We start from the raw sequence: 144,179 nt of genomic DNA on the forward strand, positions 1-144,179 counted from the left end.
TTTTCGCATAAAACTCGAGTCTTAAAGACTCGAGATCTATGGGGCCTTTTTCTCATATGGATCTCGAGTTTCTAAAACTCGAGATGCTACTTTCCTTTATTGTTTCAAACGTTGCCTAACTAACTATATACAATTCTTTTGCATTGTTGTTTTGCACATTACCTCAATGATATAGTGATTTATCCTGCCCGTCTTTTAGACGTTTTGTCCTCTGCTGCAGGTCTTTCAACAACATATCCTGTGTCAAGCTACAAGTCGTATTGGAGCATTTGTCAAACAGAGACGTGCTTTACTATTTTTTGTTATTATAACATTAGAAGTTGAGTTAGTTTGTTGTTTCTGTTAAGAAGCTATCGGATAGTAGTTACATTAGTTCAATCTTATAAGAGCTTTGTTTTCACTTTTCCATTATAAATAGCAGAGTATGCTCTCGATGAATGTATTGAAATATAGAAGATTTGTTCTATGCAAAACAGTTAACAAAGGGAGACAACACATATACAACATAAGTTGCGGAGATTATTGAAACATTTGTAACAATAACAACAAAGTCGCTCAAATGTGCCAAACATTACAACAATGGCAGAGTAAATACAACAACAACAAAGGATATTATTCTTCTTCCCCATCATTCATGTCACTCCTGGTAACTTTAATAGAAAGTAAAAGTGCGTAGTAGAGTATGTAGCGAGAAGTAGAATTGTGAAGGGAACTTGGTAGACAAAGTGGAAAAAATAGTATAGAGAGAGTGAGGAAGAATGAGGCAATGAACAAAACTAGATAGGAAAGCCAGTTGAGGCTTCTCAATACTAGATAATTACCTACCATAAATGATACGGAGACCATTAGTAGAGACAGTCCCATTATTGGCACTGAGAACTTAAAGGCAGCAATAACCAAGTTAAGATCACCAAGTTGTGCCGAGATGAGAACAACAACAGTAATGGTATACATAGCTATGGTGTTGCAAATTACGAATACATAAAACATGCGTATGCCAAGGAACGTTACCATACCTCCAGAGCTGTTGTAGCCACCTGGCATGGTGAAAGCTGCAGCAAAGGTTACAGTGGCCACAAGTGTTGCGACCAATAGTAGTGTGTCGACCCTATTCTTGTATCTCTCTGTGCCATGTGGCTCCCCAAGCTCTGAACTTTGCAATTTCTTTCTGACAATGCCTGGAGGAGCTCTTTGTGCTCCGGCGTATCTCAAGGCTTGCCTTGTCAATCGCTACATGGTAAATGAGGAAATTTGTCATGACCAATTGACCATGTTGTTATTTCTCAAACATTACACACTCTCTCTTTATGAAGGCCATTATCTTTGACTGCTCATTACTTTATCCATAAAATATTTAAATTACAATTTTTTTAATATTATAAAATTATACACAAAATATGAATTTATAGTTTTTATAATAATGATATCTGATTAACATTAAGTGCTCGTGTGTGAATATATATATATAATATGAGAGAAAAAAAAATGAACAAAATATATGTTTGGTTTAATTCCAGCAGTAAAAAGTTGTTCAGGAAAATATTTAAGTCCTTTGGAAATTTCTCTATAGAAAATTTATAAACCTGGCAAGACATTTAATTGTGATTAATACCACATCAACAACATAATAATTAAACAGAAGATTTTAGATCAAGTGAGAATGGATTTGCAATTGTGTCATGCATTTTAATGATGACATACCTCTCGAAATGAGGGAATCTTCTCGCTATTGTTCCATGAAATGTCCAGTGCTGTCTTGCCATCGTTGTTCAATGAATTTAAGCTAATTCTTTTGTCCCAGGTCAAAATGCTCACGACCTTTGGATACCTTCCCTTGGAGGCCAAATGTAAAGGGGTGTTTCCTTCTTTGTCTTTTTCATTGAAAAGCATTTCAAGGTCATTCCTTATTATCATATAAGCTACCATTTTGGCTTTTCCACTCAGAAATGCAAAATGTTTTGACCCTCTAGGTTGAGCAACTCACTCAAATCTGGATACTGGTTGAGAAAAAATTCAATTACCTGGATATGTCCTTTTCTGGATGCTGTGTGAACGGGAAAAAACCCATCCTGGTCACTTTTATATGCACAATCTGGAGATTTTCTTATTAAGTATTGAACCCCGTCAAGGTATCCTATTGATGCTGCACAGGAAAGGGGAGTCATCCCTTTATCCTTTTGCAATTTGATGAGATTTGGCAATTTTCTCAAAACAGTATCAAGAACCGCTGGTACACAAATAATAAGAATTGAGATTCAATTGAAGTAGCATTTTTAAAAGTTGACTTAGAATAAATTATATTAATAATAAAGAACCGCGTGTATTCTTAAGGGAATAGTAAATACTATATGTGGGGACAGAGAACTCGTGGCCCAGACCCATTCTACGTTAGGGCCCAGGGCCCAAGCCGAGGAGAGCCAAGCCGAGGACGACCTCTTGCTCGGCACCTCACGAAATGCCTGAAGAAATGGGCAAACTGAGTGCAGGGGTAGGGTAAGGGAAAAAGCTGCCAAAATCATAATACTAAATCCTGTATCTGACAAGTCCATGCTCTAAACCATACCCCTTAACTTTCCCAACGACCCCGAACCACTCTAGGCATTGGTTAACGGGACAGGTCTGCACCCCAGAAAAATAAAACTAACACGTAGACTCTAAGGGGGAAGAAAAAGACGAGTATAAAAGGGGGGGAAGGCTCCTTGGACCGCGTCTAAGGACTCAAGTCCTACAACCCGTATCAATGGAGGGCTTAGCTAGTCAAGCCAAGCCCGTCCATATAAGAACTCCCCTAGACGCCACGATTAAACCGTTGACCTGTGCCCAAGGTCATGCCTTTCACGCCCACTCTCTACAAATCATATTGTTGGGGCCCTTTGCATACGAGCCCAACGTCACTCTTGGGTCGTTAAATAAATCGTGTCCCTACACTATATATGATACATATTTAATTAATAAATATTATCGAATAAAATTTAATCTAAAGAATTTGTAGAAAATAACTTTCCTAAGATAAATTTGATTTGATTTTTTTTTTTTTTTAGAAAAGAATTAGAATTTGTTTAGGGTTTGATGTTTAAAAAGACAATGGATTTTAATTAATTTAAACTAATATAGTTTAATACTATTTGTGTATATAGATATGGCTTACAAAAAATTAAAGTTGCAACATTAACAGAAGTCAGTGGTTTTTAGTTTATCTTATAATATCGATAGACATAGATATAGATTTACATTTATTATTCAAGTTAAGGCAAAACTTTTTAGTTGACTCTTAAAAATTCAAAACTATGAATTTTCTAGGTACATATATGGATTGGAGACATGGTTAATATGCGCCCCCCCCCCCCCCCCCCCTCTTTCTCAAGTTAAAGGATATTTGAATTAGAGCTTCAATTTGTCTTGAAGATAATCCCTTGATCATGATGTCAGCTAATTGGTCATTATTGGTGTTAGAAATACTAAATGAATGTATTGTATTTTTCAAGTAATAAATATACATGAGTGCCTTCATATAGAAGGCAAAGTGTATAGTACATATGTGTAGTATAAATATGTGTTATACAAGTAAATAAGGTCTAAGGCCCATAGCCTATTACATGTTAACAGCCTCTCTCAAACTCAAGGTGGGTGTGAGACCAACTTGAGGTTGTCAATCAAAGTACGAAGGCATCCCTTAGGATGTAACTTGATGAAGATATTTGCAAGTTGATCTTTAGAGAAGATCGAGAGTAGCTTGAGAGCACCATGGATAAGATGATAATAGATAAAATGACAATCAATCTTAATGTGTTTAGTCTGTTCATGAAAGACGTCATTGTAAACAATATGAATGACACTCTAGTTGTCACAATAAAGAGGAGTAGCAGAAGGTGTAGACACACCTAAATCTTTAAGAAGCCATCGAAGCCAAAGGAACTCATATGTGGTATCAGTAAGGGCACGATATTCTGCTTCCATACTAGAACGGGCCACAACAGTTTGTTTCTTGCTTCACCAAGAAATCAAAGAAGAATTAAGAAGAAAGAAATAGCTAGTGGTTGACCTTCAATTAGTGGGATCTCCTGCCAAATCAACATCAGAGAAGAAAAGGCCATGAAAGAGAACGTCATTCAAGTATCAAATAATGCTTAAAACAACAGCATAGTGAGTCAATTGTGGAGCAAACAAATATCGCCTCACCTAGTGAACAACATAGAAAATTTCTGGATGAGTGACAAGGAGATAAACTAGGCTGCCAACCAATCGTTTGTAAAGAGAGGGATTAGACAATGGTTTCCCACCCCCCCCCCCCCACCTCTGAGAAGTCAGATGTGCATTAAGTTCAACTAGAGTGTCAATAGTCTTGCTATCAATAAGTCCAGCTTGAGACAAAAGTTCAGAAGCATACTTGGTTTGAGTAATATAAAGTCTATTTGTGGAATGAGTGATTTCAAGACTCAAGAAGTAGCTGAGATGTCTGAAATATTTCATCTCAAACTGCTGACTAAGAAAATTCTTAAGTTCTTGAATGCCATTAAGGTCATCACCAATTATGATCTTATCATCCACATATAGGTGAAGCAAAATAGTGTCTTTGTTGGTGCGGTGAAGAAATAAGGCAGAATCATAAGGACTGGCAATGTAACCCAAGCGAAAGATGGTGGAGCTGAACTTAGAAAACCAAACTCGTGGAGCTTGTTTAATGCCATAAAGTGCGTGTTGAATGTGACAAACTTTTTTTGATTCAATAGAGAGACCAAGAGATTGTATATAAACTTATTCACTTAAATCCCCATTAAGGAAGGAATTTTTGACATTCATCTGAAAAATGTTCCATTTACTAGTAGCAGCAACAACTAAGAGGGCACGAACAGATGAGATACAAGAAGCTGAAGCAAATGTCTGTTCATAATCAATCTCATACTCCAGTGTAAAAGCTTTTGTAACAAAACAAGTCTTATATCACTCAATGGACCCATCAGAACGAGTCTTGATCTTGTAAATCTACTTACAAAGAACCGCAAACTGTCCAGGAGGGAAAGTAACCAAATCTCAGGTATGGGTTTTAGATAATGTATCAAGTTCCTCTTTCATTGCAATTCGCTATAAAGGGTCAGTGGAGGCCTCACGATAAGTGTGAGGCTCATGTAGTGTAGCAAAAGTAGTGTAACAACGATAGTGAAGTATGTTAGGACATATGTGTTACACATGTTAGGAATATATGTCACTATTTTATGTAATTGGCTAATCTTTTGACAAAATAAACTTTCCTTGTAATTGGGTAGATCTAGGATGTGTTTAATATTTCAAGAAACAAGGTTTCAAATTCAAGTGTTAAAGTCATGCAAGTCTGTCCAAGATTCAAGTGTGAAAGGTGCTATTCATTAAAGCTCAATAGCTAGCATCTATCAAGCCTTGAAGATTTGTTCCAGCCTGTGGCTCGACAACAGCTCAACAGATAGGTATCTGTCGAGGTTTATGAAACTCAGATTTTCGAGTCTGTTTTTCATCCAATTCATGAGTATGTGTTTGAGCTTTCTTTTCTCATAACCCTAAACATATATAAGGATTATTTTAAAGGCAGTCAAAGAACACAAGTTGCACAAGTGTTGAGCAAAGTTTGTTCATGCAAATTGTGACCGGAGACAGAATTTGCCCTAGTTCATCTTTCTTGTGAAGAAGCTACTGTGTTTGTGTACCGTAGGGTTTTGTAACCAAGGAGCTTCTCGATCTTTATCGTATGATGAACTGAAGAACTTTGCAACCAACAAATTTCTCTAGTTGGTGATTGAAGTCGCGTACTAGGATCCGCGCAATTGGTTAGTCACATACTAGAGTCGTGCATTGACAAGAGAGATTGTCACTACAGAACAAGTCCAACTGGGTATTGGGGTAAGGGTTCAACTGTAGGTTGGTATAAGGTACTGGGATTCCTTTACTTGTAACCGCTTGTTGTGATAATAGTGGATTCTCGGGAGTGGTGACCTTAAAATCACCCGGTGGGATTTTTGCTGTGTAGGTTTTCCCCATTCGTAAACAAATCACCGTGTCAATTTAATTTCTGCTGTATACTTTAGTTAATTGGTGATTTGTTTATGCTGCCATGTACTTTGCATGTTAATTTGATTAATTAATAAACTTGGCTAATTAATTTATTTATTTATCATAAGGGATCAATAGGTTTTTGGCCTATCAAATGGTATCAAAACAGGCACACTCTGATTAGGGTTAATCTTTGCTATGATAAAATTGACCCCTGTTTGTCATGGATAAAGGACAGTCACTTATTATTCCTCATTTATTTGATGGCACTAACTATGCATACTGGAAAGTATGCATGAGAGCTTTCTTGCAATCATTAGATGAAAAGGTGTGGCAAGTTGTGGAGATAGGTTGGACCAAACCTACAGAAGCACCGGCCAACTAGGATGATGCTAAGATCAAGGCGACAAACTTCAACAACAGGGCATTGAATGTTCTATTTAGTGCAGTCACGAATGAGGAGTTCAAGAAGATATCCTTGACTGAAACTGCAAATGAAGCATGGACCATCCTCCAGACAACCTATGAGGGAACTAAGGCTATCAAAGATTCAAAGCTTCAAAGGCTTACTACCAGCTTTGAAGAGATCAAGATGGAGGAGGATGAGTAGTTCGATGAGTTCTATTCCAAGCTCAAGGACGTAGTGAACTCAGCTTTCAATCTTGGGGAAACCATTCCTAAACCCAAGATTGTGAGAAAAGTGCTCAGATCTCTACCCGAGAGATTCCATGCCAAAATCACTACTATTGAAGAATCAAAGGACATTGACAAAATTCATTTGACTGAGTTGGTTGGAAATCTGCAGACCTATGAGTTAGGTTTGATAAGGATTGGGAAATCAAGCAAGAGCAAGAGCATGGCACTGAAGGCCAAAATCAGTGACATGGATAAGTCTTCTGACGATAAAGATTCTAAGATGAAGTCCTACATTACTAGGTAATTCAAGAAATTCATGAAGAATGCTAATGGGAAGGGTTTCGACAAGGATCGTAAGCAATCTAGCTCCTCACAGTTCAAGAGCCAAGACAAAGGGAAGAAGGATGCTAGGGATGGTGGTCAGTACACTGTTCTTTCAGGACCAAAATGCTTTGGGTGTCAAGGTTTCGGTCACATGAAACAAGAATGCCCCACTTATCTCAAGACCATTGGGAAAAGCAAGGCACTTACTGCTACTTTGAGTGACACCGAGCCTGAGAATGATTCCGACAATGAGGATGACGAAATCCTGAATACCTTCACTACCACTATCAATCCTACTAAGGAGATTGTTGAAGATGTGGATGAAGAAGAGGAATTGGTGGAATCCAAATTTGATAAGATGGATGAACAAGATGATATCCACACAGCCTATGCAAAGCTATACAAGGTCTCAGAAAAACATGAGAAGTTGTATAGGTTGACCACCAAGAAGCTTAGTGATGTGAGCTAGAGCGAGAAGAAATATCTACAAAGTTTGATGAAGCAAATCAGACTATTAGAGCACTGAGGTTTGAGAATAACTTCTTGGCTGAGAAGACCAAAAAGCTTGAGGCAGAATTGTTCCAAGTCAAAGCTCAACCGAAAAGGACTTCAAGCGCTAAGCTAGATGAGATGCTCAGTCTTCAGAAATCTGCTTCTGATTGAACCAATTTAGGGTATGATTTCTCTTCTCCTAGTATTGCTTTTACTAGTACTACTATTTTTGTTCTTCCTGCTAATAATATTGAAACTGAGAACAATGTTGTTAAAAATGATTTAGCTAGTGAGAACATAGACAAGGGTAAATCTATTTTAGGAGCACCCTAAAAGCAGGATAAGAAAGAAGTTAAAAACCCCAGGGTTAAGAAGGATAACTCTCAAAAGCCTAAACAAAAGAAGCAGCATTTCTGTCATCACTGTGGAGCAGTTGGTCATACTTGACCAAATTGCTATAAGTGGTTAGCCACTCAACAGAGCAACGACATAATCGCATCGGGAAACCAGAATCAATTTCCATCATCTTTTGCTCCCCTTGGAGATCTTCTCAAATCCCTTATGTTCCTTTCGAACTTGAACGGTTTCAATTCTTCCCCCTCACCTCCGATTCAAGGATTCACTTAAAGGAAAGGTTCTTCCAAAGTATGGAAGGAAAAGGGCTCCAAGTGATTCTGTCACTTTTTCTCTCTCCTCTTCTTGTTTTTGTTTGCATTACTTGTGTGTTTTGCTTTATTTTTTTGAGTCGGTCTAGTTTTATGCATTGCTTTGTTTAATTTGTTTTTGTTTGTTTTCTCTTCATTTTTGTTTTTTTTTTTCTTTTTTTTTTATATAAAAATAAAAAAATTGAAAAATCATAAAAATACAAAAACAGTGTGTGTTATGTGTACATTGGTACTTGTGTATCTTGGATGGCCATTGAAACAAAGTTTTCTAAACTTTGTATCTTTTGTAGCTTAGATGAGCATCACTATGCACAACTAAGCAAGTGAGCTTTGTGGCTCGTGTATGTGATGAGTAAGATTAAGTTATATCTTGTACTTAACACTTGTATCACTTTTTTTGACAAGAAGGATTAGAAAATCCTAAGAGAAAGACATAAATAATCATCTCACCACTGTTGCCCGCCAATCATGAAATGACATATGTATACTTCGGCATAGCAAAAGTGCAATGTCAATGACATATGTATGCTTTGGCATAGCAAAAGTGCAATGTCAAAAGCTTAACATCATTGGGTAATTTTTTTCTCTCTCTTATATACACATGCATGATTTGCTTAAAAAGAAAATATGCAAAGAAAAATAAAAAGCAAAAAGATCAAAATGCTTTATATATGATTGCAAGCGTGTATTCTAGGAGATGTAGGAGTTATAGGATGTACCTCGAAGGTGATAGTCCCCATCAAATAGTTATGATTATGTATGAGTTAAAGTGATTTTCTCATATCTCAAATCGTCATAACATATAGATCCTTATGCAATCTTGTGATGTTTTTCACACACAACACGCAATATTCTTTGCTACTTTTGATACATGTGCAGGTACTATGAGATTTGGCCATCATAAGGTTTACATGTGTTAATGTATGCTCACTACACTGTCTTAACTTGTTTTTGAAATATAAAATTGGTTAGACTTGTTTAGTGTGTGTGTGTGTGTGTTTTGGGATCGTTGAGCTAAACATTTTTTTGTTGAGAGATGTTTTTGAGAGATCAAAATGTTGTTTGGATCCTTGGTTGAATTGCATGATTGATTGCATTCATATATGTGTTTTTCTCTTCTTGAAAAACTGTTTTTAAGCAATCTTAACAACTCCTCGACACCTCTCGATACATAGCTTATCAATCGAGCTCTTTTGTTACTTGTTATCGCAATCTCGACACCTCTCGATAGCTAGATGGATCGATTGAGAAACTTTCTTTCCCTTCGATAGCTCCTCGACAGCTACCTCGATCCATCGAGCTTCTTTATGAAGAATTCTGTTGTTTGACTCTCGATAGATTCTCGATAGCTGGCTCGATAGCTAGGAGATACGTTTTAAAGCTCGACAGATCCTCGATACATCTTGATCGATCGAGCTTTATGAAGTTTCTATATATATGCGCTTCACGATTTCTGATCTCACTTCTTCGCTCTCTCTATATAGTTTCTCATCTCTCTCACTCCCAAACACTCTCAACTCAACCACTTCATCTTCTCTACTCATTCCTTGATCGTTTGCTTGCATTTTCAAAGGTATGATCTCTTTTCTTATCTTTCATCATACATGTTCATGCATTCTGACTTAGATTTTGGGATTTTTTAAAATTTTGGTTTTTCAAAATTGATGAAGTTTTGGTGAAATTTTTGGGTTGGGTTATGCTTATGTGATCTTAAAACTTCATGCATTACATCTCATGTGCATTATAACTATATTTTCATGCATTTAGATGTGTGTTATATATGTTAAACTGATTGTGTGCTGATAGGATTGGATTGGATTGGGTTGAGCCCATGGTGCAATTTCTTTTGCATGTCACATGTTCATGCATTCCCATGCATACATACTCTCTATTCAATATATTTTGATATATTTGAACTGCTTGGGACTTTTCTGATTGTCTTTTTCTCCCTCTCTCTCTTCTGTTTGCGTTAGTCTGCTTCTATGGCACCCAAACGCAAATCTACTCCGTCCTGGAACCCTCTTCGTTCCAGGGCATCCACTTCTTCCGATCCTACTCCCTCACATGTCCGATTCCGTGATGAGAAGACCAAATCGGACTTCTTTGAGAACTTTTCTTGACGAGGCATTCATTCTGAACGCCAAGTCATCTTGTTGGACTTCTCCGACACTGACCTTCTCATTGTCATTCATAGTAGGGAATGGGAGTCACTGTGTGACGTCCCGGTCACATGTCCATCCGTGCTGATCCAGGAGTTTTACTCCAACATACATGGATTTGATCTTTCAGTACCTCTTTTCATTACTTGCGTTCGAGGTATGCGCATTGTTGTCACACTGGAGATTGTCTCCGACGTGCTCCGTGTCCCTAGGGTAGAGCATCTTGACTACCTGGGCTGTGATCGTCTTAAGATAGTGTCTAAAGACAAGCTTATTTCTGCTTTCTATGAGCACCCTTCTAATTGGGGTGAACGTCAGTTCACTTACTGTTCAGGCTTTGCTAAAGGCCCTTGATTTTTGAACATGGTTATGACTTTTGTTCTTCATCCCTTATCTCATGATAACTCTATTACAAAGCCCCGTGCTCGGTTTTTGCTTTCCCTTTTTTAGCAAATTAGTATAGCTTTTCCTTTTCACTTCATTCTTTCTATCATAGATGTGTATAGGGATTCGGCGACCAATGATAAGCTTATCTTCCCTTCAGCTATCATGAGGATTTTACACCATTTTTATGCTCCTTTTCCCTTGTCCAACCACTTCACTATTATGAGTGCTATAGATGCCGCTACCGTTAAACGGAGCGAGGCACAGTTTCAGTCGAGGCAGTCCGGGTCAGCAGCTCCTCCCACTTCTTCGGCTCCATCCACATCCGCTTCCTCCTCTTCTACGAGCGATGTGACTCTTGAGGACATCATGGCGCAGCTTTAGCGCATGGATGCTTGCTTCGACACTCTTAGTGATGAGTTTTGTTAGGTGAACACCTGTGTGGGTCGTATTGCACGATGCCAGGTGGTCATGGGTGGCTTCATTGCTTCTCCTCCACCTACTCTAGAGGCTTCTGAGGATGAGGATGATGATGATGATGCTATTGCTATCTATGATGAGGATGATGGAGATGCTAGCTCTTCTAGTGCTGACGAGATGTCTACTTGACACTCTTACCCTTTGTCACTCGTGACAAAAAGGGGGAGTAGTTTTGATTATGAGAGTAGTTATAGTTAGGGAGAGAGTTAGTATAGGAGATATTTGTTAGGGGGAGTGTTGATTTTGAGGGATGTAGTGAGGATATTATGTATCTTTTTCTTTTCTCTACTTTAGATACATTTATATCTTGTATATGGGTCTTGTGACCATTTTGACATACATTGTACTTATATTCTTTACATATTGATGTATGTTTTTCACTTACCTTTTCATGTGTTGTTTCTTTTCTCTCTTTATGCACATGCTTCTTATAACTTGTATGCAATTTATTATTTCTGTTTCACACAAAGATGCCTTGATGAGTTTTGTTTAAAGTGTTTCAGAAATATAGGTTGTCAAAGTCTACTTGCCATAAACTCTTTTCTTGCAAAGTTTTTCAAGAGTCTGTGTTAGGATAGATTTTATTGTATTTAACAAGTGAATATGAGTTAAGTGATTTATGACTTCTCTAGTATCTCATTTATTTGTTGTGGTTTTGTCATAGATTGCCAAAGGGGGAGATTGTTAAGACATATGTGTTACACATGTTAGGAACATATGTCACTATTTAATGTAATTGGCTAATCCTTTGACAAAACGCACTTTACTTGTAATTGGGTAGATCTAGGATGTGTTTAATACTTCAAGAAACAAGGTTTCAAGTTCAAGTGTTAAAGCCATGCAAGTCTGTCCAAGATTCAAGTGTGAAAGGTGTTGTTCATTAAAGCTCGACAGCTAGCATCTATTGAGCCTTGAAGAGTTGTTCTAGCCCGTGGCTCGACAGCAGCTCGACAAACAGGTATCTGTCGAGGTTTATGAAACTCAAATTTTCAAGTCTATTTTTCATCCAATTCGTGAGTATGTGTTTAATACTTCAAGAAACAAGGTTTCAAGTTCAAGTGTTAAAGCCATGCAAGTCTGTCCAAGATTCAAGTCTAATAGGTGCTGTTCATTAAAGCTCAACAGCTAGCATCTATTAAGCCTTGAAGAGTTGTTCCAGCCCGAGGCTCGACAGCAGCTCGACAAACAGGTATTTGTCGAGGTTTATGAAACTCAGATTTTCGAGTCTATTTTTCATCCAATTCGTGAGTATGTGTTTGGGTTTTCTTTTCTCACAACCCTAAACATATATAAGGATTATTTTAAGGGCCGTCAAAGAACACAAGTTGCACAAGTGTTGAGCAAAGTTTGTTCATGCAAATTGTGACCGAAGACGGAATTTGCCCTAGTTCATCTTTCTTGTGAAGAAGCTACTGTGTTTATGCACCGTAGGGTTTTGTAACCAAAGAGCTTCTCGATCTTCATCGTGTGATGAACTGAAGAACTTTGCAGCCAACAACCTTCTCTATTTGGTGATTGAAGTCACGTACTAGGATCCGCGCAATTGGTTAGTCACGTACTGGGAGTCGTGCATTGAAAGGAGAGATTGTCACTATAGAACAAGTCTAATTGGGTATTGGGGTAAGGGTTCAACTTTAGGTTGGTATAAGGTACTGGGATTCCTTTACTTGTAACAGCTTGTTCTGATAATAGTGGATTCTCAAGAGTGGTGACCTTAAAATCACCTGGTGTGGTTTTTGCCGTGTAGGTTTTCCCAATTCGTAAACAAATCACCGTGTCAATTTAATTTCTGCTGCATACTTTAGTTAATTGGTGATTTATTTATGCTACCACATACTTTGCATGTTAATTTGATTAATTAATAAACTTGGTAAATTAATTAATTAATATATCACAAGAGGTCAATATGTTTTTGGCCTATCAAAGTAAACGTTCAAGAATGGATCTTACCCGAGTTGAGTGACGAGGTGAAATGTCTTGTGGAGGATCTTTAGGTGGAGTGAAAGCAGGAGACCCAAGCTCAAAGTTGTAGCTTGTCATTGACTTGTTCATTTGAGGGTGATCTAGGAGAAACTTGGATAGAGAAGTCCAAAGAAGGATCGGGAGCATCTATAGAAGGAAGATGTAACTCACCTGGAAATATTTTTAAAACAAAGTAGGTAGAAAGGTAAGAACAGAAGTGAGAGAGCTCAACAAAGAAGCAGTGTTCCCAAAATACAACATTTTGGGAAACACGAAGACGATGAGAGACAGGATCATAACACTGATCGGGAGCATCTATAGAAGTAAGATGTAACTCACCTGGAAAGATTTTCAAAACAAAGTAGGTAGAAAGGTAAGAACAAAAGTGAGAGAGCTCAACAAAGAAGCAGTGTTCCCAAAATACAACATTTTGGGAAACACGAAGACGATGAGAGACAGGATCATAACACTAATACCTCTTTCGAGTTTCGTCATGGCCAAGGAAACAACAATGTCTGGTTCGAGTCTCAAGTTTGTTGTGCTCATAAGGCTAAAGAAGAACGAAACATGTAGAATCAAAGGAGCACATGTGATGATAGTCATGAGGCGACCCAAAAAGGTGCTCATATGGAGTTTTATTATAGATGACAATGCTTGGAATGCGATTAAAAGCATGAAGAGTGGCTTCACCCCAAAATGGGGTAGGAACTTTGATAGAGAGAATAAGATAATGAATAGTATCAAGACTATGACAAAATTTTCGTTCGGCTTTTACTATTTTGCTTAAAGGTACTTAGACAAGTTAGGTGATGTATAGTGCAGTAGGAATGTAAAAGAACTTGAAAAGCATATTGAGTATATTCAAGAGCATTATCAGATCGAAAAATCTTGATATGTTACGAAAATTGTGTTTCAACCATTTTTGCAAAGTTATTGTAGATCGGTAGTAATTCAAAATGAGATTTCATAGGAAAAATCCAACTATAATGAGAATAATCATCAATAAAGATAACAAAACATTGAGATTCACCAATACTAGTAACAAGGGACGGTCCCCAAACATCAGAATGAATTAACTCAAAAATACCATTAGAGATAGATTCACTAATATTGAAAGGCAAATCTGGTTGTTTTCCTAATTGGCATGAGGTACAATCAAAATTGACTTTGGACACAGAACCTAACAAATCCCTAAAAGCTAATTGCTGGACTCGAGAAGAGGGTGCATGAAAGATGGAAATGAAAGATAGGATTAGCATAAAGATAAATGTCTAAAATATTTACAACATAGAATAGGAGCATAAGGGAGGTTAACATTAAGTCCGTAGAGCAATGATCGAATCCAAGCAATCTTAATAGTCAGCTAAGTCTTTATATTCAGATTTAATTCAAGAGAGAACAATGGATGTAGTTTCTTTGAGGACCAATAAATAAGATGTTGAGAATACACGTGTGAGTAAAGTCTCATATTAAATAAGAATAACAAGATAAAGTAGTTAATATAGCACAGTTAGGCCCAAACTCATTGGCTTAAGTCTTTTGGGTCAAGTGGTGTTTCTATATGTTATATTAACTACTCAAGAAGGCTCCCAAAGAGACTATCTCTACAACAAATGGCATCAAAGCTCAAGTGGCGTGTAGTGAAGGTAGAGAGGTGTTCAAGGTCCCTCCCTAGCGGGGATAGAGCATGCCTAAAAAAAGCCCAACAAAGAAGTATTATCAATGATACTAGATCACTGTAAAGCTTGCAGATCTCATGGATAAGAATGTGTGGGCTAGTTCTCATAGATGAGTGTGCATGATTGACACATGATTCCCATTGATGCGTACTAAAGGCCTGTGGATGACATGCTAGTGGTGATGGAAAAAACACATAGGCAATATGAGAGCTAGTAGGAGTCAAAACCCACAAAGAGGTAGAGACTCACACGTGCGAGAAAATTTGTTAGGAAAACACATGTGAGTAAAGTCTTATATTGCACTACTAAAATCGGTAATTTAAGCTGCGTTTTTGAGCTGCATTTTCTAAAAACACAGCTTTAGGGTCGAATTTTGAGCTGCGTTTTCTTTAAACGCAGCTTCAGGATGCTGTTTGAGCTGTGTTTATTAAACCCAGCTATAGACCAGCTCTGAAGCTGCATTTTTGGATGTTCGAGCTGCGTTTAGCTGGGTAGGATTGAAGCTACGTTTTCAAAAACGCAGCTTTAGTTCCAACCTGGGATTTTTATTTTTATTTTTTTCAATATATCTGAGAGCTGCGTTTAACAAACGCAGCTTCAAAACTTATAGAGCTGCGTTGTTCTAAACGCAGCTCTAGACATGTCAAAGCTGCGTTTAGAAGAACGCAGCTCTAATATGTGGTAGAGCTGCGTTTATTTAAACACAGCTCCAGACTCATTTATGCCGCAGCTATAGCCTTCCTATAAATTCAAAAAACCCCTAAAATTTCAACCCAATCAATCCCTAAATTGAAAAACACTCAGCTTCTCAACCTAGCTCCTGGTAATCTCGTCGCCGTGCTCTGAACCTCTCGCCGTCGTGCTCGATCTCAACCCACAGTCCGCAATCTCAACAATGCAGGGTGACCCAGTTGGCCTCTGACTTTGTTGCTTGGACCCACGCTCAGAGAGCTTGACCGCGAAGAACCTACTGTGCAGAGTTCGAGTTGTTGAACTGGTTCCTGGGCTCCGAGTGGCCAAGATTTCAGAGATTCGTTGCAAGGTGAGGGTTTGATTTGGGGTTTAATCTGGGGTTTTGAGGGGCTTCGGGTTTACTGTTGTTTTGTGTGTGTGTGTATGAATGTACGTTTGTGCAAGACCATTGGCTCAGTTGTTTGCACCTCTCCCTTCTTTACCTTCTTCTTCTCACCGTTCCCAACCCAGGTACTAGTACGTACCCTTTTTTGGTTTTTCTTTGACCTTATTACCCTCTTTGCTTTACTTCTTCTAGGCATTTTGTTTTTGGTATTGATAGTGGAAATTGATTTTGAATTGAAGGTTGGCGCACCCAGGAGGACCGTTGAGGACGAACAAGGCAGCGGCATTGGCGAAGTTTCTAGAAAGAAAGCTACAGGAGCCTGACGGTTTGGCGTCTATCAATCCCGATCTCGTCGAAATCGCTATCCAAAATACCAAACGCACCGTCTTGCCTTCTTGTAATTTCCTTCTCTATACTATTCTTTTTTTAGTACTATTTTTGATTGTCGTAATTTTTTTTTTTTTTTTTGGTAATATTCTCTTTTAAATTGGTTCCAACGTCTTCTACTGATGTAGTAATTTTTGCTTATACGCCGTCGTTTTTGGCAAATTAATGAGTTCCAAATTCCCAAAAAAAAAAAAAAATCCATAATATCTTTGTATTTTTTGAAAGCATAAGAAAAACTACTTTGTGTGGTTTTATTAAAATATTTATTGTAGCTAAGGATTAAATGAGAGAGGAAAAAAAAGTTAACTACGCCATTTAAACCTAGATAAGGAATGATAGGTGATTTTAAATGACGTGACACTGTATTCGTCTTTAGATTTGTTAAATAGCAAACACGAACAATGAAACTATGTGTTTGATGATTCTTTCTTTAATGAAACTATTTGTTTTGTTTGCAGGCTGATTTGGTTGCTTAGTGGATTGCTAAAAATTGTTTTCAAGATTGCCGTGTTTGTTTTTTCTCGACATCGTATGTGTCTAAGTTTTTGTGATAATTTTGGTCCTTAGAGATAGTTGAATGCATTTGTAATTTCACATAATCACATGCTTGATATTCTATAGGTTTCCCCGAATCCTAATGCTGAGAAAGCAGTAGTGCCGAAGGAAGAGATCTTGGATTTTGAGTAGTCACCTGAGCCCTCGAACGCAAGGCAATTTGAGGTATTGCCTTTTCTTTTTTAAATTGTTGATGATTTTGATGGGTATTGCGTCTGTTGAATTTTTCTGCATTTTTTATTTTATCTAATAGTTGCAAATTTGTTTTGTTTTTTTTTTTTTATAGAAAGCTTATTAGATGGTTGCAAAATTGTTTGGGGTTTGTGTTTGTTTTAACTTCGGTTCTTTTTTGATAGCTCTATTACTGTCCTTTTGTTGAGCAAGATTTTTTAGTCCTCTGAACTGAATTAGTAGCCAAATCCTTGCATTTTTTAAACTTCTCAAATATCTAGCAACTTTGGAAGTTGAACTTAGAAACTGAGTTTGTAAGTAATTTTCTCCATAAAGTTCATTATTTTTTTGGTTCTTCCTTGCCATTCCAGGACAATGTTGCAAGTTCAAACACAAGCAGCTTAAGATCATTCTTTATTGGAATGGCATTCTTATTTCACACACACCCATAACATTCATCACACTCTTAAGAATTTTTGTGATTGAAAAATATAGCAATTCCAAATTATGATGGATGTCAATTATTAAAATTTACTCAAAAAATAGAAGAATTATGTTTGTGATTGTAATTCTGAAAGTGTTAAATTTTTTTTTTTCTTTTCAATAGCTAAAAGATACTCCTTCCTTGATTGTGATAAACGGTTATTTTTGGCCAAACTATGTTTGTTTTTCACATTAGGAGTGCGATAATTCTCTAGTCCTAATATAATGAATCGAGTTAAAAAGGGACATTAGTGGTGGGTAAAGCAAATAACTTGAATATCTCAATGAGTTAAGAGCTTTTGGAATATAAAATTGCGGAAAGAATATGCGAAGGACAGTTTGCATCATTAGAAGTCCTATCTTCTAAGATGATGGGTTTCCCTTTCACTTAAGAGAACCTTTTTTTTCCACAATACTGTGGACCCTTCTTAATTTCATGGCCATTTCCTTCTTGAACATGTTTTAATCTTGCAGACACAACGTTTTTGTTTTATTCATGCCTCCATATGTGTATATGCACAAATGTACATAAAAGGAGAAATTGTTTTGTGATAGTACCATGAGCCGCGTGTTCTTCTCTTAGGCGTAGGCTTTTAATCCCCACTCACTTTCTTTTGACTTTACACACCAATTGTGATATAATGATTAGAGTTTTGTTTATTATACATAAACTATTACATAATTTTATATGCATTTCATTTTGAATTGAAATTGTGACTTCAGAGTCAATTTTAATTTAAAAATTAGATGTGTGTAAAATTATGTATAATAATTTGTGTGCAATAAATATTACCCTAATGATTAAGTCGCTTTTTGGCCGGTAAAATATCTCCCTCCAGTCATTCTGGACTACACTCATACACGCAGTCTCTCTATCTGTCCCTCTCTTTTTTATATAAAGGTTACTTCTCTTTCTTTCATATGTCACTAAGTAGCTAGACAGGCACATGCTATCTTAAATAGGTAGAATCTATGTTTTTTCTTCTTTAAGTTACAATTAGGAGGGCTAGCTAGTTTCTTTTGCAACTCCTTTATTTCACAACTTCTTTATTTCTTCAAATTGTTTAGCCTGTCCTAGTCGCTTTAACTAGTTTTTCCTTTTCTAGCCCAGCAAAGTGATCTTTCCCTGTCCTAATCGCTACCCATTCTCATGCTTTTGTTTCCTTTATCATTGTAGTCAACAATGTTAGAGAGATAAGCTTTACATAAAAATTTTAAAAAAGAAAGAACACGTCCACGTCTTCATCTTCGTGCATTGCCATGCAAGTAATCTTTCACTCTCCATCTAGCCCTTATCTTTGAAGTTCACCCTCTTGCATATGACTATCCAAAATTAACTGAAATTTTAATATTCTTTACTTTCTTGGCAGAACTGATCAGTACCATCAAAGCTCCAATATGTGCATTGCAGATTAGAAGTCCGGAACCTTGTTGGAGACTCTAAAACAGGTAAAGTTTAAAGAAAATTTCATCGTCAATTTAAGCATGTATACTTTGTTATGTGGCCAAGAAAATTTTTACAGCTATAAGCTTCTATTGACCAAGACCAAGTGATTGGTCTAATTAATGGTTCTCTGCTTCATGTAATCCATAAAGTTCCGGGCTCAAATCTTCTAATCAATACCTTGGACCATTCTTTCTTGTAATTATACGATGTGTCATACTACACTGACTGAATAATCAGGCTTAATTATACGATGTGTCAGAATAATCAGGCTTAATTATGAGACCAAAAGATAAGTGCAAAATAATAAGTCCAAACCCCACCTAAGTGTAAGATCAGGAACTTGTAGATAAGGGTAATGTATTACTTAGTTGGAAACAATAATGCATGTATGAATAAGCATGCAGCATGTTAGGCGTGATGCCTAGACAAAGAAAGAGAGAAAAAAAAGTGTCTAATCAATGTTGTTTATAGTTGTTAAAATGTCACCCAAAATCTTATATTCATGGCAAATTTTATTCAGTCCTAGACCTTCACAAATTCCCATCAAATTTAGTTAATTAGTGCTATCATTTTCAATTTAGTATTATTATTATTATTTTTTTTTAATCTATGAGGCCTATTTTATCATCTTAGATGTATGAGGCCTATTTTCCATCTCTAAATAGGAAGTATGGATTTATGCGACTGTTGAAGAATGTTTTCTGATTTTGTTTAATTAACCTTGTATGTTACTTATGTTCCATCTCTTTTTCTATATACAGGTTAAGAATTTAATAGCTTGATTTGGTTATTGTGAATTGGCTACTGCAAATCTTTCTGATCAACTGGTTCCACAACTTGGTCAGCTTTTAAATCTGCAATACTTGTAAGTCATCTTGACATGCAGGGCAAGTTGTCTGACTGTATTTTTTTTTTTTTTTTTTTTTGTGTGTGTTGCATGAGTTAGTGCCAGGATATGTCCACACAAGAAATAGACTTCACTACCCATAAGAAATTCTTAGGCTGCTTGTAAAACCCCCACCTCCTTGATTAATTATAGTTGGGTCCTTTTCTCATTTGAAGTTCATCTCTGCATGTAAAAACCAAAGTTTGTTGGGAACTTTTATTTTATATGTAATTATTTGGATATGTAATTAATCTTTTGGCAACGAACTTAATTGTTTTGTTTATGTAAAACTATCGTTTATGTAATTAATATTTTGGTAATGGTTTGATACTATATAGTATCAAATATGCAATTTGTTTTGTTGATATTTTGGTAATTAATGATTTCATATATGCAATTTGTTTTGTTGGTTCAGTATTGTTGCATTTGAGTGTTGGCAGGAATGTGTATGTGGAATTACAAGTTTTGTATTGGACAGTAATCTTAGGAAGAAAAAAAATATTAAAAAAAAAAAAAAAAAAACCCTACAGCTGCGTTTGAAACGCGGCTCTAACACATAGTATAGCCGCGCTTTAGACATAAAACGCAGCCCAAGCTGACCTATAGCCGCGTTTTCTACAAAAACGCAGCTATAGGTCCCGAACCAATGCACTGTGTAGAACCCTGGCTATAGCTGCATTTCAAACGCAGCTCTATGTTGCATCTATAGCTATAGGTCCCTCACCTGGGAGTTTAAAAAACGCGGCTCTAGGACAAAATAAACGCGGCTATAGATATCTTTTGGGCTGCATTTGAAACGCAGCTCTATGTTGCACCTATAGTTGCGTTTTTGAAGAAAACGCAGCTATAGGTCCCGCATCTGGGGTTGTAAAAAAACGCGGCTCTAGGATGGCTGAAACGCAGCTACAGACGCCGATTTGGGCTGCGTTTTTAAAAACGCAGCTCCAGGTCCCTGCAAGGGGCTATAGCCTCGCTGCATAGGCTGTGTTTGCAAACGCAGCCATAAAAACGCAACTATAGGCTATAGCTGCGTTTTTTATAGGCTATAGCTGCGTTTTGCAAATGCGGCTATAGCCTTATTTTTTTGTAGTGTTGAATAAGTATAACAAGAGAGAGTGCTTAATATAACCCATAAACTTAAATCTTTTGGGTCAAATTGTGTCCCTATATACTATATTAACTACCCAATGAAGCTCCCCAAAGTGTTATCTCCCCAACTTGAGATTATAAAATGCCATAACAACAGTGAATGCAAAGGCTTACAACTTATCATTCAAGCGGAGGATGCATAGCCAAAACATCCAAAAGTCGCCTTAAATAAATTGGGTTGGGCAGAGACACCATTAGTCACAGTATTTTGAGTGTCTTGCATTATGTTTGCATAAGTATCTTTTATTTTGATGATGTGAAGCTAACCAAGGCAAGGTCATTTAAACTCATTCTGGAGAGTAAATTACAGATACATGATTTCACCGTCAGAACCATGTATCATGGTAATTTAAGCGAAATAGTAGGAATTGAACCTAGGATGTTTGGATGTAAAATTCATTCCAGACCTCAAACCATTAGACTACCCCATTACCTATATGTTTATATGAGTATTTAAGAACCGTAACCGATAAAGATTACCAAAATTCAAAAGTATGAATTTTCTATATATAAATAAGATGTGGTTAATATAAAGAAACATAGATTCCAACCCTCATTCCCTCTCTTTATAAGGGATATATATTATTTGAAATTAAAAAATATAAATAAAAAAGGTCAAAATGAAGTAAGAAAATTACCTAAGTTCTTTGTAGTAAAGGCACCATAAATGGCAGCGTGAACAATTGCTTTTCCAGCCACATATAGTAGGCGAGTGAGTTTATTCATCATGAGCTTCAAAAGTTCGACATCTCCAGCCTCGGCCACCATATGTAAAGGAGAATTGTTTTCCTCGTTAACCTGAAAATAGGACACTTCTGGATCCATCTCAACCAAGAAACTAGCCACCTCATGATACTTTCTTTTCATTTTCGAGTCCACATTTTGGTATTTGTTTATCAAAGCCACATGCAGTGCAGTATTCCCCTCCGTGTTTTGCTCCCTCAGTAGTCCAAAATAACGAGATTCTTCCGACTGCTGGTAAGATGGGAGCAAAAGTTTAACTATAGGCAGAGGCCCAACACTTGCAGCAACATGTAGAGCAAGGTTGTCAGTGGAATTCTTTTTTCTGACAAGTTCTTGGCACCCTTTGGTCTGGAGGATCACTTTTACAAGCTCATCATGGCCAGAGCTTGCCGCAACATGAAGGATTGTATTTAACTTGGGGCTTGTCGTACTATTTCTTGGATGTAAGCAATGTTCCCACCTTTTACAGCCTTGTACAATTCAGGATTCATGTTTGTAGCCATCACTGAAGGGCTTTCATCAACTATGACTGACTCGCGGATACCTTGATCTCTATCCATCCGAGCATTAACATCAACGCAAGAAGGCATATATTCATCATGATTCATAAAATTGAGCTGTAGCAACGTGGAGCTCGCACCTTTTTCAGCTGTGCCTGACTCCTCCAAGAGATCTCTCTCCATGTAAAACTCAGCCTTTTGCGGTTTTTCATAAATGAAAGAATCGGATTGTAGCTCCAGGGAGCTCCCACCTCTCTCTTCCATGTACAATACATAATTCTTGTTTGTGATCATCACCAAAGGGCTGTCAGCTATGTCTGCCTCGAGGAAATCTTTCTTCATTTCAGCATCAATTGAAACGTGGTCCATTTGCACCGAAGACAACTCCTTTGTCAGTTGGATCTCATCAGCGGAGCCGGAGCTTGTACTGGCCATTAAGGATTTTTGGAAGTAATAAAGCTCTCTGTTAGTTAGTTAATTACAATTTGCTGAATCCTAAACAACAAATGGTTGTGGCCACTCCCTCTTCCCCCATTTCCAGTCCCACCAAAGCAGACCCCTAAAAGTTGACAAATTATGGAAAAAAAAAAATTGGAAGGTGATCAAAATATTCTGGGTACACCATCTACTTTCAAACCAACATAGTCAATATATACTGCTTGGTTCTTATACAAGTTATACTCCTTTGCTAAATTCAATTGAGAATCATAGTCAAATTTGACCAAGTTTCTTGAATGTTGCGGAAATTTCTCAAAGATTAGTAGAGAACCTTCATCCAAAAAAAAAATAATAATAATAAATTTAAAAAACTAAAAAAAAAGGAAAAAAAAAAAAAAAATAGACAACTCCATTCCTTGCAACTTACGCTAAATTATTCCATTCGAATATTGCATGTTGGCATTTTATATCATAGTCAATTTTGTACAAGTTTTTTGAATGTTGCGGAACTTTCTCAAAGATTTGTAGAGAACCTTCGTCCCAAATTTATATAAAAAAAAATTAAAAAAAAAAAAGAATGGAAAACATATAATATATGATTTGTTGCAAACTAAGTTATAACAACTCCTGTAAAAATGCACACATGTCAATATCTCAAATAGACACCTGTCCAGACTTATGTTTTTCCTTGTCAAGATTGAATTTTTCACCAAATGGAGTCTATTTGAGGCATTGACACATGAAAATTTTACAAGAGTTGCTACAACTTAGTTTATAAAAAATCTTTGCCCTTCAAATATTGCGTGCTAGCATTTTATGGTTCGAGTAAGTAAGAGGTTCATTGATGTATATGTGTTGAGGAATAAATATCTTGGAGAGCTTTTTTGAATAATTAATATAATATACAGAGACATACTTTAACCTAAAAGGCCTAAGTCCAATGGGTATGTGCTTGATTAGGTTATATTAACCACTCATTTTTCTCTTTATTATTCAATGTGCATGATTTTACTCACATTTGATATATACCCAACAATATATTTTTGGGAACTTGCCTCAAATTCCTAATTGAAGAATGGAAAATTAATTTGGGTTTCCTAGGTTCAAAAGGAGAAATCATTCTTTGGTGTGGAAGGAAAGTTTATTCCTTGTTAAAGAAGTAATGTATTCCTTATCCAAGAGGGAATATAAAAAGAGTCTTATAAATAGACAATACTACAAAGAATTTAAGGGTTTTGGCCCAAGGATCCTCCCTATACGGAGAGAGAATATAGAGCACGAAACCAAAAGAGAAAAAAAAATTGCTTGGGAGATAACGCAAGGAGAAAGACAACGAGGATAATTTGTTAGATGTTGCAAAGTGCCAAAGAAAGAGGTGTCACATAGAAAAAGATAGCTAATGAGAGCTATGTGGGAAAGAGAAAGAAGAAGAGAAGGAAGCTAGAGAGGAGAGAGTAAAGTGTTGCCACCTTCGAGAAGATAGCAAAGGAGAGCTACGTGGAAAAGCGAAAGATGAAGAGAAGAAAGTTAGATAGGAGAGAACAAAGTATTGCCACTTTTGAGATAAATAATTAGTGTGTGTGAGAGCAAAGAAAAACAAGAGATATTTTTCTTTAGGTGTGAGACATATACAAAGATATTGTAATTGATTTGATAATAATAAAATTGATTCAGAGTTTGTCCTGTGGTTTTTCTATTTAAAAAGAAAGAGTTTTCCAAGTAAATATTTGTGTTCTTGTGTGTTATTGCTATTTGGATTGATAATATTAGTAATAATATTATTTGGGACCCAATTAGGAAATAATAGGTTTATAATTATTCAATACTTCGGGAACATGATAAATGCATGAGAAATAAATTGATGATCTCCATTCTTTAAACAGGTAAGAATTTTACCTATCCCCTTCACTGAAACTTTGGATGAGACACCAAAGGTAACATTCCTGACCATTGATTCATCAATCTCCATGAACATCATTTTATTCCCACACATATGGTTACTAGCACCAGAGTCAAGATACCAGGCACCATTTTCTTCTCTGTCTTCTCCTTTGTATGCCAACAACAAAGTCGGCTCCACTTCTTCATTCTTATCTTCAACATAATTAGCTTTCTCCTCAATAGTTTTAGCGTCATTTTTACATTCAGAAGCATAATGCCCAAACTTTTGACAACTATAACATTTCATATTAGACTTATCATACCTTCTTCTATATGGTCTTGAGAAAATTCCTCTTCCACGATCTCTTATGGATTGTGAAATTTTGTTAGGACATTTGTGAATCATGTTAAGAACATATGTCATTTAGAATTGGCTAATCCTTTGAAGAAAAAAAAAACGCATTTTACTTGTAATTGGGTAGATTTAGGATAGTTTAAGTTTTCAAGAAACATGTTGTTTAAGTCAAGAGTTAAAGCCATGCAAATCTGTTCAAGAAACAAGTGAAGAAGTGTTGTATTTTAAAGCTCGACAGATAGCTCAACAAATTGTATCTATCGAGGTTTAAATGGAAATTTTAGCCCGATGCTCGACAGCTGCTCAACAGATAACCTATCTATCGAGAATTACGAAAATCAGTTTTTCAGATATGATTTCACACATATCCATGTGTATGTCTTTAGGCTTTCTTTTCTCACAACCCTAAACATATATAAGGATTATTTTAAGGGCCGTCTTAGTTGATGAAACTTGATGCAAAGGTTTTGTTTAAGCAGATTGTGACCGAAGACGAAATTTGCCCTAGTTCATCTTTCTCTTGAAGAAGCTGCTACGTTTGTACGGTGTAGGGTTTTGTAACCAAGGAGCTTCATGATCTTCATTGTGTTGATGAATTGAAGAACTTTGCAGCCAACATCCTTCTCAAGTTGGTGTGTTAGTCACGTACTTGGATCCGTGCATCGATTGGTTAGTCACGTACTGGGAGCTGTGCATTGAAAATGAGAGATTGTCATTACAGAACAAGTTTAATTATGTATTGGGGTAAGGGTTCAACTGTAGGTTGGTATAAGGTACTGGGATTCCTTTACTTGTAACCGCTTGTTGTGATAATAGTGGATTCTTGGGAGTGGTGACCTTAAATTCACCCAGTGGGATTTTTGCCTTGGAGATTTTCCCCATTTGTAAACAAATCACCATGTCAAGTTTATTTTCCACTGCATTTAACTTAATTGGTGATTTGTTTGTGCTACCACGCATATTGCATATTAATTAACTTAATTAATTCACTTGGCTAATTAATTGATTAATTTATCATAAGGGGTCAATACAATCTTGGCCTATCAAGTGGTATCAGAGTGGGCACACTTTGATTAGGATTAATCCTTGCTGTGTGATCCATTGACCCCTATTGTCATGGATAGAGGACAATCGTTAATTATACCTCCTTTATTTGATGGCACTAACTATGCATACTGGAAAGAACGCATGAGAGCTTTCTTACAGTCTTTAAATGAAAAAGTGTGGCAAGCTGTGGAGATAGGCAGGACAAGCCAAAGAAAGCGCCGGTTGATTAAGATGATGCAAAGATCAAAGCAACAAACTTCAACAGTAGAGTATTGAATGTTTTATTCAATGCAGTCACGAATGAGAAGTTTAAGAAGATATCCTCTACTGAAATTGCAAAGGAAGCATAGACCATCCTCTAGACAACCTATGAAGGAACCAAGGCTGGCAAGGACTCAAAGCTTCAGAGGCTTACCATAAGCTTTGAAGAGATTAAGATAGAGGAGGATGAGTTGTTCGATGAGTTCTATGCCAAGCTCAAGGAAATAGTGAACTCAGCCTTTAATCTTGGGGAAAGGTGCTCAGATCTCTTCCAGAGAGATTTCATGCCAAGATCACCGCTATTGAGGAATTGAAGGATATTGGTAAAATTCCTTTGACAGAGTTGGTTGGCAATTTGCAAACCTATGAATTGGGTTTGTCTATGATCGAGAAATCAAGTAAGAGCAAGTGCAGGGCACTAAAGGCCAAAAGCAGGGATACCGATAAGCCTTCAAATGATGAAGATTCTAAGACGAAATCTTATATCACAAGGCAGTTCAAAAATTTTATGAATAATTCCAATGCTAAAGGATTTGACAAAGACCGCAAGCAATCCAATTCGTCTCAGCTTAAGAACCAAAACAAAGGAAAGAAGGATAGTAAGGATGGTGGTCAGTACACTATTCCTTCTGGACCAAAGTGCTTCGGATGTCAAGGCTTTGGACACATAAAACAAGAGTGCCCAACATATCTCAAAACCATTGGAAAAAGTAAGGCACTTGCTTCTACCTTGAGTGACACCAAGCCTGAGGATGATTCGGATAATGAGGATGATGGAAACTTGAATGCCTTCACTGCCACTGTAAATCCTACTAAAGGGATTGATGAAGAAGAGGATTTGGTGGAGTCTAAGTTTAAGAAGATGAATGAACAAAATGACATTCACACAGCCTATGAAAAATTGTACAAGGTCTCAGAAAAGCATGAGAAATTATATAGGTTGGCCACCAAGATGCTCAGTGATGTGGAGCTCAAACGAGAAGAAATCTCCATAAAGTTTGATGAAGCTAATCAGACCATTGGAGCACTGAGATTTGAGAACAATTTCTTGGCTAAGAAGACCAAGAAGCTTGAAGTGGAGCTGTTTCAAGTCAAAGTTCAGTTGGAGAGGACTTCAAGTGAAAAGCTTAATGAAATGCTCAGCTTTCAAAAATCTGCTTCTGATTGAACAGGTTTGGGGTACGATTTCTCTTCTTCTAATATTGCTTCTTCTAGTACTACTGTGTTTGTTTCTCCTACTAATAATGTTGAATTTGAGAACAATGATGTCAAAATTGCTTTAGCTAGTGAGAACATAGACAAGGGTAAATCTATCTTAGGAGCACCCCCTATGCTTAATAAGAAAGAGACTAAAAACCCTAGGGCTGGGAAGGGCAATAACCAAAAGCCTAAACAGAAGAAGCAACATCTTTGTCATCACTATGGAGTGACTGGACATACTTGACCTAATTGCTATAAGTGGTTAGCCACTCAACAGAGCAATAGTATGATCTCATTGGGAAACCTAATTCAGTTTCCATCATTTTTTGCTTCTCTTGGAGATCTTCTCAAAGGCCTCATATTCCTTTCAAACTTGAACGGTTTCAATTATTCTCCCTCACCGCTGGATCAAGGGTTTGCCAAACGAAAAGGTTCTTCCAAGGTGTGGAAGGAAAAATGATCTAAGTGATTTAGTCACTTCTCTCTCTCTCTGCCCCTCTCTTTTGATTATGCATTACTTGTGTGTTTTGCTTTTTTGTTTTAAGTCAGTCTAGTTTTTATGCTTTGCTTTGTTTAACATGTTTTTATTTGTCTATTTTCAGTTTTGCTTTATTTTTTTCATAAATAAAAAAAATTGAAAAATCAGAAAAATACAAAAACAGTGTGTTTTGTGTACATTGGTACTTCTGTACCTTGGATGGCCATTGAAACAAAGTTTTCTAAACTTTGATTTTTTATAACTTAGATGAGCATCTCTATGCACAATTAAACAAGTGAGCTTTGTGGCTCGTGTTTGTAATGAGTAAGATTAAATAATCTCTTGTACTTAATACTCGTATCACTCTTTTTGACAGGAAGGACTAGAAAATCCTAAGAGAAAGGCATAAATAACCATCTCACCACTGTTGCCCGCCAATCATGAAATGACATCTATATGCTTCGGCATAGTAAAAGTGCAATGTCAAAAGCTTAATATAATTAGATATTTCTTTTCTCTCTCTTATATGCCCATGCATGATATGCTTAACAAAAGAAAAATATGCAAAGAAAATAAAAGCAAAAAGAATCAAAATGTTTTATATATGATTGCAAGCGTGTCTTCTAGGAGATGTGGGAGTTATAGGATGTACCTCAAAGGTGATAGTCCCTATCAAGCAGTTATGATTGTGTGTGAGTTAAATTAATTTTCTCATATCTCAAATCATCATAACATGTAGACACTTATGCAATCTTGTGATGTTTTTCACACACAACACGCAAATTCTTTGCTGCTTTTGATACATGTGCAGGTACAATGTGATTTGGCTATCACAAGGAATGCATGTGTTAATGTATGCTCACTAAACTGTTTTGACTTGTTTTTGAAATATAGAATTGGTTAGAATTTTTTTGTGTGTGTGTGTGTGTGTGTTGTGGATCTAAATGCTTGGCATTTTTCTTATTGAGAGATGTTTTTGAGAGTTTAAAATGTTGATTGGATCTTTGGTTAAGTAGCATGCTTGATTGCATTCATTTCTGTGTTTTTCTCTTCTTTGAAAAACTGTTTTTGCACATCTCGACAGCTTCTCGACACCTCTCGACAGCTAAGCTATCTATCGAGCTCTTTGATCTTCCTTTCTCGATAGAAGTTATCGCAATCTCGATCCATCGAAGTTTTTGAGAATTTGTCTCGATAGCTTCTTGACAGATTCTCGATCCATTGAGAAAGTTTTTGTCTACTCAATAAATGCTTGATAGTAGTTCGATCCATCGAGGTCTCTTTGCTGTGGATAGCTCTCGATAACACCTCGACAGATACATCTGTCGAGAATTACTACTCAACAGCTCTCGATCCATCGAGATTCGTGTTTTTCTATATATAGCTTCAGCGCGAATTTCTCTCATTTCTATTTGATTTCTCTCGACAGAAAAACCTCTCTCTCTCTCTTTCTCTCCCAAACACTTCTCACTCAAACTCTTCATCTTCCCCACTTGGATTTCGGCCTAATCCTTGCATTTTCTCACTGGTAAGATCTCTTTTCTCTCATTAATCATGCATTTCATACATTCTAACCTAACTTTTGGGGTTTTTGAAATTTTTTTGGGATTTTTCAAAATTGATGAAGCTTTTGTGAAATTTTTAGAATGGGTTTTGTTTAAATGATCCTATATGCTCATGCAATGCATCACATTTGCATTTTCACAATGTTTCATGCATTATAAATGTGTGTTTTCTATGTTGAAATCTTTTGTGTTAGTAGGATTGTATTGGGCTGAGCCCATAATGTTTTTATTGTTGCATGTCACATGTTCATGCATTTTTCATGTATACGTACCATTCTTTTCCTTTTTATTGATATTGATTTTGTTTGGTACTTTTCAGCTTGTCTCTTTCTCTATATCTATCTCTCTTTCTTTTAGTTAGTTTGCTCATGGCATCAAAAAGCGAGTCTACTCCGTCCCGAAACCCTCTTCGTTCCAGGGCATCATCTTCTTCTGATCCTACTCCTTACCATGTCAGGTTCCATGATGATAAAGCCCATCAAGACTTTTTGGAGAACTTTTCTCGATGCGACATTCATTCAGAATGCCAAGTCGTCCTTTCAGACTTTTCCGATACTGACTTACCCACTTTCATCTACAGTAGGGGTTTTACTCCAATATGCACGGATTTGATTACTCCGTATCTCATTTCTTCACTTGCGTTCGAGGTATGCGTATAGTAGTCACTCCGGATTTTATATCCAAGGTGCTACATGTTCCGAGGGTATCACATCCTAATTACCCCAGCTATCATCGTCTTAAGACTGTGTCTAAAGATAAACTCATGTCTCTATTTTGTGAGACGCCTTCATCATTGGGTGAACGTCAAAACACCTCATGGTCGGGCTTTGTAAAAGGTCCGAGGTTCCTGAATATGGTGATGACATTTGTTCTACATCCCTTGTCTCACTATAATTCGATTACTGAGCCTCGTGCTTGCTTTTTGTTATCTATCCTTAAGATGCTTTCCATAGACTTTCCCTTTCACTTCATACTTTCCCTTATAGATGTTTATAAGGATACGGCAACCTGTGATAAGTTTATTTTCCCTTCGACTATCACGCGGATTCTTCGCCATGCGTTTATCTCCTATCCCGAGTCTCCTCACTTCTCCATTATGTGTGCCATTTGTGTGGCAACTGTTAGATGGAGCAAGGCCCAGCTTCGACCGAAGTGGCCACAGATCGAGACGATGACTCCTCCAACTTCTTTCGTTCCATCCACATCCACTCCTTCTTCTTCTGCGGGTGGTGTGACCTTTGAGGCAGCCATGGCGCATCTTCAGCGCATGGATGCTCGCTTTGATACACTCACTACTAAGTTGTATCAGGTGAACACCCGCGTCGGTCGTATTGCACGACGACAGGCTCCCCTTGGTGGCTTCGTAGAGTCTCCCTTCCCTTCTTTAGAGGCTTCTGAGGACGAGGACAATGATGGTGACTCCAATAGTGATGTTGATGCTGATGAGGATGAGGATGCTAGCTCTTCTGGTGACGATGAGATGACTGCTTCTCAGTGACTTACTCTTTGTCATATGTGACAAAATAGGGAAGTAGTTTTGGGTATAAGAGTAGTCATGTACTTAGGGGGAGAGTTAGTATAGGACATTTTTGTTAGGGAGAGTGTTTATCTTTTGAGGGATGTAGTGAGGACTTATGTATTTTATCTTTTCATTCTCAAAAAAAAAAAAAAGTATTTTATCTTTTCTTTTCTTTCTATTTTAGATACATTGTTCTTACACTGCGATAGCAAACCTTGTACTCATTTTTGTTCTTACATTGTATTTTATCTTTTCTTTTCTTTGTTATTACATTCTTTCACCTATCTTTCCATGTGTTGTTTCTTTTCTCTCTTTATGCATATGCTTCTTAATTATTGTATGCAATCTTTTATTTCTGTTTCACACTAAAATGCCATTATGAGTTTTGTTTAAAGTGTTTCATAAATACTGGTTGTTGTCTTCCATGCTATGAACTCTCTTCTTGCAAAGTTTTTCAAGAGTTTACGTTAGGGTAGATTTTATTGTATTCAACAAGTGAGTATGAGTTGAATGATTTATGACTTCTCTTATATGTTCATTTGTTTATTGTGATTTTGTCACAGATTGCCAAAGGGAGAGATTGTTAGGACATATGTGAATCATGTTAAGAACATATGTCATTTAGAATTGGCTAATCCTTTGACAAAACACACTTTACTTGTAATTGGGTAGATCTAGGATGGTGTAAGTCTTCAAGAAACATGTTATTCAAGTCAAGAGTTAAAGCCATGCAAATTTGTTCAAGAAACAAGTGAAGAAGTGTTGTATTTTAAAGATCGATAGATTGTATCTATCGAGGTTTAAAAGGCAATTTTAGCCCGATGCTCGACAGCTGCTCAATAGATAACCTATCTATCGAGAATTACGAAAATTATTTTTTCAAATATGATTTCACGCATATCTATGTGTAGGTGTTTAGGCTTTCTTTTCTCACAACCCTAAATATATATAATGATTATTTTAAGGGCCATCTCAGTCGATGAAACTTGATGCAAAGGTTTTGTTCAAGCAAATTGTGACCGGAGACAAAATTTGCCCTAGTTCATCTTTCTCTTGAAGAAGCTGCTACGTTTGTACGCTGTAGGGTTTTGTAACCAAGGAGCTTTGTGATCTTCATCGTGTTGATGAACTGAAGAACTTTGCAGTCAACATCCTTCTCAAGTTGGTGTGTTAGTCACGTACTTGGATCCGTGTATCGATTGGTTAGTCACGTACTGGGAGCCCTGCATTGAAAATGAGAGATTGTCACTGCAGAACAAGTCCAATTGTGTATTAGGGTAAGGGTTCAACTGTAGGTTGGTATAAGGTACTGGGATTCCTTTACTTGTAATCGCTTGTTGTGATAGTAGTGGATTCTCGGGAGTGGTGACCTTAAATTCACCCGATGGGGTTTTTGCCTTGGAGGTTTTCCCCATTCGTAAACAAATCACTGTGTCAACTTTATTTTCTGCTGCATTTAACTTAGTTGGTGATTTGTTTATACTACCATGTGTATTGCATGTTAATTAACTTAATTAATTCACTTAGCTAATTAATTGGTTAATTTATCACAAGGAGTCAATACATTCTTGGCCTATCAACTTTGACCCCTCTCTTCATAATTGGGAGAGTTTTGACCATTCCTTCCTCCAGATCCTCTCCCTCTACCACGTCCACGTCCTTGGCCTCTTTGGCTACTTTCGCTCCCACCTTTTCATTCAAGGTGAGCTTTGCTTGTAGGACTTGCTCCAAAGGCTCTTGCTTCTTCTTATTGTGCCTTGCTTCATGGGCTTGTAATGATCCCATGATCTGGTCAATGGTCACTGACTCCAAGTCTTTTGATTCCTCAACCTCCACAACGATATAGTCAAACTTAGAAGTTAATGATCATAGGATTTTTTTCTACCACACGGACATCATCCAAGTTCTCACTATATCTCTTCAGTTGATTTACAATTGCCAACACCCTTGAAAAATAATCTGAAATATGTTTAGATTCTTTCATATGCAAACCTTCAAACTCACCTTTCAATGTTTGAAGGCGAACTTTTTTCACTTTATCAACTCCCTTTAGAGAGATTTTAAGAATCTTCCATGCTTGCTTGGATGAAATTGCATTTGCAACTTTCTCGAACAAAGTTTCATCCAAACCTAGATAGATCAATGTAAGAGCCTATTGATCTTTCTTTCAAGCCTTTTGCAAGGCTTCCTTTTGGTTTGGCCTCAAAGATTCTTCATCTTGTGACTCCACATAACCTTTCTTCACAATCTCACACGCATCTTGGGATCCAAGCAACGCCTTCATTTGGATACTCCAATTTTCAAAGTTTTGTTTGGTAAGTCAAGGAAATTGGAACAACACCATCCCATTAGCAATAGTCATTCTTACAACGAACCGATTGGCTCTAATACAAGTTTGTTGGAAATAAAACAAAATACTGATAGACCTTTCCTCACTTACTCTCACAAACACTCACACACTACTTAGTGTATAAGAGACTCACACTCACAAATTAAATAAAGGGAGAGAGTGGAGAGGGAAGAGTTAGAACTCTTTAAAGATTTGTATTTCTCTTCAACTCTTGCATAGAACTTGACGGATGAATGGGTTTATATAGTACACCATCCAACCTTTAACTCCCACTACATTTCTTTTTCTAACTCTTACATTCATAAATCCCACACATAACTTCAATCAACCTCCCACTACATTAACTTAAGAAACTCACACTTATTTATGAAAGATTAATTAAAAACAAGTTTAACTTCAAACAAGTGCAGCCAACTGTGTCTAACTCCAAGAGATCTCTCCACATTTCAGCATCAATGTGAGACCGAAGATATGGAATTAGGCAGTTTTCAACTACGTCCTCAATTACACGGATTATGTTTGTCGCCGAAGGTATCATATATTTGTTTCCACTTTTCTTGTGTCTTCATTTCATCAATAGAAACTTCGTCCATTAGAGCCTAACTTGTGCTCGTCATTATGGATTTTCTGAAGTAAAAAAGCTTTAGCTGATTATAGTTTTGCTGAACATGTAGTTGATTGTGATTCCACTTACAAATGCCTGCTGCTTTAATAGTGCTTCAAGATGTTGTTCTTTCCTGTTTTGTATAGTGTTGAGAAAAAAAATCACATGAGTCCAAAAACTAGTAAAACAAAGACTATCTATAAAACCAGTCTGCCCTTACCTATAAAAGGGTATAAAGGTCGAAAGGTGGGGACCGCATAACAAAAATAATAATAAAATTATTGAAAAGTTGTAGAGTGGGTTATGGCATGCTACTTTCTTACACCAGAGGATAGAGCAAAGATAGATTGTGAACTCAGTATGGAGGAGATCAGATCTGGACTTTGGGCCCTTAAGCCTTTTAAGGCTCCTGGACCTGATAGCCTTCATGCGGGATTCTACCAACATTTCTGGTTAGAGGTTAGAAGCTCTATTTGTGAGGAAATTAAAAGAATTTTTGAACATGGAATGGTGCCGAGTTATCTAAATGAGACACTGATTTCATTGATTCCTAAATGTCAAAATCCAGAATCCTTGAGTAATTATAGGCCCATCAGCTTATGTAACTCAGTTTACAAAGTGGTTTCGAAGATCATTGTGGCACGTATTAGACCTTATCTTAGTAACTTGATCTCGCCTGTGCAGACTGCTTTTGTGCCTGGTCGAAGAGGTACAGATAATGTTCTTATTGCTCAAGAACTTTTCCATGCCTTGGATAAAAAAAAGGGAAGAACAGGCTTTATGGCAATAAAGCTAGATTTAGAAAAAGCTTATGATAGATTGGAATGGAGCTTCATTCATAGAGTTTTGCAAGCTTTTCAGTTTCCCCCAAAAATCCTTAAGATTATAATGAGCTGCATTACATCTCCTAGAACAGCCATCTTGGTGAATGGGGGTGCCTTAGAGCCTTTTGAGCCTACGAGGGGCATTAGACAGGGAGACCCCTTATCCCCGTACATCTTCATCTTGTGTATGGAGTATTTAGGCCACCTTATTGAGCAGAAATGTGTGGATGGATATTGGACCCCTTTGAAGGCCTCCAAGGAAAACTTGGGCTTCTCCCACCTTCTTTTCGCAGATGATATCATTTTATTTTGCAAGGTTGACCTCGCTGCCTGTGAAGCAATATTGGAAGTGCTTGAGAAATTTTGTGCAGAATCTCGGCAAAAAATTAGCTCAGAAAAGTCCCGTATATACTTTTCTCCAAATGTTAATGAAAGCTTGAAGGAGGAAGTTTGTGATAAATTGGGCATATGGGAGACTCATGATATTGGGAAGTACCTGGGCTTCCCGATAAGGCATAGAGGGGCTGCGAGGAATCCTTACAAATTTATAGTGGAGAAGGTTATGAGCAAATTGGCGGGGTGGAAGGCTAAATACCTCTCCTTTGCTGGTCGGACGGTGTTGATTAAGTCTGTGATGTCAGCCGTCCCAAATTATGTGATGCAAGGGGTGGCTTTACCAGTCCATATATGTGAAAAATTAGATAAAGTTAATCGGGATTTTCTATGGGGCTCCACGAGTGAAAAAAAGAGAATGCACATGGTGGGTTGGAGCAAAATTGTTAGGCCCAAAGAAGAAGGGGGTTTAGGGATACAAGCTGACAGGGCAAAAAATATAGCCTTGCTTTCAAAATTGAATTGGAGGATGTACCATGAATAAAATGCTCCGTGGGCTGAGGTATTACTTAAAAAGTATTGCTCCTCTTTGAGAATGAGGTCAACGAACCCGGAAATTCTGCCTTCATCACCTAATTGGAAAGCTATCAGCTTGGGGTTTCCCATTTTTATGAAAGGGATTTGTTGGGGAATAGGTAATGGCCACGGGGTCAAGGCTTGGTTGGATAATTGGATTAATGGTGATTCTCTCCGAGGCATGATAGAAGGACCCTTAAGGCAAGGAGATCAAGGATTAACAGTGGCGGACTTGTGCCATGGTAATGAATGGAGATGGGATCTCCTTTCCTTTGAGTTGCCGAATTCAATAAAAAATAAGATTAAAGTTGTTCCAGTTCAGTTGTTTGGAAATAGGACTGATTTTATCATGTGGAAATACTCCAAAGATGGAGTTTTTTCCACAAACTCGGCCTACCAGCTAGCTAATGAAGATAGCGCAAGTGAAAATCAGTTTCAAGGGCAGTGGCTTTGGAAACTTGATGCACTTCCAAGGATCATAAGCTTTCTTTGGCTAAGTTTTCATGGTAGTATTCCTGTTAAAAGTGTGCTGGCAGCAAGAGGCATAAATTGTGGTAAGAATTGTCCATTGTGTATTCGGCATGAGGAAACCATTGTTCACCTTCTTCGAGAGTGTGAAGTTGCTCGGGCCCTGTGGTATAGATTGGGTGTACCTGCCTCACACATAACCTCCTTCAATGAAGACTTGGAAACTTGGCTTAAAATAAATTGTTTAAGCACAATTAGGCACAATACATCTGTTCCTTGGAGTATTTTGTTTGTTTTTGTGGTTTGGTGTCTATGGAAGAATAGGAATAAAGTAGTTTTTGAAAACACCATTCCGAATCCCAGGTTGGATAAAGAGTGTATCGTTCAAGCAAGGGAGTATTTTTTCTGTGTGAGTAAAAGCTGCCAAGCTGCTTCCAGAATTGCTATCCCTGTCAGATGGACTAAGCCATTAGGTGGTTGGCATAAGCTTAACACAGATGGAGCGTCATGTGGAAACCCAGGTAAGGCCGGTGGTGGAGGAGTTATTAGGGACTGCCATGGAGACTGGGTTAAGGGGTTTTCAAGATCAATTGGGCATACTACTAATGTCATGGCTGAGTGGTGGGCACTGCGTGATGGCCTGAATTTGGCCATTCAATTGGGAATAAGTCAGCTGGAAATAGAACTTGATGCCAAGGTGATTGTGGAAATGCTTCAAAACACAAACTGTCCTAATAGAAATTATACCACTTTACTGTGTGATTGCAGGTGTCTCATGGCCAGGTTCAGGCAGGTTCGGGTGGGACATGTGTTTAGAGAGGCGAATAAATGCGCCGATCTTTTGGCTAAGAGGGGTTGTTCCTTGTTGGAGAATTTTGTTGTGTTTGATACCTCTCCCTATGATGATTTAAATATATTGCTTGAAGCTGATAGGAATGGTCTGTATTATTATAGGCATGTTGCCAACTCTTTGGCCTCTGTGGCCTTTTTGTAGTTGCTTTTCTGTTTAATCAAGTACCTGTTTAACCAAAAAAAAAAAAGAATACGTGAAAGATGTTAATCGCCCATTGACTGGTTAGTTGAGAAAAAAAGATGGGCACAGTTTCTCAACTTCTCTATAAATTTTTTGACTGTAACGATAGAACTTCTCTATAAATTAAAGAGGCTTCAGCAGGTCACAAAGAGAAGACAAAAAATACACAGCAAGCACGTACAAAAAGAAAAACTCACTGCAAAAACACAGAGAAAAAAGAAGAAGAGAAACGCAGACAAAGATAGAGAGCAACAAGTAGTGGAGGAACACGCAGCATCAGCATTAAGTTGAGATTTTATCAATCTCTCTCTCTCTCTCTCTCTCTCTCTCTCTCTCTCTCTCTCTCTCTCTCTCTCTCTCTCTCAAAACTGAATTTTTGTTTGGTAAACCAAATAGGGTCGGGTATCATGAAGAGTTCCTAACTTCATATATGAAGTTATAAGTACAATTTCTTGACTCTAGGTCCTATTTGAGAATTACCAAACAAAAATTCTTTCACGTTTTGGTTTAATGTTTTCTCAATTTGAGTCCTTGACTCTACCAAATCTTAATGGAATCCTTGATTCTACCACAAAATTAATGAAGTCCTTGACTATACCAAATTAATAGAGTCCTTGACTGTACCAAATCTTAATGGAGTCCTCAACTCTACCATAAAATTAATGGAGGCCCTGACTCTACCAAATCTTAATGGAGTCCTTAACTCTACCAAATTAATGGAGTCTTTGACTCTATCAAATCTTAACGAAGTCTTACCACAAAATTAATGGAGTCCTTGACTCTACCAAATCTTAAACAAATTGGAATTACTAACTCCATCAATTTAAAATAATATGCTTCAATGGAGTCCTTGACACCCAAAATTATTTTAAATAGAGTGGGGTTTCTAATCTCATCAAATTCCAATATGACTAATTCTTTGTGATTCCTAATTCCTTAACCAAAATTGGAATTTCTAATCCCCAAAATAAAATGACTCTGAAATTGATTATGTTCATAAAAATAAAATTTCTCCAAAGTAGTTTTCTTTCCCTTAATTAAATTTGGGAACCTCAATCAAAATACAATTGCTTATTAAAATTCCTACAAATAAGCAAATGAAAGAGAATCCTTGGTTTAATTTCCATAAAAACATGGTCCTTGACTTACCCTTGAGAATAAAATCAATTACCTCACCTAAAAACAAAATTAAGTCAATGCTTAATTAAACACCAAGTATTAGACTTAAATGTCCATTATTTAAATTGGACAAATCATATTTGGGGATTTTAAATCTAAAACCTCAAATTTAAGAATTACGAATTGGTTTGATCCCCCATCAAGGGTACGTAGGCAACCTAAATAAATTATTAGGTGCAGCCACAAATAAATAAAAATACATATCCCCTCAAACATTAAAAATAAATAAATAAACTTATGTAGAAAGGTAATGTGGTTGGAATCAAATAGTCTTCCCCTGAAACAAAAAATTGTAATTAAGAGATACATTATCTTAAAGGGGTATTGAATGGGTATTATTCACATCATTAAAACCTATGAGCCAAAGGGCCTATGGGTGAAATTATGTTTGATAAATTTTACTAAATAACAATTTTTGTCAAACATAATTTAACAATTTTCATTACACATATTTTGACAATATTCGTTAAACATAAGGTAACAAATTTTGTTAAACATAATTTGGCACTTTTTAAAACATAATTTAATGATTTTTGTTAAACATAATTTAAAATTTTTTGTTAAACATGAATTAACAATTTTTGTCAACATCTAGTCAGAAAATTCCACCGAAAAAAAAAAAAAAAAAAAGAATGTTTTGAAATGTTCCTAATTCTATTATGCAAACTATAGAGACAAATTACAATTGACGACCTGAAGTTATGAACACAATTTTAGTATTTCTCCTCAATTTATAGTTTAAGGCATTGTCCCCTAATTTGTAAGGGCGAGTTTAAAAAAAAAGAAAACAAAAAACAAAAAAAAACAAAAAACAAAAAACAAAACAAAAACAAAAACAAAAACAAAACAAAAAAAGAACGAGGGGGAGCTAAGCTATCAGTATCAGTACTTAAATGTGATCGTACAATAAGTTGCGTATGACTCACCCTTTCATGAGTTGATTTCAATTTTTTTTGTTTTGCCCTTTTTTGTGATAGCTAAAAAAAATTGTATTAAGAGCAGACTACTTCATTACAAAAATGAATTAGCCAAAAAAATATGTACAGACAACAAAAAGGAAAACTAGAGTAGAAAAAAAAATTATGTACAAGAAAAAAGAGAATCTAAAAACAGCAAAATTGATGACTTAGAATTTTTAAAAAGAAAAAAAAAATAAAAAAAAAAGAAAGATATTAATTATGTGTTCAAGCAGCATGAATCATCATATTCATCGTATTATTTGTAAATTTTTTATGGTAAAATTTATAGTAATTTTTGTACTTTCAAGAAACATTTGATGACAATTTAATGCGAGAAAAAGTTTACCTATAAACCGATTTGAAATAATTTTTCTCTAACATAGTAGAGGTTGAAATGATCATTTACATATACTTTTAGTCATATAACATTTTTAATAAGTAATATAACATGTTAAAATAATGTACATGAATGGTCTTACACTCTAACTATTAAACATTGGCTTTATTTTTTATGAACACGGGCTTTATTTGTTCTTTCACAATTATTCCCACTCATTGAAGAACAAATGAAACTCGTATTATTTTTTCATTAAATATATCTTGTTCTTGAGAGGAAGTTAGTAATATTTTCTATACACATGAATAACAACATGTTTACGTGGTTATTTGCGTAAATTAATGTTCTTGTCAAAATCTCCCGTTGTATATTATTGTTAGCCCATAATACAAATTTGTTGTGACCCTAACTATGCATTTTTACTCAGTTTTAGCCCGCACACATAGTTTTATTATTTTTTATGTATAATTTTATATTACAAAAACTTTCAATTTAAAGAATTGATCAATGACATACCTATTGGTCTTTTATTTTAGAAATTTTACAAGCATGAAGGATATAAGAAGAAAATGTAATCCAATGGTAGATTTGTCAAAATTCACATCTAATTAAAAAAATATTGAGTGAAGTTGAGCCTTAGGCTGCAACCAAATTTGTAGCCAAACTTTATCTCATTTGTAATAACTTTATAATTTTCTATGACTTTTGATGTGCATGTACATCAAACCATGTTATTGAAAATGTGCATGTATGTATTTTGTTTGGTTACAATGTGTTTGGTGGGATGAACTTCGAAAGATTTGGGCTCGAATGAAGTCTTTCATCTTCCCACTCATCACCAACCAAGGTTAAGGGACAAAAGAACCATGTGATGTGTGTGCAAACAAGTATTGAATAAACCTTTATTAAAGTTAAGACATTGAACACATAGGAATTAAACTCGCAATCCCTAGTGGAGACATCACCGTGGACATAAGGGGGTCATTAAAGGAGTCACCACCTAGTTTTTGCAATGGTCTAGGAACCATATATATAGTGTCCTTTCGAGGAAGGACCTTTTGATCATACTACTAGAGATATGGGTTCGAAGTTAAGGTACAATCTTGGGAAGTTGTTAGGCACCCAAAACTGCCCAACCCTAAGATTGGCTTCCCATCATTGTGTCTTATGTCTTAACTCTATTGAAGGCTGTAGACACCACATTTTATACCCCTTACGACTCGGGTCCCTGGTCCCTAATGATGCCCAAATTCCAAGGCCTAAGGTTGGTTTAGGGCCCAATCAGATGCTAAATTGACTTGGGAGGTGTTAAAATGAAAAATATAACTTTTAATGAGAAAAAATCTATTAGTAGAAAATAAAGGCCAAATAAAACCCACAGTTTGCGTACGCAAGCACAAACGTATGTACGCAGGCCACACGCTATGTACGTAGGCGCAAGTCTGTGTACTCATCTAGGGTTTTAAAGTAGTAAAAAATGCAAGTTTTCTTCATTAAAGACTGAGGTTTGGAATGAATTTCACATCGTCAAGGAGTCATTCCAAACCCTTATTTTTCAACTATATAAAGCCTTACATGTACCCTTTCAAGACACACAAAAAATCCTAAGGTAAAACCTAAGATTCACTAGAAATAATGAATCAAAGAGGAAGTTTTGCACAAGACATCCTCAAGTCAATTTTATTTGATTTGGGCCTTTTCTAGCCTTGATCCTTTGAATTTAAGATTACTAATCACGTTTCTATTGATTTATGAATAGATTGACTAAGGGGAATGGTCAAAATTAAGCTTGAAAGCTTCTTTTTTGAGGTATTCTTTAAAACTCTTCTTTTTCCATTTCTATCTTTAATCAAGGAAGTTAATTTCGTACCGTACTGGCCGTTACGGCCGGTATATACCGTACCGGCAAGCAAACCGGTACAGATACCCCCTTTATTTCATACCGGAAAAAATACTGGCCGTACCGGCGAAATTTGACTGTTTCGGACAGTAAATGCATACCGGACTGAAACAAAAAAAAAAAAAAAAAAAAAAAAAAAAAAAAAAAAGTTCTCACTCTCTCATCTCTCCACTCACCGGTGTTCGCAGTTTCTCAAACTCATAGCGCATGGTCTTTCCTTCTACAAATTCTAGATCTTCTTAACCGGCGTTCTCCTTCTCTCTTTCAGATTTACTTTCTCTTTCCTCTTTCTTGGTTGCGTCCAATGTATGCCAAATAGCCTGAATTTCAACTACTTTAAACACCTAATAAAGTTGATAGCTTGCAAAAGTGATGTATAAAGTTAAAAGTAACTTTCATATGTCAGATATTTTTCATTTTTTTAATTATTTCCTAGCCCCTAAAACGGTCAAAAGTCCTCTCACATCATCACATGTCAGTTGTTCTATTTTTTTTTTTTTTAAGTCCTCAGTTAGTTCACGTGTGAAACAATTGAAAGGTAAGCTTGGTATTTTAAATTTAACTTGATTTTTAATTCATTTTTATAGATACAGATGTATAGACTTGGGCTTTGGCATGAGCTTGGGTTTGTGTGGGGTCTAAGATTACAAATTAGTCTAATCTATGAATTTATATATATATATATGGGCTTTAAACATTATATATATATATATATAGCGGTAAACCCGAAACGGTATACCGGTATTGACCGGTATCCGAAATATATCGTACCGCTGGCCAAATCGGTACAGCCTCCGGTACGGTATTGACTCCCTTGTCTTTAATCTTTTCTTTATCTGTTTCTTTGTTTAGTTCATTTTTATATATGTTTGTTTAGGTTAGTTTTAGACTTTCTTTATGTTTTTGAGCATGTTAGGATGTTAGATTTATCGTTTTGTGCTTTGCTCTATTTTGTTGTGTTGTTAAAGTTTCTAGGCTGATTTCCACATACACATAATCCTTTTTGCGTGTGCAAGCTTAATTATGCATAAGCAAGCATGCGTACGCATGATCCTGCCCAGAAACCCTAGCTCTTTTATTTTTTTTCTTTATCTTGTATAATGTGCTTTTGTTTTAGATTATTTTTCACAAGTTTACGGTCTTTAGTCTCTGTTTCACATGTTGGTTGTTTGTTTACCTTTCACATGTTGGTTGTTTGTTTACATATTTAAATTAGGGTTTTCTCTTGCTTTTTTGTCTTAATGCCATTTACATTCATTCACATGCCCATTTGTTGATGCCATAGGTGCTATGATCCAAGGAGGTAAGTAAAGGTAAGTCATGCATTCATATGTGCACGCATGTTTGTTTGATAGCATGTTTGGAAAATGAGCATGAATGTGTTTGGTGATCATCACATTCCCGATGTGATCCTTTGATATTTAAATGTTGCTGCCTTGGATGAGATATGTGATATAATGCTAGATGAATGTTAGGTGGATGTTGTATGCTTCTAAAATGTTAGATTAGGTTTTTCTCTTTCTTTCTTTCTTGTCTAAGTACCATGAGCACGCATTTACATGTTCATGCATTGATGCGGTATGGTAAGTGAAAGTAAGTCATGCATTCATATGTACATGCACATTATTTGATAACATGGCTTGATGATGGGTATTAATATGTTTGATTGGATAATATGTTCTTGATGTTCTTGACTCTCCAATATAATCTTTTAATTTTGTTGTGTTTATGTTGCTGCCTTAACATGATGTATGAATGCTTATAAGCCTTGGATGTGATATGATGACATGATGAATGCTAGGTTGATGAGATGCCATGATAGATGTATGCTAGGTTGATGAGATGTCATAATAGATGTATGCTAGAGTTTGTGATGAGATGATTGCCATGATGGATGTATGTTAGGTTTGCTTGATGAGCATGATTAGATGTATGGTTAGGGTTTGGAATGAATGATGCCATGTTGTATGCTTAGATGTATGTTAGTGTGTGTGTGAGTCAGAATACAAGTATTGAACATGCTTTTAATAAAGTTAAGATCTAAGACACAATGAGAGGAGGCCAACCTTAGGGTTAGGCGGCTTTAGGTGCCTAACACCTTCCCAACACGGTACCAAAACTCCGAACCCATACTCTGGTAGTAAAATCAATGGTCCTTTCTTGAAAGGACATTATATTCATGGTTCCTAGACCATATAACTAGGTGGCGACTCTGACACTTTCCGTTGTGTCCACAGTGGCGACTCCACTGGGGATAATGAGTGCAATTCCTATGTGTCATATATCTTAACCTTAATAAAATCAATTTCAATACTTGTTTGCATGCACATCACTTGGTTCTTTTGTCTCTTAACCTTGGTTGGTGATGAGTGGGAAGACGGAAGGCTCCCTTCAGGCCCAAATCTTCCTGAGTTCATCCCACCAACTCATAATCGGTGTCATCACCTATAATGGGCTTTGAGTATGTTAAAGGTTTGCTACCAATCCACTATATGGTCCACTTAGGCCCTCAGTTAGAATCGTAGCCTACCAAGTTATGAGTGACCTACTTATCTATCTCTTTAGCCTTAAGGAGCCTACCCACACTATAGCGATCCTAGATCTTATAAAAAAGAATACCCTTCATATATCTCTTGTTTGTGCAACCATACATCATGTGTTCACCTAATTCTAAAGGACAAATGAAAGATGTAGAATATGAAGGGATGACCCTAAAATTATAGTACACCCTAAGATGTGTTGAGATAAAAGAAAAGAAGTTCCCATATATAAGAGGCTTATCCCTAAGTCCAAAAGTATATCTTAACTTGAAAAGTTCACAAGACCATAACCTAACTGCTATCATAAGTCCAAGTTGAAAAAACCCTTTTAAAAGAGGACTTTGGGTCTAAAGTAACAAGTATGCCATGGACTTAGCATCCAACATCCTACAAAGTCAATATGAACTGATAGGCCAAGAATGTATTGACCCCTTGTGATGAATTAACCAATTAATTAACCAAGTTAATTAATTAACTCAATTAGCATGCAATATGTATGGTAGCACAAACAAATCACCAACTAAATTAAAATGCAGTGGAAAATAAATTGGCACGGTGATTTATTTACAAATAGGGAAAACCTACACGGCAAAAACCCCACCGGGTGATTTTAAGGTCACCACTCTCGAGAATTCACTATTATCACAAAAAGCGGTTACAAGTAAAGGAATCCTAGTACCTTATACCAACCTACAATTGAACCCTTACCCCAATACCCAGTTGAACTTGTTCTGTAGTGACAATCTCTCCTTTCCCATGCACAGCTCCCAGTACGTGACTAACCAATTCGATGCGTGGATCCTAGTATGCGACTTACACACCAACTTGAGAAGGATGTTAGCTGCAAAGTACTTCAGTTCATCACACAATGAAGATTACAAAGCTCTTTGGTTACAAAACACTATGGTGTACAAACACAACAACTTCTTGAATAGAAAGATGAACTAGGGCATATGTCTCCAATTCATAATATGCTTGTGAAAAACTTTTGCATTGAGGTGCATCAGCTGTGACGCCCCTTAAAACAATCCTTATATATGTTTAGGGTTGTGAGAAAAGAAAGCCCAAACATCTATACACGAATTGGAGTGAAATCAGAGCTAAAAATCTGATTTTCTTAAACCTCGATAAATACCCTATCTATCGAGTAGCTATTGAGAATCGGGCTCAAACAGCCTTTTAAGCCTCGATAGATACTAACTATCGAGATAGTTGTTGAGCTTTAAAATCCAGTTTCTTCACTTGTTTCTTGGACAGACTTGCATGACTTTAACACTTGAACTTGAAACCTTATTCCTTGAAGCATTAAACACATCCTAGATCTACCCAATTACAAGTAAAGTGTATTTTGTCAAAAGATTAGCCAATTCTATATTGACATATGTTCCTAACATGATTCACATATGTCCTAACAATCTCCCCCTTTGGCAATCTGTGACAAAACCATAACAAACAAATGAACATATGAGAGAAGTCATAAATCACTCAACTCATACTCACTTGTTAAATACAATAAAATCTATCCTAACACAAACTTTTGAAAAACTTTGGAAGAAGAGAGTTCATGGCAAGAAGACTTTGGCAACCTGTATTTCTGCAATACTTTAAACAAAACTCATCACAGCATCTTAGTGTGAAACTAAAATAAAAGATTGCAGACAATATATAAGAAACATGTGCATAAAGAGAGAAAAGAAACAGCAAATGTGAAGATAGGTGAAAGAACTATAATAACAACCTCATCATATATATAACATCATAAGTACAAGGTTTGCTATCACAATGTAAGAACAATGTATCCCTAAAAGAAGAAAAGAAAAAAAATACATATGTCCTCACTACATCCCTCAAAGTATGAACACTCCCCCTATTACAAAAATCTCCTATGCTAACTCTCCCCCTATTTATATGACTACTCTCATATCAAAAACTACTCCCTCTTTTTGTCACGAGTGACAAAGGGTAAGTAAATCAAGTAGGCTTCTCATCATCACTGGGCGAGCTAGCACCATCGTCCTCATCAGCATCATCACTGCCAAAGCCATCATCACTCTCATCCTCTGAAGTCGGTGGAGATGGAGAAGTATAAGCAATGAAACCACCCATGGCAGCCTGTAATCGTGCGATACTAATAACATGGGTGTTCACCTGATACAACTCATTACTAAGTGTGTCAAGACGAGCATCCATGCGCACAAGCTATGCCATGATGGCCTTAAGAGTCACTTCACCCGTAGAAGATGAAGTAGTGGAGGTGGAAGGTGCAGAAGAAGCTAAAGGAGTCGCCATCTCAATCCGTGGCCACCTCGGTCGAAGCTAGGCCTCGCTCCGTCGAACGGTAGTTGCGTTTATGGCACACATAACGGAAAAGTGTGTATACTCTGGACAGGAGACAGAAAAATGACAAAGAATCCGCGTGATAGTCAAAGAAAAAATGAGCTTATCACGGATCGCCGTATCCCTATAGACATCTATAAGGGATAGAATGAAATGAGAAAGGAAGTTAATAGAAATGTCCTCTAAGAGGGATAACAAAAATCGAGCACGAGGCTCTGTGATAGAGTTATAGTGAGACAATGGATGGAGAATGAATGTCATCACCATGTTAAGGAATCTCGGACCTTTTGCAAAGCCCGAACAAGGGGTGTTTTGACGGTCACCCTAAGATGAAGGTGTCTCATAGAAAAGAGACTAGAGTTCGTCTTTGGACACAGTCCTCAGACGATCACAACCGGGGTAGTCAGGATGCGCTACCCTCGGTACGTGTAGTACCTCAGATATAAGATTCGAAATAACTACAATGCGCGTACCTTGAACGCGAGTGACAAACTGAGGTACTGAAGTATTGAATCCATGCATATTGGAGTAAAACTCCTGTATGATCACGGAGAGACAAGTGACCGGGATGCCACATAGTGACTCCCAACCCCGACTGTAGATGACAGTGGGAAGGTCAGTATCGGAAAAGTCTGATAGAACAACTTGGCATTCCGAATGAATGCCTCGTCGTGAAAAGTTCTCTGAAAAGTCCTTTCAGGCTTTATCATCACGAAACCAAACAGAAGAAGGTGTGGTGTCAGAAGGAGAAAATGCCCTAGAATGAAGAGGGTTCTGGGACATGGTGGATTTTCATTTAGGTGCCATAGAGCAACTAACCGAAAGAAAGAGACCCAGGAATAGTTGAGGATTGCAAGGAGAACCCATGTTGAGAAATGGATGATTTGGAGGACCTAAATAAGGTTTTGATTGATGGGATTGGTAAGGCAATTGAAGTCCATCTTGGAGAAGAAGTTGGATAAATTTTGGGTTGCAAGCAAGCATGAAGAGAAGCAACTTCATCCCCATGTTAAAAATAAAAAATAAAAAATAAATAAATAAACTTTCTCATGTCAAGCTAAAAAAAGGTAATTCAAATATAGATAGAGTTTTTTTCTTTTGGAAAACAATTCTACCTCTCCCAAGCTAAATAAAGGAAATTAAAAGATAATTTTCCAACTCATTTTGAAATTAAAAGGTAATTCAAATATAGATTGAGTTGACTAAATTTTGGTGCCTCGTCACCTTTTTGGTCAACTCAATCAGTTCACGACCCCAAGTGGATGACTGACAAGGTGACGAGGTACCTCAACAAGTCCATGACCCAAAGTGGACGACCAAAAAAAAAAAAAAAAAAAGCACGAGCAGTCATGACTTATTAGAAAGAAGGGCATGTGGCGTTGAGGTTCAAAACCACAAGCAAGCTATTCATTCAATATCAACATTCAAGCGCTTAAACACCATGCGTACGTGTTGAGATCACCATATGCGCCTGTAAAGGGAAAGACAAGTGGAGCTTTGCATGCTGTCTACTAAGTATAGAGGTCGTGCATGCCAATGATTCATTAACCACTAGATATAGCATTTAAGTGCAAAACCACGAAGAAGCCACCATGCTTCCCCACGGAAAATCAAAGCTTCAGGACGTGTTCAATATGTGGCGTAAGTAATAACACGCAAGACGACGGAAGCAAAGAAAGCTCAAAAAACCAATGAGCGACAATCGTTATCCTTATAAAAAGCCATTGTTCTCAAAAGAGCTTAGCATATATGAAACTACTATTCTCAAAATAAACTAAAAAGTAAAAATCCTAAAGCTAATCAACGGGTACATTTTCTTCGACAACCTCAGCGCCACTCAGAACGCACCGCGTATACCCTCAACTACCCCATCAATCAAAGCGTAACTCCTGAGGAAAGAGACGATGGCTACAAGAATCTGTCACCCCATGAGTCCGTTCAGGGCGAAACTGACGGACACATGTGCTGAGGGGGCAACTGATAAGGGTATTTTTAGACCTACAAAGCTGACGACATGGCAAGACTGACGAATACATTTCGGTGGGTAGATGGATCCAATGGAAGCGAACCTCAGTTAGGCGAACCTCAGTTAGGCGAACCTCAATATGGACAGACCCAACAGAGGGGACGGACCCCCGGCAGACGAACCCAATAGAGGGGGACGCATGGTACTAGAAGTGCTCATCTAGAATCCTGATATGGAAAAGCCTTACACCCTACGCCTAACCATAATTGAGGGTTGTAGAGTACAAAATTTAGGCTGACAGATCCATTTGAATGGACCTAACGGTACGATACTAGTAGACGGATATTCTCTCTACATGGACGGATCCAAGTTACAAGGAAAAGAGGTGGACGGGCCTCAAGGCCACGTGGCACCCACATGGCTTAAGTGGTCTCCAAGGAATCCTAAAAGGAAATAATTTGTGCTCCACAGCTAACCCTAATCAAGGAGAGACCTACAAGGAAAGGATTTCCGTAAGATACACGCGTTAATGAAGATCTTCTCTACAAGGAAATATCTTGCCCATCACGTTTGGGACTATTCAAGAGAATTCCTATAAGGAAAAGACTTCTACACCAAGGAAGAGAGACCAACCTTCTACTACTATAAAAGCCCCAATACCCTCACAAATCAAGGTACGCACAATTTCTCTAAAGCTTAAACTCTCAAGTATTGTTGGAGTTCTCTTCTGACTTAACCTTCGGAGGGTCTTTGGCCGGTACCCCACCGATGCCCTTTGATTGGTTCTTCTCTTTTGTTCTTCAGGTGCACCTATTGACGTGTGTGGACGATCAACTCACTGATGATGTTTTGTGCATCATCACCAAATAAAGGAAATTAAAATATATTTTTCCTACTCATTTTAAGATTGTTACCAAATATTGGAAAATGAAATATTTTTCTATAAAAAAAATGCTTTTTGAGAAATGATTCCTTTTCTGTAAATTTTAATGTTGTTTATTTCGATAGTTTTTTGAACTTTCATGTGTTTAGTATAAGAAAATAATGTGTCAAAGGAAAATTATCGTTTAACTTCACTTAACTCGACATGGAAGAGAGTTGTTTTCCATGCCAACCTATCTTGGTGGAAAATAACTCTATCTCATGCCGACCGAATATATTATAAATAGGAAGCCAAAAGATACATGAATCAACAATATCATTCATGACAAAGAATTTAAAAAATAAATAAAAAAGAAAAGAAGAAGAAGAAGAAGAGAAGAAGGCATCTCCAATTAGTTGCCTATCAATCTTGATAATCCCTCTACTAGTCACCTCTATTTTCTATGATATTTCTAATGCAGATCGAGCCCTTATTGAAAGCATTTGCAAAAAGTCCATGGACTATGATTTTTGTGTGTTAGCTTTACTTTCAGACATAGAGAGTATTACAAGCTAGGACTCATTTTTGATGCCCGTGGTGAAATCAGAAATCTTCTTATACAAATCACAAACCCACTGGATAGGACTCAAAATTCGAATTGCCAAACCGATATAGAGAATGTACACAAGAAAATGCTTTTTGCAAGAAACGCTACAGGTACACAATCCTATGCGAAAGAGGCAACTATACTTACAGCTGCACAACAGAAAATTACAGAATGTAATGATGAATATGAGCGCCTCCCAAAACGTGAATCACTAATATCAAATTACACTTCGAAAATAGCGAAGCTAATCGATATTTTTTTTTTGTTACAATTTCTAAGATAACGGCATCTTAAAATATTGTCAACATAATCTTATGTGATCTATAATAAGACTAGGTCTGCTAAGGTCCTTGTAGCTCAATCATTACCTCTTGGTATTATTACATAAAAAATAAAAAAATAAAAACCTACTTGTATTAATATTTTTTTGGTAATCATCTCTCTTTCTCTCAATCAATATGGTATTATTGCATTATATTCAATATATCTTTGGTTAATCTTTTTGTTAATATTATTTCTTTTTATTTAAATAATTTTCTTTATCTTTTACACTTGTATGCCATATTTTATCACATATATGTGATTGATTTAATTTTTATATATCATATATTTTAATTAGGAGTGACTTTTGTCAATATTGATTCAAAAAAAAAAAAAAAGAAAAAAAAAAAGGGAAAAGGGACCATCACTATTATAAATTGTAAAGTTGTGATTTACAACTATTTTGTGTTGGCTTTAATTTCGTGCCAAATTTGATCGTAATTTTGTTCAATCTTTTATACCTTGTATTTTATGTGGGATTTCTTTGTATGGGTTGTGTGTGAGAGAGAGTGTGAAAACTCAAGGCAAAGTGAAGAGCAAAGAAGTTTTTGCGGGTAGCTCGCGAGAAGGCTTCCTGCGAAGTGAAGCATGTGCTCAACACATGATTGGAATGCGAAGAGTCATGATAGATGGTGACAGCTGGTTTTCTTCAGTGTTTTGTGGGTAAGGCCTTCCCGGGAGATACCCGCATTACCCACATATTGAGTAGAGTGCTTTCCAGAGAGAAAACCCTAGTCGCAACCTTTGAGAGTTAGAGATTGTTATACCCACAATCCTCTACACAATACATTGTGGTTTTCCTCAACTCCTACCTCTCCATTTCCAAATCCTTGAGAGGCTGATAGCCCAAACACTTACTACACCCAGTCTGAGTGTAAAGTGAGGTTTTGGTGCTGTTGGGAAGCATTGGAAGAAGCCATATGTTTGGTGGATGCAATCGGGCTGAATTGCGTAATCTGGAGAGCTAGAGAAGACAAGGCTTGGTGAAGTCAATTGGTAGCAGGAGCTTGGAGGACTCGAGTACTTGGGGTAGACTAGGCTTGGAGGGTCTTTTGTTATTCGTGTACTCCAACTTATTCTCTAGTGGATCGATTTACCGCTTGGAAGGTGGCGGAGAGGTTTTTTGCCGAGTACTTCGATTTCCTCTTCGATAACACGTCCGTGTGTTATCTTGTATTTACATTCTTCTTCCCTACTCTTTTAGCTTTCATTTTACTGCTGTGTTATGATGAATATGGCTTAGAGTAGTTACATTGTTTATCCGCTCGCATTTACTCTATTTCACACTTAGTTTAAGTTAGAGTAAAATCAACCGAGCCGTAATTTTTATTTGGGGGTCTAAATAGCTTTTGTGTTTTCACACATTTTCGAGCTTTTATAAATAGGTGACACGGTCCCTATAAAATTCATGCAAATGTTTGAAAAGATGGGAAAACATTTGCAAGAAATTTGAGGACTACAAGTCCCTACAATATTCATGCATATGTTTGAAAACATGGGAAAATTTTGTAAAAAGTCTAAGGACTACGACTAACATCGTCTTGCCTTACTCTTAATTGCAATAATCGTTGACATAGTACAAGCTACATATAATCAAATCCCATAAATCATAGATAGTGGCTCTGGCATTGACTAAGAAAGAATGAGAATTGAGAAGAAAAGAGACCCAGGAAAAGTTGAGGATTGCAAGGAGAACGCATGTTGAGAAATGGTTGATTTGGAGGACACAAATTAGGTTTTGATGGATGAGATCGATAAGGCAATTGAAGTCCATCTTGGAGAAGAAGTTGGATCATTTTGGGTTGCAAGAAAGCATGAAGAGAAGCAACTTCATCCACATGTTAGGAAAAAACAGAAAAACAAACAAACAAACGAACAAACAAACAAAAAAAACAAAAACAAAAACAAACAAAACAAAACAAAAAAAAAAAAAAACCCTTTCACACGTCATGCTAAAAAAAGGTAATTCAAATATAGATAGATTTGTTTTCTTTTGAAAAAACATTCTATCTCCGCCGAGGTAAATAAAGGAAACTAGAAGATAATTTTGAACTCATTTTAAGATTGTTACCTAATATTGGAAAATGAGATAGTCGAAAATAGAGTTGTTTTCCAAAAATATTTAGTGGAAAATAGAGTTGTTTTCTTGGCGTGAAATGGAGTAGTTTTCAAAAAATATTTAGTGGAAAATAACTCTAGCTCATGCCAACCTAATCTATATATATCTAAAAGTTGAAACATAGCATTTATTGTTACTACACTCTTGTTGAGCCACATCATCCACTTATTTTTTATCTTTTCATTTCTCTTTTTAAACTTTTCTTCTCCCAATTTTATATATATATATATATATATATATAAAGAACTCTTCTTTTCCCTTTTAATTCACACCTACTGTTACACTTCTTCCAACTTTTCTCCTTCATTTTTTTCTCTTTATCTCCCCACTACTTTAGGCTTTATTATTACACTTCCTTCATCCTTTTATCTTTCTTATATTTTTACTCTTCTTCTCCCTATTTTATTCTGTATAAATTTGATGTCATTTCTCCCATTCAATCCAGATTTCCAACACAATCTCTCTCTCTCTCTCTCTCTCTCTCTCTCTCTTGGGGGATTTTCCTTTTTTTTTTAATATGTTTTTTGGTATTGTGTGTTTTTTATTTTCATTTCCCATAAGAAAAGTCTTATCTTTCCCATTTATAACTTTGATTGAATTTTGGTTTTGGTCGATACATAGATTTTTTTGGAAATAAGAATTTGAGATTATATCAAAACACAATTTACATGGTTATGAATTTGAATATTCCTACCAATTGTTTGAGTAATAAATTATTATATAGTCTATTTTTTATTCCGTTGGTTTCATTTTAATTTTGGTAAAGATAACATTGTAATTTTGGGATGAGCTTTTGATTATTATAATTTTATTATTTCTTAAGAGATGAGAAATTTGAATAATAAATTTAAAATTGATAAAGTTTTGTTGTATATTAGGCAAATATAACATGCTACAATATAAGTTAGAAGAATATAGTTCACCTGAAAAAAAAATATATTAATAAAAAAATGATATATTTATAGAGATAAAAAGATAAAAAAAAAAAAATACTTGTACAAATCTTTTTTTATATATATAAATAAACGCTATTTGTAATGTGTAGAATGAGAGAGAGAATAACAGATTTGAATCTAATACAAAAACCTCATTTGGCAATTTGTTCATTTTAAAATAAGGGAGTGTTGCGTTGCATGGTTAACTTAGTTCATAAAAGTTAGCACCAAAAGGGTTCTACACACACGTGGGAGTCATAATTGAATATACAAAACCAAAGGTATGTGGGAAGAGAATTAAAGTTGACCTCAAGGTCCAAGGCCCAAGCTATATATGCAATATACATTTAAACTCATGTATGTAATCTCCTTATTTTTAGTCACGATTTTTACAATTAGAATTTTATTTAGCATCCTTTATTATTATAATTATTATTTTTTTTTTTTTGCAATTTTCACTTTGCTCTACTTTTCATTTTCTTCAACTATTTTCTTCTTAAGTCAATATTTCATTTCATCCAATCATTGTTTTCAAAAAAAAAAAAAATTCATTTGATTTCCTTTATAGATTTTTAAATTTTCTCCTTTATATCTTCTTTAAGTTTACAGTTTCACTTTGTTCAACCTTTTATCTACTTCCACCATCCTCTTCCACCTTAATTTTTATATAAATTTCTTATTATGTCATTTCCAACCCACTCCTCTATTCCTTCCAAGTTGTCCACGACAAAATAGCACAATACTCTCTCTCTCTCTCTCTCTCTCCAATTTTGTTTCTCTATCGGTTGATTTTTTTTTTTCAACAACTTATTTTTAGGATTCCAGTTGTAAGATATCTAATTATGAAATTGTCACTGTAATTATCAAATATTTGGAATTTCTTTTTGAATATTTTCTAATAATAGTTCTTTTTTATTGTTGATTTAATTGTCACATCACATTTGTTTCTCTTTTTGATAATTTGTATATATTTTTATGCATATTTAGGTAATTTGGTATTGCAGTCTCTTTCTCGTGATTTGGCTGAGTTGCCCTCAATTCCTACACATAAATCAAATGCACTCAATTTGCACAAAGTAAGAAAATGTAAATATTAAGTATTCTAAATGGCACAATGGATTCTGCATAGCCACCTTGCCAAATTATATCAAAATATGCCCAAAGGATCCAAAAGCCAAGACAAAGTATTCAAATTAAAAACTTTCACTCCTGACGATAACACTGCTTGCCTTATAAATAATTTGCAAAGGGTGGACTTGAAACAGCACACATAAATATTTGCATAGTTATGTATTTCCAACTAAAGCAATCCAACATATTTTTATTGAGGCGCCCATCTACTAGCAGAGGATTAAACAATCAGGTAACAGAAATCCACACATTAGTAATCCAACCTAGTCTTCAAAAATGCAATCAATTCAATTCACCCCATCAGCACACCCCATTTTTCATATAGCAAAAATATACACCCATGAATATAACTTAAAACAGAAATGCATGACTTAATGTCACATTGAATAGCAAGATGGAGCTTAGTGACCATTGGTCATCATCAAATAGTTTATGCCAGTTCATTTATTCTATTATTCCAATACATGTACAACAGTTACTCTTGTAGGCCTTTTGTCAAAACCTAACAGATATAGCCAAGAAATAGAGCTTGGTTGATGTACAGGAGCTAAAATAGAGGAACTTGAAGAAAAAAATTTTGAATAATGTAATCTAGAAATTAAAAATTATTGATATATCATGATGAAAGAAAATAAAAAGCAAAGAACGAAAAAAAATTACATATACTTATTTTGATTGATGGTATAATGACTTAAAAATGAATGAAAATATGTAATTTAATTCAAAGTAAAATTGAATCGATCATTCCCCTAATTATGTTGTGCAGACCTAATCCCTAAAACTGATATACCACCAATTTCAGGCTTAAGCCAAAAAATCCAATTTATATTCAATATATACAACAAAAGAATTGGGCATGAGGATACAACCTTATTGCAACCGATGAACACCACTGTTAGTCCAACAAATCCATCTCAAAGAGCTACTTGATGGTCATCGCAATCTTCTTCGACACACCTATTCCATATGTTGCCTCTCCATCAAATTGGGGATGTAATTGCAACTTGGGCAATTGGAGCCATTGAGTTGTGCCAGAGAAGGTGGAGTCGTTGAGTTGTGGGATAGAAGGACTGATGCTGGTTCTGGGTTTTGGAGAGAAAATTGATAGTGAAGATGGGCAAAGAATTCGGTTTGAGAGAGGAGCAATTTTTTTTTTTTTTTTTTTTTTTTGGTTGTATTATTGGGTTTTATGTATTATCGGGTTTTAGAAAGAAAAAAAATCAGATTTTTTTTTTAAAATAATGCTGACGTGGAGACATTGAAGGTGAAAAGAAAAGGAAGTATGTGTATTGACAAACCTGAAATTGATAATTACCTTTTTTCCTCTTTGTATAGCAACCGTCAAATTTTCACACTCAGTCTCCCAGATAACCTAATCAATGTTTACTTGTATGAGATAGATTGAAGGGGAAAAGAAAAAAGAAGCAAGTGTATCGACTACTGAGACACCTGAAAATGAAAATCACTTCTTTTTTTTTTTTTCTCGCAGTAAAAGAACCATAAATGGCAGTATGAACAATTGATTTTCTCTTGATCCCATATGCAGTTTATGTCATCAAAGCATTGAGACAATTGACCATCTTTTAAGGGGCTGTGAGTTTGCTCGGGATTTTTGGCAGCAACTTCAATTACCGATACGCATGAGGCAAACTTTCAACTTACCGATAGGTGAATGGCTTGAAGCCAATTGTAAATCAAATATTAAATCCAAATTGATGGGCATTCCTTGGAAGATTATGTTTCCCATGGGAGTGTGGAATTTATGGTTGCATAGAAACAATTTTATTTTTAGGACAGGTAAGGTGGATCGGTCATGCTTTAAGAGAAGCATTAAAGATAGTGTTGAATTTTTCTCTGTTGGGTTGAATGCTAAGCTGCCTAAAGCTAAATCTGTTATTGCAGTGGATTGGGAGAAGCCTCCAATGGGGTGGGGGAAGCTTAATTTAGATGGGTCTGCTTTTGGTAATACTGGACGTTCAAGAGGAGGCGGTGTTATCAGGGACCATGATGGGCAATGGTTGAAAGGCTATGCAAGGCCTCTTGGTTGCATTAACAGTTGTATGGCAAAGCTGTGGGCCTTAAGAGATGGTCTTCTATTAGCAAAGGAGATGGGGCTAAATAATCTCATCATTGAATTGGATGCCTTAAGTGTTGTTTTGCTTATGAACAATAATACTGCCAACTCGTTAATGGAGCCATTGCTAACTGATTGCAAGAACTTGGTGAGAGAGATTCCCAACAAGCAGATAGTTCACATCTATAGAGAAGCTAATCAATGTGCTGATGCGTTGGCCAAGCTTGGTGCTAGTAGCTTAGAATCTTTTGTTATCTTTTTGTATCCGCCGCCTATGGTGGAAAGTATTTTAGCTTCTGATAAAGCTTATTTACGTTGTAATAGACTTATTAATTCCTAAGTTTAATGATATAACCTTTGTTGACCAAAAAAAAAAAAACAAACAATTGATTTTCCATATGGCAGGTTGGAAATTGTCCTGAGATAATAAATGGCAGCGTGAACAATTGATTTGCTATATGGCAGGCGATTCGTAGTTATCATTAGCTTCACGAGTTTCTCATCTCCTCCTTCTGCTGCCAAATAGATAGGAGACTCGCGTTCCTTATTTGGATAATAGGACACTTCTAGACATTTCTCAACCAAGAACTTGGCCACTTTATTGTACTTGGCTTTCAAAGCCGAATTACGACCCACTTGGAATTTTTTTATCAAGGCTAGGTGCAAAGTTGCATTCTCCTCCATATTTTTCTCCACTAGTGGTACACAATCGCAGTGATCTTTCAACTGCTCGTTAGACAACTTGACTAAAAGGAAGGTCGCCATTGGAGCTACATGAAGAGGAAGGTCGCCATTGGAGTTCTTTTCCGTGACAAATTTTTGGCACAGTTGGATCTCCAGGCTCCCTTGTACAAATTGATGATCATCGTCTGAGCTTGCAACAGCAAGATGAAGGATTCTATTTAATTCGGGGGTTTTGTCGGAGAGAGAAGGTTGCTCCGTATCTTGAGCTATAATTTTGATGAAATCAATATCCTTACTCTTAACAGCCTTACATAAATTAGGATCCATGCTTGACTTTTGGGGAACTCTTTGAGATACTGAGCTCTCTTTCCTCAGCAACCCTCAAAATAGGGGCTTCTATCTTGATCTTCGCATCACCTGAATCAGTACTAGGTTTAGGAGATGGGGCTACAAGAAACATTTCATTAATTCTTTTTTTTTTTTTTTTAGATTTAGATTTTTTTTTCTAAACAAAAAATTTAGAAAGTAAATTTTTTTTGGTTTATTTTTTATTTTTTATAATTAAAATTAAAATTTCTGATTTGGCTTTTTTTTATTTTTTATTAATTTAAATCTGATGTGACAATTAAAAAATGTCAAATAATTTCTTTTAATAATATTTTAATAACCATATCAGTTCTATGTCAACAAGCACCATCTACCTTGTTGGAGTTTTCTATTAATGGGTTGACGGCAAAAATCAAAATAAAATTGATTTTCAATTTTTAGAAAATAGAAGAATAACAAAATCAAAATAAAAACCAAAATGAATATCAGCCTAAAATATAAGTACTAAAAATTGTATTTTCGCCTATTTTTTAATAAAGGCCAGGTGCAGAGGAGTATTCTCCTCTTTATTTTTCTTCGTTAGTAGTCTAGAAGCCACGTTGACTTCTTTTTATTTTCTTTTTTCATTTTTCATTTTTATGAATAAGCCACGTTGACTTTGGAGTTTTGTGCGTGGTGAGACGAATTGAGCAAATGATGAACTATGTACAGATGCTTAGCATTTGCATCTACATGAAGAGGAAGGTCACCACTGGAGTTCGTTGCCGTTAAAAGTTGTTGCTGGCACTGTTGTTTCGAGAGGATCGCTTCTACAATCTGATCATGGCCTAAGCTTGCTGCAACATGAAGAAGTGTATTTGAGTCGAAGAATCTTTCAAGGAGAAGAGAACATTCTGTATCTCGCAATCTTGTTAGGATGAAATCATAGTCCCAATCTTTTACAGCCTTGTACCTTTCAGAATCTTCCTGCATTGCACCATCCCCTTGTTTGTCTATAGATTGCTAAACAATTGATGTTTGAATGCCTTTTTTTTTTTTTTTTTTGCTTTGAATGCTAATGCCCTGCTAAGCTGCGTAAATAGCGGGCTCCGGTGCTCTTCTTAAGTCATTGTTCTCATTGCCCCCAAAGCTGTGGCTAATTAAAGTCTACGATCCAATATATCTAGTGACCCCAAAAAGATCACGTTTTTTTTTTTTTTTTTTTTGGTCAAAGGCAGAGAGGAAGGTTAGGGAGAACGGAGACATCCGATTGGATCATTAGAGATTGCTTGGAGATAAGGACTAAAGTTGTTATGATTTACAAAGCGATAATAATAACCATTGATTTTGTTTTGCTAGGGATGATGTCAAGGAGGTGTAAAATGTTATTTAATAGTCTTGTGACGATTTAATAATCATATAGAAACCTAGTGCGCAACCATAATTTCATAGTGGAATAAATTATGGTCAATGATAAATTTAGGCTTTTCATGAGATGAAAAGTAGCCCATGATTCGTTGAAACTAGTATTTTTATTTTCTTTTCATCCCATTATAAGCCATATTATTTAAAAGCCCATGTAAGGTGATCAAATAGGTTTTTTTTTTTTTTTTTTTTTTTTTTGAAGGGAGGGTGATCAAATAGTTAATCCAAGTATCAAAGGGATTAGTTTTAGTTGAGAATAGTTATCTCTCTTTTTCTTTGACATACATGGTTGGAATTGGGGGAAAATCATATTTTTCCAAGTACTCCTAGGAGCTCATGCCTAGGGTGAAGCAAATAGAGAATACATCCGAACTAGATATAGGACTCTATAAAAAATTAAACAATCGATAACTAAAATTAAATGAGAGATAAGAGTAAATAGTGTTTGGGTTGCAATTGGTTTTCCTTGTAGGATTTCTGTGTGGTTATCATCATTTTTTAGACAGCTCAAGTGGGTTATTTAAAGCTCCACCAAAACTCCTAACTTTTAATTTTGTTCCTACAAATTATGATAAATATTTTCAAAGTTCATTATTTTCATACAAATTAAGACATGAGCTTTAAAATATTTCAAACTCTCTTCTCCACCTCGCTCCCTCCATTCACAACTCGATCTATATCCACGAGATATCTCAACTACATGTTTGACCAAATCAAGCCCCACACAGCCAAAGATGGCCAAACATGCAATCTCCATTATTCATAATTATCTTATTTAATTCTTTAATTCTCAAGTATCCATCTTAAATTTCAACCATGTTTCTAGTTAAATACCAAAGAAAATTAAAGACACATTTTTTTTCTTTTCTTTTTTTCTCCTCACAGAAAAACCAATGGCCTCATATCTATCCACAACTCACGCCGAAGTAGAAAACCACCAAGTATTGGGAGCAAAAAATCTGAAACCATTTATTAGATACAACCACTAGTACTGGGAATCTGGGATGGACTTAAATGTGTAGACTTGTTGCATTGTGAGTAGGTCGGCTCAAGAACCATCACTACAAGAAAAACAGGCTATTGCGGCGAGCCAGAAGCGCTGCTAAAGCCCAAAAAAGCGCCACTAAAGGTACATTCGACCTATAGTGGCAGGCGCTACTACAGCGGGCCGTCCCGTCAGTGTTGCAATGCCGCTATAGGTCGATTGTGGCAGTCGTGAAAAGCACCGCTATATATGTACCTTTTAGAGGCAGGTGAAGGTTTATTGCGGCGGGCATAAAACCGCCGCCATACGTGTTTAGAATTCATGGCATTGACTTTTAGCGGCGGGCAGACTGCGCCGCTATAGGCAATCAATCAAAACGGACTAATTGCACTTTTAGCTGTGGGCGATAAGCGCCGCTATAGGGATTCATTTAAAACATAAAATGTGCACCTATTGCAGCGCTTTTTGACCGCAACTATAGGTGTTTTGTTTTTTTTTTTTTTTTTCTAATGGGTTTTAAAACCACTATTTGCTAATAAATAAATGGTTCACAAACCTATTACAAAGAACCTTTAATAGTTTTAGCTCTACTAACACAACACCACAAATGTAACTAATTAACAACACCACAAATGCCTTGAAACTAACATAATATTAACATAGAAATATATTATCAAATAAGCCCCTTTGTTCTATTTTCTGTTTTAGGACTAAGTAATAGCTAAGGTTTCTGCACCAAGTCATAGTTATAAGCAACTTAACCAAAGTCTAGTTTTTCCAAATGGAGAACCAAATCTAACAATCTACATGAAAACTTATACTTATACAAAGTAGGATCCTCTCTCTAAAAATGATTCAAAGCCTTGAAAACTATCAAAAAAGAAAACAAGAAGATTGTCATGTAACACTGGACACTAACAAATACAACATGCACACATATAGGCACACTTAAACAGACCACTCACTTGTCCTCCTACATCTTTTGAAACTGGTTGAACGGCTAAAGACATCACTGGCTTAGGGACATTCATAGAAGTCATTGTGTATTTAATTGACCCATCAGTAAATGTATCTCCTGATCACACAAAAAATGCATAATTTGAGAAAAATTAGAAAAGAAAAAGAAAAAAAAAAAGCAACTAGAAAAAAAAAATGTCATAATCATCAGGTTTCAAAGCCTCATGCCCTCATCTCAAATATTAGCAGTCTAAGTAATTATACCCATTCTGAAAACCATTATTATTTTCATACATTTCAAGTTGGGGAAGGGAGACTCGAACCCTAGACATCTTTGTTGCAAACTATAGGGAATGCCATTTTACTTAGAGGTCATGGGCTTGAATGTCCATTTTGATATTTTCCTCTCACTTTTAGAAACTTCAACTTGCACTAGCTCCTCAATCCTCACTTCGACCCCCATTCTATTCAGACAACTATGGAAAACAACACAGAAACATAAATTATTGTGTACACAAATGCAAAGGGATAAGTGGGACCTGATGCACAATCCACACCAAATACAGCAACTATTTGCCCAGCATGTGCCTTTTGAATATCCTGTAGATATAAAAAGGAAAATCAACAACAAAAACCCAAGAAGGAAGAAGAAAAAGAGTAAACTAGTTGGGAGTAGAAAACATATGACTTGAAACCCCAATCTATTAATCTAACACAAATATTCTTTTGTTCTGAAATATTAGAGTGCAACCTACCCCAACTTCACCCCTATCCCTTTACCACCTAAGCCACAGCATGGGGACAGGCAGAAGACATTGTAGAGATAGTTGGTTCGCAAAATTTGATTTCATGTATAAAAAAATCCCAATCATATCATTAGAATTAATTACTACGATGAATGTCAAAGAAAAACTAACCTCCATCTCATCAGAATGCATCCGAACCAAGCGAGGAATCTGTACCAAGAAGATAATATATCCTTAACTATTAAACTTAATTTAGAAATTCAATTAGTATCAGAGCACTGATAGCATGATAAAATGGGCATGCCGGAAAATTCATTAACAAAATAAAACTATTTTTCAAAATTTAAAGGATGTAACTGTCTAGATTATATCATTCATAAAAGCACAAGTGCATAACACACATACAACATGTCTTACCATATTGAACCATAATAACAAGCATTGCAATCATATAAAAATAGAAGCTTGGTCACCTTGCAGTACATACTGAAACGATCATAACATATGCAAACATCAGTCTATCCCATACACTTCCTCTGTCTCAAAATGTTAGCCCCTTTTCCAATTTTAAGATGTTCCAACAAGGATGTCCCACAATTGATGTCCAGCTTGAAAATTCATTTTTGATTGGTAAGTTACACATGCAACTGGTGGGTTTTGAACCATGACCTCACCTTCCACCTTCCTCTTACAAGGGGAGGAGGAGCATCATATTCACCACTCAATGTGATTTGAGTTTTTCCAAAAATATGGTGTACCATAGAAGGTTGCAAATTGCAATATTTTCAGGCAGGAACACATTATAGAAGGATAAGTTTTGAGAAACAAAAATTTGCTGACATTTGCATATTATCTTCTTTCAAATGACACTGAAAGATGCTAAATGGATTAATTAACAAAATAACTCAAAACAAAAGATCTCAAGCCCATAAGCGCAACTTCAACCAGAAATAAACAAGCTAATAAATAACACATCTTCAACTGACCTTAACCTTCTTTCCTGTATTAATGTTATGTATAAAATCACCCTTCCGAATGACACATTCATAGATTCTTCATTTAAAATACAATAAAAACCATGTTAGCATAATGGCTCATCTACATGTCTGAGTACTAACATTGCCACTACATGAATGAAATAATAAGATAGTTGGACTATCAAGAAAATGAAAATATACCTCTCAGAAAGGCATACCTCAGATATGTCAACTGACCATAGCACCCTTCCTCCAATTTAAAAGCTAACGCCACAAGAGGCTCATCTGGAGTTCCAGACAATGTGACCTTTACGAGAATAAAATATATCAATTCCCCAATCAAGTTGTAAAACAGATGATTGTACAAAAGATTTTTTAGATAAGAGATGAAAGTACAAAAGATTCAAGACAAAAATTTATTTTCATCAACCCAATACCTTTTCTTCATTCTTACTTTGGTCAAGAGCATAGCTATTGACTTCAGTTGGACAAGGAAAATAACTAAGTACACCATCCAAAAGTGGTTGTACTCCCTGTAATCCAGAAAACATAAAAGATGAGGAATATAATCAACAGACTTCTGATAGTTGAACAAACAAGTAGTTTCAATAATTGTTTACTATATAGAAGGCACTATTGAATGGACCCTAGTAATGCATATATTGTGTGTCGTTTTATTTAGGATGATAATTAATTATAAGATAGGACTAGGCAATATGAAATGATGAAGAGAACTCCAATTATGAAAATTACAAGCAACATCGCAAGCAGGCCAAATGAAGAGAAAATGGTAGTACATTCATCAAGTTGCCATAAAGACATGCAAGAAAAAGTTACTTGACAGGTCATGGTGTAATAATCTAACCAGCATCACCTTTGTATAAGAGCCGAACAACCATTTTTAATTTATTTTATTGGTAGGAACCAAACAACTATAGATAGAAAGAAAAAATCTCTAAGTACAAACAAATTAAATATACACTCACCATGAAATCTACAAAATTGGCAGTGTATACAGCGAGATTAATGGGGAGAAGACAAGGTCTCAATTGACAAGTTAAAGAGGGGAAAAGTATACTGACTCCCACATGACATATCATATACAAATCTTAAAGTTGGCTTGAATTTCCATAACAATACCTTTGAGAGCACATCCCCATAGCATTCATATCAAAGCCAACTATTATTATAATCAAAATAAAAAGACTTACTTTAAAATTAAACATAAACAATTCCATAAAGATCAAAAAAATTAATTTTAAAAGGAATCCCAGATGTAGAATGACCGAGATGCATGTAGATCTATATAAAAGGAAAAAAAAAAAAAATATATATATATATATATATATACCTGGAAACTCTCTCTCTCTCTATCTCACTCACATTCACATGCAAGTTCCATTCTAGAAACAATCTTGAACACTAAATAGTGAGAATAACAAAGCATTAGACCAATAATTACAGGGAGAAATAATTACAGAGAGCAACCTCTTGAAGGTGGCTCCAAGGTATTGGCTAGGAAATATAATCCAGAACCTCATGAATCACATGGGGTCATGAAAACCATTAGACCAACTCCTTGAAGTTATCAAACACTAAAAGTGGTTCAACGTACGCACTCTAACAAAAAGGTTTTTGCTTTGGTGATGCTATGGTGGGCCTGACATTTAGCCAGAATAACAAAGCATGCACATTGGGTATTTAGCCGTTTTGAGTGTAACAAATATTTGTCTAGTTTTTTCTCAAAAAAAAATAATAAATAAATAAAATATTTGTCTCGTTATCTACTTATCTTGCATCAAGATCCTCTCAAGCTAGGTAGAAATTTTACTTTAAGACCCAAAGTCTTTATGACTGAAATCATAATTTAATGCTCATTTTTCTCAACAAAAGAAAAAAGGTTCATCGGAAATTATACAAGAAAAATCAACATTCTAGAATTTAACCTCTAATATCGAAAATTCAAAACAATGTTGCAATAGGCATATAACGTTTGAACTAACTGAGGCAAACATTAATAGCAGATTACAAATATGTGTCTATATATACACTAGTGTTTATCATTTGGTAGCTTCTATAAAAACTTCGAAGCAATGCTATCGAACTTACGCGATCCGACACAGAATCTCACATTGACTGACAAAGCATAGTGCTATGTATCATTCAAGATGCAACTTTTTTCCAGCCTAAAAAAATCAAACAGGAAAAAAGAATAAAATAGTTACAGTTAACAATTACCAAACACCTCTGAATTCTTGCCTAAAATTACAAGAATCCAAAGAATCCTATACCTCATATTCCGAAAAACAAAAATTACGAATCCAAAAATTTTAAATCCAAGCTCAGAGGCTTCATAAAAAAACAAAAAATCATTAATCGGATTTCCTAATCAGAGGCCTAGATCAAGCCGAAAATGAAAAGGAAAAGAGAGATATTGCTTGCCTGGAGAGTTCTGGTGGCGAATTCGACGCTGATGGTGGACTTGGATTCTAAGCAAAACTCATTGCGCGTGAACCTGGAGAGAATGTTGGATTTTCTGACACCAGAGTCACCGATCAACACGATCTTGAACAGGTAGTCGTACTCGTAGTCCACTCTATGCGCCATAATGCTCTCTCTCTCTCTCTCTCTCTCTCTCTCTCTCCTCCACCGATCTCTCTGACCTAAAAATAAAAATAAAAATCCAATATCAGACCCATGGACGGGACCTTGAAAAATATGCATGGCACGTGTGTTAACTACTAAGGCAACATACGTTGTAGATATTCATTATTGTTATCTATATATAATATAAAACTGAAATTTTTGACTTACTTTAGAATTAGGATTAAAAAAATAATTATAATTTTTTTTAATTAGACCTCACATTAGATTTTTTTTATATATATATAAAAAAAAAGGACTCACTTTAGGTTTCAATACAAAGAAAAAGAAAAAAGAAAGACTCACGTAAAATAAAAATTAAAAAAAAATAAAAAAAACTTTAGGATGAAGGAAAAAATAGAGAGAGACTCCTGTTAGGACTCTCACTATTTAGATTTTAAAAAGACCACACGTTAGAATTGTTTTTTTTTTTTTTTTGTAAAGAACTCACTTTAGGTTTTTTTTTTTTTTTTTTAAAAAAAGAAGAAGAAAGACTCACGTAAAAAAATAAATAAAAATAAATAAAAAACTTTAAGATTAAGGGAAAAAGAGAGAGACACTCTTATTAAAACTCTCACACTATTTAGTTAAAAAAATTAAAATGATGATGTAGAAAATTGTGGGAGTTTCAGAAGTTTTAGTATTAATATTTAAATAAAATGATAATTTTATTTAAATATTAATGATAATGATGAATTTAAGTTTAAGTTAGACTTGTTAGAAAGATAGAACATATTAATGTTACGACATATAATTACACATGATAATATAATTTAAATAAAAAAAATGATTAGATGAAGAGTTTTGATTGCAGTTAAATTAATATTTTTATCAACTTAGAAATTATAGAAGAAGAAGATAAAAAAAATTATATTTATTTTTAAAAAAATTTTTAAAAAAAATCTAAAATTCGGTGAAGTCACTTGGTCATTTTATTAATGAGCTGTGAAATAAAATTTAAAAAAAAAACAAAAAAAAAACTTTAAAAAAAAATAATATGACTAATTGGATTGGAAGATTGAGAGAACAAAACCACACAAGTACACAGAACATGTCCATCACGTGTCATTCTTAGATTTGAAATCTAACCGTTGGATTTGAAGAGTGTAATGAAAGGTTAATTCTGGTAAATTATGGTCACAATTGAACGGTCGGATTTAGAGAAAGGCGCGGTCAATAACTTATTATTGAATGTTACACCAACTAATAACTTATTACTGAATTCATATTTTGAAAATTCAGCCGTTGGATCCCATGTTCTATATGTTCTTAACATGCATGCCAATTTTCATGCCAATCGGATGTAATTTACCATTTGATCTTTAAACTCATCTTTTACGCGTTATTTTTAACTACAAAAACTTGAATTTAAATAATTGATTGATGACATGGCTATTAATCTTTGATCACCTTGAAATTTCGTAAGCGTGAACAATATATGAAGATAATGTAATCTAACGATAGATTTGTCTAAATTCACATTGAATTAAGAAATATAGGGTTGGGTTCAAGTTACACGTGATGTAACTCTAAAAAATGTTACACCAACCATTAACTTATTACTAAATTCATATTTTGAAAATCCAACTGTTGGATCACATGTTCTATATGTTCTTAACTTGCACGCCAATTTTCATGTCAATCGGATGTAATTTACCATTTGATCTTTAAACTAATCATTTATGCGTTATTTTAAACTACAAAAACTTGAATTTAAACAATTAATTGATGACATGGCTATTAATCTTTGATTACCTTGAAATTTTGAAAGCATGAAAAATATATGAATATAATGTAATCTAACGGTAGATTTGTCAAAATTCACATCGAATTAAAAAATATAGGATTAGGTTCAAGTTACACCTGATGTAATTCTAAAAAATGTTACACCAACTAATAACTTATTATTGAATTCATATTTTGAAAATCGAACCATTGAATCCCATGTTTTATATGTTCTTAACATGCATGCCAATGTTAATGCCAATCGGATGTAATTTACTATTTGATCTTTAAACTCATCTTTTATACATTATTTTTAACTACAAAAACTTGAATTTAAATAATTGATTGATGACATGGCTATTAATCTTTAATCACCTTGAAATTTTGTAAGCATGAACAATATATGAAGATAATATAATCTAACGGTAGATTTGTTAAAATTCACATCAAATTAAGAAATATAGGGTTGGGTTCAAGTTACACTTGATGTAACTCTAAAAAATGTTACACCAACTAATAAGTTATTACTGAATTCATATTTTGAAAATCCAACCGTTGGATCCCATGTTCTATATGTTCTTAACATGCATGCCAATTTTCATGCCAATCAGATGTAATTTACCATTTGATATTTAAACTCATCTTTTACGCGTTATTTTTAACTACAAAAACTTGAATTTAAATAATTGATTGATGTCATGGCTATTAATCTTTGATCACCTAGAAATTTTGTAAGCGTGAATAATATATGAAAATAATGTAATCTAACGGTATATTTGTCAAAATTCACGTTGAGCTAAGAAATATAGGGTTGGGTAGACATGGCAAAACGGACTAGAATTTTCTGACCTGACCCGAAAAATACTCGACCCGAACTCGATTTTTTTGACTCGAAACAAAAACGGGTTGACTTGCGACCCGACCCGAACCCGAACCATTTTTTTAAAACTTTTTTTTTTTGGTAAAACAAATAGTAAAATTAAGACAATATTGGTTTAATTGTTTGTTGTGAGTTTTAAGGAAACAATTGATGCATTTACATAAATGCATGCAAATTAATTGAAAGATAAATAGTTGAGCATTCTGTAATGAATAAAGATTTTTAAATATCAAATAATAAAATACATGCCAAGATAATCTGGTTACAGTAGAGTTAAAAACATAAATTTAAAATTGTAGGCATGTGTGAGAAACATTCACAAGTGTGAAAATAGTGAAGCCAAAGTATCAAATTAGCATAAATTATGAATGCTTAGACCTATTTTTTTAACAATTTAAGTCCAAAATAAATGACTTTCAAAATAAATTATGATATTTCCTAGTGTGTGTGTGTTGCTTAACAATGATATGATATTCATAAAAGAGACCATGTATAAATAAGTAAGCAATCAAACTTTAATGTATATCTCAATTGAAATAAAGTGCCAATCACAATTAATAATAGATTATAAATTTAATTTTCAAGATTTTAAATTTCTTATATGTTTTTATTCTTTATCAAATGGGTTATCCAATAAGTCATTTGTAATTTTGTTTTATATTTTGGAATGTTGATATTGTATAGAAATAAAACTTGTGTATTTGTTTTACTTATCTTTGTATTATTTTGTTTTAGATAACAATGTTAGGATTTGTATAACTTTAAAATTATTGAATAAGTATTAATAAGTTTAACTGAGTTCATTCTTAATATAAGTGGTGAATTCAAAATAATGCATTTTACATCAAGTAATTTGTTGCATAACTTTTCAAATCGCAAATACATGTTGTTTTCTTTATTAAAAAAAAAAAAAAATTCATGTAAAAAATATGGGTCAACCCGACCCAACCCGCAACCCGATTGACCCGAACCTGTTTTTAACCCGCTTAAAATGACCCGTTTGACCCGCAACCCAATTGACCCGACTCGACCTGACCCGACCCGCCCGTTTTGCCATGTCTAGGGTTGGGTTCAAGTTACACATGATGTAACTCTAAAAAATGTTACACCGACTATTAACTTATTATTGAATTCATATTTTGAAAATCCAACTGTTGGATCACATGTTCTATATGTTCTTAACTTGCATGCCAATTTTCATGCCAATCGGATGTAATTTACCATTTGATCTTTAAACTCATCTTTTGTGGGTTATTTTAAACTACAAAAACTTGAACTTAAACAATTGATTGATGACATGACTATTAATCTTTGATCACCTAGAAATTTTGTAAGCATGAACAATATATGAAGATAATATAATCTAACGGTAGATTTGTCAAAATTCACATTGAATTAAGAAATATAAGGTTGGGTTCAAGTTACACCTAATGTAACTAAAAAATGTTACATCAACCAATAACTTATTATTTAATTCATATTTTGAAAATCCAACCGTTGGATTACATGTTCTATATGTTCTTAATATGCATGCCAATTTTCATGTCAATCGGGTATAATTTACCATTTGATCTTTAAGTGGGAAAGCGAAAAAAATAGAAGGAAATTTAAAAGTCTATTGCGGTGGTCCAACCCACCACTATAACTAAGAAAAGGCACCGCAAAAAGGATCCCTATTGCGGCGGAGTTTTGGAATGCCACTATATCTTAGTTACCGCCGCTAAAACAGGTCTATTGCAGCGGTTTTATGTCCTGCCACTGTAGGACGCCACAAAAAACCCTACCTATAGTGGCGGTCACAAAAAATGCCGCAACAAATCTATTGTACAGCAACGAGCCAAAAACACGCCGCAATAGGCGACATATAGCGGCAGTTTTCACACCCGCCACAATAGCCCATTTTTCTTGTAGTGCATCCAAAATTGATTAGAAGGATCCAAGGAGGTTAGGGTTGGGGTTCTGTGCTTTCCTCACTGGTTTTCTAACACATCTAGGTGAAAAAAATAAAAATAAAAAATAAAAATCTAGCAGTTAACAAAATTAAGATATTAATTTCACTAAATAGATGGCTAAATTTTGAGAGATGTACCAAAAGAATGGTAGCTAAGACACTGTCTCTAACTTTTGTCGAATATTTTATAAATCAACAAAAAAATTTGATGATTGAAGAGGAGTAATGGAAAAAATAATTTTTCGAATGGTAGAAGGTGTTCAAAATAATTCTAGTACACCATTTACTTTCAAACCAACATCGTCAATATTGCTTATACAGTAATACCCCTTTGCTAAATTGAGAGTCAAATGTGTCCATCTTTCTTGGATTTTGCAGAATCTCAATCACTAGTAGAGAACCTTCCTCAAAATTTGAAAGCTCGAAAATATGTTAAAAACACAAGAGTTGTTTAAACCCCCCAAATAAAAGTTACGGCTTGATAGATTTTCCACTAACTTAATTCTAAGTGCGGAATAGTGTAAATGCGAGCGGATAAACAAACAAGCTACTCTAACACATATTCATATAATCACAACAATAAAATGAAATGTAAAAGAGTAGAGAAGAAAAATGCAAACACAGATAACACGTCGATGTGTTATCGAAGAGGAAACCAAAGAACTTGGCGAAAAACCTCTCCGCTGCCCTTCAAGCGGTAATCGATTCACTAGACAATCAGTTGAGATACATAGGTTAGCAAGAGACCCTCTAAGCCTAATCTACCTGTTGTACCTAATCCCTCCAACTTCCTACTCCAACATGGCTTCTCGAAACCGTGTCCTGTCTAACTCTCCAGATCCCGCAACAAGCTTCATGTTGCATCTGCCATCCTTGGCTTATTCCAATGCTTCCCAGTAGCACTAAACGATCACTTGACCCTCTGAAAGGATGTGTTAAGTGTTTGGGCTATCAACCTCTCAATAGTATGGAAATGGAGAGGTAGGAATTGAGGAAAATCCACAAGCTATTGTGTAGAGGATTGTGGATATAACAATCTCTAACTCTCAAAGTGTTTGGTTGGGGTTTTCTCTCAGAAGCACTCTTTAACATTTGTGGGTAATGTGGGTATATATAGTGTGGGTACAGAAAGTGTGTATAAGATAGTACAGTCTGGCAGAATAGAATGTTTCATAGGTGTCTCGTAGGAAGGCCTTACTCGCGAGATACTCGCAATACACAACTGTCTCCATCTGTACTGACTCTTCGCATTCCAGTCATGTGCAAGGAACATGCTTCACTTCGCGGGATACTTAGTCATGAGCTACCTGCGAGAAATCTTCTAGCTTCAATTGCTTGAGTCTTCACACTCTCTCTCTCTAGCACACAACCCTTACAATCAAATCCCACAATAAATACAGGGTACAAAAAATTGAATAAAATTACAATCAAATTTGATACGGAATAGAAGCTAACTAAATACATAGTTGTAAATCACAACTTTACAAAAATTATTGAATAGGTTTTCTTTTACGAAAAATAGAAATTACACCTACATTCCTTGCAACTTATCTCATGTTGGCATTTTACGTTCAGTGGAAATAATACTAGTGAGGTATAACTACAATGAACTGGGTCTATAATCTAATAATTACTGCCCACATTAAAATATGATTGCACTTCATCATATCAAGGAAAGATTTATTATCCAATCCTCTCTTCTCTCTTCAACATAACAAGGAAAGATTTATTATAATTGTTTTTTACAATTGTACAAATGAAGTAACTGCTTCAAAAGTCGAAATTTTTGGATTATCAAAGTAATGTATGCCCCCTTGTATTTGTACCTCTCCTCTATAATATAACACCAACAACACACCACCAGCTTATCTGTCAGCTAGTTTGACAATGATGATACAAACCTGAAGTAGCAGTTCTTTCAGTCTTAAATGGTTTTCAGTAGGCAAGACAGAGCATTGATAAACAGTGGTGACTCTAGAAATTTTTTTCAGGGTGTTCCTCAACAAGCATAAATTACACGATCTAATAAAAAGAAAAATTTATATATTGACAACAACAACAGTCTCACCTCCTCCTTGCTTACCAATATCTTGCCCAAACAGGTAGCAATAAAAACAAAATGCTGCATCCTTGTCTATACTATATTCCAACTAATTTCTATTTACATACCATTCGGATCTAAATCGGCGGAACTTTCCAGAAAAATATGATATAGGGTAATCATAAGGAGGTTAACAAGGGCCTTTTGTTAAATAATATCTTCTTTTTTCATCATGATTATTAGGATGATAAGATGATATCTTTTCTCGTAGCACAGGATCTGAAGGAAGATTTTCTAAGTTAAAGTCAACAAGAATTCGCTTAGAAGATGAAAATGAATCTTGCACAGAAGATGAATCTTGGGTACGTGGTTTATCAAGTATTTGTCCATAATTCTAGCAAAAGAATAAACAATAAACTATAAGTTTATTTGAAATATTAATAAAATTATTAATTATTGTTGTTTAGTTGTTTCATTAATTTGTTTGTCTTTTATAAACTATAATTTGTTATATTATTGTTTCATTAATTATAAAATTATTAATTGTTGTTTAGCCTAACATAATTTAATTTGTTTGTCTTTTATAATGTATTGGTTAATTAAATTATTAATTATTGTTTATTAGTTGTTTTCCCCAATTAATTATTAATTAATTAAATTATTATTTATTAGTTGCATGTTACACTAGAAGAGCCAGTCATGTTCAAATTACACATCCCATTTGCTGATGTGCACATTACACTGCTTTACCCAATTACCCGGCCCCATGTGCCCATCCACCCCCCACCCCACTCAATAGACAAGCCTGCCTAATGCCCCCAATCACAAATGTCAGTTGCCAATCAGAAAATTTCACAATCACAATTTCACAAATCATAATAATATTACACTAAAAGATAATTAATATCTTATAAACACCAACACCAACAAACACCAACCAACAGATAAGAATTATAAGATAAAGCCAAAATGCCAAATTCAAAAAGTCAAAAAATTAATAAAGTTAAAGCTTCACTCAGTGCTTCAGCCAATCACAGATTAGATAAAGTTAATAAAGAGAGAGAGAGACTCATAACTCATTTATTCCATTTCAGATTTGTGAGAGAGAGAGAGAGAGAGAGAGAGAGAGAGAGAGAGAGAGAGAGAGAGAGAGAGAGACTGAGAGACTAAGAAAGAGTCAGAGAGAAAAAGAGAGAGAAATACCTGTTCGACGACGATGTGTGACGGCAACGATGAGCGACGACAACTGGAACTGGACTGATCTCCGATACGATGAGGGGCGACGATGTCTGATGAGCGATTGCGACTGGAACTGGACTGATCTCCTATGCGATGAGGGGTGACAATGTGATGAGGGGCGACAATGCGATAAGGACCGATCTCTGGAGTCTGGACTACTGCCTGCGACTAGACCGATCTAACTTTTAAGGGGAGGCGTTGTTGCTTTGTTTTTACTTTTTAGGTTTGCTTTAGCTTTAGTGATTTCTTTTCTTTTTTTTTTTTTTTTTTTTTTTTTTTTTTTTTTGAGAAAAGCTTTAGTGATTTCTAATGAACTGAACTACTGATTTGAGGTTTCTGATCTCAGTGATCTGTATTGGGTTTTTTTTTTTTTTTTTTTTTTTTTTTTTTTTTGAGAATCCATGGGTTTGCTTCCTGTGTAATCTATTGGGCTTGCCGTGGGCTTGAAGTTGGGCTTGCCGTCCGTTGTTTTGCTCTGTTACAATATTTTTTTTTTTTTCAAATTTTAGTTGAAAATTTTTTTTTGGGCTTTTTTTTTTTTGCTTGAAAGTAGAACAAATAATTTTTTTTTTTTTAATTTGAGGGTGTTCTTTTTTTTTTAAGGGTAAAAAAATAATAAAAATTTAGTTATTATATATATATATATATATATATATATATTTCAAGTCAGGGTGTTCCCAAGAACACCCTGACTAACGTGGCGCCACCACTGTTGATAAACATTATAAATAATAGGTCACTTCCTCTGTCGTGGCAAGAAACATCTGATGCGAGTCATCATCTTCAACACCATTTGAGTTTGAGGATAGTGCAACAAACATTATAAAGAAATGACAGTCTCATCTTAGAAGTCCAGAATAGAGGATGGTGCAACACCTCGATCCACTGCCTTTGGCCTGAGAAGAAATCAGAGGAACTTCGTCAATGAATATATTACAAAAGGAAGCATTTATATTGAGTATGAGCTTTACTCTTTTGCTTCTTGAGGTAAATATCAAATGGTTAACATCTCAATTCATTTAACACCTTAATCTCCAGGAAATGAGATAAAAAATGAATTTGAGATAACTTTTTTTTTTTTTTTTTTTTGAGAAACTAGACCAAGAGCCTGGAAATTTATTCAAAAGAAAATCAGTGAACATCTCTCAACACAAAAGGGGCAATGTTAGCAGGTAGGTCTTCCAACCAAACTTGGAGCCCTACACCAGAACTAGCTTTCTTTGCTAACGCATCAGCTACAGAATTACAAACATGACTAGTATGACTAAAATCAACAAACTGAAAAACAGCTGCTTGAACCCGAATATCATCAAGGATGTTCCCATAACTAGCAAGCTGGCCCGAACCAAGCAAAAGAGCCTCAATAACGACGGCTGGATCCCCTTCGACTATTACCCGAGTAAGACCTATCTCAATCGCAAACTGAACTGCCCGCTGACAAGCCAAGGCTTCCATCTCTGCCACGGACTGCCCAAGATTAATAGGCATGGAAAGCGCCCCAATAGGCTCACCACAGTTGTCACGAACAATCACACCAAGCCCTGCTAAATTTGATGATCGAAACACTGCCAAGTCAAAGTTAACCTTGTAAATGTCAGGTGCCGGAGGACACCACTTTTGCAGAACCAGAGGACGAGGGGGAACCGACTCAATCTCCTGTGCTTCAAGAAATTCCTGTAGTATGTTGCCGGCGATGCTGCAAATGCGCGCCACAGGATGGGCAGTTCGACTAAAGTGCAAGGCATTCCGTCTATTCCAAACACACCACGCAGCAAGGACAAAGATTTCAGCTCTATACTCATCATGGCCTGCAGAAATCTGGACAACAACTCTCTGAAACTAATGGGCTGCACTGGAACTGCTTGATGAAACCACTCCAAAGATGACCAGACACAAGCTATATCCTTACACAGCCATAGAGCGTGAACAGGATCCTGAGTATGTTCTTTGCACAGATCACAGACGTCAGACTCCGTGACATGACGAAGATGCAGAACCATTGAAATAACAACTTAAAATAACTAGAGTTGTCATATATATATATGATGATACTGGAAACAATACCACCAATGAGTCGCACGCTCCTCACTCGATCGCAAATGGCACCTGCACAACGAAAAGAAATAACCTAGCAGAGAGCACCGGTGTGGTACCGGCCGAATACCCTCCGAAGGTCAAGTTAGAACTATTCTCACTGCTCTAGAGTGCTAGAGAGGGTAAAATTACGCGTACCTTGGATCACGAGGGTGTTAAGGTTTTTATAGTAGCAAGGGTCATCCTTCTTTTCCTTGGAGTAGAAGTCTTTTCCTTATAGGAGTCCTTTTGGGCGTATTTTCCGGGATCCTTTCCTTATAGGAGTCCTTTTGAATATTCTCTAGCGTGGGGAACAAGTCAACTTTTGACTTATACGATTGGTCCGTCAGCCTCAATGTATCTCCTTCAGCTTTTTGGGCGTCACTTGGTGAAACCGTCAATCATTGGGGGTCTGTTGCTACATCCGTCAGTCATCGATCCGTCTATTTATGTATGGAAGGCAGCGTAGCACCGTTAGTCTGAGGCTCTCTCCTTTTATCCTCGTCAATATATATATATATATATTTGCCTGGAAAGTAAAATAAAAAGAGTCATATTAACATGCGCACTACAACCATAAAATATTTATTTCTCTTATTTGTTTACCCATTTTTAATTTGGGTGGGAAAAGATATAAAAAAATAAAATATAAATAAATAAAAGTTGTTGTAAGTGCTTATGGTGTGACTACAAAATTCTTTTCCTGAAAGTAATAATATTACTAATAAGAGACCAAAAGAGCCAAATTTGCTAAAAGGAAAAGAACGATCATCAGAAGTGAACAACATAAGTTAAAACTATCTAAAAAAAAAAAAAAAACATGCGCGCTAACTTCTTATATAAAAAAAAAAAAGAGCACTCTAACTAAGACTACAAATTACAAAATCTATATATTATATGTTCACCCAATTTTAATTTGGGTGGGAATAGAGTCAAATTTGTCTCAAAATAAATGAAAAGGGTCAAAATGTCAAATTATTCCACCATATTCAAAAGGAAGGAAATAAGTTAGCTCATGAATTAGCTATAAGAACATTTTTATCTGCAGATACTGATGTATGGGTAGAAAATCTACTTTTCGATTTTGATATTGTATTCTAATCTGATTTTCATTAATGAAATTTTCTTACCATTTTCTCAAAAAAAAAAAAAAAATGTGAGCTAACTAAGATCACACACTAAAAGAAAACTATTATAGATTCCCCCAATTTTAATTCCGGTGGGATCAAAAGAAAGATGAATCAATTGGTAATTATTCATAATGGAAAAATAAAATAACTTTTAAAATTTTTTTTTTTTATCCAAAACAATCTTGATGTTGAACATTTAGATTCAGCTTTTTTATTTATTTTTTTCCTATTGCGAATTCAAAGGTTACAACATCCAGATTCCCCTCTCTCACTTTCTCTCTCTCTCCAATCAAATGTTGACCATGCCAATTCACATTGAGAAAAAAAAAAAAAAAAAAAAAATACGAATCCTGATATCCAACGTCTGTTTTGATTTGGAGGAAAATTCGCTTTTGGAGTAAAAAATTAGATTCTAAATGTTCAAAATCCAGATTGGTCGCATCTATAAATTGTTGCCTCCAAACCCTAAAAGCTTAATTTATTTTGACATTAATAATAATTTACCAATTGTCCATACAAAGGGTTGTTAAGTGTTTACAATGTTTTTATACCGCGAAGGACATTCTTATGATTTTGGGCCATTATAAAAACCAGTCATTTCAAATCTATAATGCTTTTATCTTAAGGAGGCGTTTAGTTCACCGTGATGTTACATCATGTTGTAATATTACGTTATTGTAATATTATATTAATGTAATCTTAATACAAAAATATAATATTACATTGTTTAAGAAAGTAATAAAATTAATGTGATGTGATATATTTTATAATTTTAAATTATAATAATGTTAGAAAAAATAAAGTATATCAAAAACTTAAGGTCACATTATTGTAATATGTATCACATTAAAAACACATCACAACAAACCAAACTTGAACAAATGATATTACCTTGTGCTGCAAAAACATGCTTCCTTGACAACTAACGGTTCAGCATAAAGAAGCTCGTTGGTTTCTTTTTCTCTCCAAGAGGAAAAAGATGTATTGAGATAGTTGGTGAGGTGGCAGCTTGTTAAAAAAGATTTTTTATTTTATTTTATTTTATTTTTTATTTTAAAAAGGTCACGTTAAAGAGGTAACACAAGAGGCACGTGGAATCCAATAGAGAGTCAAAAAAATTGTCCAAGTTTCTTGCATAAATTTTTCAATCATTAGTTGACAACCTTCACCCGAAATTTAAAAAATAAAGGAAGAAAAATACTATAGCTGGATTCCTTCCAATTTATGCTAAATTATTCCATCCTAATATTGCACGTTGGCATTATAAGAAATAATAGTGAGGAATGATCATTAGGTGATATTACATGCATATGATATATGATAGATTTTTTCCATGGCCACAGTAAACACGATCAACTATTTACTATAATAATTAGTGCCCCATTAATATTTAAGTACACCACCTTATTTTTATTTTTATTTTATGGGTAAGAATTCTTTGTTTCTTTTTCCCTTTGCCATATAGGTTGGGCTGACTCAGACCAAAGATGATCAAGTCCACACTATGGTGGGCTTTGAAGAAACAACTTGCGGACTGTTTTCTGCAAAACTATGAAGATTATTCTCATAGACAAGGATTTCCATGTTTACAGGAAATGCTGCCTATAAGGCAAGGTGTCAATTCGTGAGAGTGACAAGTGTCCTATGTCATGTGCCTTACTCTGCCGCGTTTCCACCTCTGTTTGCCGCCAAGAACCACCGCTTCAACACCTTCTTTTGCAGAAATCTCTTTGGTGAAGACGAATACGACAACTCAGAATTTTTCAAGGTTTGTTGCCTAATCGGCTTCCTAATCCCTCTCTCTTATTTATTTATTTATTTATTTATTTTAATTTACAAAATCTCCTTAAATCCCCTAATATCTTTGAGGGTTTTAGGATTTTATGTGGGTAAATCGTACAATTCTTTATATATCTTAAAGGAGGGTTGTGTACTATTTTCGTACTTTTATGTTAGTTAGTAATTTGTTTAGCAGTACCGATATTATTTGTGTAAGCTTGTCTGCAGATTTGTATTCCAAAGTGGTGTAATATAAGTGAAAATTTATCTTAATCATGACATAACTGTTGGGCCAAATATTTAATTTATATATATAAGTATAATAGTTATTACATATTGCAAATTTAAAGTCATTATTTATTTAATATTGATTTACTCCAACTATATTAGTGGCATAGTAACAGTAAAATGAAGCCTTACAAGTGCTGTCATGCATCTTGTTGGAAACGAAGTTAGTATAATTGGATATTACTTTCTCTCTCTCGCTTTTTTTTTTTTTTTTTTTTTTTTTTTTTGAGTAGAATGCCATCAAGGCCTATTATTCATTAACTTGAAAATCAGAAAAATAACAATTATAAAAATCAGAAGTATCAAGATCTTTTTCTCCTTTGATGGATAATTCTTTCTAAACGTCTTTATTCAAGAGTTTCTCCATAATTTGCAACACAAAATTTGATCTTAACTTTTTAATTATGTCAATTTGATCCATAACATTTCAATATTGTGTCAATTTAGTCTTTGTCATTATCTTTGGATGAAATTGACGACGTGTCTAATGGCTAAAATAAAAAAATTAGCTTCCGTTGATATGATAATAAACTAATATTTTATTTTGGCCATTTGTTATGTCAGCAACTTTCATCCAAAATATAACAGTATAGACTAAATTAGCACGACACTAAAATGTTATTATTCCATTGTCCGTACTATCATCACATATGAAGAAACTGATAGACTTATTTATTAAAAATCATATAAAAATCACAGGATAGATAAATTCAAAATAGGATACAAGATTAGGAATGTTTTCACTTTCATGGAGACTAAATTGGGAAATCACATACGTTTACAGCAAACTCTATCACAATATTTGATTTATATCAAACATTCACAGCAGTCCATTATGCAGAAAACGAAGTGTCCTGCAACTTGGACTCCTCCCCCTCCTAACTCTTATAAGATAAATGTGGAGGGTGCTGTTTTTGCAGCTCACAAATCGGCTGGAGTGGGAATTCTGATTCGGGATGAAGGTAGCAGATTGGTTGGGGCTTGCAGCAAGAAGATATTGGCTCCCCTTGGTGCTGTCCAGGCCGAAGCTAAAGCCATAGAGCTTGGACTTCAGTTTGCAAAAGATATGCTCATCCAGGAGTTCGTGCTTGAATCTGATTCTCTAATCTTGGTTAACGCATTGAAGGAAGTAGCGCCTCCCCCTACTGCTGTTGCTGCTCTGGTGTATTGCTCCCTGGCTGCATCACATGAGTTTTGTCAGGTAGATATTTCGCATATAGGAAGGCAAGGCAATAGGTTTGCTCATTTATTAGTAAAACATGCCCTTGGCATTGTTAAACTCTTCTCCATAATGTAAATATTGGCACCCATTCTTAATAAAATTTTGCAGGTTGCCATTAAAAAAAAATAAAAAAATGTATATGATGATAGACTAACGATTCTGGCATTGTCTTACTAAAACCTATTTGGTTGCTTCCATAATAATAAAAATAAAACATAAAACATAAACCTTTTTGGTTGCGATTATATCATTAAATCAGGCTTTCGTTTTAACAATAAAACAACGCAATTCCACAAAGTTATGTAATGATTAAGCCAAAATTTTCACTTATGTAAACTCATCCCATTTTCAGTACCAAACCACTTTGGATACAAATTTTCTTGTAAATTATAGTTGGTCAAAGCTTAGAACATTTTACTCATAACTTACCAAAAATTTACACAAATATTCTTGGTACAGCTAAATAAATTTATTCATTTATGGGCATCATGAGATAATGAAAAGGGGAAAAAATACACTACCCCACTTAAGGTGGAATAACAATGATCTTCAAAGTTTTGCAGAAAATTGTCCCACCCTGAAACTTTGTGATAGATGTTAAAGATATTATCAAATCACCAGGTTGTCTTTGAGTAACTCTATTTTTCCTGACTAACATGCTATTGGTTAAGCAATATTCTCTTAGCTTATAAAAATAAAATAAAATAAAAAAACTTTATTTTACCTTTATCTTACTTGATATTGATATATCAAAAATAAAATAAAATAAATAGAAACATTATTGCTAAAATATAGGATAATTCAAGCGCAAATTAGAGATCTTCTTGTGCTTTTTATGCTTATCATAAAACTTAAGAAGATCGTTTCTAAATATATATATATATATATATATATATATGGTTTGAAAGTTGTAAAACTAACAATCTTTTTGTACTCAATTTTTTGGTAATTCAATTGTTACACTCAAGTCTCTCTCTGTCTAACCTCCATTGAAATAATATGGTTTTGAGGATGTATATACTACCAAGATATTCTATAAATTAAAGTCGTTGCACAACCTTCAGTTTCTTTTTTTTTAATTTTATTTGTTCACAATTCTTTGTTTCTCTTTCTCTTTGCAATATCTGTTGGGCTGGTGCAGCCCAAAGAAGATCAAATCAACACAATGGTTGGCTTAGAAGAAAGAGTTTGTGTACTAGCTGGGCTAGAGTTTTAATTCTATACCAGCCCATTTAGTTCTTGTGCATGGACAATGGAATATGGAGTATGCACCTTCTACGACCCATTACTGAGAGGTTGAGTCCAACCCAAAACGGTTTTAGGTATGAACAAAAGAAATTTAAAACTGGTTTTAATGTCCATACTATCTTCATCAAAGCCCAGCAATAAGATGTAGAAAATTTTCTGATCTCAATTTTCCACCAAACCAAACATATCCTATTTTGAGTGGTCGGCTGATTACTTTTTTTTTTTTTTTTTTTTTAAACTAAAAGGTTTAGTAATATATATATATATATATATATATATATATGAAGAAATTGGTAGAGAGTCTAGAGACTTATTTATGAAATATTAGAATAACAGTCACATGATAGAAAATTCAACATAGTATACAAGATACCCAGCAATAAGATGTAGAAAATTTTCTGATCTCAATTTTCCACCAAACCAAACATATCCTATTTTGAGTGGTCTGCTGATTACTTTTTTTTTAAACTAAAAGGTTTAGTAATATATATATATATATATATGAAGAAATTGGTAGAGAGTCTAGAGACTTATTTATGAAATATTAGAATAACAGTCACATGATAGAAAATTCAATATAGTATACAAGATAATTAATAGTGTTGTCATGGAGACTGAATTGGGCAATCACATACGTTTACAGAAAACTCTACACAATATTTGATTTGATAAAAATATACTACCGCAAAATACGTGATGATAAATTAAAACTTATAGCATCAACTTACTAAACCTGTTTCATTGTGATTATATTATCATGTTAGACTTGTTTTAACATTCAAAAATGCAATTCCACAAAGATATGTAGTTATGATTAAGCTAAAATTTTCACAATTCTACATGTTCCATACCTAACTGGATACAAATCTGCTTGTAATTTATAGTTGGCCAAAGCTTAGAACATTTTAATCATAACTTGCCAAAATTTACAAAAATATTCTAGGTACTGCTAAACAGGAAAAGAAGGGGGGAAATAACAATGATTTTCAAAGTTGCAGAAAACAGCCCCACCCTGAGCTCTGTGATAAATATAAAAGTTATTATGAAATCACCATGTTGCCTTTGAGTATATCTATTTTTTCTGACTAACATGCTATCATGCTATTGGTTAAGTAATAACACCTATAATATTCCCTTAGCTTATAAATATAAACTTTATTACCTTTGAGTTATTCAATTTATCAAATAAATAGATAAAAAGGTTAGTTCTTGATGATAAAGTTTGGTAATAAATTTGGTTTTAGTCCATGGTTACAACTCTACTCAATTTTTTTTTTTTTACTAGATGAGTATTTTGTCAAATCCACATTTAGATTATATTTTCTTCTATGTTTGTAAAATTTCCAAATGATCAACGATCAATAACTATGTCATCTGTGAGGCCAGAGGACTTACGACCCAGCCCACCTTCCACTAGGGCCCAGGGTCCGTGCCGAGGAGGTTAGTTGCCAAGGACGAGTAGGAAAAGACCAAATAGCCTAGACCCTGTCCTCGGCATCCCAAGACTTCAAAGAGAAGAGCGACATGTCGTCAAAGGCAGTCTCCAAAAGGTCCCCAAAAGAAGAAATGAGTAAAATGGGACCCACCTAGGGGTACGGAATGGAGGTGGTTCAAGGTAAATACGTCTCCTCTGCATTGAATGCGCCCACAAACGTCTTAGCCATATTAATGAGAAAAGACGCCTGAACAGTGTGGTTTTGGTTAGCGCAACTAACAAAAAGCAGGGGGAAGCGGCTGATGGGATAGGTATTTGAATAGGGACCTGCCGGATCAACAGGTGGAAGGTCAAGATCAATCGAGAGGGGCTATATAACGTGAAGACTTAAGCGCCAAGAGAAGGGGGGGCTTCCAGATGCTGGGGTCCTGTCCTAAAAAAAAAAAAAAAAAAAAGAGAGAATAATAAGGAGATGAAGTTCCTTGGACGAGGTCTAAGAACCGGAGCCACTCATAACGTACCGGAATAGATTATTATTATACACGTCAGGTTCATCTTTGTGCAAATCGCTATGGAAACCCTGATTAACTACCATCCGGTGACCAAAGCCTAGCCTTTCAAACCACGCTCTACAAATTATATTATTTGGGTCTTTTTTACGTGCGAATCCAATATCATTTTGGGGTCGTTGCAAATTGAGTCCTTACATCATCAAATAAATATTTAAATTTTAATATATTTTTTTTAAAGTTAAATTTTAATTTTTTGTAATATAAAATTATGCATAAAAATGTATTTATGGATCAAATAGTAAATAACATAAGAATACGATTAGCACAAAATTTGATATGAGTGTTAATAATATAAAGAACATGCAATCAAACAGTTAGATTTTTAAAATATATAATCATTTTAATTTTTTTTTTAGTGGAAGTTGTAGTCAATGATTATAACCAAGTTTGTAATTAAATTTTATCCAATTCCTGAAGCAAGATAATTCAAGAACAAAATAAAGATCTTCTTGTATTTATCATACTTCAGAAGGTTTTTTTTTGGTACCAACTCCTTCTACCTATACCGTAGTTTGAAGCACCTACAGGAGAATTTTGTGCCATTCTGATCATAAAACTTCAGAAGACTTATTTATGCAAAATAATCAAATAGAGGTGTTATCACAAAATAGTATAATTCAAAAGAATCTTATCGTATGCTTATTCTAAAATTCAAAGAGACTACTTCAAAGTTGGTGTAATCTTTCCAACAGAGAATTTAAAGTTTGGTAAATTTTATTTTACCACCATAAATTTTTGTCTCATTTTCAATGTCTCCCAAATTATTTATTCTATTGACACCCAAAATATATAAATTTATCTAGTTTTTCATAATTTAATTGTTACAGCAAGTAGTGGAGGGAGATTCAAGCCATGATTATTATTATAAAGAGCAAATAATGTCATTCAGTTACAAGACTTTTGGCACTAATATAACCAATTACTATTTAAACCAAATGTTAAATAAGATGGTAATTATGGTTTTCATTGCAGTAAGTGAGGATAAATTTATCTATTATGACCGCAATGCTAATCACTGTTGTTAAAACCAATAGATAAGTTAAAAGTTTAGTGGAGAAAAAAAATGTAATTTCTCCCTAAATATTAACAATTTTACACACAAAAATAAAAATCATATTTTGTTGAAATATTGCAACTAGTACATTAATGGGACCAATATTGACATTAATTTTAGAGTATTACTATGGGCACAATAATTTTCCTAAAAAACTTAGGTGGTAAATTATTACTAGCTCTCATCTAAGTCCACCACTAACATAATTTTTCTACATACCATTAATAGCATGTTACCTAAATGTTGTGAAATTATTCTAAAAATATTATTTCATAGCTTTATTTTTTACTTTTATTACACACCAATTATATAACTAATGCTCTCAATAATTATTGTGACACTATAACTATTGAAATATTAATAGGGAAAACTTCCATTAAGTTTTCCATGAAATGGAAGTTTTCCTATTATGAAATTCTTGTAACACTATATTTAAAGCTTTTTTTTTTTATCACTAACATCACCTTTTTATATTCTATTAAAAAATTGCTACTAGACGTTTTATATATATATATACAAAAATAGAAATTCTACTTTAATTTAATTTAAATGTATATGTGTGTGAGATTTCTTTTTAAAAACTTGAACCCAGGCCCTTACCTCCCACACTCCACAAGCACTTATATCTGTGAAATGATCATCGCGTCAAGTTTTAGCTTAATCTAAGTATATATGTGTGTGAAATTCCCTCACTCTTCAAAAAAAAAAAAAAACAAAACTTGAATCTCGACCTTTACTCTCTATACTTTATAAGCACTTATATTTATGAAGTGATTATCACGTGTACGCGAGCTAGTAGACTTTGTTGTAAAAATTCTACACCCCTAACTTTATTCTTATTTTTATTTACCCAAGTCATCATCTCAATAATTAGGAAATTATTGAAAAATTAGTAGGGCAAACTTCCATTAATTTTTCTGTGAGATGGAGAGAAGTAGCCCCGGGGAAGGAGCAAAGGTCACATGGGAGAGAGGCAGCAGGGCAGAGGTTGCTACTAACTTAGTGCAGTGCAGCTATAGCAAGAAGCATGTTTGGCCGGATCCAGGGCACCAGCCGCAGCAGCATCACAGTCTCTTTTTTCCATTGTCCCAAAAACATTGTCAGCACAAACCCTGTCTTCTAGCTTAACCCCCAAAGGATCTCTCTCTCTCTCTCATACAAAGCTTTTCTCTTGTCCCATCATAAACCCCCCTCTCCTCCCTTTAAGTCTCATTCACTTAATAAAGTCTCCTAAAGAAAACACAATGGTAATCTTTTTTTTTTTTTTTTTTTTTTTGGGGTAAAGGACCGAAAGTGATTTTAGGGGCAAAATAGTACTTGGATTTGGGACCCAATAGTTTTATTTTTAGAGAGAGAAAGTGAGATGTTGGAATTCTAGAGACAGAGAAAGGGAATGAATGTGAAGGATGGGCCAAAGGGGACCCTTTTTATTATGAAGTGCTTACATATTTTTAGATGGATAGATGCTTTTTATATGCCATGCCATGCCTTGGAAATTGATGCAATTTGTTTCTTTTCGTGGTTAAAACCCAGTCTCTGGATAAGGGCACGCCAAGTAACCATTGGAAGCAAAGGTTGTCCCATAGTGAAAGTGCTTTAAAGGAACTTTCTAGCTTTTAGGGGAACCGTATTGTGTCCAAGGATAAATCTTTAGACTCCCTTTTTTTTTCTTTTCTTTTTTTTTATAAGAATCTTTAGACTCCCTTTATATATATATATATATATATATATGTATGTATGTGTGTGTAAAATAATTGTTTAAGGAAAAATTTTCATTTATTTTTTTTTTCCCTTTATACCAAAATATCTGTAATCTGTATCAAAATTCACAAGAAGTCAAAACAATAAAGTAGGGACTAGGGAGTACTTGATCAAAAATTGGATGAAGAGGGAGATGATGCTGCTGGCTTCAAAAGATGGGAAGGAAACGAGAGAGGTGAAGTGGGAGTACAATCTTGATAAAAAGAAAATTAAAAAAAAAAAAAATTGTTGGAAATCTCATCTTATATATGTTTATAAATAACATTCATTCCTTGAGGTTTATATTTATTATAAATGAAGTTATAATACATATATAATACGAAAATTTTAAAATAATAATCCTAGGGGTAAATGTTATTTTCAAAATATGAAGGGTATATTTTTTTTTTCCAAATTTTAAGGGAGATCAGTTTTATCAATATATATATATATATATATATATTACAACAACTATAATAACAACAAAGCTATAATCTTAAAATTTGAAGTCAATTATGAATAGTCAATAAACTAGTCTTGATAAGCAATTTGTATTCTAATTCATCAAACAAGAAAAAGCTACTTGTATTCATTATGTCATTTTATCCTATTCAACATTATGTACTTTATCGCTACTTAATTAATGTCTTTTTTTATGGAATTACTTAATTAATGTCACTTTGTATTACTTTTATCAATGTCATTTAGGTTTTCCTCTAAGTCTTTTCATCCCTGTAACTTAAATCAAATAATTCATTCTCCTTTGCACTGACCACTCTCCTCTACTAGTATACATAGTGGCGGCTCTAGGAATTTTGTTCAGAATGTTTCTTAGGAAGCATAAATTACACAATCTTATTTCTTTTTAGCCTTAGGTAATTAGGTTTAATTCAATGTTATTAATTCTATTCCATTCCAGTCGTAATAGCCAAAAAATACCGTGTCGGTAAACAAATCGGAACAGTAACCCACCCTATTCTACTTGGGAAAATTTTTTTGATCATTTCAGTCTATTTCGGTAAATACCGGCCAAAATTCAAGATTCGGCCAGCATGAAGTTTGTGCTTAAAGAAAAAAAAAAAATTGTTCTTAAAATCATAACAAATTTGCATTCTGTGAACCAAAAAACCTCAAAAGAAAAAAAAAATGAATAAAGGTACCTGTACGGCTAAAAAAAAATCGTATTAAGAAATTTGAGACTCAAAACTTGAGAAAAGGCACTGCCGCACTGGTACTGGTAGAAGATACAGAAGTTACGAACAAAGAGGAAGGTAAAACGTAGATGTAAAAGTGCAGATGAAGATATAATAAAATTTAAAAGTATGAAGTGTAAAAATCAAGGAGACAAAAAACGTGTGTGGTTAAAAATAAACAAGAAAAAAAATTAAAAATGAAAAGTAAGTAATATATGTCTGGTGAGGAAAAATAATATTGTAATAAAAAATAATAAAATGTTGAAAATTGTGTTATATTGGGCAGTGTGCTTAGTCGAATGAATCAAGCCACTGTCCAACCTGTAGTAGTTTTAATATAATTTTTTTTTTTTCAAATTTTAGTTCAAATATTTTTTTTTTGAGTTTTTCCTTTTTGCTTGAAAGACTCCAATATATTGTTAAGTTGCTCAAATTATGAACCAAAATTTAATTTTATTAGCATAAAAAAAAATTTAGGATTATCCCAAAATTTTTTCACCCTGACCATAAGGTGGCACCGCTACTGAATAGACATGACCAATTCAGCACAAATGTAAACAATAATGTCTGAAAATTATCCTCTACCAAAATAATTAACAAAACTTTTATGACAATATCAAATTATCAACTCACAAGGATTTTTTGGTGATACTTTCTTTGCTGTCCATGAACACCATTTTTACATTAGGAGGGGAAAACACTTTCTTGACTCATCATTTCCTTTTTCCTTTTTACAGAAAAACTTAAATCTATTAGGTGGAAAAACAATTTTTTGTTTTTAAAATTTTCAAAGAAAATCTCAGAAAAATGACATCGTGCAAGACAAGTTAAAATAAAGAGAAAAAGAAAACAAAATAAGATGAATGTCACCTCTAGGCTACAAGTATGACCTGTCCACCATCAAAGCAACAAAAGCACACAGCAAGAAATACCTATAGCTGGTAAAATGCTTGGTAGTCTCAACAGGCTAAAGCATAATCCTAAACAACGAAACTGTGCCAAAGCTAGCTACCCTATAGCTAGCTAGCCCTAAACCCTAAAGCCAATAGCCTTACAAATCTTTCATAGATTACATAGGTGTAAAGAGGTTGTATTGTAAGTAGGCTTGTAATGATGAGAAATGTCTCTGCATGAAGTATCTTGTCTTGTAGATTTTGTCTCTTTTCTATGTGTCTATTATTTATAACTCTCTCTCTCTCTCTCTCTCTCTCTCTCTGCCTGGTTTTTCTCCTAGATTTATGTGGATCCCCCTTCTGCCCCGAATCTATCTCTATTTTTTATTTTCCCTGCAAACACTATCTTGGTCCGTACATATACCCAAATACATATAGTCACTGATTCACTGGATCAATGTTGAATGCATCATCACAAATCTCTTCTAGCTAATGAAAACAAAGTGGATGCATTATCTTAAATCTATTTTAGAAGGGACAATCTAAAAGTTCCTTCTGTGAATTATTTTAATTACCTGACAATCCTAATTTCTTGTGCATTTTTTTCATGACTTGTGTTTAACGGATATTGTAAAAATTGCTCTATGTTAAAATTTTGATTGGTTTTATGGATTATAGAGTCTATAAAGTTAATTGTTTTGCTTTTATTTAGCTTGTGCATGGTTGTTTAAAGCTTAATTTTTTTATACGTGCAATTTTAATTTTGCTTAATTTATTACTTTCTAAACTAAATAAGCCAATAAAAATAAGTCTACCAATAAACTAGATAGGTACAAACCAATTATTCAACACATATATTATTGAAAAAAGAGTTGCCATCACCATCTTCTTTTTTTCGCAAATAGGAAACTTTACAGATCCAGTATAATCCAACTTAGTCTGAATTTAAATAGATAACTACATCCATGGGGGGAATTAAGAATGATTAAAAATCTTATGTTTGGTTTGGGCTCCTTATTACTGTATCCCTAGTTCCTACTTCTCTTATGCTGTGTTTGGTTGTAAATAGGGGAAAAGAAAAGAAAAGAAAAGAGCGAGGGAAAAAAAATGTTTTCCTCTTATATGTTTGGTAATAGGGAGAGAAGGAGAAAAGAAAAGAAAATGCTCAACTTTCCTTTGTTTGGTTTGCAATGTTTACTTTTTTACATTTATGTCCTAATGAAATAGAGGAAGTAACAAAAATTTATGGGCACAAAAGTAATTTTTAGACTAATACAAGTCAAAAAATTTGTTGCCAGTAGAGATTTCTCTTCATTTCCGCTCAAATTGGGCGGACACAAATTGTGTGCGTGGAGTGATTTGGTTTCCCTCATTTTTAGCTTTTTTTTTCCTCTTCTCTTTTATCATCCAAACAATGAAAATGACTCACTTTCTCTTCCCTTCCATCCTCTTCATCTCAATCCAAACATGGTGTTAGATTTCATGTATTAGTACTTGGACCCTTACAAAAATTGAATCATCAACTGCATGCAATAATCAACAAGAAAGAATAGCAGCTCTAAGTATCATTAATTCAGCAAAAAACTAAAAGTATTATTAGTTTTGGAAATCAAATTCATAATATAATCAATCTACTATCTAGTCACAACTCACTAGTCCAACAAATGAACATGAGAAAGACTCACAAGAAGAAAAGTGGGCATATGGGGTAAAATATTATTTTGGTCCTTAAACTTTAATAAATTCATTTTTCATCGTTAAACTATAAAAAAATTTATTTTTCATCCTTAAACTATTAAAAATATTTTACTTTCGTTCTTAAATTTTAAAAATGTTGTTTTTAATCTTTAAACTATTGAAAAAAACTGTTTTGAAAGTTTAAAGATTTTTAAAAAAAATTAGTAAAATTGAAGGATAAAAAATAGTATTTTATCCATTGGCTTGTTGAAACCTGATTTGGGATATTTTCAAACCAAATTCTTGAACTTTGTTGCTTGGAATGCAATGAAACAGAGAGTATATTCTTTGGCTTCAACGCGCCAAGAAGAAGAGTGGGCAATGATAATGAAGGAAAGGCCAAAAAAAATACACTTCAAGAGAGACATATAAAGTTAAAGGGCACGCAATTTAAGGCAGTTCCTACAGCAGGAGGGTAATGCTTGGATCCTCTTCCTCTCTTTCACAGTAGAAGTAGGTAATAGTCAATGGGGAGGGTGCCCAGTTCTTTGACTTCTTCTTTGTGTTTTGCAGTATGTACCCTTGTGGATTTGTGTTTTAGCAGAGTATTGTTCTGTCTCTGTCCATCAACCATTACAATAATTAAGTTCAGTCTAATATAAACAAGAAAAATTTCAATTGTTTCCATCACCACACATTTTATCATTACTTTGTCACAATTTGTATATGCCTTAATTTCTAATTGAATTGCATTGCTTGTACAACCTGATTTACATGTGCAAATTGTGATAATATATGTGTTAAAGTGTGTATCCTTTCACTTTTACTTAATTTTTTAGATGAAATATATAATATAATATTATTGGGATGATAATTTTTTTTTTTTTTAATGGGAATGGTAAGTTATACTAAAGAAATATTAATATTAGATAGGCTTATCATCGACATTAACTTAATTATGTATTAATCCAGAATTTACCAAATTAATAACTTCCAAAAGAAATGATGTTAATACTCAATAGACTAATTGTAAATCATTATAATTTTTTTTTAAAAAAGTTTAATCCAAATGCACATTAATTTATAAGGGGAAAAAAATGTATGGATTGTTATAAGGGTTCCGTTATTATTAGATTTTCTTTTAATTCAAATAGTCATTTTATCAATAATTTTCAAGCATTAGAATAAGAACAAAGGTAGAAATTTAAGAACTCTGGGTTTGTTTGGGATCCGCTTATTTTGTTGAAACTGAAAATTTTTTACTGATAGTATTGTAAATAAAGATAAAATTTAACTGAAATAGTACAGTGAAACTCATGAATAGTACTAAAAGTATAATGAAACCATAAATAATAGAAAAAATAAATTAAATAGTAAAATAAACTGACTATTTAAACAAGAGCCACACAACCCCTCTATACTTCAAAACTTCAATGTTGTTCATATCTGTTTTTGAAATTTGATTATGTTAACTTTTTTTTGAAGTAATAAAATTCTTTTTTTTTTTTTCTAACATTAATATGTTTTATAATTTGACTTTTTTTTTTGAGAAACGTATAATTTGACTTATTTGTATATATTTTAAATAGAATTAGAGGTTGAATTAATTATACGTTTTTGATATCTAGTTATAGTTGTCTCTTGTCTGCCAGGGTCTCTACTGGCAAGCAGCACCTAGCATATTTAGGTCTTTTTCTTTTGGAGAAGAGCATTTGTAGGTCTTGATTGGACGTTGCTGATAAGTGCAGACTACAGTATTATTTTTTAATTACTATTTTGAGTATTTTTTTTATAAAAAATATGTTATATTATCATTATTTACCCCATTTCAACATTTTAGTCTAAAAAGTATTAATAATCAATTTTCAGTTCTAAAAATAAATTATAAATTTCAAAGCGAGAGTACAATTTTGAGTAACGCTATTTTTTTTTCTTTCTAAATTAACATTCCAAATGAAGGCATTTCACGATTTGAAATTGCATTTTCTAAATAAATGACAATAAAATTTTCTACCAAAAATAAAAAGACAATAAAATTAAACAAACTCGTCAATATAGGACTCTACGTGATAGAAACACCCCCTAACTGTGAGTTTGTGATAAAGTTTCATGACAACATTATTACACAGAAAAAAAAAAAAAAAAACGTAAAAAACTAATCAACCGATTACATTAGGACATATTTATGCGCATTTCCTCAATTTTTTTATATTAAATTCTCCAATTAAGATGTTTACAAAAATTTCTTTGATTAAATTCAAATGTATACTACATTAATTCAAAATTCTAACATGCAGGTTGTAGCATCTAAAGAATTATTTCTAATTTTTAGGTTTGAAAAATACTAACGAGTACCCTTTAGGGCGGTTAAAAATCTAATTAAAGAAAGTTTTATGGAAAAAGAAAAAAAATTAATATTTTAACAATTTTTTTCATTTCCTATAAAATGACATTAAATTTTTTTAAAACAAATTGTTAACTAGTGTCCTAACATGACCCTTTATTCTTATTTAATCAATGACCACATAAATTTTGGATTGGGAACGAGTATATATAGGTCAGTTGACATATAAAGCTATCACTTTTCTCTTGCGGTGAGCATAGATTGTATCTAAAGGTTTATTTTTTATTTTTTATGGGAGATTGTATCTAAAGTTAGTGTTAATTAGCACTGGGAAGTTCATATATTGGAATTTGAAACTTCAAAGTTAAATATATCCTCAATCCCAAAAAGTCCTAGAGCTGAAAAGGGTTGCAATAAATTTCATAATTTTGATATGATTGGTGCAAATATAAACCCATCACTATCTTTACTTTGTCATCCATAAATCAGAATATAATAATCTGTAAAAGAGTTAAAAGACAAAAAAAAATTGTTATATATAAATTTACTCAACTGAATACTGATAATTAAAATATAAGAAGTTAAGAACAACCATAATAATAATACTAATAATAAAACAAACGTGAAATAAATATTAATTATTAACATATAATACAGGTTTTTTTTATTCAAAATATGGAATAGTCTGTGTCTATAAATGTACTTTTCTTTTATATTTAGGATAGTTTGCTACCTCTTTCAGTTAAAAAAAAAAAGGATAGTTTGCATTTTATTGTTTAAAAATAAAATAAAATAATTTAATAAAAATATTAATTGATTAATTATGAAGGTAGGGACAATATCGGTAATTATGAGGGAGGTTAGGGCTTTATAGACAAGTGGGAAGTGGCACAAAGACTTCTTTTTTCTTTTGTTTTTACCTAATAATCTTTTTCTTTTTCTTTTTTTTTTTAATTTTTATTTTAAGTACCTAGCTAGTAATTTATTTTATTTTAATCATTTTGCGTCATGTGGTCGGTGCCATAATAAAGAATAAAGATGATGAAGTTCATAAAAAAATAAAATAAAATAAGAAGAAAAGTTGTCCATAATAAATATTGCTCCATACCAGTTCGAACTTTGCTTCCATGTCAAGACTAACCGGTTGAAGTCAAATTGTCTAGTGACTAATTGATTTGAAAATATGATACGTACTTCATATGTTACATTACCCCATGTAAATATGAAAATTTCTTTAAAATCTAAAGCTTCGATTCTAAAATTCTACTTCAACTACAACTTGTTTTCATGATAAGACAAACTAAACCAACCTACACCTTCCCCTTCATCCCTACTTTCCTTTGATATCATGTTGAAAACAGTCACAAGAAATTAGAAAAGCTAATAAGCTTCTAAAAAGCCCAAATTCATATTGTTTTTCTACCATTCTATCTAGCTTTCCCTATACTAATTTCTGTTCTCAAATCTTCTTTACCATTTCTCTTACTCATTCCACAATGCAAACATAGGGACTTGATGAACCATAGCCAAATTTCCAAGCCTATTGGCATCCCCATGTTCATTTCCACTATTGCCATCTTCATACTTAGACCCCTGCAAAGAGAAGTACGGATGAGAATAGTCACCACCACCACCACCACCAACTCCAAACTCACTACTTGCTCCAAATGAGCATTTTGGGCTTCCTGGATTTGAAGAATTCCTGCTGCTTGAAGCCACCAATGTTGCATCACCAATGGTGTTTGCATTCTCATGCTGTTGACGTTCATCATTGTTGTTATTAGTCCACACCATGTCAACCAATTCATCAGAGGGCTCATTGCTTGTTATGGCCAAAAGGGGTTGAGGAGAAGTGGATGGTGCACAAGAATTGTAGTCCTCAATGGCAGCCGGAGCCGAGTCTTTCGGTGAACGTTTAGCGAGGTCTCCGGCAATCAGCGTGGAGCTTGAGCAAATTCTCTTCACATCATACCTACTTATATCAAAATTAGTAACTGCGCTTGTTCCCCTAAACTTAATTGCTGCAATGTCATATGCCTCAGCTGCTTCCTCTTGTGTGCCTACATAGTAACACAAATCATTGTAACAATACTAAGAAATGAGAAGTGGAAACTAAATTGAGTTTGATTAAATTTGGATATGAGACTACATCATAGTTTGTCCTGGAATATGTCTACATGAGTCATGGACAATAAATGTGAGACATAAATTGGTCTGAAGATGTAGCACACCTAAATTGAAGAAGCTCGCGTAACAGTTGGAAATAATTGGAGCAGGATTTATTTATTATCGAGTGCGTGTTTCAATTATTACAAGAAACAACTAATTTGGACTTTCAAATCTTAGAGGACTCTGATTATATTAGTACAATCCCCTTCAATGAAAACTATAACATCACTGACCTTACTAAAGTGAGGTTTTTAAGTGTGTGTAAATGGTTTATGCTAAGTGAAAGTTGGTGGGTGTTTAAATAAATGAGTTGAAACTTACTAAACGTGCCAAGGTACAAGTCCTTGTTTCCAGCGACCCTTCCAATTCTAGCTTGCCACCTTCCATGCTGATGGTGTCTGCCAAGACACCCATAAACAAAAACACACCAGCATAAGAGAGAAGAAAGATATAGATTTCAATAAGGGCCTTCAATAATGTACTACTAAATATACATGTTCAATATATCATATACAAATACATAATAGTGTTGCCTATTATTGCCGACTATATGATAATTGAAAAGGCTGCAAATGCAGTAAATGATAGTAACTCTATTATTAAAGTCCACTGCTGTCTGCCATACCTTGTCACTCCTCTATACATGGATGCCCCTCTTGAAAACCCACTGCTCTTCCTATATACACATTTAAAAAAACTAATTAATAAAAAATCAAATATAAAATAAAAACAAATAGAAGTAATAGTTTATGGAATTATCAAATGGGTACCTTCTTAAATTGGCAACAAATTCTTGCCTAGTCATGTTCTTCATCTCTTCAAGTTCTTTCTCATAAGTGCTTATCTGAGCATTTACAGTAAAAATAGTAACAGTTAAATTTAGTTACATGAAATGAATGCTTGAATAGTGTCCGTAGAGGAGAGCCCTAACAAACTTACTGGGAAATTTATGTGAGTTGTTGGACCCCAATACTTGAGTGCAGCTAAGTCATAAGCCCTTGCTGCTTTTTCTTCCTTATCATAACCACCTGGTAATCATTTACCAATGAAGATTTTAGTTTTAATTTTTTTTAACATGCACGTATTCCCATGGTTCAGATTTCCAGAATGTAATCAATAAACACATTATTAAATCTTTAATGGGTTTTTCTTTTTGTTCTGAAAAAGAAAAAAAATAGGTGCAACAAAGATATAATAAAGCAAACATGCAGAATGATGTGGGAGTTTAATTTTCACCTACCAAGATAAACTGCACAGTAGAAGCCGTGACAGGGCGAAGAATCAAACAGTCCATGAAACAAAAACCGTTAGTATATTTTTCCCACAAATAAAAAACATTAGGAAAAAAAAAAAGTTAAAATATATGGGGGAATAGGGCATGTTTGGATCTATCATTTTTGTTTTGGGTTACAAATAAAAACTGAATATATAACTGAAAACAAGCTGGGATTTGGTTGAAAATGAATACATGAGGGGACCATGACTATAAAAGAAACACATTTTGTTGTTCCTTTTTATCTAAACAAAATGCAAAAGGAGAGCACATGTTGGACAACCAAACAAGTCCTATAAAATGTTCTTCACAATCTCACCTTGCCTTCCTTTCCTTGTTTGCCCCTCCTTTCTGCAGCTATTATCCCACAAATGGGCCTCATATCTCCCAGTCCATCTATGTCTAACAAATCACAAAATCCCATATGACACCCCCCAAAAAAAGTGAAAATTATTACTTAAAAATATGAGCTTTATCAAGATTCAAACTAAGATTTTCATCAAATAAAGCAGCATAGAAAAGTGTTCTTTTAGTACCTAGTAACACCACGATACTGAGAGGTTCTCTGACCAAAAGTATCAATGGATTTACGAGGAACAGGTTCTCTAGCAAGAGACTTTGACACAGCTCTTTTGCGGGTATGATCAGCTACCACTTGCAAAGGTGAAATTGCACCAATATCATTTTCTGCACTTGGGCTCATAGTGAGAGCTAGAGACTGAAAACTACACCCATTTAGCTGAGTTGAAGATTTTGCATCAGAAAATGGTGTTTGGCCCAACCAAGACTTGTACATGCCACTGCTAGTCATTAGAGCTTGTGTGGTTTCATTGAACTGGTTATAAGGTTGGAATAAGGGAGATGAGGTTGTGAGATTATTGTCTCCGGAATCAATTTCACCATTGGTGTTGAAGTTGTTAGGGGCTATGTTAACATTGATTTTGGAGATATTGTTATTGCTATGGTTTTGGTTCTCTTGGGTTTGGCAATAGACTTTGGTTTCATCAGGCGGTGAGTTTGAGTAACAGCAGCCTAAGAAATCTTCAAGCTTTGGTCCATCTTCATCTGGATTTGTTGCACCCATGGCATGCTCATATCTCCAATCTATAAAATAATCGCCAATAAGAGATTTGAAAACTCATAGACTCAGTTTCATATTTAGTAACATGCAAAAACAGAAAAAGGGAAACAAAAACATTAGCTTCAACAACATGCAAAACAAAAAAGGAAAGGTTTCATTTAGCTTGCAAGATTACCATCAGCAACATTGGAGCGCCTAAAAGGGTCAGCAGCAACACATAGAGAGCCATCAGAGCGCAAGGGCATGACAGACAAGTGAGGAGGAAAAGCTCCATGGTCTTGGTGGGTGTCTCTCCCAAAACCATCATCAATCCTCAAGTGTGGAGTCAGAGAGAACCCCAGCCAATTACTCATATTATCCACTTTCTAAAGAAACAATCACACAAACCCACACAACAAAAAATCTCTCCCCCTCTCTCTCTCTCTCTCTCTCTCTCTAACTCTGGGTTTTGAGCTCAAACTTCAAAGCTGCTAGTGGTAATGGGTATGGGGGTGTGGAGTAAACTCTTTTTACTTCACAGTCATCATGGAAGCTTGATTTGTTGTGGTGAATCTAATATATATATATATATATATATATATAAAGCACAAAAATGATTGTAAAAAAAAAAAAAACTATATAACTTTTCCTCTTGGCCTTAATATTCTCGGCACTATTTCTATTTTGTTTTCAAAGTCTTGGGCTTTGTGCCAGCCTTTCATTTCTTTTCTCAGATTTTGGCAGAGGTGGCCATGACATGTAGACGAGAGAAAAGGAAATTAAAGACAGAGAGGTCAAATTGAATTGGGCTCTGATATGGTACGTACGAGTTGAAAGTGTGAACTTTGCATTTACAACAACACTCGATGTGGGTCCTCCAAACTAATAGAATTTTTAGGTTTTCACACATGGCAGGGATTTAACGAGAGTGAAAGCTAGTATGTCAAAAAAATAAAAGGGACATCAAAACAAAGTTGTCGATACTTTACTGTATCGCCGGTTTGGTCGGTATTTTTCGTATTGACATGTGATCAAGCATAAGTAACTCTTTTGAAATGTTTATCCTAAATATTGAATAATACTAGGTTGAATGTATTGGGTGTTTCAGCCTGTAATTTGAAATTGACTTAGTACCCAAAAATAAATAAACTCTTTATTAGATTTGATGCACAATTTCCTATTGTGCTCCTCTTTCTTTTGTAAAACCCTCCCACCTCTTTCTCCCTTGCTTTGATTTGGTTTTTAGAGTTCTTTTTTTTTTTTTTTTTATTTGACATCATGGAAGAAGATGATGTCAGGTGTGTTTGGCCTTTAAGGAGGCAGTTGTGGAGAAGAAAATACACGGAGAGAGAGAGCGAGAGAGAGAGAGAGAGAGAGAGAGTTTTGGGATTTTAGAGACGGATGACTAAGATTATTTGTCAAGTATGGTAAGATGATGGCTAGTTGGGTTTGCACAAATTTCTCTCTCTCTCTCTCATGGAAAGATGCTAAAAATCTAAAAATATTTAATATGCATATTTCATTTTTTTTTTTCCATGTACAACCAGAAAAGTATATTATATTCACTATAAAACATAAACTTATTCACAAATTAACCTCTCTTTCTATATGAATAATCATGATAATTTCAAAATGGTATATTAGTACTACTTGGTATTGAAAATTTTCTTTTTTCTAACCAAACTGAAACAATCCAAAACTTTACATCAAACTCCAAATCCTTTTTAGTGGAAAATGACAATTTTTGATAAATCACTTTTTGTTTTTGAAAAAATGGTGATAATGTTAGAAATTGTGAAAAATTATTAATTTGACTTTTTTTTTTTTGTGGAATAAAAATTTATTCTTTATTAAATCAATGAATGGATATTCCTTATCCACTAAAAGAAAAGTAATCATTGCCATTAGTGAACAGGACTTGAATCCTAAAAATAAACAATACTACAAATGGTTGGTAGCTTTTGGCCCAAGGGTGGTACTCTTGCATGGGTAGAGAGATTTTAAGTTAGCTCTAAAGATATTTTGTTAGTTTGTGAGAGAGTGCAACACTTTGTAATCTCTCTTGAGAGAAGTCCCGCCAAGTTAGAGATGTATGAAGAAATTGTATATGGTGGCTTGATTCATGCCAAGGTGGAGAGAGAATTTGATGAACTTTGGTGGTTTGTAAATATTGTTGAGGTGGATTCATTATTAGTTTTTGGTTCAATTTGTGACATTGTTTTTTGGATTAAGGTGGAACTCTTGCCAAAAGAAGAAGAAGATTTCTTGGTGGAATTTTAATGAAGGTGGAGATTTATTAGAAATTGTCTCAAATTCCTAAATTTAAGATTTGATTTTATTTTAAGTGGAAAAAACTATATTCTTTATTACAAAAATAAATTGATTCCTTTTCCATTAAGGAAAATAGTCATTGTTACCAAGAAATAGTATTGAAGTTTTTTGAAATAGATAAGACTAGAAAATGTTTGGTGGCTTTGGGTACATAAATCCTCCCATAAGGAGGGAGATTTTTTTTGTCGATGGGTGTTCTTTAAGCGTGCAAAGATTTTATAATCTCTCTCTTTGATATAGTAAACTCATCCTCCTGTGTTTGTGGAAGTATGCCTAAAGTCAAGCTACGTAAATCTATAGTGTTCTTCTCTTGTGTATGGTTAGCTTTTTTTTTTTTTTTTTTTTTTTTTTTTTTCTAGTTTTATTTGTTCTTATTGTTTGTTTGTGAGATCTTTCACAAGTCCATAATAATGATTACAATTTATCTTCATGTAGGAATGTTTCCAAAGATCATTTTACACAACATACTGAAAGCTCAATAGTGCAAAACACTAAAAGTTGTTTAGATTTCCAACTTTAAACTTACGGCTAAATTACTTTTAACCTACTTAACTAAGTGCGGAATAAGAGTAATTAATGCACAATTAATTGGGAATACTACCTAGTGCATATACAAACGTAATCAATAAGTAATTATAAAACACAAGTAGTAAGGGAAGAGAGATGCAAACACAAGATAATACCAAGATGTGTTATTGAAGAGGAAACCAAAATACTTGACGAAAAATCTCTCTGCGGCCATCCAAGCTGAAATGATCCACTAGTGAATAAAGTTGGAGTGCAAAGATATCAAGAAGACCTTCCAAGCTTAATATACCCACTGTACTTGAACCCTCCAAGTTCCAACTTCCAATAGACTTCACCAAGTCATGCTTTCACTAGTTATCCGAATCCTGCAATTAGCTCTAAATTGCATCCACCATAGAATGATTGAATAAATACAATCAAATTTGACACAGAATTAAAGCTAACAAAATATAATTGAAAATTACAACTTTACATATACCAATATTAATGTTTTCGCTATTGCAACAAGTTATTCATTTCATGATTGAATTTAAATGACATGACACAATATACTAATAAATTACCGATTCTCCCAAAAACTTAAATTGTTAGAAAATTGTAAATTTAATCATTTAATTATAGTTCTAACCCTCCCCTTACATGTGGGCCTAAACTCTCCCTTAATAAGTAGGGCCTAACACATGAGATTTTAACATTTTAAATGGAAAGTAGACTTATGTCAGGGATCGAACTTAGGCTATGTTTGGCTTCATGTAAAATTTTTACTGAGTGTAAAATAATTTCAGCTGAAAATGTTTTGGGAAAATGAAAATATTTTCAGGTGTTTGGTTGTATTCCAAAAAATGTTTTGGAAAATATTTTCATGTGTTTGTTTGTGTTCTTGAAAATGCTCTAAAAAACACATTTTCTACCCATTTCTCACATTTTCACACCTTCCAAACAAATATTATAATAAAAATCTCAATATATGAACCCAAAGAAACAAAAAAAAAAAAAAAAAAAATACAAAACGAAAATCTCAATTCCACAAACCCAACACTAGATCGAGAGAGAGAGAGAGATTTGAGAGAAAAAGAGAGGGTTAAGGCAGTGACAGCGAGAAAGAGAAAGGTAGAGGCAGTGGTAAGATCTGAGAAAGAGAGAAGCAATGACAGCGAGCTTGAGAGAGAGAGAGAGAGAGAGGTAGTGGCAATGAGATCATAGGCGAGATCTAAAGGCCTCGTCAAGGTAGAGGCGGTCTGATCTAGTCACGATGGTTGTTGTTAGTGGGTGTGTGGGCACAATGGTTTGATCGGTTTGTGGGTGGGTCAAGGCAATTCGATCAGTTCGTGGGTGGGTCACGGTGGAGCAATGGTGAGAGACGACGACGACGATGGTCCGGTGAGAGGAGGCATGAACTTGTGGTGAAGCCACAAGTAAGCTCTCTCTCTTTCCTTCGGCTAGCAGATGTGTGATGTGAAGAGAGTGGAAAATGATTTGAAGGTAATTTGGAAGTGTAAAACATATTACACTCCATGTCACCATATTTTCTGATCAACTGAATTTATTTTCAATTTGACCAAATTTTCATGTTTACCCAAACACCATCAAGAGTGTAAAATATTTTCCCATATTTCTTTATAGTCGAAACAAACACAGCCTTAGTATCTCCTACTTTGATACCATATTAAATTACTAATTGTCTCGAAAACTTATCTTTATATAAATCTCTAAAACTACATCTTTGATCCCGAGAAATGGAGAGGATCTAGATCTAATGCCTTTGTAGCATGGTCTTTTTGTCATATCCCTACAGTTTTTAATATATTAGCTCATAGTCTTGCAACTTGGCTGTCATCTCTCTTTCATAAATCCGCTGATGTTGTTGGGGATATGTGAGCTAAACTCAATTTTTTCCCCTTAATTTAAATTTATTAAAAAACCAAGAGAAACAAACCCAATGCTACAAAGGATTTGTACAACCACTGCTATTGCAAGACAGTACCATCACTGCCATAGCAAGACATTCCCAAAACCCCATAAGAAGTTGCTCACAGTGTCACATTATAGGCTAACACATTGCTTGCCTTCTTAATAAAACGAAAATCCCAAACAAGTACTATTGGTCCGGAAGCACAGTTGTTGATGCACTAAGTAACCTGCTTTTACAAAGAATTTTCTTCTACTATTATCTATCCATAAAAGAGACTATCTTTTGTATCTCACAATCAATTATTCTAGTCTATTTGCTTAGCGACAAACACCCCATTTTCATTTTGTGCTTGTTAATTATTTCGAGTCCCTGACCAAAGTGAATTAGTGATGAAAGTAAAATGCTGCATGCACCATTCTGTTCGAGTTTTGCAGCAGTTATGAAAAAGTAATGAGTGAACTATGACCACATGGTAAGATTTTTTAAGTTAAGGAGCGTCTTTGGGATGGAAGAAGGCTGTACGACACCACCCCCTAAGCTAGAAACTAGAGAAATTTTATCTAAATCCGCTTTCTGAAAGTTTCTTTTCTAAATATTTCTTTCGAAGTGTAGATTCCTAGTTTTTCTTTCTTCTAAAAGTGCTATTAACCTTATTTTCAGGTTGTGATCTGTTTAGGATTTCCAAGAAAACCTTCCAAATACTCTAATCATTCTCATAATCTAGTTGTGCATGTTGAAGGGTAACTAAAAAAATAGTTTGTTGAATAGTTTGTAGCTTATTGAGTCGTAAAGCTTCATACCTATAAAAATTAGGCTAAAATATTGTTTTCATTCTTAAACCTTACAAAAATTTGGTTTTTATCCCTAAACTTCAAAAGGTTCGTGTTTTGCACCTAAACTTATAAAATGTTTTACTTTACATCCTTTTATCTATATCAGTTAGTTTAAATCCTACACTACCTGTTGGAATGCTAATGTAAAATATAAATTCTACCAACCTATTTTCTTTTAAAAAGCATGGACACATGGCATTAAATTATTGGCACACATACGGGACTAACATTTCACTGAGACAAGATTACTCCTTACGGTCCTTAGCAAAGGTTCAATAGGAGTGTTGGTCGTGGTGGATGTGAAAATTGCTTTGAGGATGAATGAGGAGGAAGAGAACAGGTTAGTGAGTAAAATAAAGTTGCAGAAGCGAGTTCTAGAGTTAATGGACTCAAAAATTGATAACTCGACCACGGAATGGACCCTTGCTATGAAAGATGTGTCCAAGGCTGCACTGAGTGAGGGTGGATCATCTTGTGTTGCATTAACCAAACTCGTTGAGTTGTAGAAGCGACAATGAGTTGAATCTAACCTTGTTCATGGCACGGCATGTACTCTCGTGTTTTTACCATGAGTAATTAAAAAGCCAAAAAAAAAAAAAAAAAAAAAAACAAACACATACACATCATTATATCATTTATTTTCTTGCTTTTGTAGTATTTTAAATTTGTTGAATATTGTCAACTACAACAACAGATGTAGACAGAAGGACATAGAATAGTATATTTTGAAAATTTTAGAGACAAAGAATGACCATTTAAAATTTTAGGGAACAACAAATTTTTTGGTAAAGCTGAGGAACGAAAACAATATTTTAACCAAAAAATTATTGATAATACATCAAAAGTCAATCCACATATTTCAAAATATAAAAATATAATTTTTGGAATTTTACAATGAACTAGTATTATGCCCGTGCGATGCACGGCTTAATAAAAAATATTTTGATAATATAATTAAATTTAATAACAAATAAAATGAAAAAAGAATTAATTCAGAATTTAAGATTAAAAAATAAATTGTACTTGTACACTCAAAAGAAATTTAATTTTTATTTCTTATTTTGATATTTAAATAATTTGTTTTAGTGTTGATTTCATTCAAATGATTATAAGTTATATCAACTCTAAATCAGCATATGTATCCATATATAACATTCTAAATTAATAATAAATAAAAATATAATACTCTAACTTAATGTAACATTCTAGCGTACTAATAAATAACTATAACATCCTAATTTAAAGTAATATTTGTAATTGTATTGTGTTTTAGCCTTTAAGAACACATATATTATTTTTTTTTTTATCATAAAAAAAAAACACACAGATATTAATATTACACATGAAAAAATAATGAATTCAGCAATTGAAATGATTGAAAAAAAAATTAAGCCAAAACCTCAATTCAATAATGAAAAAATATCCAAAATTTTTAACTTAAAAAAAAAAAAAAAAAAAAACAAAAAACAAAAACGGAGTTAAGTAAAGAAAGACTTACATAAAAATTTGGACAGATGGATTCTCTCGTATCCAATTTCATGTTTGAGCAAATTTTACTTTTAATTAAAGAATATAGATTACATGGAATAAAGCACCAAACAAAAGCCATAACAAAATAAATCCATTATAAAATATTTATATGTAATAAGAAATTAAAAAATACAAATATATTTCTTGCTATATTGACTTCTAAAAAAAACACTAAAAGGTGTGATCAAACATAGAATTTCAGTCTATCTATAAAATTTGTTGATAAAAATCATATTAAATATAATAAAAAGGCAACAAATACACAAAATCAATTCAGTTTGATGAGAGATTACCTGCAAGGTTGTAGGTAGGGTAGAGAGGAGAAAGAAAGAATATAACAAATAATTGTAAAGTACGTAGTAGAAATAATGAAACACCAAAAAACTGTGTGTATATATAGTGGAAATTTTAGGTTGTGAAAAAGATGATATGAACAAAAAGAAATAGTTTAGGTGAAACTCAAATAATTTTTTTTTTTTTACTTTATTATTAGGAAAAATATGACATAAGATGAAAATTTATCCACCAAAAAAAAAAAAAAAGGAAACGTAGGAAAAAAAAAGTGAGTTCTATCTTTTTTTCCTTTTACATTTTTTAAAGAAACGTATGAAAAAAAAGATGCAAATTCGATCTTTTTTTTCTTTTACATTTTTCTATCTCCCTTTTTTACTTCTGCACATAATTCTTTTAAGTGTGATTTGCAACATGACGACTAACATATTCCTATTGTTCATAACCAAAAAAATAAAAAATAATAATAATAATAAAATTAAAGAAAAAAAAATTAAATCACCTTTAGAATTCTCTTTAATTTCCTCTGAGACTTTCTCCTCGTCCAGCAACGGCTTTTGCAATTATGGAATATTTTCCTCACGTTATGAAATCAAATTTTTCGAGTCTTCACACTCCTTTGCTGAATCATGAAATAGGAAGCCAAAAAGTTAATGATAACTATGGGGGGTAAAAGACTAATAGGCCCATTTCAATATCTATACTGGGCCAGGGGCCCAGTTCATGGAAAAACCCCTCCTCGGCCATGGAAAAATCCTCCTCGGATGGATATAGCCGAGGGTAAAAGAGGTAACAAACCACCGATGGCGAGACTCCAGATCGTTCCACGGGGTAGGGAAAGCACGAAAGTAGCGAAAGACGACAGATAGAACGGAAGCGTCTAAGGGAAGGCAGCCTTTATTGCATTCAATGCCTTGTGCCTGATAGAGCCATACTTCTTTGTCCTTACAACCACTTCCAACAACTAGAGGTAGGGGCTGATGGGACAAGTACCTACCCTAGGGACCCCAATCACGAGGAGGAAAACGACTATAAAAAGGAGAGTGAAGAGAAACAAAGGGGGGGGGGGATGGAACCCCCAACGCACCGGAAGCACCAAGAAAAACTCCTCGAACACTGCAGAGGACTAATTCTCTCCCCAGCTCTTTGGCCCACTCTCTACAAATTCATTGTATTGTGCTCACTGGTCTAAGGTTCCATGCATCTTGGACCTGGCTGAAAAAATGTGACCCTACAATTGGCGCCGTCTGTGGGAAGAGCTTGAGCGTTAGCAAGTGCAACAACCAATCACGGCGGGGTTAAGCTCCTGCCACCAAGAGTCCATCAGAAAAACCGTTGTGGCGGTGGTACAACCTACACAAAAGCCTCCCCCACATCTCCCAAAACACATCGTCGTTGTTATCACTCAGCCTCCACTCAGGCCTATACTTCGAAGCGTTGATTACGCGGGAATGGTTGTTAAGTGAAACACGGTCCTAGGGGCTTCTGACGTCAGACATTTGCCCCTGGCACCTGACAAGGGGCTAACTCTCGCGGGCCTAGTAGTCCAGTCCATTGAATCCCCTATGGAGAGAGAAGTTGATAGCCAAAACTTAAGTACTAGACAGAACCAAGGCCTTGCATAGTCCTCAGACTCAAGCCTATGGGGAAACTAGACACATTGAAAACAAAAACCAAGTGCTAGACAGAACCAAGGCCTTGCATGGTCCTCGGACTCAAGCCAATGGGGAAACTAGACACATTGAAAACAAAGCCCAAGTGCTAGACAGAGCCAAGGCCTTGCATGGTCCTCGGACTTAAGCCTATGGGGAAACTAGACACACTGAAAACAAAGCCCAAGTGCTAGACAGAGCCAAGACCTTGCATGGTCCTCGGACTCAAGCCTATGGGGAAACTAGACACATTGAAAACAAAAACCAAGTGCTAGACAGAACCAAGGCCTTGCATGGTCCTCAGACTCAAGCCAATGGGAAAACTAGACACATTGAAAACAAAGCCCAAGTGCTAGACAGAGCCAAGGCCTTGCATAGTCCTCGGACTCAAGCCTATGGGGAAACTAGACACACTGAAAACAAAGCCCAAGTGCTAGACAGAGCCAAGACCTTGCATGGTCCTCGGACTCAAGCCTATGAGGAAACTAGACACATTGAAAATAAAGTCCAAATGCTAGACAAAACCAAGATCTTGCATGGTCCTCGGACTCAAGCCTATGGGGAAACTAGACACATTGAAAACAAAAACCAAGTGCTAGACAGAACCAAGACCTTGCATGGTCCTCGAACTCAAGCCTATGGGGAAATTAGACACACTGAAAACAAAGCCCAAGTGCTAGAGAGAACCACGGCCTTGCATGGTCCTCGGACTCAAGCCTTTGGGAAAACTAGACACATTGAAAACAAAGCCCAAGTGCTAGACAGAACCAAGGCCTTGCATGGTCCTCGGACTCAAGTCTATGGGGAAACTAGACACACTGAAAACAAAGCCCAAGTGCTAGACAAAACAACGGCCTTGCATGGTCCTCGGACTCAAGCCTATGGGGAAACTAGACACACTGAAAACAAAGCCTAAGTGCTAGACAAAACAACGGCCTTGCATGGTCCTCGGACTTAAGCCTTTGGGGAAACTAGACACATTGAAAACAAAGCCCAAGTGCTAGACAGAACCAAGGCCTTGCATGGTCCTCGGACTTAAGCCTTTGGGGAAACTAGACACATTGAAAACAAAACCCAAGTGCTAGACAGAACCAAGGCCTTGCATGGTCCTCGGACTCAAGCCTATGGGGAAACTTGACACACTGAAAACAAAGCCCAAGTGCTAGACAGAACCAAGGCCTTGCATGGTCCTTGGACTCTAGCCTATGGGGAAACTAGACACATTGAAAACAAAGCCCAAGTGCTAGACAGAACCACGGCCTTGCATGGTCCTCGGACTCAAGCCTTTGGGGAAACTAGACACATTGAAAACAAAGCCTAAGTGCTAGACAGAACCAAGGCCTTGCATGGTCCTCGGACTCTAGCCTATGGGGAAACTAGACACATTTAAAACAAAGCCCAAGTGCTAGACAGAACCAAGACCTTGCATGGTCCTCGGACTCTAGCCTATGGGGAACTAGACACACTGAAAACAAAGCCCAAGTGCTAGACAAAACCAAGGCCTTGCATGGTCCTCGGACTCAAGCTTATAGGAAAACTAGACACACTGGAAACAAAACCCAAGTGCTAGATAGAACCAAGGCCTTGCATGGTCCTTGGACTCAAGCTTATGGTGAAACTAGGCACATTGAAAACAAAGCCTAAGTGCTGGACGGAACCAGGGTATTGCATGGTCTTCGGACCATATACCTAAAGCAAGTTTAAGCTACGAATATCGTCAGAAACTAGGGAAAGGACCCTAATGCCCAACGACCCCTTCGGACAGTTTATTTTAGATTGCACATCCTTAGGCGGTTACTCCGTTCGCAATACGGAACATGCGGCTGTTATCCCGGTTAGTCCTGTATGGTTAACTTATTTAAAATCGACATTGTTGTGCTCGTTGATTTCGATAAATAACTCTACCGACGAGGTCATCGATTCTAAATAAGGTTCAAAAGAAAAAACACCGGTACATCCATTCACACGATAATTATTGCAGAAGATAATTATTGCAAAACAGAAAGGGTATGTAAAATGCGTTAAAATCATCTTTTATTTGATAAAGAGATGGTACAATATACATAAAGGGGCTTAGACAGGCCTGAAATCATAAGCTAACTGAAAATAAAAAAATTATAACATAAAAAATACGCGGGGACGATAGATCCTTCAATTTTGCTTTAACAACGACTAGGCAAGTCTGGGTGGCACCAGTGATGGAAGAGAAGAAGAAGCAGAGGCACTTGGGTGGTGCCAGTGATGGAAGAGAAGAAGAAGCGGAGACACCCTAGTGGCACCAATGATGGAAGAGAGGAAGAAGCGGGGATGCCAAATCCCCATACCAGCTCTGACAGCAACCGAGCAAGTATCATATTAGCAACAATCGAGCGGGAGCGGATGTTACCGGCGATAGGAAATCTCAGTGCCGTCGCACCAAAAATCTAATGCGACATCCACTTGCTTCGGATTTTGGCTGGAGGAAAAAGAGGCCCCTTTCTTGCCCTGTCGAGGAGAAGGAAGGCCTTGAGCCTTTGTCTCCCTTGTCCTGACCGGGCCATTCTGAATCTTGGAGATACCCAAGGCTTCTGAAGAGGATTTTGTTCCTTCACCCTCATTCTAACCATGATCATTTCACTCCCAAAATCTCAGTCACTCTCGTAGTAAGGACTTTGGGAACGTTTGAGGAGATAGAAATCTGAAAACTCAAGACTCTGCAAATAAGGGTGGACTATCTCCCACTATGCGTCTTATATAGAGGACGAATCTGGAGGCAATCAATTCGCTCCGAAACCCCAAGAAGGAATTACAAACGAGATTAATCTCGTTCTAATTCCAAAGTAGCCTTCAGCCGTTGGATTTTTGTCACCTCGTGAAAGAGCCCTAATTAAAGCGCGCCTCGTGTACCGAAACAACGGGGATGTGGCTGGGATAGATTAAAAGAATGTCTCATAGCTAGGAACGTGCCTCAAACAAATGAAGAGACTCTGGCATTAATGGAAGACAAGGCTTGGGAAACCGTGACAGAGCCCGATGTCACCAAAACCCTCCTGTCCGTCCGAGGAGCCGAACAGTAGGATTTTGAGGGGCTATTGTGGGGGGTAAAAGACTAATAGGCCCATTTCAATATCTATACTGGGCCAGGGGCCCAGTCTATGGAAAAACCCCTCTTCAGCCATGGAAAAATCCTCTTCGGATGGATATAGCCGAGGGTAAAAGAGGTAACAGACCATCGGTGGCGAGACTCCAAATCGTTCCATAAGGCAGGGAAAGCACGAAAGTAGAGAAAGACGACAGATAGAACGGAAGCGTCTAAGGGAAGGCAGCCTTTATTGCATTCAATGCCTTGTGCCTGATAGAGCCATACTTCTCTGTCCTTACAACCACTCCCAACAACTGGAGGTAGGGCCTGATGGGACAAGTACCTACCCTAGGGACCCCAGTCAGGAGGAGGAAAATGACTATAAAAAGGGGAGTGAAGAGAAACAAAGGGGGGGGGGGAGATGGAACCCCCAACACACCGGAAGCACCAGGAAAAACTCCTCGGACACTATCAAGGACTAATTCTCTCTGTTAAACTTAGCCCATGGAGAATACCTTGATGGTTGACATTCACATACCAAAGTCCAGCTCTTTGGCCCACTCTCTACAAATTCATTGTATTGGACTCACTGGTCTAAGGTTCCATGCATCTTGGACCTGGCCTGAAAAAATGTGACCCTACAATAACCATGTTCAATTCAAGTGAACAATGTCTTTCCCATACCTATTCTAGTTTATCCTCAAGTTTCTTGATTTAGATAGACACAACTATTCTAGTTGTAAATCAAATACTACTTTCTTTCATTACTTGATTCGTCATATTTAACCAAAAAAATGTATATATATATTCTTAAAATCTAAAAATTTATTAAAATTTTTGCAATTGGTATTAGTTATGAATTATTTAATATATATATATATATATATATATATTCACACACTCCACATTGAAAAATTTTATATGAACAAAAAGTCTAAAGCTAATTAAACTATTATTAAGTTTTGCATATGCCAACTATTAATTAAGTTTTGATTTGGTTTAACACCACGTGAAGTACTTAACCACTTCATGCATGGCTTTTAATTGTTATGATTTTTGTATTTATCTTCTTAGAAATACAGCAAGTGTAATTCAACTTTAAACAAATTATGATGTTTATCCACTTAGAAATTATAGTTGAAGAAAAATTATATCCACTTAGAAATTATAGTTGAAGAAAACTTATATATATTTTTTCTTAAAATCTAAAAATTTAAAAAAATTTCTGCAATTTGGTGCCGCCACTTGACCCAACTATGGCGTCTAAGCCCAACTTTTATTATATATAATATGATTTATACTAAACATTTTGAAGGACCCTAATCCCAACTTATTTATATTTGATTGCAGGCGTGAAAAAGTAGAAGGATAAAAACTTTTTTGTTTGGTTGAGAAGAAAAATGGGAGGATAAAAAATGTAATTTGTATAAATTTACAATCACATCCACATTAGATAAAATAAAATTTATAAAAAAACACTTTCTTATATTTTTATTTAAAAAATATAAATGAATGGGCACTTCATTTAAATTTTTTTATTTAAAAAAGCACAAGAAATTCAAGAACCTAAAATTGTTTTCTAACACCCCCCCCCCCCCCCCCAAAAAAAACCATAATTGATGAAAAAAAAAAAAAAAAAAAAAACACGTTGTCAACATGCATGTGGCCATTTTAGTCCAAATTTTTTTACCTCATTTTTACTCTTATTTTCTCTCTATTTTAGGGAGATTGAGTTTTGGTGGACCCTAGAAAAAACTGTTGGGTCCACCATTTTTCTCTCTCCCTCCCCTTCCCAACCAAATATCTCTCCAATCAATTTTCTCTTCTATTTTTCACACCCCTTTTTTCATCCTCCTTAAAATCATCCCAACCAAACATTCCCTTAGATCATTGAAAGTGAAACTAATAAGGCAATAATGAAGACCTTGCCTAATTACAAAATAAAGAGGATCCTGATACCTTGGACCTACCTAAATCTCCCTTGGTGTTCTTGGGTTGGGTTTTCTCACCAATTGCGTTGTCACCCAGCAACAAAATGTGGGACAGCTTGCTCTTATTATAATTTAGAAGCCATTAACAAATCCTTGGTTTCTCTAATAATAGCAACAGTTTCATGGGAAACTTTCCTTCGTAGGATTAAGCTGGCGGAATGTCTTTCTAATTATGAATTATGATCCATGTTTTGTAGTATTATATGTAAGATGTCCAAGATTGAATCTGATATTGGGAACAATTATTGACAATAATATAGTATATAGTAGTTAATACTCTGCAGTTACCAGTGGTCAAATGAAAGTATATGATGTTTCAGGAACTCCACCTCAGCATCTAGTTGGTGTTTCTAAACCAATAAGAAATTGACATCTGTCTTAAAAAAAGAAACATCAGCCTACTGAACCATTTAAATTTAAAAGACGAAATTGACCCCGAAAAATTCAAAGAACCGCCCTCTATTGTTTTTCCTCTTTTTGCAAAATCAAAATGTTCATCTCTCTCTCTCCGTTTTTCTCTCCACCACCACAACACACCAGCACCTCCATCACTCCATTTTTTTCTCTGTCAACTCCAAACCAAAAACCACTTTACTTTTCCTCTTTTCAAAATCAAATTTCAATGTCTCTCCCCAGTCCACACGCCACCATAGCCTTTATTCTCTCTTAACCCCAAATCCCAACAGCCAATGCCCAGCAGTAGCGTCCCCGCCGGCACAACACCGCCGACATCACAAGTTCTGAAGAAACCGGCCTTTGTCTCATCAGAAAATCCCCAAAATCTTCTCTTTCTAGCAGAACCACCCTACACCGGAAACTTCACGCCACTTCCAACACCCGACATTCATAAGAAGGTTTTTTTTTTTTTTCCCTCTGTTTCTTTTCTGCATTTTTCACATTTTTTTGTATGCTTTTTTCTTCCCAAAATTACAGATGTTTAAAAGAAACAAAAGAAAACCAAAGGAATTTTTGTGTAGAAAGGAAATTTGTACCTGTTTGATAAAATGTCTCAATGAAGATGGTTAATCTTCTTTTTGTTAATGTTCTTTTGGATCATATTAAAGTTGGTTTTTTTTTTTTTTTTTTTTTTTTTCACTTTTTTGTTATAGTTTCATATGTAGAAACATAAAGCTTCTTTCTTTGTTTGACAAATAGCTTGCTGCCTTATTTTGCTCATAAAATGCTTTGCTGATATGTTTATTGAAATCTTGGTCTTGAACAACTTCATTTTTGTGTGTGAAGGTTGTTGACTGAGTATATTTGGTTTCCCCAATTCTAAACTTTGTTTTTTCTGCTGTTGAGTTTACTGAATAACAAACACACTGCAGTATATTTGGGCTCATATTAATAAGTAAAGAAAATTTGGCATACACCAACCAAATGCTGAGTTGAGTTTTTATGATGTTGGATTTGGCACCATATGGATGCTGGGTTGAGTTTTTGTCAGGTCTGCTACTCCTCCTTAGTTTACATTTATACAAATATAATTCTTTAAGTTGTTCTCATGTCATAGGCTTGATCAAGTGGTAAGTATTGGATTGAAAGTTATATAATGAAAAACAAAAAGGGACAAGAGAAAAGGTTTGAAATTTGTCTATTTGCTACCAGTGCCTTTGGCATTCAATTTTTCTTTTAATAAGCAGCTCCCAACTTAGTTTTGATGGTAATGGTATATTATATTGAGTAAATTCGAAGGATAGATTTATAGTAGTCCCAAATTTTTTATTTTTGCTTCTTTTGTGGTTATTCTTAAAACTTTTATTTTTTACTTTTTATATGAAGTCTTGAACTTTAATTTGGTTACTTTGTTTGAAAGTAAAAATCTGATTTTTCAAAGCAAAAATTTGTCAACTAGTATCTAGATTCAATATTGTCTATTGTTAGTGTGTTTTCCATTAAATTTTAATTTAATTTGCTTTAGTATTGGAGCAAAGTGACCAACTAACCAACCTTGAATTGGTTTTGCAGATTGTCTAAAATTGTTTGTTTATAATGGCTGTTAGAAAATAAATTTCAGTAGCATATAGCAATATTGGAGCAGCCACACATAAGCAATAGCTTGAGGAGTATACTTGAAGACGTGCTGAACATAACAAATGAGATTGACCAAGTTTCATTTGGGATATGAGAGATGTAAATCAAGCAGCTCGCGAGCTTGCTAAGTGGGGCTTTGTTAACAATTGGAATGGTTTTGTAAATTGTAGCCTTATTGGCCGGGTCATCTAATATATCATATATGTGATCATGAAGGATACTTTGGATTGTACAATTTGAATTTAGATCTTTTTAATAAAGCTTGGTTTATTGTAAAAAAAAAAAAAAAAAAAAAAGTTATATATATAATGGGTGATTTGGTCACATGTCCAAGATATCTTTATGCAACTTTTAGAAAGAAAAATGAAAACACACAAACATTGATAAGATTAAAAAAAAAAAAAAAAAAAAAAAGTTAGAAATGAATAGTTGTAATTAGGGGTGTGCATGGGTCGGGTTGGGTTGAGGGGATTTTTTGACCCAACCCACCATGGCGGGTGAAAAAAAAACCCAACCCAACCCAACCCATCACATAAGTCCAACCCAACCCAACCCAACCCACATGGGTCGGGTTGAACCCATAGGTTTAAAATTTTTTATTAGTATTATTAAATTGAGTATAAAAAAAAAATTAAAATATTAAAAAAACCTAAAGATTAGTATCAAGGTAACTCTTTAAAAGCAAACAACACTAATGACTAAACAACAATAGTAATTTATTAGGATTTGTGTGAACTAATTGGCTTTTATATAGGATAGGAAGAACTAACTATTTAAAAAAATTTATTAATTATATAATATATTATATATATATATATATATATTAAATTAGTATTAGTATAAGGAACTGAGGAAATACTGTTCTACAACTTTTTTTTTGAATTATTAAATATATAATATATATTTAAATGTATATATATATATAAGTTCCCTACAATTGATTTTTAAAAAATTATTAAATATAAAAATATATTTTAAATATATATTATATATGGGTGGGTCGGGTTGGGTTTGGCGGGTTTGTAATTTTATGACCCAACCCAACCCAACCCGCCATAAAATTTTTTTTTGTAACCCAACCCAACCCACCAAGCCTTAAAAACCAACCCAACCCAGCGGGTTGGGTTGGGTTGGGTCGGGTTTGGCGGGTCGGTGGGTTTTCTGCACACCCCTAGTTGTAATTCATTTCTTGGCTTGGCGATACAGGGACAATCATTCTCCCTTGTGAATCTATGAACTTAAAACTATTGTAAGATTTGAGTAAAGGGGGAGCAACTTGTAGCATTCACTATATCATCAGAATAACAAAAAAGAAATAGTCTAGCACCAAAATATTGCCATTTGCCATATCATCCACTTAATCGGAACTTTTCATGAGTGCTATCATTCATCCCTATATAGCATAACAATATAACACCTGCAACGATCTAGTGTTGCAATTCCACCACCAAGCACATATAGAAATTAATATATAAGAATAAAATTTACTATTGCATTAAAAACTTTCATCATTTGCATATAATTAGTCTTTAACTAGAAGCTCCTCAAAAAAACACGAAATCTATCATGTTTGAGTAGCTTCATTAGTTACAAAAATTTTCCAAAAATGATAGCTATAATTAGTGTTGGCTATGCAATCACTTGTCCAAATTTTTATACTATCTAAAAAATTATCAAGTCAAAAATACTATCTAAGATGTTCCTCCACTGTGCAATAATGTCCGAAATGCTTTCCAAAAAACTATCCAAAAATGCTGTCCATTAGCTGTGCAGTATATTGTCCAAAATACTATCCAAAAGAGCTTTTCATCATACTTCAGAATTTTTTAGCAGAGCCCTAGAAAAAAAGAGAACAATATTAGGGGAAAAAAAACAATAAACAAAAGCACATATTAGAGTAATAACAGCATTGTACGAGGATGAAGTTTTCTATTGAAATGAAAGATGGTGAACAACAGACAGTTATGAAACAAGGTTGTGCCAATGCCTTTGCCTTTGAACAAATGAGATCATCTCGGGCTTTATCCAATGCTTTTGCACTCAAAAGCATTGCACAGAAAAGAAACTGTGGGAGATAGGTAATTAGAAAATGCTCCGTATTTGAAATCAATTTTGAGATAATTAACTAAAGCAAATGATAATGGTTGTCAACAAGGCCACATCCTATTTTGAGTGTACTTCTCAAATACAAACCAAAATAAGTTTATATGCTTCTAGTATTTTAAAAAACATACCAAAAAAATCAACTAACACAGCCATATTTCTCTTGCAAAGGCTATCATGCTAAGTAACCAAACAAAGTAACCAAATTAAAGTTCAAGACTTCATATAAAAAGTAAAAAATAAAAGTTTAAGAATAACCACAAAAGAAGCGAAAATAAAAAATTTGGGACTACTATAAATCTATCCTTCAAATTCACTCAATATAATATACCATTACCATCAAAACTAAGTTGGGAGCTACTTATTAAAAGAAAAATTGAATGCCAAAGGCACTGGTAGCAAATAGACAAATTTCAAACCTTTTCTCTTGTCCCTTTTTGTTTTTCATTATATAACTTTCAATCCAAGACTTATCACTTGATCAAGCCTATGACATGAGAACAACATAAAGAATTATATTTGTATAAATGTAAACTGAGGAGTAGCAGACCTGATAAAAACTCAAACCAGCATCCATATGGTGCCAAATCCAACATCATAAAAACTCAACTCAGCATTCGGTTGGTGTATGCCAAATTTTCTTTACTTATTAATATGAGCCCAAATATACCGCAGTGTGTATGTTATCATCAGTAAACTCAACAGTAGAAAAAACAAAGTTTAGAATTGGGGAAACCAAATATACTGCAGTCAACAACCTTCACACACAAAAATGAAGTTGTTCAAGACCAAGATTTCAATAAACGTATCAGCAAAGCATTTTATCAGCAAAATAAAGGCAGCAAGCTATTTGTTAAACAAAGAAAGAAGCTTTATGTTTCTACATATGAAACTATAACAAAAAAGTGAAGAAAAAAAAAAAAACCAACTTTAATCTGATCCAAAAGAACATTAACAAAAAGAAGATTAACCATTTACTGTATATTGTATATTCTGTTGATTGATAATAGTTTAAGAACAAAGGAGTGCACCCATCTTCATTGAGACATTTTATCAAACAGGTACAAATTTAGTTTTTACACAAGAATTCCTTTGGTTTTCTTTTGTTTCTTTTAAACATCTGCTATTTTGGGAAGAAAAAAGCATACAAAAAAAATGTGAAAAATGCAGAAAAGAAACAGAGAAAAAAAAAAAACCTTCTTGTGAATGTCGGGTGTTGGAAGTAGCGTGAAGTTTCCGGTGTAGGGTGGTTCTGCTAGAAAGAGAAGATTTTGGGGATTTTCTGATGAGACAAAGGCCGGTTTCTTCAGAACTTGTGATGTCAGCGGTGTTGTGCTGGCGGAGACGCTACTGCTGGGCATTGGCTGTTGGGATTTGGGGTTAAGAGAGAATAAAGGCTATGGTGGCGTGTGGACTGGGGAGAGAGACATTGAAATTTGATTTTGAAAAGAGGAAAAGTAAAGTGGTTTTTGGTTTGGAGTTGACAGAGAAAAAATGGAGTCATGGAGGTGCTGGTGTGTTGCGGTGGTGGAGAGAAAAACGGAGAGAGAGAGATGAGCATTTTGATTTTGCAAAAAGAGGAAAAACAACAGAAGGCGGTTCTTTGAATTTTTAAGGGTCAATTTCGTCTTTTTCATTTAAATGGTTTAGTAGGTTGATGTTTCTTTTTTTTAGGACAGATGTCAATTTTTTATTGGTTTTAGAAACACCAACTAGATGCTGAGGTGGAGTTCCTGAAACATCATATACTTTCTCCAAATTAAGAGGTTCCGTATCTCATAATCATGGGAAATTACTTATTTAGAGTATTTGATCAAATAGCTTATATTTTTGTATTAAAAAAAAAAAATATTGTGTTGAGAATCTTGAGATGATCTCCACCATTGTTCTTGTCGGGTAGAAAATAAAGATTAAATTGTACATGTAATTGATGTATAATACATTAATACTATTAGAACGGAGAATAATAATGTACATAATTAGGCCTGTACACGGTGCGGTGCGGCCAGTTATGGGGGGGAATTTTGCACCACACCTATAAGGTGTGGTTTGCCCTCATGCTTAACCACACCTCACATTTGAAGGGTAAGAACCAGTCTACACTAGGTTCGGTTGACCATAGCAGGGCAGTGCAGTTAATTCAGTGCAAAAATAAAACAAACAAATAATTTAAAAAAAAAAAAAAATCATCAAGCAACCCACATAGAAATATCAAACAACCCAAATATTCCAAAAAAAAAAAAAAAAAAAAAAAAACAAACAAACAAACAAACAAACATGTTCAAAATCTTTCACAAAATTTTCAAACAAATTCTCCATCTTTCTAAAAAGCATTGCAAGGAGAAGCAGGTATATATTGAGCATTATATAAATTTCCATACCTGGAAGAAATCATAGAAAGGAGAACCATAGTAGCTAGGTATTAAGCATCAAAACATTCTCTTGAAATTTCTAGATAATAGTTGTGACAAAGAGGAGAGATGAGAGGGGAAACCTTGGAAACGGTGGCATCCAGTGGATGACGGTGGTGGGTTGGTAGCGAAGGCAGGGGTTGAGGAATGATAGAGAGAGAGAGATGTGAAAGGGGGAGAGGCGGACAAGAGATTAGAGATAAGAGAAGACAACATTTAAAAGAGATTAAAAAATTTAACCTACAAACTAAAACAACGTCATTTTGAACTTATTATTAAAATTAATATTAGTTCCAAAACGACGTCGTTTTGTATCAGATTAAAAAAAAAAAAAAAATTAATGGAATGATGTCGTTTTAAATCACTAAACTTAACCCTATTTTTTTTTTCTCTTCTTCCTTCCTTCTCCTTTCTCAGTTTCATGCCTCTTTTCTCTACTGCACAGCACTGGTACTCTAAATCTCTCTCTAGAAATTTCTTTTATTTTAAAATTGAAACATGATTACATAGACATATATGTATATGTTAAACTATATATATAGATATACATACATGGCGGTTAGTTCGATTACACATTGGAATGCAAAACCCACAACCGCTCGCCGTATCGGCCATCGTCGGTACTCGCAAATCGTCTTCGACCACCGCGCCATACAGCTCTGGTGAAGCTCAAATGGGTGAGGTTCGGATCGGTGCAAATTGGTTTTGTCGGCTGTGGGTAGAATCTGAACAAGCCTATACATAATAAGGCGGGAAAAATGGGTAAATACCCTAATTTTAAGATTATTTTGCAAAATACTCCTCTCCTCTTCCTAAACTATTAAATAAAATGCCCCTGTTTTTGGATCTCGACGTTAGCAATGTTGAGTTCTATACATATTTTGCCACTTAAATTTTTTTTGAAAGTTTAAGTGGAATTTGACATTGCTAATATTAAGTCTACTTAAATATACACATAGAACTAGATTTTGAGGATATCAAGTTTTACAAAAAAAACTCAATTTTGTCAAAATTGAGTTTTAAAATAGGGCCATTTTGCTGCATAGTTTTGAAATTAAGGGTATTTACGAATTTTACCCCAAGGAGGTCATATATTATATAGAGAGACCAAAGACACATAACAGTACACAACTACAATGATAGTATGACAGTATTAACCTAGTTATATTGTGTGTCTATATATTGTGGGTTCAAGGATGGGCCTGATGTACACCAATAAATACAATTTCCATGCAATACAAATTTTATTTGTTTTATTTGGAAGTTACTCTGAACTAACTCAAAAATAAAAGAATCTTAAGTGATGCTCAAATTAATATGAAAGATTTATTAGATATATGTTAGACTCATTTATTCCCTCATAGACTACATGACCATTTTGGTTAAAACCAATGGTCTTCCATCTAGTGGGCGAAAAAAAAAGAAGAAAGAAGATGGGGATTTTTTTTATTTAGGTAATGAGTTTCGACGAAATTATGAACGACCATCAAAGGCCAAAAGCTTCAAATTCCAAAAGCTGCTTGTATAGCATGGGCTAGTTTTGATTAACGCCCAGTCCAAGTTTGAGCTTTTTAGCATTACAAAATTGAACCATGGCACAATCTAGCCCAATGACACATCTGACCAGGGTTGTTCATGGTCTCAGTCTCACGTCCAACTTGACCTTGGGTCTATTTGAAAAGTTTCACCCTAAGCCCAAGGTTTTGGGTCTGATATGCCAATTCAATACTTGGGATGGATAAGAAGTAAAACATTAGTTTTTATTTTTTATTTTTAAAACTCAATTGTAGTTACTAGTTAGAGGGAGGGAGGAGAGATTTAAACCATATTTCCATTAAACCTTTTTTTTTTAGGAAAATCAATGGTAGACTTTATTGACTAATAATCACATTATACGTACAATTGGGAATAGAAAATAGACACATTCTTCAAACCAAGAAATAGACTCCTGTTTCTCTTTAGCAAAATATTAATTTTAAAAAGAGTTTGTTGGATTGAATATTATTCCAATTAAATCAAAACTTAATAAATAAAATGTGCATTTAGATAAACTTAATTTTATTAGTTTAATTTTTTATATATATAAAATATAGTTGTATCTTTATAATATGATGTTTTAAAATTTTGTATATTCTCTTTTGAGATGAAAATAAGCTTATCCAAATTCCAAAGAATAAACAAAAGAAAATTTTAAGTTGATTAGAAGTTATACGCTTGATGTATAATACCATTTTCGTGCAATAAAAAAGTCTATTTGTTTTATTCAAAGCCAGCTTTAGGCCTAGGCCTGTTGTTGCTTCCTATGCCTCCAAAAATAATTATAAAATGAAAATATTTTTTAGATGCTTTTAATGTATAGCCTCATTCATTACATTACCTCCACACCATCTCTTTGATTTGAAGTTCACTCTAAACTAACTCAAAAATAAAAGAACAGTAAGTAATATTCCTCAAATATAAAAGATTTATTAGATATATGTTAGGCTTGTTCCTGTATTCCTTCACAAAAGGAGAGTACCATTTTGGTAAATTAAAACCATGGTTTATTCTTTTATTTATTTATTATTATTACTTTTTATTTTTTTATTGAAACTGTAAGGACATGATTCGTAATGACCCATAATAATGTTGGGTTCGCACGTAAAAAGGCTCAAACAATATCATTTATAGAGCGTGTGTTTGAAAGGCTAAGCCTTGGTCACCAGACGGTGGTTTTTTCGTGGTGTTTATATATAATTAAATCGTGTTCGCCCTAGGAGTCTTTCTCCTGGAGGCGAGCTGGGAGGCTCTGGTTTTTGGCCATTTTTCCCCAACCCCTTTCCCCGGATTGCTTGTTCCTCTTTTTATATTAGTCTGCATTCCTTATCCAACGTCCACGTGTGGGTTCGATTTTTCAGGACTGATACTTGTCCCATCAACCCATAGCCAGAGTGGTTGGGGGTGGTTGTAAAAGCTGAAGAGTATGGCTCTGTCAGGTGCAGAGTATTGAATGGCAGTAAGGGCAGCTTTCCCTTTGTCCTTGGTCGTTATTCTATCCAGCGTACCCTTCTCTATTGACCTAGATATTTTAGATTTTTTCCCAAACTGTTTCTATACCGTTTTTGCCCTTCCTTCTAGGGAGACCTCAGATATGCCGAGGAGAGAATCATCCTCGGCTGTGTCTCAAGACTATTTGGACTTTTATTACCTATCCTCGGCTATAACCTTCCTTGGCTCGGGCCTTGGGCCCCAATATAAAAATGGGTCAGGGTCACAAATTATTGGACCCCACAGAAACGATAGTTTATTAGAGGGAAAAAAAGATTTAGAATTTACAATGGATTACATAATAGGCGAACACTCTTCTATCCACATTTGGGTGCCCCCTATTTCAACAGAAGCAGCCGCTAACACCCTGGCAGCCATATTATAAGATTTACTAATTTATATATATATATATATATTAAACCTTATGACTATATTACTATTTCAACACGATAATTTTTTTTTTTAATTTTATTTTATATATATAAAACATGTGTGATTCATTAATCAATATAGTATAAATTTTAGGGAATTGTAGTTAAGTTTTGTTTTGTGTAGAATATGTATGTGCGTGTGTGTGTGTATATATATATACAGGAGAGAGAGAGAGAGAGAGAGAGAGAGAGAGAGAGAGAGAGAGAGAGAGAGAGAGAGAGAGAGAGAGAGAGAGAGAGAGAGAGAGAGAGAATTTCTTGATATTAATCTTGTTTAATTATAATCTAGACTTAGTCCCAGTATTTATATAGTGATATCTAGCAATAATAGAATAATTACAATTCCAAGAAATACAGAATTGATCCGTGAAAAGTGGAGTTTGTTGAGCATAACAGTTGGAGCCATTTGAATAATTTTCTTGCCTTATTGTAATTGAATTTTAACTCAACAACATGACATCGTTTAAGTGATCATTATACACGTGGCTTGTCACTAACTGAAATAGTATCGTTTGGACATAGCCGTTGTAGTTGTTGATACTTTGTTTTAGTTTTTGGTTTAACGTCCCCCCTTAAACAAAAGGAGGAGGAATCCACCAAGAGTTTGCCTCAAAGAAGCAGAAAATGGATACCTGGTAAAAGCTTGGTAAAGATATCAACAAAGTTATTCTTGCCAGAGATGAATTTAACACAAAAATCGCACTGAAGCACTTTCTTTCAAACATAATGAAAATTTACTTCAATGTGTTTTTGTTCTGAAGTGAAAAACAGGATTTGAAGCCAAGGCAATAGCTGAAACATTATTACACCAAAGAACTGGGATATGGTGAAGAAATAAACGAAGTTCTTTGAACAAGATGCGAAGCCAAGCTAACTTTGTTGCAATAGTGGCCAAGGCACGATACTCAACCTCAGTAGAGAGTGAGAGACTATAGATTGCTTCTTGGAGGACCAAGAAATGGGGCTAGAGCCAAGAAAAACCAATAAACTAGTGGTGGACTTCTTGTCAATAGGGTCACTAGCTCAATCAGCGTCTGAGAAAGCTGACAAAGTGAGAGGGCCTAGGGAGAAGTGAATCCCATGATGCAAAGTCCCACTAACATATCTAAAAAACGTTTGATAGCTTCTAAATGAGTGGTGGTAAATTTTATCTATTTTTTTAAGAGGTCACTCTGAACTAAATCAAAAATAAAAGAACCTTAAGTGATGCTCAAATTAATATGAAAGATTTATTAGATATATGTTAGACTTGTACATTCCCTCATAAACAAAATGACCATTTTTTGGTTAAAACCAATGGTCTTCCATCTAGTGGGCGAAAAAAAAAAAAAAAAAAGGGGGAAACGATAGAAGATGTGGATTTTTTTTTCTGATGGGATTTTATTTTATTTCTTTTTTGGATGGGATTTTATTTATTTTTCTAGTTAGGATGGTTTTGTCTTTAGGTAATGTTTGTTTCTCACCAAAAAAAAAAAAAAAAAAAAAAGTTATGAACGACTGTCAAAGGCTTAAACCATAAAGCTTCAATTCCAAAAGCTAGCTACTAAAAGCTAGTTGTACAGCATGGGCTAGTTTTGATTAAAGCCCAGTCCAAGTTTGAGTGTTTTTCAGCATTACAAAATTAAACCATGGCAACCTAGCCCAATGACACATCTGACCAGGGTTGCTCATGGGCTCAGTCTCACGTCCAACTTGACCTTGGGTCTATAATTGAAAAGTTTCACCCTAAGCCCAAGGTTGTGGGTCTGATATGCCAAATTGCCCATTCAATACTTGGGATGGATAATTTTTATTTTTTATTTTTTATAATTCAATAGTAGTTATAGTGAGGGAGATGAGATTTAAACCATAGACATTCCCATTTGAAGCATTAAAAAGTGCTAGTTGAATTGCAAGGTTTTTAGCAAAATATTAATTTTAAGATGAGCTTGTCGGATTGAATATTATTTCAATTAAGTCAAAACTTAATAAATAACGTATGTGTTTAGATGAGCTTAATTTTATCAATTTAATTTGTTTGTTATATAAAATATAGTTGTATCTTAAAATTGTATATTCTCTTTTGAACAATGAATAAACAAAAGAAAATTTGAAGTTGATGAGAAGTTATACACTTGATGTATAATACCATTTTCATGCAATAAAAAGTCTATTTTGTTTTATCCAAAGCCAGTTTAGGCCTAGGCCAGTGGCTTCCTATGCCTCCAAAAGAAATTATAAAAAAAAATTATAAAATGAAAATAAATTTTAGATGCTTTTAACGTATAGCTTCATTCATTACACATTACCTCCACACCATTTCTTTGATTTGAAGACCACTCTAAAAACTGGGGAATTATTGTGTAGTCCCGGAGTACAAGGTCAGCAGGCTGACCTTGTACTCCTAGCCAATAGGAGCATGCCAGCACATTAAAACTTGCTTACCTCAGCAGGACTGCCAGCTCATGTCATTTGTTAACGTCTGTTAACGTTTGGAAATTTTTATAAGGCGCTCCTTCAAAATATTCACGCATGCCCTCATGAATTCTCAGTTAAAAGGTTTGGGCCCACATCAATAAAATACTCCTAAGTAATATGTGGTTCTTAGTAGAAGAAGACAAAGGCTTAAAAGCCATAAAGAATATTGACAGCAACTCTTAGTAGAACACAACGGCGAACACAAAGAAATTCAAGCTCCGAGCCCCACCTCGGAGCCCAAGGACGAACCCAGTGGTCCAACTCCCTCTGCGCAAGACCACTCTGCGAATGCTCCTCAGCTGAAGCCGCTCAAACCCGCCGCTTCGGCCACTAATTCCGTCGATATTTTCACTGCAAAAGAAGGACAAGGTCAAATGAGCTGATGCGTTATTTTAGATGGTGGTAGTTGTTTTGCTTATTTTTCTGCCAGTTGGTGTGTAACTAAACTATATTCATATTTTCTTAAATTTTGTGGTTTATTATGTTAGAGAGGATGATTTTAAAATTTTAATATATTTGGAATATTTCAATCAATGTTAAAAATGTTGCTTTTGATCTTATGTTGGCTCAATTTCATGGTTAAGAGTGACTACTTAAAGTTTGTCATAGTGTTTCATGGCTGATTAAGAGGACTACTTAAAGTTTATTTGCATTTTTACAAAATTGGAAACAGTTCAGCAGTGCAATTTCTTCCTGAGAATCGATAATGAAATTTGTGCCAAAGCACCTATGCATGTAAGAAGAATGTTGTTGATTTAGAAGATAACAAGTCTGCCATGGACATCCAATTGATGAATTTGGAGGAAAAGAACATCATGAGGAAAAGAATGATTGCTGAGATTTAAATTGTGCATTACTACTTACTAGAGGGAGAGGGACTATTTGTTTACTTGGCACTAAGTTTTTTGTTGTTTTTGTGGTCATTTTAGCCTGTTTAGTGAAAGCAAAAGAGACAAGGAGAGTACTTGTATTTAGAATAGGTGAAAGTGTGGATGAATTGTAGTTTGGTGATTGTGATATATTGTAATGACAATTGTTTTGAGATATTGGTAAGCCTGTTCTCTTGTTTATTGTAATGAAAATGGAAATGGCCACTAGTTTTACCATTTTGTAATAGAAATTGAATACACCGCTTCATGAGGAAGTTTGGTCGTTGTGAAATATTTGCACCAATTGAAAAAAGTAATTTTCAAAAGATAGAGGGTGTTCATTATACTAGATTCCTTCTATCTATACAAAAATGGTAGTTTCTTTGTATAGTAACAGTTTTGCAATAACAAAAATTTGTCCAAAATTATGCAACAACAATTCTGCCCACTGCAGAGCCTACAGCCCAAAATTAAAAATTGAACTTAATAAACACAATGGTCTCATCAACTAAAATTAAAACGATCAATATGGATTCATCATAACACTGACATAATATTAAGTTGGTCATTACAAAATTGCCTCACGAGTACACAATGGCTCTAAATAATATCAACACAAAAAAGAAACTCATGGAGAGCTTACAAAAGAGTGACCACAATCAACCTCAATCTAGCACTAACATATCCTAATAATATAAAGTCCTAAAAAAAAAAAGAAGAAATCCATCAAATGTTAATCCAAGTACACATCATATAACTCATGTTCTAGCTCTTCTAGTCCCAGCTCCAGCTCCAACTCTACCTTTTTCATATCCAAATCCAGCTCTTCCTTTTCCAACTCTAGTTACAAAAGAGTGGACATACGAAAAGATTCTTCTGCCATATTTAGACACAAGATATACCAAAATATGCCAAAAGGTGGCCTAGAGCAAATTTATACTAATGGTAGCATGAAATTTTTCCCCTAGAAACATTTAAAACATTGCATCAATTAGAATGGAACAAAAATGAACCAAATCCCAATTAATATAAACTATAATAAAAAAAAAAAAATACCTTATGAACTCTCTTACTTAGTTCATTGTGGTCATTGCCCATGTCTTACTTCTGTAACTTTTCTATGTGGTTGACAACCTAATTTAAAGAAAAATAAATAAATAAAATGTATAAAGTAAGTAATCCTTGAGAACAAGAAATAAATGACACTATTGATAAAACAAGTATGCCACAATAATTTCCAAATTTACCTCATGGCTATATTTGTAATTTGGTTGCTTGGAATTATAAATCAATGAGCTCATTTGGGAAGTAGATGAATTCTATAAGGAATAAAATATAAGAACACATTATATCAAAACAAAGCTTTGTACATATCACATAGTATCGAACAAATGAATTGTGTCAATTTACCTGACTAAGTTGGGCTACAACATCGGTACCTTGCAACATAGATGTAAATGGTACATTTACATAACTCATGTCCTAAATAGAAAATAGCTCGTAATTAGGTATCAAGTATAGCAATCAAATTATGACTATACATTATATATATACCTGAGAATGCATTGTCCAAGGTGAGTAAGATTGACCATAGAAGTTAGCATTTGTAAAGCCTGTATAAGAGTAGGGATTAGGTGGTTGACAGATTGGTGTATTGTATGCGCCACCAAATGAGACATTTGAATGTTCTTCAACTACTTGTTGTTTTCTTTTTCCTATGAAATTGTACATAAAAAAAACCACACACAAAATCGGAATTTAATATACAAAAAATATTTAGTGATGATAAAATGTTAAATTGTATATTTAGTTTTTAACAAAAAGTTACTCACTTGAAGAAGATGCACCTTTAGATGTGTTTGCTTTGCGCTTCTCAAAGTGCCCTTTAAGTCTAGTATTTCTTAAACCTTTTGATCTCACACATGGGGGATTTAACACTGACACCTCATTTGGCAAGCAAGGCATTTCATCAGTGGTGTCACATTGTATGACTTCATTCTCTTCCACATTTGCATTTGAACCAAACTTGACCCTTGATAACTCCCTTTCAATTTTTTCATCAAGTTCCAATAGCAATTTTTGGCAAATTCTCTTAAGGCTATCCTCCCCTTCACTTTTAGATATGATTGTGTTAGATATTCGCATCATGCTATTATGCCATACTATCTTTGCCTCTTTATCATTATTAAGTGAATGATTGTCTTGTTCGTAAGTCATCATCCCCTTCTTAGCCTCTTTTGTCCAACGTTTCAAAATGTATTGACTTGGAATTCTAGTTAAATTTTTTATACTAAAAACCTGCAATGCATGACAACAAAGAATCCCCAATGACTCAAATTTCTTACAAGAACAAGAAATATTGTTATTGAGATAATCAAATCGGACAATGCATACTCTTTCACTATTTTCTTCTTTGACCTCAAAAACACCAATTGTATCTTGGCAATCAACTTGATCCCAAAACATTGTAAGACTATTAAGAAATTGATTTTCAAATAAATTGAATATCTTTAGGTGTAAACTTGAGCTGTATGACCCAAAATGCCACTCTTCTTAACTGCTTTTTGTGGGGCACCTTGCTTGCATCGAAAATCTTCATCCAACTCTGAGGAACGCATATCTGCCAATACATTTTCATATTCAATTAAAAACTTAGTGAGGCTAATTGATTTATTTGCTATACCATTCAAAACATGGTTCGTGCTCTCACTCCTTGAGGAAGATTTAAATTCAATTGTGAAAAAATCCTTAGTGAATGCAGTGCTCCACTTATGTCGAATTTTGTACATCATATTAAGCCAATGATGATTTTCAATATCAAATTTTTGTGTCATTTGATCCCATGTCTGTTGAAATTCCAATTCTGAATCACAATATTTTTGGCACATGTTGAACAAGTACATGAACTCTGAGTTAGAGTTTAAGTCTCCTAAGCGAGAAGGAGCATTTTTTGAAATATGCCACAAACATAGCCGATGATGTGTATTTGGAAACACTTCACCAATGGCATTTGACATAGCTTGATCCTAGTCAGTGAAAATTGTTATAGGCGATCGATTCCCCATTGAGTCTAAAAATGACCTAAACAACCATTTAGATGAATCAGTAGTCTCATCCAAAAGGAATGCACATCCAAGCATCACATTTTGCCAATGGTGATTAACACCTACAAATGGAGCACAAATCAAATTATATTTGTTGGTATGGTATGTAGTGTCAAATACCACTACATCTCTAAAACAATCATAATCAACTCTTGATCTCCCATCTATCCAGAAAAAATTTGTCATTCGATTTTCTTGATCTACTTGAACTGTGTAAAAAAACATGGGATCTTTTGCATGCTTAGACTTAAAATGATTCAATAAGCTTTGAGCATCTCCAGCACTAATCATTGTCATCTTTTGCATATTCACATGATTATAACAATCTCTTTCAGTAAAGCCCACATTTTCACTCCCTCCAACTTCTTTTGTTAGATATGAATAAGCATTTTTTGTACTTATACCTGCATTTACCATGGTATCAATTACATTTGCCTTAGGTTTTGAAATACGACGACCAGATCTTAACAAATGCCTCTCTGATTGTAGTGCAAGTTCATGATTATGCTCTGGATTAAATGCACTAACCCTCCAAACACCATTTTTAACTGTGAAACGAACAAATGCTTTACAACTAGTTCTAGTCTCTAGTCTCTTCAAATATTTCTCTTTACAAAAATCTTCATCTAGTTTAAAACCCTTCTTAAAACATAGAAATTCATGTTGCTTTATGTTCTTCATCCCATTATAATATCTAGGCTTTCCTTTTCGAATACTAAAACCCATTCGCAATGCATAATCATTATTTAAAGCATATGCTTCATCCGCATTATGGACCACCTTATTGAACAAATTTTCATCACTATTTTCTAGCCTTGCTACAAACATGTAGTCCCCTTCAATTTCTTCAATATCACTTGGTTTGCAAATAACTACAACAATTTTTATGACAAATATAAATATTAGAAACAAAATACTAAGAAAATCACAATACAATAATTATATCATGTTTATAATTTTTTTTTTTATTGATATGCATCATGTTTACAATTTTGTATGTCTTCTTAAACGCATATGGTACACTTAATCACAAAACTCTTATGTTTAGGCACAACAATATAACAACAAAGTTTTAATACCAAAATTTTTAATGTTTATTTATTTAATTATTTAATTATATAACAACAAAATTTTAGTCTTAATTTTTTTTTGGGTCGATTATGGATACTCATTGAAAAAAAATACTATAATAATACAAATTAACAATTAAAAAAAAAACACAGCAATAAGGATTTATATAGTTTTATTTGAGAGCAAATATATCACCACAAATAATTAAAAATTCTTCCAAAACATAAATTAAATCAAAACAAGAGAAAACAAAATATACCTTTATCATTTTCTAAGTCCATTATTTCTACCATGCTTTTACTTGAAACCGAAAAAAAATAGTAGCTTGAATTTCTTTGTGTCCGCCGTTGTGTTCTACTGAGAGTTGCTGTCAATATTCTTTATGGCTTTTAAGCCTTTGTCTTCTACTGAGAACCCTATATTACTTAGGAGTATTTTATTGACGTGGGCCCAAACCTTTTAACTGAGAATTCATGAGGGCATGCGTGAATATTTTAAAGGAGCACCCTTGTTAAAAAATTTTCAAACGTTAACAGACGTTAACAAATAACAAGAGCTGGCAGTCCTGCTGAGGTAAGCAAGTTTTAATGTGCTGGCATGCTCCTATTGGCTGGGAGTACAAGGTCAGTCTGCTGACCTTGTACTCCAGGATTACACAATAATTTTCCCTCTAAACTGACTCAAAAGAAAAAAAAAAAAAAAAAAAAACAGTAAGTCCTCAAATATAAATAATTTATTAGATATATGTTAGGCTTGTTCCTATATTCCCTCACAAAGGAGAGTACCATTTTGAATGACTATCAAACATTCAATGGCTAAAATGTTAAATTCCAAAAGCTAGTAAAAGCTATTAAAAGCTATTCACAAAAAAAAAAAAAAAAAAAAAAAAAAAAAGCTAGTAACAGCTGCTTCTTGAATGCATGGACTAGAATTTCATCAATGCCTGGCTTAACTAGGCAGCGGCAGCCACCAATTAAGACCTCCTCTCCTTGAGCAAGTGTCAAGTCAAAAATTCATTAATGGTGCTAAGTTTCATTAATTGAGATGGTTGAGTATATTAAACCATATGACCTGTATTACTATTTCAACACAATAGATTTTTGTTTTTTCAAACAAGTATGTGATTCATTAATCAATATAATACAAAATTTAAGGAATTGTAGTTAAGTTTTGTTCTGCGTAGAATATATATATATATATATATATAGATAAGTGTGTGAATGAGAGAGAATTTTTTCCCCTTCTAAAGAGTGTGACTAATTAACACCTTAGAGCATTCACATTAGTTGAGCTATGTTTTTTAGCTTTTAGCAACTCAAATATCTACTTGATCTATTTGACCGCCACACTTTACAATACACCTAATATCACTGGTTTTTATTTTAGCATACAAAACATTAAAATAGTATAAACAATCATTAAAATAACATAAAATACACCCATAGCAACCACCCACTGCCCAACTAGCCACCACAAGAAACAAATGCAACCACCTCCATAACCCAAAGACCACCACAACACAACTAAATAGCAATAGCCACACCCACCACCGTGATCAAACCTATAACCCGCATCACCACCGTGACCCAAATCGTGACCCACAACCCAACTCCGTAAAAGATCAAACAGATCACAACTCAAATGGGCCCATCGAAGCTGACAATAGTGACAATCACCACTATTGCCACAGTGATTAGACCACCAACTAAAGAGCGTGAATGAGAGAGAGAGGGAGGAGCAAGAAAGGGAGAGTCAGGGGGAGGAAGAGAGACAAGCATGAGAAAGAGAAGAGAGTTAGAGTGAAGACAGAGACAAAAAAACCCAATAAAATAGAAAATACCAGTTGCTATAGTGAGCTGGTACTAGTACCAGTTTACTGTAGCAAATTGTCATTTTTTTTTTTACATATATAGCACCGCTGGCCAATGTAGCACAATTTTTGTAGTTTGTGGTGCTAATAATAACATTTTAGCAATTTAACACCATCAATACTAATACTTTTAGTAATTAACCACTTCAATTTAGTTATTAAATTTGTAATATTTCAAGATTTATTAGAATTTAAAAACATATTAGTAGCTCCATAGTGACACTGCCCAATAAATTTCCCATGTAGGCTCACAGAAAAGAACGTAGGCGGTGGCAGTTTGAATTTGAGGTGCCATGGCCTCACCTATAGGCTATATAAGTAGTTTTATAGTCTTGGTTTATTTACTATAGTCATGGCCTCTCATTGGTTTATCTACTATAGAATTGACAGATCCATGGTGTAGTTTTATACTAGTGGATAATATTATTATCAATAACAAGTTGCTATACGCGACTATAATTAATCAATATATTTATAGTGATTTTTTTAAAAAAAAATTGGTATGATTTATTGATTTATTTATTTATATAATAAATATTGTATCATTAATAAATCCATATGAAAGTAATATATCATTCTAATAAAAATTTAGAATCTTAACAAATTGTATAAAACTTTTTTATATCTCTAATGTTTCCCATAATATACAAGCAGGATTCCATAATTGTAAAAATTTTTAGTGATAGCAATTCTTGTAACATCTTTTTTTGAGTATCATATGTTAATTTTAAAAAAGTAATAATAATAATGTTTGGCTTACCTTATAATTGGATATTATATATATATACACACATATATATATATATATATACATATTTTAATTGTATTTTCTTTGAAGGACATATGTACAGCTATTTTTACCTGCTTATTTTCAGTCAAAATAAGCTATTGAGAATAAGCTCATCTACAGTTCTTACGTAACACACATGAAATATTCCGAGTTTTGGAGCTTCTGTTTGATGGGTTTCATTCTCTTTCTCTCATTGATTATCTAATAAAAAGAGAACAAAAATTCCATTTTGAAGCTCTAGTATGTAACCAAAAGTACAATATCAGGAATTTGGAATTTGAGTTGATGGACTCAAAAATTGATAACTCGACCACAGAATGGACCCTTGCTATGAAAGATGTGTCCAAGGCTGCACTGAGTGAGGGTGGATCATCTTGTGTTGCATTAACCAAACTCGTTGAGTTGTGGAAGCGACAAAGAGTTGAATCTAACCTTGTTCATGGCACGGCAAGTACTCTCGTGTTTTTATCATGAGTAATTAAAAAGCCAAAAACAAAAAAACAAACACATACACACATACACACATCGTTATATCATTTATTTTCTTGCTTTTTTAATATTCTAAATTTGTTGAATATTTTCAACTACAACAACGGACAAAATGGGCTTTTGCCCTTTTTGGGCAAATTAATTAGCTTTATACTCCCTTTCCCAAACTAAGTAGGGAAATGCCTCTCTTTTAAAATTCGATTTATGATAAATCGAGTTATGCTCTATAGTGACGTTTTAAGGAGCTTATAGTGACATTTTTTAAGACCTACAGTGGCGTTTTTTAACTCGACCTCAATAAAATCGAGTTATAGGTAAAAAAATTGCCTATAACTCGATTTCATTGAAGTCGAGTTAAAAAACGTCACTATATGTCTTAAAAACGTCACTATAGGCTCATTAAAATGCCACTATAGGGCTTCAAATTTTTTTTTTTTCTTCCTAACTCGATTTATCATAAATCGAGTTTTAAAAGAGGGGCATTTCCTTACTTAGTTTGGGAAAGGGGGTATAAAGCTAATTAATTTGCCCGAAAAGGACAAAAGCCCATTTTGTCCCTACAACAACAGATGTAGACAAAAGGACATAGAATAGTATGTTTTGAAAATTTTAGAGACAAAGAATGAACATTCTAAATTTTAGGGACGAACACCAAATTTTTGATAAAGCTGAGGAACTAGGGGAAGTAGGTTTGCATGAGTAAAACTCCTAGGTCTAATTATACTAGGAGTGTCAGGCGGTGGTAGGTGCATTATATATAAAGCAATATATTGTCTGTATGTGGTTTTTTGTAGGTGCCGCACAGTGAAAAAGAAAAAGGGGCGGGGGGGGGGGGGGGGGGTGCCACATAGTGAAAAAAAGAAAAGTGAAAGGATTGTTGTCTTTGAGAAAGATAATTTGTATGTGTGAGAGTAAAGAAAAATAAGAGAGATTTTTTTTTTAGCCGTGAGATATGCACAAAAATTATTGTAATTGATTTGATAATAGTGAAATTATTCGGAGTTTGTCCCGTGGTTTTTCTCTTCAAAGAGAAAGGGTTTTCCACGTAAATATTTGTGTTAATGTGTGTAATTTCTATTTTGAATTGATAGTTTTTTTGATAATATTATTTGGGACCCAACAATTTTAACCAAAAAATTATTGATAATATGTCAAAAGTCAATCCACATATTTTAAAATATATAGATATAATTTTTGGAATTTTATAATGAATTTACACTAAACATTTCGAAGGACCCTAATTCCACCCTTACGACCTGTTTGGTTACAAAGATGGAAAAGTAAAAGGATATAAAATGGAGAGGGGGATAGAAAAGTAAGAGGATATAAGAGATTTTAGTTTCTCTTATTTATGTTTGGTTGCAGGTGTGAAAAAGTAGAGGGATAAAAACTTTTTTGTTTGGTTGAGAAGAAAAATTAGAGGATAAAAAATGTAATTTGTATAAATTTACAATCATATCCACATTAGATAAAAAAAAAAAAAAACACTTTCTTATATTTTTATTTTAAAAAATATAAATGAATGGGCACTTCATTTAAATTTTTTTATTTAAAAAAGCACAAGAAATTCAAGAACCTAAAATTGTTTTCTAAAAAATCAAAAAAAAAAAAAAAAAAAAAACCATAACTTAAATAAGAAGAAAAAAAAATGAAAAAAAAAAAAAACGGATGGGGAAAATTAAAAGAAACAAATGGTGCCAAAAAATAAAAATAAAAACAAAAAACAAAAACAAAACAAAGAAACTTTGTCAACATGTGTGGCCATTTTAGTCCAAATTTTTTTACCTCATTTTCGCTCTTATTTTCTCTCCATTTTGGGGAGATTGATTTTTGGTGGACCCTAAAAAAAACAATCGGGTCCACCATTTTTCTCTCTCTCTCTCCCCTTCCCAACCAAATACCTCTCCAACCAATTTTCTCTTCTATTTTGCACTCCCCTTATTTTATCATCCTTAAAATCATCCCAACCAAACATTCCCTTGGATCATTGAAAGTGAAACTAATAAGGCTTGATCATGAAGACCTCGCCCAATTACAAAATAAAGAGGATCCTGATACCTTTTACCTACCTAAATCTCCCGTGGCGTTTTTGGTAGTAATATTGTTCTTGGGTTGGGTTTTCTCACCAATTGTGCTGTCACCCAGCAACAAAATGTGGGACAACTTGCTCATATTATAATTTAGAAGCCATTAACAAATTCTTGGTGTCTCTAATAATAGCAACAGTTTCATGGGAAACTTTCCTTCGTAGGATTAAGCTGGCAGAATGTCTTTCTAATTATGATCCACGTTTTGTAATATTATATGTAACTATGTAAGATGTCCAAGATTGAATCTGATATTGGGAACAATTATTGACAATAATATAGTATATAGTAGTATATACTTTGTAGTTACCAGTCAAATTAAGAGGTTCCGTATCTCATAATCATGGGACATTACTTATTTAGAGTATTTGATCAAATAGCTTATATTTTTGTATTAAAAAAAAAATTGTGTTGAGAATCTTGAGATGACCTCCACCATTGTTCTTGTCGGGTAGAAAATAAAGATTAAATTGTACATGTGATTGATGTATAATACATTAATACTACTAGCTGATGTTCCCGTGCAATGCACGGGTACGATGTAAATTTTTTTTAAAATATTTTGTAATAAATTATCTTTATGACTATGCATAATACTCAGTATGTGATTTAATGCTTGAGGAATTAGTTTCAATTATATTACATGTTATTAAAAATAGAGTAAATATAATTTGTTAAGATTAATATACAAAAGAATATGAACCTAATAATCATATTTTAAATTGTTAAGTTTACTAAAACTAAAATGGCACCTGTGAAGGCTAAATAAAGAAAATGTTCTTCCAAGATAGAAAGATACTTCTATAGAAAAATAAAAATAAAAATATAAAAAGAAAGATACATGGCACAAATTTTGAGTTGCAACATGGGTTCCTGCTTCATTGATTAAGCCTATCAATGCTCTTATGCTATCAAATATTGATATGCATGTCGAAAAAAGTCAATAGTTTATAGGACTTCAAAACTTTGAATCCCAGTCATTCTGTTCAGTTTACAAAAACCAAGTGTCAATGTAACTTGACAAAACGCCAAAAAGAAAGACACAAATAGGTAATTTAAGAATTTACTTTGATTAAAACTCCGAAAAAAAGAACTTATTAATCCGAATCATGTTTTATGAGTTCATCAAGGGTGACATCCAAAAACCCCATATTTGTTTATTTTTAACATCCCCTAGGGGAAAAAAATCACTGAGGTTATAGCAAATTTTGAGAAAATTAGTAACTTTTCAAAATAAATCACTCAATGCAACATGTATTAGAAGTGTTAATGAACCAGTGTTTTAGACAGTAAATTAGAAATCATCCTCCTACCTATTTTTGCAATAAATTTATTAGAATTATTACATGCTTAGGGTTCTTCAACATACGGATTGAATCTAATGATTGGAAATTGATATCAACATAAAAACTTCTACAAATGTAATAGTGATCATAAGGGTCCACACTGGAAGTGCATCTGCCCATAGAGGATAAAAGAAAATAAATCAATGAAAAGGTAACAATAATAATATTTTAAAAAAGAAAGAGTCAAAACAAATGAAATACAAAGTGGAAAACATAGAATCATACTCATATCAAAACCACCATGGAGTAAATGGAGCAACTGAAACTTTTCTTCTTTGGAAGCATTTTAGAGAGATATAGTATGTTGGGGTATTGGTCTTTTTTTTTTTTTTCCTTAAACTAATCAAAGATAACTTGCATTAAATACTATTCATATTCATTACATCAGTGTTTAGCTAATCAATAAGCAAGTCACACCAATAAATACGCATGCTGATTCACCTCTCACCTAGAACTGCTTTACCTTCCATGGTTTGAACAGATTCGTTCTTAATATTGCTTCCTCCACCACAGCTCCCAGCATGAATTATCTTCTTCCTCAGATCACAGCTTGTCAAAAAAAACTTGCTAAATCACCCTCTAAGATGATATCTCTTGCACCTATTCCAATTGCAAAAACTTGCTAAATCGCCCTCTAAGATGATATCTCTTGCACCTATTCCAATTGCAAAATTAATAGCTTGGCCAACTGCTGCTAGTTCTGCCTCCTCCAGATCCATAATTGGTCTCCCTTTGTAACTCAATGCGGCAATGAGCTACCAATTATCATCTCGTATAAAGACTCCTACTCCAAATGTGCTTCGTTCTTTAAACATTGCTCCATCAAAGTTTATCTTGAAGGACATCTCTTGCAGCAAAACATATAGCCTCTTTGGCCATCACACCAGACAATTTGTACTGTTATTTGAAAAGCCATTAATTTCTTTAATTGCACAACATCCACACTATCACAAAAAGTTCCTCCACCACCTCTTCTTCTTTCCCTTCTAAAATTTTCCTGCAAGTTTAATGACAAAAAAGTTTGACGAAGAGAATATATTGATTGGAAAAATATGTAGAGAAAAAATATCAAATCAACCAATCCATTGTAATTAACCCTTGCAATTCTGCATTAATTTTGCATTGAATCTCTTAAACATGTAAAGTGATAAACGCATACCAAAGATATGAGTTGTTTGGCTAATTTAATGTGTAAAAATTCCTTTCACTAATTAGCCAAATCCCTTTTACCCATTTTGTCAAAAGACTTTGATTTAAGTTGAATTGAACCACCATAATCTTTGTTCCAACCAAAAAATAATTTTCAAGGAAATCAACCTTAAACAGTGTCACAAAATGGGAAGAACATGGCCCATATAAAATATGAAATTTCACATATCACATCAAAAAGAAATTTTCAATTAACATATGGCATGCAACAATAAGTCAATAACATATAATCAAAATACCAAAAGAATGTATATAGAACACTGCAGATATTCAACTTATTTTGAATTAGAAGATAAAAATCAGATCTGGGAAGGAGAGAGATAGTAAGAGATGGAGTGGGAATGAATCGGAGATGAGAAAAAAAAAAAATGAGTCAAAGGATTACAAATCACGTCTAAGAGAATTCCATTAAACACGTGACCTGCAACCATTTTTTCTTTTTATAAAGCTGATCTTCCAAATGAAATATGCAAATGAAGGGATAAAACAATTGCATAAATATGGTGACACGTTCGAATTTGAAAGAAGAATCATTGACCTTCAATTTAAAGCAAGTCAGGCATGGCCTTTGAAGATTGCTTCTTTTGTATCTGTGATAGTCTCTAATTTAGCCGTCAAGTTCTTGTTTTCTTTCTTTTTTAGTAGTGATTATCTGCCCTTTTTTTTGGTAGTCTCATTTGAGGGGTTTAACTTTGATGAAGAGAAGAGGGGCGAGAGAGAGAGAGAGAGAGAGAGAGAGGTAGTAATGGCAAAGAAAATTGGAACGTAAGAAGAAAGAACAACCATTTTATGAAGAATACCAAGAAGAAGGAGAAATGACAGCTAAGTTGCACACATGGCAAGACTTCATGCTCTTGAACTTCAAGGTACGCAACATTGCAACCCCAACAATAATAACTGCCAATGTGTTTACCACATTTCCTTGTGTTTAAATGAAATGTTTCAACTTCTTGTGGCTTAGTGACCAAAGTCAAAGCCAAAACTATGGTTTGATACCATCAATTTTATACTAAAGTAGTCCAACCAAAGCAACAGTCATGTAACAATTCTGTAGGTGTCAAGTTTTATATTAAGAAAAATATATGAATAACAATTGTAAATTAGATAGGAATAACCACTCTGACTGATTACCTTAACAGAAATGATAGCATGACCAAGAAGTGGAAGCAGATTGGGATGACTGAACAGTGAGGAAACACGGATCTCCTCCCTTACCAACTCCAACTGTTTAGTATTCTGAATCATAACTTTTTTCATAGTGTAAGTGCCATCATCTGGACAATAAACCAAATTCAGATCAAAATCAAGATTTCATCCCCTTCCTCAAAAACCAACTGGGGAAAAAAAAAAAAAAAAAAAAAAAAAAAAAAAACAGAAGAACATATGTATATATAGTAAAAGAATGGTGAGGGCCAACTAAGATTATCATTTATTAGTGCAACACCCTGTCATAGTTATTCATATATATAGGGCAAAACAATGATGCAATGGTGCCTTATAAAATTCCCTTTTTATGTATAATAATCATATTCTTTATAAATCTAAACTGTTCAAATAATTTTATAAACATAAGGATGATCAATTTTTAAATTTTGCTTGAATCAATCAAGTTAAAGTAAAGTAATCCATTTCTTTATTTAGAATGAATAGTGTTGCATACATGAGACAAACAGTAACTTTTAATTTCTAGTAAAAATAGGGATTCAATGTGTGTGTGATAGATATAGATACATACACACATACACACCCTAAGCATTCACATTAGTTGGTAGGATAATATCAAGTTATCATCAAAGAATAGCTACCAGCTCAGCCTATAAAATAAAATAAAAAATGATATAACGAATTCAATATGAGATTATTAAGCTCATTGTCATTCAAACATCAAGGCCTATAAAATTCAAAAAAATTAATTACATATGCAGATCATCAAATCCCAAAAGCAGATATAAGGAAAAAAGAAAGGAGAAGATAAAAGAACAACAACAACACCCCAGAAAATTAGAAAAATAAAAAAAATATTTCAAGGTTGCCATATTGTAAGATCTAACATCATAGAAAGATGCCATAGTTCCAATAGAATTCCCACATCATAGTATCATATCAAAATACAAAATTCCAATAAGGCCATCATTTGAGAATTAAGATTTGCCCAAATTATCAAACCTCACCATGGAACCATAACAGTACCAACCAAGAAGACCAAAATCCAGAACAAAACTGAATCTAACACAAATACCTAAACCTATACAAATCCATCAATATGTCCAAAACTAAGTTGTATTTTAACCCAAATCTAAAAAGGGTAAAAATAAAAAACTTTCCTGGTGGAGGTTTCGAAGATCTAATGGTGTGTTTGCCTATGGTTCTGGCAGTCTAAGGTTGGCATTGGCGTGAAAACTAACGGTCAAGGCACCCCTTCTGCTTTATTTTACATTGGTCTTAACGGTGTATTAAGATTCCCAAACCTGGTGTAGCCTTTCGCTTTTAAAATGTACATGCATATAATGAACAGGGAAGTTCACCAAATGTCCTAGATAATGTTTCCTAACAATCACCATAAGGAGCTGTTAAATGAAACTGGTGCAATCAATCATAGGAATACAACTATATCTATACAGCAGATACACTTGCCAATGCAAGTTGGATAGAGTTAGATCCAGAATTACCACTTCAAATAGTTATCTTCTTCTCTAATTTATTTCTCTCTTTTCAATTTCAATTTCAAATAAAGGTGTACATTCTTAACAATACTTACAGTGGTTCAAGATTAATCTGCATAGTTCCAATGGCTTTAAAAAAGGGACCATTCAGACAACAAATGCAAAAACTTTAAAATTTAAAATAAAACTTTAGTGTAGTTTTGGTTACTCAAAGGTTTGTTCTTTGAGTAACAAAGCAAATCTTCATTTTATGTGAACTCAAAATCAAAGCAACCCAAATATTCAAAATCGATTCTAAATACCCAAAACATTGAGCCAAGCCAAATACCCTAAAAACAAAACTTCTTCTAACCAAAACCCCTTAATCAAAACCAAACCTTACCCAAAATACTAATCTAAATCATAATTAACCCCCAATTGATTCTCCAAATAAAAACCAAAAACCCTTAATTTTTTAGTTTAAAGCAAAACTTTACAGGAAGCGATTCCGGTAGTCTGATAGTGGGTGGAGGCTTACGGTGATGATAGAACTTGTGGTGGTGCCCCTTTCTCAATCCATGGTGCATTAACTTAACAGTCTAATTATTATTCTTCCTCTTCTTCCAAAAAAAAATCCAATCGGTCGATCTCTCTGAACTCTGTGACTAACCGACTCTCTCTCTACCGTTCTCGGACTTTTGGCCTCTAAGCCTTGATTATCCAAAGCCAATTGTAAATACGCTAAAACTAAACCAAAATCAAACACAAAATTAATTGAATCCAAATACTCCCAAAAGTTTTTAGTATTCTGAGAAACTAAATCAAATCAAAACCTAATGTAACCCAAATACCTAAATACAAATCAATCCAACCAAATTTCTCAAAACCAATTCATATTTTATACCCAGATCTAATAAGCAAGAACCAAAAAAAAAACTTACCAGTGGTAGTTCTCTCTCTATGTCCGTATCTCAAATCCTGCGTGCACCTTTAGGTTATCGGCGCCGGTTCCGGACACGGAACGGACGGTGGTGGGAAAATGATGGTGATAGCCGGCCGGCGGTACGAACTCTGTCTCCTTCTCATCTCCGTGTAGCAAGCTTTTTTTCATTTTTCCTTTTTCCTTTTTCCTTCTCTATCTCTATATCGCAAGGCTAATTGTATTTTAACCGGTTTTTTTTGTTTTGTTTTATATACTGACAAACTATCAAACGGGGTTAAAATTGTGAAAGAATATAACTTATCGCACCGTACGGTATTTGGAAAAATTGTAAACGTGGCAGCATTTTAAGGGGCCTTTTTTCTTAATGTGGCAGCGCCTCCTTAAAGGCTTCTGCTATTATATATAGTACTAGTCGCTAACCCGTACGATGCACGGGATAGTTAAACAAAATTTATGCACATTCACTTTTATTGGTACAATCATTTGAAAATAATTCTAACTAATACCCAAATGTAAGAGACGCACTGACTTACTATTTAAAGTAGCCTTCTGAAGAATTTATGTGTAACTGAGCCTTAATTTCTCATCAACAATAAAAACATGGAAATTCAAAACATGGAAAGAAAATAAAAATTACAACAATTAATTCCATTATCTTTCATGCTATATTTTGTAATTGTACAGAATTAAGTCAACTCAATTTAAGTAGTTGTAATAAAATTGGCTTCTACTATTCTCTATTCTATAGAGATATGAACATATTGGATTTCTCAAACAATTACCGGTATTGCAATAAAATGATTTATTATTGAAAATAAAAAACAAAGAAAATCTGTCTATAACTTAAGAAACACAATATAATAAAATTAAAGAGATAAAATTTTCGGAGGACAAAATATTATAGATAATTTTAAAAACAGATTATACACTTAAAAGGATTAGTAATTTATAGCACTTACCCCCACTATTAGTATACAAACACCAAGTGCGGTCGTCGTAACCCTTTGAAAGAATCTTCCCCAATTGGACCCTAAAAAAAAATAAAAAAAAAAAAAAATCACCCAATTAACAAAATTGATCCAAAAGGGTCTAAAAAGCACACAAAATCAATTCAAAAAACAAAAATATGAGACAAAGTAATTACTTTCCGCTGCCAATGAAATCGTCTTTTGTATTGTTGTTCCAAACTGCAACACTTATCTCTCTAAAGCCTTCAATTAACGAAAACACAAACTTCTCTTGGAATACCAGAGTATTATGACCATCTATACACACACACAAAAAACAAAATCAGCATAACTCACTATAACTCTATAGAAGCCTCAAAAATATAAAGAGAAATTAAAGGGGTTGAATTTGATATTTACGTTTGGAGAGGGAGAGTTTGCAGAAACTGTGGCTTTATATTTCTTAACTTGAGAGAGGGGTAAGGTGGCTAGGGTTTTGAGGGTAAGGTTGCTAGGGTTTTGAGGTGTTATAATGTTTTTTTTTTTTTTTTTTTTTTTTTTTTTTAAATATTGTGCTGACATGAAAAATTGTGGTGCTAGCAGAGGTTTCGGTTTTTATTTTTTATTTTTTAAATATTGTGCTGACGTGGAAAATTGTGGTGCTAGCAGAGGTTTCGGTTTTATATATATATATATATATATATATATATAGATTAGATTAGATTAGATTAGAACGGAGAATAATAGTGTACATAATGAGGCTGGAAAAATAGGTATATACCCTTAATTTTAAGACTACTTCGCAAAATACTCCTCTCCTTTTCCTCAACTATTAAGTAAAATGCTCCCGTTTTTGGATCTCAATGTTAGCAATGTTGAGTTCTATCATATTTTGCCACTTAATTTAAAAAAAAAAAAAATTTAAGTGGAACTCGACATTACTAATATTGAGTCTACTTAAATATACACATAGAACTTGATTTTGAGAATATCGAGTTATACATAAAACTCGATTTTGTCAAAATTGAATTTTAAAACAAGGATATTTTGCTGCATAGTTTTAAAATTAAGGGTATTTACGAATTTTACCCCAAGGAGGTCATATATTATATAGAGAGACCAAAGGCACGTAATAGTACACAACTACAATGATAATATGACAGTATTAACCTAGTTATAGTGTGTGTCTAAATATATATATTAGACATTCCCATTTGAAGCATTAAAAAATGCTAGTTGAATTGCAAGGTTTTTAGCAAAATATTAATTTCAATTAAGTCAAAACTTAATAAATATAATATGAGTTTAGATGAGCTTAATTTTATCAATTTAATTTGTTTGTTATATAAAATATAGTTGTATCTTTAAAATACGATGTTTAAAAAATTTGTATATTCTCTTTTGAACAATGAATAAACAAAAGAAAATTTTAAGTTGATCAGAAGTTATACACTTGATGTATAATACCATTTTCATGCAATAAAAAGTCTATTTTGTTTTATCCAAAGCCAGTTTAGGCCTAGGCCTGTGGCTTCCTATGCCTCCAAAAAAAAATATATATATATATTTAAAATGAAAATAAATTTTAGATGCTTTTAACGTATAGCTTCATTCATTACACATTACCTCCACACCATCTCTTTGATTTGAAGACCACTCTGAAAAAAAAAGAAAAAAAAGTAAGTCCTCAAATATAAAAGATTTATTAGATATATGTTAGGCTTGTTCCTGTATTCCCTCACAAAGGAGAGTCCCATTTTGGTAACTTAAAACCATGATTTAGTCTTTTGAGTAATAAGTTTCCAAGTTTTGAATGACTATCAAACATTCAATGGCTAAAATGTTTGTGAGGGATTTCACAATTCGCTCCAATACCAATGGACTTGGTCTGCGATCGAATGCTATAAAAGATTTGTGCCTCTCATCCTTCACCAATTGGTTGCTAGATGGATCGGTAAGGCACATGGTTCGACAAGTGGTATCAGAGCCAAGGTCATAGGTTAGAGTCATTGGAGCCGCATTGTGAGAGATTTCACAATTCGCTCTAATACCAATGGATTTGGTTTGCGATCGAATGCTATAAAAGATTTGTGCCCTCTTATCCTTCACCAATTGGTCATTGGATGGATCGGCAAGGCACACGGTCCGACAATGTTAAATTCCAAAAGCTAATAAAAGCTATTCAGCAAAAAAATAAAAATAAATAAATAAATAAATAAATAAATAAATAAATAAATAGAGGCTAGTAACAGCTGCTTCTTGAATGCATGGACTAGAATTTCATCAAAGCCTGGCTTAACTAGGCAGCGGCAGCCACTAACGAAGACCTCCTCTCCTTGAGCAAGTGTCAAGTCAAAAATTCATTAATGGTGCTAAGTTTCATTAATTGAGATGGTTGAGTATATTATAAAACCACATGACCTGTATTACTATTTCAACACAATAGATTTTTGTTTTTTCAAACAAGTATGTGATTCATTGATCAATATAATACAAAATTTAAGGAATTGTAGTTAAGTTTTGTTTTGCGTAGAATATATATATATATATATATATATATAACAGTGTGTGAATGAGAGAGAATTATTTCCCCTTCTAAAGAGTGTGACTTAATACCTTAGAGCATTTATATTAGTGGAGCTACGTTTTTTAGTTTTTAGCAACTTAAATATCTACTTTATCTATTTGATCACCACACTTTACAATACATTGAATATCAACAGTTTTATTTTAGCAAACAAAACATTAAAATAGTATAAACAATCATTAAAATAACATAAAACACAACCATAGCAACCACCCATTGCCCAACCAGCCACCACAAGAAACAAACGCAACCACCTCCACAACCCAAAGACCACCACAACACAACTAACTAGCAATAGCCATGCCCAACACCGCATCACCACCGTGATCAAACCCATAACCCGCATCACCACCGTGACCCAAATCGTGACCCACAACTTGACTCCATAAAAGATCAAACGGATCACAACTCAAGTGGGCCCATCGAAGTTGACGGCAGTGACGATCACCACTATAGCCATAGTGATTAGACCACCAACCAAAGAGCGTGAGTGAGAGAGAGAGGGAGGAGCAAGAAAGGGAGAGTCAAAGGGAGGAAGAGAGACAAGCATGAGAAAGAGAAGAGAGTTAGAGTGAAAAGAGCAATAAAATAGAAAATACCAGTTGCTACAGTGAGCTGGTACTAGTACCCGTTTACTGTAGCAAGTTGTCATTTTTTTTTACATATAGCATCGCCGGTCAATGTAGCACAATTTTTGTAGTTTGTGGTGCTAATAATAACATTTTAGCAATTTAGCAACATCAATACTAATACTCTTAGTAATTAACCAATTCAATTTAGTTATTAAATTTGTAATACTTCAAGATTTATTAGAATTTAAAAACATATTAGTAGCTCCATAGTGACACTGCCCAATAAATTTCCCACGTAGGCTCACAGAAAAGAACGTAGGCGGCGGCAGTTTGAATTTGAGGTGTCATGGCCTCACCTATAGGCTATATAAGTAGTTTTATAGTCTTGGTTTATTTACTATAGTCATGGCCTCACCTTGGTTTTTCTACTATAGAATTGACAGATCCATGGTGTAGTTTTATACAAGTAGTGGATAATATTATTATCAATAACAAGTTGCTATACGACTATAATTAATCAATAGATTTATTGTGATTTAAAAAAAATAAATTGGTATGATTTATTGATTTATTTATTTATATAATAAATATTGTATCAATAATAAATTCCTACGAAAGTAATATGTTATTTTAATAAAAATTTATTATCTTAACAAACTGTATAAAAAAATTTATATCTCTAATGTTGCTCATATATAATATACAAGCAGGATTCCATTATTGTAAAAAATTTGAGTGATAGCAATTTTTGTAGAGTTTTACTTCATGCTTGCATTAATAGGCTTCTTCAGATAGCTAGGTAATGTATTTCTTGTAACATCTTTTTTTGAGTATCATATGTTATTTTGAAAAAAGTAATAATAATAATGTTTGGCTTACCTTATAATTGGATATTATATATATATATATATATTTAAAAATTTTATTTTCTTTAAAGGACAGATGTACAGC

At 34.3% G+C, this 144,179-nt stretch overlaps 4 protein-coding genes and 3 long non-coding RNA genes across 9 annotated transcripts; 2 read left to right on the forward strand and 5 right to left on the reverse strand.

The window, feature by feature from the left end:
- Positions 1-16,706: 16,706 nt before the first annotated feature.
- Positions 16,707-20,080, forward strand: LOC126724919 (uncharacterized). The gene is made up of 4 exons (XR_007655189.1): positions 16,707-16,796; positions 16,889-16,987; positions 18,847-18,925; positions 19,685-20,080. It is a non-coding gene; the product is annotated as an uncharacterized LOC126724919 (long non-coding RNA).
- Positions 20,081-56,743: 36,663 nt separating this feature from the next.
- Positions 56,744-57,412, reverse strand: LOC126727717 (uncharacterized). Its single transcript, XM_050433642.1, has one exon. The coding sequence runs from the start codon at positions 57,410-57,412 to the stop codon at positions 56,744-56,746; it is 669 nt and encodes a 222-aa protein (XP_050289599.1).
- Positions 57,413-60,441: 3,029 nt separating this feature from the next.
- LOC126724920 (elongation factor G, mitochondrial-like) lies at positions 60,442-63,378 on the reverse strand. Its single transcript, XM_050429341.1, has 6 exons — positions 62,919-63,378; positions 62,700-62,788; positions 62,491-62,557; positions 61,676-61,714; positions 61,298-61,358; positions 60,442-60,876 (listed from the first exon to the last, which is right to left on the reverse strand). The coding sequence occupies exons 1-6, from the start codon at positions 63,030-63,032 to the stop codon at positions 60,716-60,718; spliced, it is 531 nt and encodes a 176-aa protein (XP_050285298.1). The 5' UTR covers positions 63,033-63,378; the 3' UTR covers positions 60,442-60,715.
- Positions 63,379-74,091: 10,713 nt separating this feature from the next.
- Positions 74,092-77,747, reverse strand: LOC126727718 (uncharacterized). Its single transcript, XM_050433643.1, has 2 exons — positions 77,691-77,747; positions 74,092-74,778 (listed from the first exon to the last, which is right to left on the reverse strand). The coding sequence occupies exons 1-2, from the start codon at positions 77,745-77,747 to the stop codon at positions 74,092-74,094; spliced, it is 744 nt and encodes a 247-aa protein (XP_050289600.1).
- Positions 77,748-92,696: 14,949 nt separating this feature from the next.
- Positions 92,697-96,674, reverse strand: LOC126724921 (AP2-like ethylene-responsive transcription factor AIL1). The gene is made up of 9 exons (XM_050429342.1): positions 96,307-96,674; positions 95,587-96,154; positions 95,370-95,452; positions 95,018-95,026; positions 94,717-94,805; positions 94,548-94,621; positions 94,403-94,453; positions 94,099-94,175; positions 92,697-93,668 (listed from the first exon to the last, which is right to left on the reverse strand). The coding sequence occupies exons 1-9, from the start codon at positions 96,482-96,484 to the stop codon at positions 93,091-93,093; spliced, it is 1,707 nt and encodes a 568-aa protein (XP_050285299.1). The 5' UTR covers positions 96,485-96,674; the 3' UTR covers positions 92,697-93,090.
- A 14,042-nt stretch (positions 96,675-110,716) lies between these two features.
- Positions 110,717-112,488, forward strand: LOC126728993 (uncharacterized). Its single transcript, XR_007656449.1, has 2 exons — positions 110,717-111,093; positions 112,208-112,488. It is a non-coding gene; the product is annotated as an uncharacterized LOC126728993 (long non-coding RNA).
- Positions 112,489-134,203: 21,715 nt separating this feature from the next.
- On the reverse strand, positions 134,204-139,341 carry LOC126724923 (uncharacterized). 3 transcript variants are annotated; one of them, XR_007655192.1, is made up of 5 exons: positions 139,121-139,339; positions 136,669-136,811; positions 136,076-136,189; positions 134,554-135,325; positions 134,204-134,440 (listed from the first exon to the last, which is right to left on the reverse strand). It is a non-coding gene; the product is annotated as an uncharacterized LOC126724923 (long non-coding RNA). The 3 variants fall into 3 exon arrangements; XR_007655190.1 differs by lacking the exon at positions 134,204-134,440 and having other exon boundaries at positions 134,527-135,325; positions 139,121-139,341; XR_007655191.1 differs by lacking the exons at positions 134,204-134,440; positions 136,076-136,189 and having other exon boundaries at positions 134,527-135,325; positions 139,121-139,337.
- Positions 139,342-144,179: the final 4,838 nt, after the last annotated feature.

The sequence above is a fragment of the Quercus robur genome, chromosome 5 (assembly GCF_932294415.1).
Source record: "Quercus robur chromosome 5, dhQueRobu3.1, whole genome shotgun sequence".
Classification (NCBI taxonomy): domain Eukaryota; kingdom Viridiplantae; phylum Streptophyta; class Magnoliopsida; order Fagales; family Fagaceae; genus Quercus; species Quercus robur.

Coding starts and splice junctions, on each gene's coding strand:
- LOC126727717 (XM_050433642.1), bottom strand. CDS start 57,412: ATGGATCCTAATTTATGTAAGGCTGTTAAGAGTAAGGATATTGATTTC.
- LOC126724920 (XM_050429341.1), bottom strand. CDS start 63,032: ATGTTTTCTGGATTACAGGGAGTACAACCACTTTTGGATGGTGTACTT. Junction 61,359..61,675: donor TGCATTCTGATGAGATGGAG/GTTAGTTTTTCT, acceptor TTATATCTACAG/GATATTCAAAAGGCACATGC. Junction 60,877..61,297: donor TGGTGTGGATTGTGCATCAG/GTCCCACTTATC, acceptor TTGTGTGATCAG/GAGATACATTTACTGATGGG.
- LOC126727718 (XM_050433643.1), bottom strand. CDS start 77,747: ATGGAAATCCTTGTCTATGAGAATAATCTTCATAGTTTTGCAGAAAAC. Junction 74,779..77,690: donor TTGCAGAAAACAGTCCGCAA/GTTGTTTCTTCA, acceptor GTTGTTGTCCAG/ATTTCTGCAGGCCATGATGA.
- LOC126724921 (XM_050429342.1), bottom strand. CDS start 96,484: ATGAGTAATTGGCTGGGGTTCTCTCTGACTCCACACTTGAGGATTGAT. Junction 95,453..95,586: donor CAGTATCGTGGTGTTACTAG/GTACTAAAAGAA, acceptor GTGATTTGTTAG/ACATAGATGGACTGGGAGAT. Junction 93,669..94,098: donor CTTGTACCTTGGCACGTTTA/GTAAGTTTCAAC, acceptor GTTACTATGTAG/GCACACAAGAGGAAGCAGCT.